Here is a 113043-nt window from a genome sequence, read left to right as displayed (position 1 = left end):
GGCCACTTGATGGCCCTTTCCACCAAGAGATCTGGCCCCCGCCGCTCCCCCCCCCCCCCCCTACTCCTCTCGCCACTGTCGTCATCGTTGCCCACAAAATGGATGACAGCTTTTAGAAGTACCGGGGTGCGTCACGACTCCGAGGTGCACATGCTGTGCCATTTATGTTCCACCTGTTTTGATGCCTCAGCAGCACCGAGATCTGCAGGCAGGATGTACACGGCACAAGTAGCCAATTAATGTTGCATGCTGATACTGTATCAAAGCTACGGGGCTAATGACCACACTAATAACATCTTCTGCCTCTGAGATAGGAAATAATTATCTGTGACTGTTTTGCCAAGTCATCAATTTCTCAGGAAACAACACAAGGAGATCACAGGAAGGATTTTATCTCCTCTACTCTGTTGATGCACTTTATTGTCCCTTTCAAATAAATGCCTCTCGTTACATAACTAGTAGTAGCTTTAATAGTAGTTAAATCTTGTTTATCACGACATTTGGCCTCCTTGCTTTAATCAGAACTGTGTCCGGTTGGCTGCCATCCTTTGAACTGAATGACAGCTTGAGCTACGACCCTGAGTGGTCCCACTATCTGTTTCCTGCTCTCACTGTTTAAACCAAATCACTAAATCAGCGTCGGCGGGTGTTTCCTGGCACAGAGGGATTGATTAAAGAACAGGTGGACCTTTTTTTCTGTCTCACACTCAATACTGCCACATCGAGTGAAACTCTCATCTTTGCTGAACTTGACGAAGGAGGGGGTGGGGGGAGAAACTAGATCAGATGAAAAAGAAAAGTGATGCGAGGATAGAGGATGCAGGCAGGCCGAGCTTTGTATGGGAACAAACAATAGGCTGTAAAAACTAAAACCCCTAAAACCCCCTGTGATGGGACTTTGGTTTGTTTGATTACGGAGCAGCACTTGAGATCGATGTTAGAGCCTGAAAACACAGCTGGAGTAGAAGAAAAGAAAGGTGGAGCACACCTATAGACTGTTAATCTTATGTTGGTTTCAGGGGGTTACATTGCAGCGAGTAGACTTTGTAAGTTAGGAAACAAGAAAGGAAACAAGTTCTAACACAGGAGCGAGCAGCAGAATGAGAATATGCGCAGTGAAAATCCTTTCGGAGCCTTGTAGGTCACTGACATTGACATTGACCTTTTCATGGATGCTTCATTAGGGCCGGGCTGCAGCAACAGACTGGTCACAAATACAGTGTTTTATCTTGTAAGTGCTCCGTCACACATGAGAATATTGCAGGGACTGAACACCCCACTGTCAAAACTCATCTCTCTCTCTCTCTCTCTCTCTCTCTCTTTCTCTCTCTCTCTTTTCACAGTGCAGCACTGCAGTGCCGCTCTGCACATGCCCAGACAGACGGCGAGAGAGAGGCACAACAAGTTTGAGCTCAACGGAAATATTAACAGCCTGCATCGCAGACACATCCGTGAATTTTCACTGCAAGCTGGGACAAAACTCAAAATAAATGACATTTTAAAAAGGTTGCTGATGGGGACGCATTTGCTGTACAGGTACCTTATCTTTGCAGGGGCTTTATTTTTTGCTCAAGGTCACTTTTCCTCCCACGAGCTCTGTATACAAACTGAGTAAAAACACACAGTATCACACTACCTTTCTCATCAGTTTTTTTAATTACAGTAATTAATTTGTCATTCCCCTTATTAATTCAATGCCTCTACACTGTGTTTAACTCTGTCTATGAGCTCGGTAGTCTCTATGTTAAATATTGTTTTTGTCATTTTAGATCTCAGCATGGTTATTTATGTATATTTTATACAAGCAGTATCATGACGAGCTATATTAAACCAAACATGATGTGTGAACATATAAATGTAACCTGAGGGTATATTTGGCTGTTCTTCCATTTTTCAAGCTGCCTGGTAAATAGCGTCAATGGACTGTTTTTTAATTTATAGAAATCTTGCATGTTTGACTTTTTACATTTAGATTACATTTCATTTAGCTGACGCTTTTATCTAAAGCGACTTACAATAAGTGCATTCAACCACGAGGGTACAAACCCAGAACAACAAGAATCAAGAAAGTACAATTTTCTTCAAGAAAGCCAAACTACAAAGTGCTATAGGTAAGTGCCATATAAGTGCTACTAAATCGCTACTTTTTTAATTATTTTTTATTGAAGGTATAGTCGGAAAAGATGTGTTTTTAGTTTGCGGCGGAAAAGGGTTAGACTTTCTGCTGTCCTGATGTCATTGGGGAGCTCATTCCACCATTTAGGAGCCAGGACAGCAAACAATTTGAGTGTTTGAGTGTTTAGCTCGCAGTGAGGGAGCAAAAAGCCGATTGGCAGATGCAGAGCGGAGTGAACGGGTTGGGGTATAAGGTTTGACCATGTCCTGGATGTAGACTGGACCCGATCCGTTCGCAGAACGTTGCGCAAGTACTAATGTTTTGAAACGGATGCGGGCAGCCACTGGTAACCAGTGAAGGGAGCGGAGGAGCGGAGTAGTGTGAGTGAATTTCGGTTAAAGACCAGTCGAGCTGCTGCATTCTGGATGAGCTGCAGAGGTCGGATGGCACTAGCAGGTAGACCTGCCAGGAGGGAGTTGCAATAGTCTAGGCGTGAGATGACCAGAGCCTGGACCAGAACCTGCGCCGCCTTCTGAGTGAGAAGTGGGCGTATTCTCCTGATGTTGTGCAGCATGTATCTACAGGAACGTGTTGTTGCAGTAATGTTGGCAGTAAGGGAGAGTTGACTGGCGAGTGTCACACCCAGGTTCCCAGCAGTCTGGGTGTGGGCTAACACAGAGTTGTCAAAAGTAAATGTTTTCGGAACTCAAATACACCAATGATCCATTCACATTGTGATTCATACCTCACACAAAAGACAAAATAAATGGGAGAAATATGCAATATTTGTTGATGCTCCTGCAGCAACAGAACTGCGTGGAGGCCGAGTAGATTAGAAATAATCAGCAAATGATCTTTAAGTCACTCCTAAAACAATATTCACATGCTCTTAAGTACACTGGTTCCTGTAAGTGTTTCTCCTCTACTGACCATAAAGAGGACCGGTCCAATGCCAAAATAAAAAATGGGGGACAAAACAACACAATGTCCTTGTTCTGTACAGCTCAGCCGAAGTAAATATGAGGCTTCATCAAGTGAATATAAATAGGAAGAATGATTACAGCTGCTAAAACCTGTTTAAATGTACATATGAGCATGTTACTGCTGCCTCTGCCAACCAGTGCAGTTTCAGTCTACAATTCTTTTCCTCCAGATTCATATGAGGTCCCTGTGACCTTTGACCACTGAAATCTAATCAGTTAATCTTTGAGACCAAATGACAACTGGTCAATTTGAAGAAATTCCCTAGAGTCAGACTTGAGATATAACGTTCAATAAGAACATGTTATGTGAGACCAGCGTGACCCTTTGACCTTTTACCACACAAATTAAATCAGTTAATCCGTGAGTCTAAGTAAATATTTGTCCCAAATCTGAAAGGATTCTCTCGAGGCTTTGCTCAGATTACACATTCACAAGGCAAAACGGTTTTGTGAGGTAACTGTGACCTTGACCATTGACCACTAATTTCTAATCAGTTCATCTGTGAGTCAAACTGACCGTATGTACAAGAGTTGAAGAAATTCCCTCAATATATTCGTGAGATATCATGTTCACAAGAATGGGACGGACAACGCGAAAACATAATTCCTCATCTGCACAGGGGCCTTAAAGATGTTAACCTATCCCTTAATTTGGGCTCATCCTCAAAGTTAACGACACATACATCAACCAATTATAATAACAAAGGGATTAAAAAAAATTAAAAATCTATAAGCTGTTGAATTTTATTATTCATGTCTTGATTTTAATATCAGGAGTAGATGATGTACAGGGAGCAATCCAATCAGGGAGGCCAAGCAGAGCGAGTGAAGCACAGCCTTCACAGCTCTGGCTCTCACTCGTCTTCTGTTGTGGCAGACGTTTAATACCAGAGTTTTCGTCCTGTCATCTCAGTGAGAACAATTTCCCGCACCACGTGTCACTGTGACTCTGACTCTCTCCCCCACCTCCCCCCACTCTCCTCCTTCACCAGCACCAGCTGCTTAAAGGTTCACTGGTGAGTCACACAAGGTGTAAAGAGATGTGCTGTGCGAGAAAACCGGCCCGTGCACACAGAAGAGCCTCTGGGAAAGGAAAAATAAGGAGGGTGGTGAATACAAAGTGCTGCTGCATGATACAAATATAGCATTTTATGTATTTATATCTGCTAAAATCCTACAAGTCCAATCACAGATTCATTACACAATTAGAATCTGGACTAAGCTGATTTAAAGTGTTCATATATTCAAAAAACCCTAAATGTGGCATCAGAATTTACCTCTGCTACAGTACATGTCTGTGCACGTGTCCCATCAGCGGTGCAGGGATCAATAAATATAACGTCAGTGCAGTGTCCTTGGGATGGCCACATTTCACTGCCCCTCCCTGCCATTATGTCTCTGCCCCTCCTCTGGCTCATTTTTACCACACACACAGACACACACATACACACATGCACATGCACAGTTCATTGCATCCCTCCTTGAATTCATCCTTTCTTTTCATCCTCCTATCAGATCCAGATACTCTTAGATAAAATAATGCATTGGTCTTGTCCTCTGTGACAAAGTGGTTTGTGTGTGTGTGTGTGTGTGTGTGTGTGTGTGTGTGTGTGTGTGAAGAAGACTATGGAGACAAGTAGCATGTGGAGCCAATAAGAAGAGAAAAAAAAGAGTTATAATACAAGTGGTCATTGCTGATTTGCTTAAAGCTAGGGTTGGTAATCCTGGAAAAGCTAGCAAAAATTTAACCAATGCATCCCATCGTCCCTCTTGTCAAAACTAAGCCCCCGAAACACAGGAACATGCACTGACAGGCAACTGTGTGAAGCCGATGACACACACTAACTTCAGGCTATCGTCTCCTCCTGAGTGATTTCTGTTCGGCTGAAGGCTTCCATCATCCGCAGTTGACTACTGATACACAGGCATGCCAGCCAATCATTTCATTTGGTCGAGTTTATTACAGTACGACGAAGACAGACACTGACGGTTTTTATATTTTTCCCGGACTACTATAATTATTCATGGCTGATTGTGTTTCTGAAACAACTCAACAACCCTACCTTTAACCTTCAGTTAAATCCCTGTCAGGACTGTTGACAGCTCCAACATCATGAGGATGACTTAATTTCTTTAGAATCATTGTGTGTGCTGCATATTTCTTGATCTGGATGTACTGAACCAGCGAGCAGATGGTTGTACTGTGGCAAACCATGCAGGGAAAATGGGGAAAAAAAGTTCATTTTTACCTCCGGCAATTTTGGTTAGTTTGTAACGCTTGACGCTTCACAGATCTAAATTCCAAATATGATCTATATATGAACACGATATAATGTCTATTTGATATCTTTCAATGCTCTTCTCTAGTGCCTCCAAGCTTCTCCCCTTCCCTGCTTTATACCTCTCCCTATCTTTAGATGATGACTCCTGCGGGCTGTGGTGATCACTGCTATAGCACAGGTCTGATAATGTGGCTAATCATCATTTAAATTAGTTCCAAAGCATTAGACAGAATTAAAGCTAGGGTTGGACCTGGATATCAGTGAATTTATGGCACAGTAGTGGCAACATGCACCAGTACACCGAGCCATAATGTTTAAAGAAGCTCTTATCATACCCATCTATTTCCTTTTCACTCTCGGGATATTTGAATTTGCAGCAGGGACAGTAATCACAGATTTTTCACTGCAGCAGTCGTTACTTTAAGATCAAATTGATGTGAACAGAACTTTGTGGATTATTTCCATTCGTCTAAAACAGTGTTCAGCGTGCAGAGGTGCAACTTTCACTGTTACAATGATCATTCCTGGGAAGTTGTAAACAACAGAGGTGAAGACACGGCCCCTGCATGGGTTACCTCACTGTCTTTCTTTATCTCTCATGCTCTGCTTCTACTAAACCAGACACTTACTATAGGAAAACATTCTTCCATTTATTCTTTGCTTATTTTCTGTTTGCTTGACTGCAAGTCAGAATCGCTCATTAGAAAATGTCTATTGTTAGACAGCACAGCACAAGAGCGACAAACCAATTGAAGAATCTCCAGCAGAAAAGTCTGTAATGCCCATAGATATATACCCATGTATATAAAAATGTATGTGTCCTCGGGGTCTGGAAAATGAAGCCGATGTGGAAGTACCTGAAACGTGTGTTCTCTCAGATGACCAGCAGAGGGTGACTCCAATGGTTGTCTTTCTATTTCTGATGAAGTTTATGAGAAAATGACCCTACTTCTCACTTGACTTACAACATCAACAACATAATAATGCTATTGTTATTATTATTAATAATATAAATATGATATAAATATGAAATATATTATCTGCTTGTAAAATTATACTTACAGTGTATGTCCATTCCAGTATTGCTCTTTAGGATTTATTGCTAAAGTGCTCTGAAAAAGAATATGCCACATTCTACACACATAAAAGTGTCTTTTTGTGTGTTTTTTCATTGCGTTTCTTTTGTTGTGTTCAAATGATTGTGTAGAAGCAGAAGTAAAACACATCACTGGACTACCTGTAGAAAGCTTGAAAGATGAGCAGTCAACGGGCAGTTCCCGCAATGACACAACAAAGCCCCAGTAATAAGCATTTACTGAAAAAACCTGTGACAAATGACACTTTGCATCAATTACTAAATGAGATCTTTGCTCATCACATATTCTTCTCCTCGTTCAATCTGATGTATAGTCTTTCTAATTTCGACAAAGAAAAGTCCCTTCAGTCCTACATGTCATGCAGATTGCTGCTAAACTGTCCGACTGATCCGCCTTCGAGGTCATCAACTGATTTTATCACCTAATTGAATTTCATGTGAGCCGGCCAAGGTGCCAATCATAGACCGCAGCCAGCGGAAGCCCCCACAGTTTTCTTCTTCTGATTGATTTATCTTCCAGGACTGTCACTGATTCGTTAGTCACACATTTTGAATGTAAGTATGGAGGCAACAGCTTGGAGAGAAGTAAACAGAAAGTTAGGTTGTGTAGGTGTTGGACACTCTTCAGAGCGGCTGTGAGTTTCAGACTGTGGGTCCTCGTCCAGCTGTGTCAAAGTCTTGGGGAGTTCACAATCAGGACAAGTGCTGTTTGGATTCAAGTAGGAGACATCCTCAAATGCAAAGCCCTTGTTTTCTGACATGTCCAAAAGCAGGCTGTTTATTTGTAGCGACAAATAGTCCGAAGTCGAAAGTGTGATGAAAAATACACAAGCATACACTCAACTGCTGATAAGATTTACCCATAGATTGTACAGAAAGATGGACGACACATCTCCACTTGCTCCCACTATCCAGAGATGAAGTCCAAATATTTCAGATACGAGCATCGCCATCTTGCACATTTGGAGCCAGAGTCTGCATTAGCGATTGGGGGATGGAGTTGCGGTATTAAGGTCCTGTTGATACATGCGCTCAACCAACGGTGAGTCAGTCTCAGCTGTCTATAATTTTATATCAATAATTCATTAAAACCAAACTCACCAGAAAAACACTTAGCGCTTGAACAAACACCAGTGTGATAGAAGCTACATAAAATAACTTATTTTGACTTTTTAGGTTGGTCCATGTCCCATCCACAAACACGAAGAAGGCAGGGATATGAGCTATACTGCAGTCAGCCACCAGAGGGCGATCAAGGTGCTTTGGCTTCACTTTTGAGAAGCAGTCTTGTCATCCAGCTTCATATTCAGTCTGCATTCTACAGGTGAATATTCAGAGTCTGTACACAGAGGACAAGATTTTGTGGTTGGAGGTTTTCTGGTTTTTGTCTAGTTTGACCAATCACGTTTGAGCAGGATTTGGTTGGACGCATGTAAACATTCTATGTGGAGAGCAAAAGAGGTGCAACAAATGAACCGAAATGCACCAGCTGCCAGGTTTTTTATTTATCTGCATTCATATGCAGATAGCTGGTTTAATAGAGATTGCTGGTTGTGAAAAAATCTAGTCGTGGATGTCGTCTATCTACTCCAACGTGTCTCACATTGCTAGTCAGACTGCAAAGAGTGTACAGGGAATGGAAGACAGTAAAGTCTTGGCCCAGATACCCGCCGTCTACACCGGAAGCCTCAAAATATTGGCCGTTGCCCCCCAGAGGTTAATTCTTTGTCAGATGATAGCCGATGGGCTCCGAGATTGACCTTAACCTAACACTTGATGCAACTGTTTCACAACAGACATGAAATACAATGAAAACAAAAGGTCACAAAGCCTCCACTCACACTGATTTATTTCATTAATATCACATTGGTCTGTTTCAGTGGTTCACTTAGTGAATATATTTAAAACACTTCAATCTTGATCATTCTGTGGTTGTCAACTGTTCCAACAACTGCGCCGCAATGACTTAAAGCAGTTTAATTAGTTCAATCAAAGACGGCTTGATGTCTGCATTGTATTCAGTTTCTTTCAATCCCTCTTTCTCTGCAATCGTCAACATTACGCCCCACGCTGCGCTTTACATTTCAACTGTTTCCGTAATCACTACCTTATAACTCTGCTGTGTGGCGATGCATTGTGCTCCTGATGTGACATGAGCACCATCAGAGGCGAGGCACCCAGCATGACACACACTTAACCAACTGGCTACTTGATTGATGTGATTACACAATTTTTCTGAGACCATTTTCACACTTCACATATGGTTCTCCATGGACATTGTTATATAAATATATATTCGCTGTATGCCGCTGAAGCATAAAATATCCAATTCTTCTCATACCATATACGTTGTTAAGAGTACTTGAAGCCCTCAAGCCTTTTAAATAATGCATTAAACTGCAACTCTCAGGTCAACGCGAGGAGGCGGCGGAGGTAAATACATTATCAATATGTACAGGTCTCATGCATCCTCCTCGCTGGAGTCTTCACAAATTGCTCCATCTCTCTCTCACCTCAGCCACATGGTCATCTCACTCTCACTTTGCATGATTCAATATGATTGCATAACACTGACGCTCACAGCTGCTGGTTTATCTTTTATTAATGCTTCTTTTAGGAGCATGATTTGCTGCGCTCCGTATAGGACAGTGTTTGAACCTAAAGCACACAGGGTCGTAATTTCCCAGGGTTTGAGTGTTGGACCACGAGGCCAGAAATCTTGGATTAATCTTGAATTCAGACCTGAACTTTTCCAAAAAACAAGTTAAGCAACATCAACAAATCAGCTATTGCTTGAATCAGGAATACCGCTAAGATGAATCATCTGCCATATTGCACCATCTTCAGCATTCTTATCCTAGATATTTTGGCTTCATTTCTGGATAGTGGGAAGAATTGGAGACGCGTCGGCCATCTTTATATACGGTCTTTGGGTTCACCATGTCCTGTGGGGCCGCGCATGTTCTGGGACCCTGCACTAAGTTGATTAGCAAACACTGTCGGTCAACTGGAGGGCTGTTAACTTCGGAAACATATGAATTTATTGAAGTACCTGCACATTTCATCCTGCTAATTTAATTACCAGTGAGTCAGGCTCAAGGACACAGGATGGTGGAGACGTATTTGCAATTCAGAAGATGACAGACAGAGACAGAGAGGAGAGAAGAAGACGGGAGGGCTGCTCTTCTCAGCCCTTAACAATATCTGCTATAAAGCACAGTAAAAGTTAGGATAAATATTACACATCCAAACATTAATATCAAAATCTGATTAATATCAGTTGAGAGATGATTTATTTCCATCCTGCATTATCTACTATGTTCTTGCACAGGCGATAAAGACAAAGTTGTCAACCATTACAGAGGATGAATCCATGAATGTCTTTGACAAGTTCGGCAAATAATAACTCTTTTCATCCGTTCATGAAAATTCTATCCGGCATCATGAGATGATTTATGTTGTGGACGGACTAAGGGCACATGCTCTCCTCGCGGTACTTTGGATGATGGATGTATGAACTATAGGGGGTGAAACTGAGTTTCTGTTACTATGGTCTTTTCTCCATTATTATGGAGGAAGGAATCTCAAGGACTGAGAGAAGGTTCTCTTCACACAATAAAATATACTAAGATATTTAAAACAGATTGTTAAAAAGAAAGATTGACACTAAAAATTCCCAAATGAGATTGACTGTTTTTAACTGTTCTTGATATTAAAGATAATATAATATATAATTATATCATAAAGCATAATATTATGTGGTAAATGATGAGGCCAATTCCCAGTAGTTATTACTTTTATCGCATTTTATCTCCATGATGGAAAACTTTGCTAAAAGCTACCGATTTTTATATCGTTGGTATTTCATAGAGGAGAGGCATACACATTCACCAGGCCGAAAAGCTATCAGTTCTCTCATGTTCTTCCCGGGGACATGCAGTCTAAAAAAAACAACACAGGCGCGAATGCTGCTTCAACTTAACAGCTTTCGGTTCCATAACCACTTGTATATTGTCTCTAATTTCAAGATGACAAGAACAAAATGGATATGGCTGTGTGCAGGAGATGAGAGACTACTTTGCTGAGCAAGAACATAATGTGGTTTGGAACAGGCACTGAATGATGTTGTGTGTGTTGCAGCGGAAAATGTAAAAAACAGTCGACTTTCTGAACCCAGTCGGCCTTTAAAGATGTCAAGTGGTTTCAGTCTCAGTAGCCAGTGTTTATAGACTCTTCATGATGGAGAAACCCCATCCTGGTGATAATTGTGAATATAAATCATGCATGTCCCTTTTTCATTAATTTTAAGCTTATTTCCATAGTCCTCTGAGTATTTTCAACACAGGACTATGTAAATCTTGTCACTTTATCATACCAATAGGGAGGAAATGTCCCCAAAGGAGCTCAGTGGCATTCGCTCTAGTGGTAATGGAGGTATTGCCAGCAGGGTGCAAGGTTTCTTTGACCTCTTGTAATTTGCCTGTAGGGCAAATAATAAGGTGGATCAGATGCAACTGCCACTTCTCAAACTACCTTGGCACATTCTTATTCATTCATTTTCCACTGCTTTTAATAGAATCAGTGCCAATATATTGGCTGAAAAAACTGCTCCATCATTTTAATTTGTATTTTAATATCGTCAGATGGACTTGAGGACCTCCGAGGCTCAGACTAAATGATGTGCTCTCCTCTAAATGCTCCCCACAGGGTTGTGTCCTGTCCCTCCTGTTTATTCTCCCTACGCTAACGACAGCGGAAGTTAGAACAAGGACAGACACATTTTAAAATTTGCAGATGACATAGTTAATGTCAGTGTAGCTCATAATAAAAAGTGTGATTCATTGTTTGGTGTGAGGGACCTTTTCCTTCTTTTTCCAGTCTCTCTAAGGCCATGTTTCTCTACAGGTGACAACAAGCTTTATTTCTATCGGAGTGGATATGTGTCCAGTTGCCCAATCCTCATTGGGGGTTACCATAACAACCAAGGTCGAGGAGAGACCCTCCGAGACAGTGGTGCAGAGACACCCCTTAACCCATAACACCCGTCAGGTCATGATTTACACATCTCTTCTCTGAGAAGGACATGTTTCATAGTTGACTTAGGTATAATAGCAAAGCAGTCTTTACACATGTATCTTCTCATGAAGAACTAGAATGCCACTCAGTAGAGCACATTCCTCTGCAAAGGCCTAACAATCCATTTATGAAACCACATTTAAAGTGAGTAGATCCACATTTTCACCACCACAAACCACTCAATAAATGCAAAAGGTTTGCAAAGGTAAACATATATATTCTTCCTTGGTCGATTAAGCTTAATTAAATGCTTCTGTAGTGTGACCTATAGAAGTTGCACTTTCTGACACTATGTTTGTTGACTTAAAAAAACAAGCATCACTTCAACCTTTTCATTGTTAAAGGCCAAGAGGTGGAAACTGGAGAGCTGGGTGTTCCCAGGAGGTCACTGACAAATAGCTGAACTTTGATGGCAATGCCAAAGACAAGAGACGAGAAAGAAACAAAAAAACAATGAGAAAACAACGTATCAACTGCAAATTGTACATGGCATTGACATGGTACAAGAATCATTCTGAAACAGTTGTGATCATTTACAGTCAATTTAGAGTCTCAAATTAACGACAAACAAATCTGTATGTCTTTGGACTGTGCGAGGAAGCCAGAATACTTGGAGAAAACCCACGCAGACATTGGGAGACAACATGCAAATGCTAACCACTGGACCGCCGTGCCGTCCATTGATCTAATAATAAGCACTGATTTTTTTCCTCTCCGATCACTGTGCTGGGGTCACCTGAGGTTTGACCAGTGGCGTGTGTCAAATGAAGCAACAGTTCTCCTCCTCCTGTCAATAAACCTCTGGGATGCCACATCAGAGGGAAGAGCAAACACTCATCCAGAAATAGCTTCCCTTCTCGCTCCAATGTCAGGATGACAAAGAGAAACTCACCAGAATCTGAGCACCGAGTACACACACACACACACACATACAACACAAACACACACAACACACACATGGATTCTTTGTGTAAGTATGTAAATTGATTGGATCAATATGACCAATGTACTGTTAAGGGGGAACAAATACAATGAATTTTCACCCTTCTGCCACCAGCATTCATTCATTCAATATTGCTCAGTGATTTGAAACTTGAGGAAAAGAAGCATCTATTAGAATATTTATATTTAGTGCATGTGTTGGGGGTGAAACCAAACACTTTGCAACAAGACTCTACAGCACTTCACAACACTTTACAGATATGCTTGCAGCTCTAATAAAGGCTCAGAAGCTTTTAGCTAAATGCTTATGTCAGGATGTGTTCACAGACAAAGTGTTGACATTTCAATAGTTGGTATGCGACTACCACGCTTAGTATCTTATCTTAACGTGTTGGTAAAACAGCAAATACCAACCCCATGGTGGTGCTCGAGGACAAAAATCAGGGGCTCACTAATGTCACTACAGCTGTTTTCAGACATAAAAAATGTCCCCGAATTTTGGTCTGGACGTATTTTAGAGTTTGTCTTTCACATATGAACAACGCAACAGGAGACTGTCAGTCAGACGCATTCAAAACAACAAGAAAAGGTCTGGAGTGCTCAGGTGAGGAGTGAATATCTGAATTATCCGGACCTTATCCTGCTGTATTCGCCGAACACTCTAAGGACATTTTGCTCGGGGCCTGGAAGGAAAAACTCTGCAGAATGTACGGATCAAATCTTTGCATTCTCACATACAGCCCCTCTGGAAAATGTCCAGAGAATATCCAGAGTTCAGTGCATGTCTAAGAGCAGCATAGAACCATCCTCTGAGTACTATGAATTGCCATCCTTCGTGTCATGTAGCTAGAGAGGCTTAACACAAAAAACGTTGACCCTACTGTGGCCACATAGACAATTATTACTTTTTGTTTTACCGAGGCCACTATTTTGAAATCCCCTTTATTCCTGCAATACAGCAAATGTCCCCATAGTAGGGCTGATAAAGGAATAGTTTATCTTCAAGGTCAGTGGGATTCAACCTCTGTGGACCATTAATTTCTCTACAAAATGTTATGAAACACATGAAATAGTTGTTTTGCAGATATTGGCTCGGACGCATTTGCAGTTGGATAAAGGGACTGCACTACTCTTAAGGTTACAGACAGTGACCACACTCTAATTCATGAGAGCAAACCGCTGCACGTGTTAGTTAATGCACCTCTGGAGGTCAAACCTGTGGTTATAAAATGTGCAGCTTTGCCTTAGCGGCTCGACTGCCTGCGTAACAGCCACATGGCCACTGAGCGTGCCTATTATTACTTCAGGCTGACCATCAGCGCCTGGTTGGCTACTTTTACGCCACATCTGTACACGTCCATTTGTTCTGTGATGTAATACTTCCTCCTGATGAAACAGGAAACCATTTGATTATCACACAGCTTCTGTCGGAGCAGCGAGGGCCAGTCCTGCAACACGAGGAGGGATGTCAGGTCACGCAGATGGCTCTTTTTTTCATGGACATAATGTTTTTTGCCCTCAAAAGGCTCTCTGGTCCCTCGTGAAGCTCCAGTCTTATTCTCCATAATATTCATGACACCACAATTTCCCGTTTCTTTTTTCTTTTCTTTTTATCATTGTGTTCTATTAGATTTGATCATACATATTCATGCGGGCTGCAGCTTCTTAATTGGAAATAAATACACTTGTTTATTCCCACTGTCTCGTTAAAAATTACATGTGACACTATGTGACCCAGAAATTTCATGAACTGTGTATCAATAATACAAATGAAACATATCCTTACGATAGGGCAGTATCCTAACTGTTGTTGGTCCTTACGTAATGATCATATCAGAGTTTAGTTAAGGCCACATGAGGAATTCAGAAACAAATCTGCATTACGTCAACACAGAAACTAGGACTCGCATGTAAAAGAGGCCACAAATGTCTCCTTCCTAAGACAACTATGACAACCAAACACAAACAAACAAAACAAAAAAGAAAAAAGAAAATTCTCCATTGGTCTCTATTGGTCCAACCTTAATGCCAGATTATATCAGGATTTCATCAGACATCTGTCATGCAAGGAGCTGAGTAAACAGCACAATATGACTTGTGAGTGTCACGGAGGAGAAACGTAATCTGCTGACCTGAGAAGAATTTAAGATGCGGGTTTGTGGGTTTGACATGCTAGAGCAGATATAAAAAGCACCAGGTGGCAAAGATAGGAATGTCCCACTTGAGTAATGTTACGTTGAATACTTTTTACATGCATGCTGATTGAAAAAACATCTTCTTGTGAACATTTAAGTCGGAAAACTGTCAAATGAACAATAACTCACAGTTCTAACCGTGTATGACACTGAACTCTGCAGACCATGCATCAAGGACGCAGTAAATGTCCAGAGCATGTTGTACCTGCACTCCTCTACAATATATCTTCCTCTCTGCAGCAGTGTTGTTGTGTAGCTCTGCCTGTAGTCTGACCTCCATGAGGACAGGGGAATAAAGAGAATTTTCCTGCAGGGCTCAATAAAGTATCACAATATTAAATTACAATATCAACCTGCATTTCAATCTCAGCATTTCCTGCTCATCAGCATCTTTGGGATATCATAGAGCTGACAGTATGACAGCCACTGAGCGTGCAGAGTGTAAAAGGGCATTTTTCTTGAGACAGCCATGCAGTGAAAGATATAACATGTAACTATTCTCCATTAAAAAGTCCAAAAACGACTTGTGGACTCATATTATCAAAAATGTTTCCAACAACCAGAGAAATCTCAAAATGTATTCAAGGTAATTGGACATTTTATCTTAGTTGCCTTCGAATTGCGTCATATCCACTTTTAATGTGGCTCTGATATTATTTCCAGGACAAACATCATATGACGAAGGAAAAACACAATGTTAGCCAGTTGGCCAGTTAAAAGTCACTCGTAATGGATAATGATCACTCAGTGCTGTTTGCTGCGTAATGTGAATAAAACTTTAATTCACTACCTCATCAATGAACCATTAACAACTCCCACGATCCCACACTGCTTCATGGTGTCATCAAACTAAGAGCTAGGTCTTTTGTTATAGTTTTGAATGAGAACAATAACAGTGGCCGGAGTTATTGTGTGTGTTGAAGTCTGGACACTTTCCTGCAGTTAACCTGAGGGGCTGTATGTGAGAACGCAAATGTCCGAGTCAGTCAGACATTTTCAGGAACTTTCCCTGCCAGCACTTTATTAAAACATCCGTAAAATTTCCAAGTGAGTCCACATGAGAATACAGCAGGTAAATTTGTGGGAATATTCACAACAAGTGAGTGGGTGTGTCGATGACACAAAGTGCTGTCAACAAAAACCCTATACTTTTGACAGCAGAATTTATACGTCATGTCCCTCTTCCCGCATGCTCTAACCAGGCCGAAATTGTTGACTGTTGTCGTGAAAGCGCCTGACCTGAACAGTCTCCTGTGGCAGACCCAATTTTCCAGACATTTCCGGGTGTTCACTTCTAAAAACAGCTTCAGTTCTTTAATCCTCACCAAACAAATCCAATAAAGATATGGTGAAATAGCTTTTGTAAAGGGTTTCATGACATTAGGGATAGTAGAGGCAATAGTAATACCACTAGCAGATGAACTGGCGGCAGTATCAGTATAATAATAGAATTACATCAGATCCCTTTCATATTTTATTTGGGGGAAAAAAAATAATAAAATAAAAGCTTAAGTCGTCTAACAGACGGTTCAGGATTCACCAGCTTAGACTAAACCGGCTGCTGAGGTCATTCACTTCTCAATTCATTAAATTACAAATAGATATTTTGTACATTTGATTGTGCTGCTGTTGAGTTCCATGCATTAGTTTTGCTATATGGTGCCTGACTCTGCTATGACTGCAAACCACTGCCCACAAGAGCACTGCAATCTGTCAACGTCCTGATGATGCACAGAGGAGGAAATGAGGGGAGAGTCATAATATTATCATTAATATGGTTATGGAAACTACAACAAAAAGTCAATTCAAAAGGGATTTGCTTTAATCTGGCTGGGTTTAACGATGGCAGGATTATTTACTGTTATGCAGGAGGCTTTAAGTGTCACATGTCCGCAGAGTCTAGGATAGGGATAGGGCTCTACATCACAGGGAAACCTTTGACTCCATTTGCCCTCCAACTGACCAGATTACAGTTTGCTTTAGTGATGACTAACTGATACCAAACGGCCAGGATTTGAGTCCATCTAGGCACACCGTGCAAAAACACAATGTTCCCGCAAAACCCAGTAATTCATACAAGGCAGCCGTGCCCAGGCTGTGCATGTATAAGCAGGTACAAAATGCTCACATTTCCAATTCACATTTCCTAATGCAACATCTCTCTGCAACATAATGAGCCCTGCTGACTGGAAATAGAGAGGCAGTTCGAAATACTTCAGTGGAACAAAATGTCCAAAATAAAATCTGCGGGCAATTGTGAGCAACTGTGTCATTATCTTTGCAAGAGACGCCGGTGTTGAATGTTTCAAAATACAACCTTTGATACTTTGAGAAGCACAAAACTGCCATAAACACATATATCACATCACAAACGAGGGGAAGATATATGTTTGAGTAAGAATTACCATTCAACATACACATATACACATATATCATTAATATGATCTTTTGTCGGCATATGGAGAGGAAAATTGGATGCCTTGGCATGTGACAGATTGCCGGACCAGATTCGATTCATTCATGCTTGGAGAGGAGGCAGATGTCATTTCCTCAGATCAAATATAATCCGACAGCATTGGACTGTGGTTATTAATTGTTGTCAGCAATTCTCAGAAAGAAAAAAAAATTCTTCCACAAAGACCATAACAACTGGCTGCTCTTTTTGCCCCCATTTTAAACTGATGATATAACACCACACGATGTCATGATCTCTGGTGCAATTATGCAATCATATGTCATTTCCTTTCACTACATTAGAATTCAATACCTATAATAAACACTATAAACTGTAAACTATAGGTTTCTATGCAGACTGAGATTTTACTAATGAAATATATGATTACACCACATATTTACAAAAAACAATGAGTTAATGTAACACAATCAAGTTTGGCTCATAACACTGATAATGTCTAATGCAATACTCCAACAACTTTACTTATAATAACATATTTTTCCATTTACACTTCAATTTCATATGATAATAATTTCAACTCGGTGGGATATTATTTCATCACATGACCCACGTTATTCACCCTATGCTTATACAGCCAAACTATTAGCAAATTGACTTGAACAACATATTTGAATAATAATAATAATAACTTCAGTTGTAAATGCACTTATCTAAACAAGGTTACAAAGGGCTTTACAAAAACTCAGTGATAATCAACTCAAGTCATGTTTCAAGCTGGTATTAACAAGCATTCTGTGTTTCAAGCCTCTCAAATGAGAAATGTCTGCTGTTGCTTGTTGGCTGGCAGCGGTGCAGAAAAGAAAAGTACTGTTCTTCAATAAAATGTTTCAGTAATTCTATTTCTACTTGTGAAACCGCTGGGTTCGGAACCATTGTTTTAATCTTTAAAACGTGTATTTTATCAGCTCATCATATCTTGTTTTATATAAACTCTGACTTTGAAAAGTGACTAATAACTATATCTGTAGGATTAATGCGGGAAGCGTGGAGTAGAAGTATAAAGTAGCATACAAAGGAAATACTCTAGGTACTGCATGGTTTTTAAGTAGATGTACTTACACTGTCGTTCAGGAGGTACCTTGGTCTCTGGGGAATTGTGTTGAATGTCTTTACGAACAGCAGACCACACATGCAGCAGTGTTGAATTTACAAAATCTAAAGCAAAAGAGAGAAGGTGAAATAAAAAACTTCCTCCAACTTTTTGCGGAAAACAGTCAGCAGCTGTTTTGATTTGGATATTGATATGTCTTACTTAATTTTGTATTTTGGTGAGTGGTCAGCTAATTCAAACAGATGCATGGAGTCCAACCTTCAAAAATAATATTCAGAGTGTTGATCAAACTTCATAAACACACTGTTTTGACACATGATATCTGAGTATTGAGTGCAGTGATTTGGGCTGAACTCTCTTTGTGCTATATTTACCAAATATATAGAAACACTGATAATAAATAGTTCAATAATTCAACATAACAAACTTCAACCTCCACACATTTGAATCAGCACTTTCAAACAACACATAGTGAACAGTAAAACCTTATAAAGCTACATGCTTCGCTGCAGTACTGTTGTATTTACCCTGCATTAGGTTTTAGCTAGGTGTTCCTAATAAACTGGCACCTGTCTGATTCTGTCGATGCTAACTCACTAAGCTACAGGACAGCGGCTCGTTCCCCTGCTGCTTTTATAACATGTATCATGTAGCTACACCTGCTAGCAGCTCCGCCATGTCTCTCTTTGTGTTGTTATGAATGTGTAGGACTTACTCACACTTGTCCAGCAGCTAGCATGTAGCATCACATCTTCCAATATCTTTACCTCCTTTATTCTGCCCCTTTTTAATCTATTTCATACTTCTTGAAAATGGTATAAAACTCTGCTTTCTAATCATAACTTGATTTATTTAAATGTCGTCTCTGCGTTGTTTTAATGTCCCTTTGCAGCCCCATGAATCTACCTCTGTGTATGAAACACCCTCTGAAATTAAAACCTAATGATGCTTTGAAAACCCACTGTTTTGAAATATGAAGTCTGAGTATGGAGTGCAGTGCTTTGGGCTGAACCCTCTCTGTGTAATGTTTACCAGGGAACCTCTAGTAGAGGTGAATGTTGCAGGGACACGGCTTTTCTCTGCACACAACTGATGATATAATAATGTTGAGTAACATACTCACCCTGCATCTGAAACTCAACATGACTTAGGTGACAGGGTTTTCTGCTTGCACTTAACATCCAGTGTATCAGTAGTGGTCATTCAAGGGTTTAGGCATCATATCTTACATGTGTTTGTATAGAGGAGGTGGTCCGCTGCGTGTTTTTGAGTGTTTCACTCAATATTTGTGGATTGTTGGGTTCAGATTTACCATCTCAGTTGATCAAGATACCATCTGTCTATTAGTTGGAGGTGATTTAATGCAGAATGGCCGAGGCAGACCATCGCCTTTGCAGTAGCACATGTCTCCCACCACACAGGATTAAAATCGCTCGTGTGTGAATTTTGTCGGCCACTTTAGGGCAGCAAAACATAATTAGGATCATAAAACTGACATAATGATCTTCTGAGTTGATAGGTGAGCTTGTTATGGAGCAGAATTGAGTTTCTGTCCAGCACCTGGTCAATGTGAGTCCAATAGCCACTTTGTTTTAGCTCAGGTTTGGGTCTCCACTTCACGTTCACTGCCTTGTCTCGTATTGTATCTTCTGTCTGGAGCGCAGGAGGTGTACAATCATTGTTAGACACTTTTTCTCTTAAAATAGCTGTGAAAGTCAAAAGTAATTTAATACATTGTTATAAAAAATATTTTTAGGATGGATATGTATAAAAATGGATATGTATAAACATGCACACGGTTTTAAGTTACACCATCTTCACGTGCATAATACTGTTAGGCCACAATAAACAAATAAGCAGTTGTTTATCTTTCTAACTGCTCTTCTCTTCCTCAATGTGGATAGTTTACTTAAAGGAAAGTATAGCCACTTAATTGATAAACGACCTCTCCACCTAAACTTACCATGGTGCTATATATAATCAATATCTAATCACACACTCATTAAAAAATCTATCTGTCGGGCTCGGAAAGAAGCACCTCTGAAGTTATGGATCCGATGTCTGTCGATGCAGTCACCTGTGTGCATTCACTTTGGCTTACTTTCTACATGAGAGGCAGTCACTGAGAGTCAAATCGCTTCGAATTATTGTAGCATGTATACGATCAGTCGGTAATGGATGCAGCTTCCTGAAATGATTAGATATGCACATTGTCATTGACACGCCATTAAATATGAAAGTAGACACAGCAGAGTACATGAGAGGACGTGATGTGATTCACTCAACAGCTCTTGAGGTTTTATTGTGATAGTGATACTAGACCTTAATTAAAACAGCGTCACAGGCCTAAAGATGTACTGTAATATCTTTGTTGAAAATGAAGAAAGCTCTCTGAAGTCCGTCTCCATAATCTTATATGAATATATCTAGGAACTTGGTACCGGGAAGAAGCAACATGCGATATGTCACGTATTCAGAAATAAGAACGTTGAGGCAGTTCTACATATAATAACCTAGAAAGGTGCATTGAATGTGCATTGAACGTCCTGAACTTTTCATGCGGCAATGGAAGCACCATCCAATGAAATTGTGTTCAAACACTCAAGTGCAGGCGCTACCAAATCAAATAATTTTAATGTGAAAGCGAGGATAGAGAGAGATAAACCGGTGTTGGTGGGGGGGTACTCTAAGATATTTTCTGACACTGACTAATTGCTGTTATTACAGCTCAAAAATGGAAGCTAGCAATTCAGGTTTCCCACTACAAGACTTCCAACTCATAAGGGTCTACATGTTATTATTAATAATTTTACTCATATTGCAAATGCAAATAAATAAAGGAATTCATTATTGTGTATGTGTGCGCACACATCATCTTATTTTCTTATTTAGTTTGCAAACTGAGCATAATAGTTCTCTTATATAACACAGCCTAGATAATCCACTCAGTATAAATTGATTACCACTTTAGCTATTGAATCAGATTGACCATTCATCTTTTTAATTTGTCAGTAACCTTCTCTGTGTGTGGTGCTCCATCATTGTAATGGAGAGGCCAGGAATTAATTATTACACATATCCTCTCTACAGTAAAGTAGAACCTCATTACAGGGCAGAATTAGTGATGCTGCAGAGAGTCCTGCCGGGGAGAGTGGTGAGTATTGTGTTTCACATCACAACAATGTCAGGGTCATTGCAACTAATTGAGCCACATGTTGCACTTGATCTGGAAGCAATGACCGTGTCAGGGTGCAATGTGTCGGGGGCATTTCTGGAGTTACTGCTGCAGAGAAAATAAATAGAAATAGTCTTGGTAGTTAGCAAGAGAATATTTTGTGACAAAACAAAGTGAAATATTATTTTTAAATAATTCTGATACTGTGATATGCTTAACCAAAAGGATACCAGAAAAGTTACCAATGAAGAACAGACCTGTATTGTATTTAAAACCACTTTTATTCGACCTGTCTGTATATCTAAAAACTCTGTCAAGAAGTTATCAAGAAGTTAATTACACACTTTCACGTCCCCCTCAGGATAACTTGTTATCACCTTGGTGATTTATTAACTGTATTGTGAATTAGCAAATGTTAGCAATCAACACAACTTAATTAGTCAATCAATTTAGTCACTTGTCAAAAAAATTAAGCAGAACCTTACTGGCCCAAGATTAAATACCAATTGTTTGACAGATCCAGGCTCTGAAACGTAAGAATGTGCTGCATTTCCCTGAGTTATATTAAATATTTTGGACCGATGGTTAGACAAAAGAAAAACACATTTAATGAGGTCACCATGGGCTCTGAGAAATTGTGATCAATATTTCAAGATGTTTCATAGACTGAAACCTTAATGAGAAGAAAGTATTGGCAGATTTTTCTATCATGAAATTAATTGCTGCCCTTATAACATCCTAACACAATATTGTTTTTTGTTTAAACACAAAGTGTAGATCAGTCCAGTGCACAACTGATTCACGCTAAGTGCACATTTGTCAACATTATCTGTTTTGTGCGTACGAGGCCTTGATCTTAGAGGGATCAGTCGGAGCACGTCGGGTTTCCCTTTGCCCTGTCACTTGTTCATATTGCAGGCTGACGTTTCTAGGAAAGTATTAATCCTGAGAGATTAATGTTGGAGAGCAGAACAGTGGGTCTGGTGAGGGGATATTGCATTGGGCTCGCTGATGCAGTTATAAGATAATCTACTGATCAAGACCCCTTAAGAGGACCCCTGCTGCATGTGTGCGCGATCAAAGCCACGAGTCAGTCAGAGAGAGGGATTCAGATGAGCAACTGAAGATACGGAGCTGCTCACGGGATCAAGCTTTCATCCACAGTGCTGTGTCATGCATTTGATGTCATATTAAATAGCACAAGACAAGATTATTTGTTTGATACGTAGCGTTTGACAAATTAATCTTTGTCAAAACCTGAGCGTAGATGATTTCTAAATTGCATTTGTGCTTGTAAATGAAGACAAATGATTATGGGGAAGGCCACAAAATCTGTTCTTCTCCCTGCAGTTAGTCAATAGTTTATACAGCAGTTATCTCTAGATTGTAAGGCTCAATTGAACTGAAACAAACCTGTGGTGCTCTGTGCCCTTTTTAATAAATTTTAGTCGCTTTATGGGAATGGATTAATTGACTTTACGCTGCAAAATCCACAAAATATAAATCCACAAAATATAATTCAAGTAAAGATTTGTACCAACTTTGGAGAAATTACCTCAAGGCGATGAAGAGATCTCATCTTCACAAAAATGGGGCAGAGGGATGGGCTGACAACTTGAAAACATAGTAAACATAAACAACAATAAACAGTGAAAGTGTGGTGTACGTTTAAGTATTTCAAAGTAATTAATCCTATGTTTATAACAGTAGTTATTTGATTCAATATTCTATGAGTTAATCACATTATTTGGTCTCTCTAAAGGGACACTAGGGAGAAACAAGGTTGACGTAGTTTGTTATGAACTGTCGGAGCCACTCATCAATAGATTCCCATCCACCTATAAAGGCTTCTCGTTACTTCCTCTCTTTGACTCTGTGGGTGGATTTCGGGGCTGCGGGGAGGACGAAAGGGGAATACAGCTGCAGCAAAGGGCTTCACAGTAGAGAAAGGTGTAATGGATGGAAAGACGTGTTCCATGAAGGGGATGATGAACACCATCTGCTGACAGTTCATCAATAGGTGTTTGAAAGGTGGAGGTGAGGCAGCATTAGCAGCATGAAGGGGCCCGGCCACAACACAGCCGAGGTGGCTATTACAATAGTATTCACATTTAATATTTGCCTCATGTCGCTGTTATCTTTCATTGTTGTTCCCCCTCAGGCATGTTGTCCTCTCAAAACTTGCTGATAATCGGGATTCAGCTTTTGCTACTGCAGGAGCTATATGAGGCTTTTGCTCAGGGTGAAACAGAAAAAGCGTGTGTGTGTGTGTGTGAGAGAGAGAGAGAGAGAGAGAGAGAGAGCGTGTCTGTGTGTTATCAGATAACAAGAAGCCTCTAACCTCTACCGTGAGGTCAGTGGAGACACCCAGCAGTCATATTTGAGGTTAAATGCTATGTGAAGGCAAGGTGCTTGGAAAAGGTTAAAGTGACTCACAGCACATCTGGGTACCACACGCAAAGAAAACAAAAAAAAAGAGAGAAATTCTGCGAAATGGAGGAAATGTCTGCTGTTCTCAGTGTGATTCCTGAGGGGGGGGGGAGAGGCTGCTACATGCAGCCTGACAGGTACAATAGTTCATGTATGAAAAGATCCATTGTTCAATCAGGTGAAAATTAATCAATGGCAGGTTTAATAATCAAATAATAACCACTTATTTGCTGGTTACAGTATTTTCTCTTGAATACAACGAGGATTCACAGATTCCTCTGTTTCCTATGATCAGTCTTTCATCTTTTGTGCAAGTTTTAACCAAATTTCCGGAAAACTGTCGAAAGAAAAGCTAATTAATGCACAATTTTATGTACTACTGTTATTACTATTCACATACAAATATTAATCAAGATAATAGTGGCACTAATTCTCTAGACATGTGCAATTAAACCTTTACTGAGGAAGTCAAGATGACATCATTAAAAGAGTGCCAGTCAAACTGTGTAGTACACATAAAAAAATTGTTGCTAATGTTTTAATTTGAGGAACGTTAGTCATCCTGTCTCTCTACATATATCTGATATCTGAAGTCATACTGTTTTATTCTAAATATTTTTTGCATTTCCTTAAAGTTTTTTTAATTTTATGTAACATATATAAACCAGATAGATGGATATACATACATTGAAACCACACTTTGGGCACTGGTAACTTGTGATGGACATGCATAATTACAATTTGGCATGATAGACTACAAACAAATATATTGTTAGGTAAATTAATTGTCTTCAAGTAGTGTTTGCTTTTTGTTTGGGTCCAGCTTTCCAGATTTGTCCGTGTAATACTGTCACGAATAATCTGGCATGAAATGTGAAAGAAAATTGATGTTGCTGCTGCTGCCTGCACCTGTGCACATTTTGCAGACTGTAAGCATCTGTTTCCAAAACAACATGTTTATATCATTTGACTTGGCCCTGAGTGCAGATACCTATGCTTCTGATTCTATTTTTGGACTTTATCCGAGAGAATTGGGATTGTCACGAATCTTTTAAGATGTAAACAATAAGGGGATCTGCCAATGTTGTTATTGTGGCTGTGTTATTGAGCTGTCATGTTCGAAGTCCATTGTTGTCGAGTGAACTGGAAACAAGAAATAAACAACCTAGAAGTAAGTGCATCGTTAAGTTTTGAAAAATATGAAATGACATGCAAATGAATCACCCTAAAAATCAGAGTATGTGTTAAAGGCAGCAGTTTTATTTCCCATTCATCTCCATTCAACAGAAGGATATACAGCGCTACACTTTCCAAATGTTCATTTCTGTGCGGCTGCAGTGTCCCACATTGAACAGGGCCTCCCGTGAAGGGCAGACCTCACTGAGCTAATCTTGATCGACTTCTCAGACTTCAATATTGAGTTCAGATCACAAAGGCAGCACTCCTGCTGTGTCCTCTTTGAAGAAGATGCGTAGTGAGATGGCTCCATTTCCATTACAATGCATATTTTAAAATGTCCTCCGATCTTTTGCCTTCCATATTAAATTACCCAACCTTATTTTAATCTGTACCTGCACTCTTTTTGGCACCTGTGGTGTTGTACAGAACATCTCTGCATAATATATATTGATATTATAGTTTATGGACATGCTGACATAGTGCATTTGTAAAGCTACAGACCTGAAAAAGAACGCATGTTAAATCATTGGCTGGTTCACAATCTGTGTTAAGTTGCAGCGACCAGTGTTAGATCACATCAGGTCACCTATCAGAGAGGTCATTCAGGTTTTCCACAGTCACAACAACAATCATTCAATAATCCAATCACAACTCCAGCCCACAACCCAGCGTAATCTGAACCAACAATTCACAAGTGACTAATAGCTTGAGTCATTGTGTGTATTGGGGAGAGGAGACTCAGAGAGGATAATCCGGTTACCTTTTGGGAAGCGCGTTGTTAAGTCCGCAGGTTGTTGCCGCTCTGGAGCGGATACATCATCTCAGACGTCGGATATACTTGGTTGCATTGCTGCGTCTTCCTGAAAATAATTAATTTCTGGTTATCTGCTCATTGTTTTGCATGGTTTGACAAAACCCCCTTTTTTTGGTTTTGTTTTTATTTTTGTTTGTCAGACTTGACTCTGTCTGTTTGTGTTTTTTTTCTGATACCGCTGCTAAATCAATACTTTTAAAACGGCTCTGGTGCCTAAAGGGGGAATGGAAATTACACATTAATTTACATGACATAAATAAAACTCAACTACAATAATTAAACACTAAATAACAGTTTCTGCGTTGGGATTCGGTTCAGTAGGCACCTATAACCGGTGCTATACACAACCCTTTTGTTAAGTGGGGGAAAAAAATGTATTCCCTTTCAGGTCAAAGGAGTAACAAGCTTTGCAGTCAGGTCATAAACTTGTTTTTGCTGCTTTGTATTTATACACGAAAAAATATGCATAATTTTTTTTTTTTCTCATTTTCCACTCACTGACATTTGGACCAGAGAGCAAAGAACAGGAGAAACAAAACAGAACACAAAAGAGACCAGCTGGTGTGTGTGTGTGTGTGTGTGTGTGTGTGTGAGACAAATAGGGTGGGCAGACACAGACAGAGACAAAGCAGCAGAGGAAGAGGCCAAACAGCGGCTGGCCAGCTCCTGCATTCTAATCAGTCCCCTGTTTTGGCTCCCAGGAAGCTCTCATCCAACAGCCGAGGACAGTGTGTGTCTCATCAGTGCTTGCACAGACACCGAGTAAACACAAACACGTACACACTTTCCTGAGGAAAATGACTCTGACTCGATAGAGCGGGGGAAATATAGGAGGTGAGAGGAGGCAGGAGACCGCGGGAGATGGAAAATGAGGTGACCCTGCTAAAAAAAGTCCACAATCCATCTCTGGCCTGTCGTGGAAATGAAAAGTATGACTTATTTCAGATCAGAACCTCTAAAAATTGCCTCGCGGATACCCTACGCTTGTCTCTCCTGATGGGTGCGACCTTACTTGAACGCCCGAGGAACGGCCGCTTAGTTCCTAATGTTTCAAACGTCTTGAGGTGATTGCTGAAAATGAAATGCGACGGAGGAGAAGGGAGTAAGACCGACATTGATTCGAGTCGTGTGATGAAATTTGATCTCGGGGACGAACGGGACACAAACTGAAAGGAGCTACCTGCTTGATGCGCATGTAGTAATGAATTACATGCTTCAGATTGGAGGAAAAGAAAGAGCACCAATGTTTGGAGCATTAGATTAATCGTCGACAAAGTCACAGCAACCAAAATTCACAACTGCACTGCAATGATTGAAACAGCTTTATGCAAATGATACTTGTCTACTTATGAAACATCTAAACCACTTTTTGTGGCAAGCAAGTTATTTTCTATAAAAATTTAATTAAATTCAGAAAGTGAGAATATATGGTATCGAGCACGACAGTGGATTTACACACTGAGGTGTTACCAAACCCTTTTAAGTACTTGTGTGTAGTGTGTTAAGCGGATGAATTGTAAATCACAAGTCATTACCACTGGTGCCACAGATCTATTGAAATATATCTGAATGGGGATTATATTAAAATCCATCATTAGTCGAGAAAACTCCACAGTGCGACTGTTGGCCACCAGTGAGATGCTTTACGACGCACTTCTGTGGTCTTCACCCCTCCCCAGTATAATGGACTTCACTGTCCTTGGTGTAATTTAACATTAAGAGCTGCAGGTCAAATAAAACACTTTGATATGCAACTGTAAATAAATTGAATCTGTAGGTTAACAGCGTTCTAAAGGACAAGCAAATTTATTTGTAGGTCTTCAGTCATTTTATGGTCACGCCAAGGTTACGGCGCATGTTCTACGGATGTAACACTGAAACTACAACATCACAGAATTACCACACAAATATGAGAGGACCTCAAACTCACCCTGATGGATTACATTTCAACAAGCAGTCAATTCACGTAGCAAGTTTTGATCTGGTTTATATTTACCACTATTATATTAATGTTTTTGCCTTTATCCTTGTTTTATATTTTGTATGACTGCTCTGATTGCCGAGCTGATCTGTTCCTCTCATCCAACACTTTCATTGTACTGTTGAGCCCATGTTAACGTATGACAAATTAAAGTTGTAAACATAATCATTTAACATAGTTAACTAGAATGATTCATTTTCATGATTCCCACAGAACAAATAAGCATCAATGCAAATTGTTTTGCTTAATCATTTTGTTGTACAGACAATGTAATATCTTATAGATAACACTTAACCCATAGAGAAACATTAATTAAACAAATGAAATTATCAATATGAACTTTTCACAGACCTGTTGGCATCAGTGTATCATGTTTGCTGATATGCGCTACTATATCAACTTTTATTTTACAATGCATAAAAGATATGCATTTATGTTTAATTTCATAAGAAAATGATGACCTCTTTTAATTGATTTTAGCTTTAGTGTGCTGATGATTATAGTAAAGTCCTTTGTATTCATAGTTTTCATCTGAGTAAACCACAAGTTGATTTTATTTTACCCCTCAGATATGCTGATTTGTGTTCTGTCGGAACTACTTCCAATTTAAATGTCTCATTAAACATCTACAGACTTAAAACTTCCACTTCTCTTTTGGTTCTGTCTGTTTTACAACCATGAATACAAAACACTTCATTATCATAGCTGTGTTGTGATTGTATTGAGTTTATGTATTGAATGTGTGAGATTTATTTTGTGAAAAACAAGAAAACATCAGTATTGTATATATATATATATATATGACAATTATGGATGTTATAATACATATGTGATCCTGTACGAAAAAATATAGATTAAAGAAAGAAAGGAAAGAAGAAAGGCGTGTAAAAGATAAAAGGCACAATTGGTGCATATAGAACATTTTAAGTACACATTGTTAAGGAGAGATCAAAGTCAATTAGAATGTTCGTTGGACTATAAAGTGACGATTAGCATCAGTTGGGTCATTTCACCTGTGAAGCTCAGCGAGAAACACACGGAGAAACTTCTGGACGGAAAATCTACATTTCTTCACTTAAATCTCAAAGACGCAGCTGATGATAATGGATTTTAACGCTCATGTCTACGGGTTTGTGGAGAATACGGAGATTTACGATGAGCTGGAGGCGACCTGGGCGATTGTAAGGGAGATCTGTGGAGAGATGAGTGACCCTACACATCCTCAGGCCATCCCGGTTGATGACTGGTTTTACCCCCTGGAGGGGACAACTGCTGAATACACCCCCCTGGTGGCTACAAGTCTCACCTTGGAGCAGCTGCTGGAGGATCTACGCGCTGACCTGGTCGCTCCACTGATTTACCAGCAGCAGAGCTTCCTGCAGCCGAGCCCCATGCACTGCCAGACACAGGTAAGGTCCTAACTGCAGGTTAGAGATAGATTCACAAGAACTGGATCAAAATATTGACAATGTTAAGATCGGGACAGTGATTATACAAGGGTCTGGTATAAATATGTGCAGGTTGTGTTTTTGACTGATGACACAGAGGATGCAGTTTGTCTGACCTGTTTTTTGTCTTTTCACATCTCAAGTTTGACAATCAGCCAACAGTGACTCACACTAAACACCTGGAGGTGAAGCTGAGACCTATTGGAGTATTGTAAGTAACGCGCCCGCCCACCCACCCACAAACACGCACGCACACACACACCTTTATCTTCAAACCCACTTTTTTCTGTGTCTGATTGTGTTTCTGTAGTGATGGAAAGGTGATTTACGGGGCTCCAGGAGACAAAGTTCCTCCTCCAGTGAACGTCTGCATTCCACAGTAAGTCTGGTTCCCTCTCGTCTTACATTTCATATATTTATATTGACTTGTGCACCAAGGTCCCAGTTAACATGTTAGTTTCTTTCCTCACAGTGGTAATTCATGCTCTCTGTCTGTTTTGTTCTGTTTCCCCACAGAAAGAGAAAGCGTGTGATCGAGGAGGATGACGACACGCAGTACGTCAAGAAGCCGCCCAACGCCTTCATGCTGTACAGGAAGGAGCAGAGGCCGAAGGTTTTGGCCGAACTCATAAACTCTGACTGTGCGGCCGTCAACACCTTCATTGGACAGATGGTAGGTGTCTTTGAGACTCTGTGTCACTCAAACTTCACCTCACCGAGCAGCGTCTAAGACAACACTTCTTAAACCTCTGGATCTGTTCAAATTGTGTTTGTCCACTTGTCAGCCTGCAGTTACGTGTAGTTGTGTGTTGCTGTGTGCACTGTTAACTGACATGTTGTGTGTCCACAGTGGAAGGCGCTCTCTAAAAAGGAGCAGGAGAAATATTATGAAGAATATAGGAGGCTGAAGCGGATCCACAACCAGCTGTACCCTGACTGGTCAGCAAGGGACAATTATGTAAGTTCACTGCCACCATACAACTCATACATGTTCACGTTGTTACTCTACATGATGCAACACTGAGGTTTTATCAGCTGGCGTCAGATAGAATGTTTAAAGTATTTATTTTTTGTTTACAGGGAAAAAAGAGGAAGAGGAGCCCGAGGAAAGCTTCAGCTAAGACTGTCAATGGGGTCTCTCCAGGAAGTGGCCGTCCTCCCCGCTTTGCTCCTTCATGGAGAAATCCACGGAACAAGTCATACGGAGCAGTTTGAGCCTCCTCCCCTCACAGCACATCTGCAGCTGTGCTCCTCTCCACTGACTCTTCTTTTTAGCATTTTTACCTTGAATGACCTTCAATGAATCTCAGTCACTCTTAGTGTTTTTTAAAAGGTTAGAAACTTTTAACTTTTGACCAAATTTTGCCTCTAAGATATTATTTTTTTATCGGTATTTGTGTTGTTGTACTTTTTTTTATGATTATAAAGCACTTTGGCTCAACTCATGTTTTTTTTAAATATCTGCACATGTTAACAAAATTAAATGATTCCTCTTATCACTTCCTGGTCTGAGTTTTGATCTAAAGTTTGATTTTAAATACTTGATAGCATTCAGTTTAGTTTTACACAATCATGTGAGTCTTTGTGGGAGTTACTCTCATGCGGAGTCCTCAAAGTTTGGTTTTAGATCAGAGCTTCATTCCTTAAAATCATCGACTGAGACATTCACAGTTCCATCGTAACTCCATGGACTGAGTTCATTTTAGCCTGCAGTAAAAATACAGCAAAGTAAAAAGTAAAGTTCCTGCATTAAAAACCTCCTGCCCCAGTTTAAGCACATTAATATTATCATATAGATTTAAAGCTTTGCATTAAAAGTAGTGATTACTTCCGTCTGACATACATGACATCGGTCTGGCTGTTGATGTCCCACTGATGGTTACTTTTAAGAATATATTCTTCTTCATAAAAATAATATTGACTCAACACTTTTGCCAACCTTGAGTTACAGGTGGATCAATGGGGGTCAAACCTAAGCCTGTAACCTTATTTGAATCTTATTTCAAAGGAGATAACGCCCACTAATCCTAACCATAGCCATGCAGGCCCGGGAGGAGAGGACAAAGCCTAACCTGTATGAAAGAAAGGGAGTGACGGGCTAAGGAACACTGGCAGGAAAGAGTTTTTGATTTAGCATGGTTGACAAGTGTAACCTGGGAGTTGGACCTATTTTACTTATGCATGACAGCCTGGTTTGACATCTCTGCTCCCTGGAAACAACCTAAACAAGCCTTGAACTGACTCACGATATCCTGACTGTGCCACAAAGAACCCAACAACTGTATCTGAGTGAAAGTAGCTTCCATTGCTCTGTCACGTTAAGTAAATATAAATAATGTTTGAGTGACAATTACCTCCACCGAGGAGTTTATGCTTTGCCCTGTCAGTTTGTTTGTTGGTCAGCAGGATTACTCCAAAACTGCTGTTCAACCTTGCAAAGGAATAAGTGATGTGATAACACTTCCGATACAACTCAGGAACCATTGACCACACTTTCTGGAAGTGATGATTACCTTTGGTGAAAATCTGACCAATTTTAAAATATAGGGTTTGTTTTGCAAATGTAACTTTAACTGTTACAAACACTCATAGTGCAGTTATTTATTATATTGGAGATAGCATTCTGTTTAGATAAATATGGGGCTGGAAAAGCGCTTTAAAACAATATGAGAACCTTTTTGTCACAGTTCCCCCAAAAAGTTCAAACTTTTTCAGCCCATATCTCCCGAGACACATGGAATTTCCGTTCCTTAGTTTTTCTCATATGATCAAATCAGAACTCCAAATTGACTGTTTATGGTGTGGCACTAAAGTGTGATGATATGACATGGAATGACCCATGATTACTTTGACCGTTTTCTCCTTTTCCAAAAAAACAAACGGCTTGTAACACTAGTCCTGTTTCAACTGTGGAAATAAAGGGAAGAGCACATATCGGTCATTGGTGTGGGTGTCACTCACCCTGGTCAGCTCCGCTCTCCTCTTCGTCATGGGTGGACTTGGGTGGCTCGCACTGTCGGAGCATGAACTTGTCATTCATAGCAACCCTCTTCACCCGGTTTTGGATAGGGCAGCTACTTCTGATAAGATTGCACTAGAAGGACTAGGATGTTTTTCTTTTTATTCTTTTTTAATACGGACTAATAATGTTGGCTGTAGCACAATTACCAGTGTTTAAGCGTACTAATCAGGCTTAATTTGCTCAATTAAGACCGCCTATCTCTTTAATTAAATAGAAGATGAACAATTTTACCAGCTCAATGGAAGATGGATGGTTGTGCCCTTTTCACAGTATAACTGACAGAACAGATATGCAGCTTTAGAAAGACACAGTGGACGCATACAGTATGTTGTGCTGCTAAACGGCAGAGACCCTCATTCAAGGCTCCACTGTACTCATTGGAATGACTGTCACAAGGACTTAAGATGTACAAAGGCAGTGTGTGTGTGGGATTGAGAGAATAATAATAAACACCAATAAATAATTAATTACAGCATTAACAATAATTAAAACTTAAGTCGTGACAATTGTGATAAGACCTTTTCATATTGTTTCATGTTTAAATGCTAATAACGATTATTTATTTATTTTTTAGATCTATTTAATGCTAGAATATTGTGAAAGGTATCACCTTAAGCATTTTTTCCCCCCATCCAACCAACAGCAAAAAACAAAAGAAATTAAGGTTGTGAAAAAATGTGACGAAGAACGCAATCAATCGTGTTTGAGAAGCAGAAATCAGCAAATATAAGTCATAAAAACACCAAAATATTTTATTATTCGATCATTAGAATAGCTGCTGATTAATTTTCTGTGGCTCAACTAAACATTCCAAATCAGTGTAGCTCTAATGTTGTTGTACAAGACACCTTAGCCTGCATTAAATAACTCTAAATGTGTGCATGGTCATACAGAGAGAAGTATTTTGGAGAGCTGCTTTCAGACATTCACTCAACTCTGGAGGGGCTGTATGTGTGAAGGCAAATGTGCGAGTGAGAGCCTCCGGACTTTCTCCGAACAGTCCCCTGACAAAAAATCAGCAGAATGTCCGAAGTAGCCGATGGGAGGACACAGCAGGAGGTCCTCCGCAGGATGCACAGGGGGGGCGACTGAAACAAAAATGAAAAAAATAACAAAAAGAATATAAATAAAAAAAAAAAAAATAGAAGACAGACGAAGATGTCAAGAGAGCTTTTGGTGTAAAGGAAAAACATGTGATCTCTGCTGCATTGTGAAGAGGAACCTCCTGAGAAAGTTGGGATCCAATTCTGGAGATCATCCAGAGTTCATGTCTGAAAACAGCCTCAGATGACTGAGAAGTGGATTGGTAATGAATGGAAGTCCCAGGTGACCACACACAGACAGATTCCTCACCTCAAAACGACACTGTTCTGACTCCTCTCCGTCACTGCCTCATCTTTGATTTCATTTCTGCATTTGCTTCCCCCCTCAAATTGCAAATAAAAACAAAACGCACACTGCCCGACAACAGAACGACACACACTTGCTTTTAAATGACAATTTGTCGTTTATTTTCTATATTTTAAAGGTTTATTATTTACAAACAAAAGAAACAAAAAAAAAATCAAAAAGATTTTTTGACAAACACTGTTTGTCTGCATATTGTTGTAAGAAAGTCTACATTTACCTTTCTTTCGTCTGTATCAAATAACCAACTAATAGTTCGTTGTCTCTAAACCTTGGATTACATGAGCATGAGCTGAACAATGAAAGTGTGAGCGGCGCCGAGGAGGGCGGGGGGGCTCGCTGCGGCTCCCGCCCGCCCCCCCTCGCTCCGCTACGCACATCATCAGTAAACATATGAAACCTGTGGTCGTCGGAAACCAAACGAGCATTTGGTTTGTCCTCTCTGGGCATTATACTCAGTTCTTTTTGCATCTCTTTATTATTCTTTTTTTAATCCTCAAACCAACAAAACAAAACAGAAAAAAAAAGAAATATACAAATATATGTGCTGGTTTGTTGAGAGTCTCTATACTGCTAATATGTAAGCTCATTAGTTTTGTGTTGTACATCACCATTAATGCCCATTCCATTATGTTAGTTTGTGATTGGTATAGTGAAAAAAAGCACATAGTTGGGAAGCTCTCCCTCCAAAGGCAAGTATCAAAAACAGCACAAACCAACAGTGCTGCTATCCATCTTGACTGTGCACTAGTTCCTATTCACTATGGCATATTCACGATTAAGCGCTCTCTGTTGTAGATAGAACAACCCCCTCCCTCCCCTACCTCCGACCTACTCATTTAGAACCTCGTACAGGATCAGGGCAGCGCAAACTCTCGGGGATATTGCTCCCTTTTCGGACTCATTCAACATCCCTAACTCTTGCTGAAATAATCCCTACCTTTTCTTTTGTTTTTCCTTCTCTAAATTATCAGAAAGTGCAATTTAAATAACAAAGACAATGACTCAGAATGTTTTGCTTTGGCCAGTTTTCCTTCCACGCATCAATATTCATCCCAAACATCAGCGACTCGCGACAAAGAAACGTACAAAGGTTCTTCAAATTTTGAGTGTGACCTGACTGCGAAGTCAAAAGATTGCACTTTTTTTTTTTTTTTTTAACTTTTAAACTGTACACGACCTCATTAAATATCCTAAACAGCTCGACTGAGAACTTGAGGAAGAAAAAAAACCTGGCTCTAGATAGAAGTTCACATTGTAAGTTAAAAAGGTACCAATTGGATAAACGGAGACATTTGGCCATCATCATCGCTTGTTCCTTCCCCGTCTAAAAACACTGAGACATAGAACACGTAGAGTATAGTAAGAATGAACAGGCGGTCGTGTGCAGGAAGTGCCCCCCTCCATCCCCCCCCCCGCACGCAACGAGCTTGCACGCTTAACGAAGGATGGAACATGGCTATAGTTTAGGCACGGATACTTAAGAATGTCCATGTGAAGAGTCAATGCTTCTGTTCACACACACACACACACACAGAGTCTAGGCAGACGGACAGTGAACGAAACGTAATCTAACATTAACATTTAACGTCAACATTTTTGAGATAGTATCTTTTTTTCTTTTAAGTATTTGTGACAGTGCATGCTTTCATGACAACTGGTGGATCGGCTGTATCGGTACACTATTGACATAATCTGGAGCCAAGACTTGTGGTCTTGTTCAAAAACACGTCATCACCAAGGGCTTAGTCACTCCGAACTGATGGTGCCTTGAAAACCATGACTCTACGTAGAAGTAGTGAAATGACAGAACACAGACAGGGAGGGCTGGAGCACGATGTACAATCAACAGTGTGTGCAGGAAAATGACCTGTGAGCCGTAATGGCTGCACAGTCATCAAATACTTTAGCTATTATAAGATTAAAATATTTGAAATCCTTTTTTTTTTTCTTTTTCTTTTTTTGTTTAATAGAGTGAGTCACAGTATTCTGGCTTGACCTTGCTTCCCCCATCTCAGCGTCAGTCTGGGTCAGTTGAGAGTGGCTAAGCCTACGTAATGGATTTACATGAGAGAGAAACCTTAATGCAAACCAGCGTTTCCCCCCCCCCCCTTCCCCGACTTGCAGAGGCACAGAAAGACCTCAGTGAAAATTCGAACCCCTCTACACCCTTGAGAAACTGGATCGCTGACGTCTTTAAGCAAAAAAACGTGTGTGTTGAAAATGTGCCGGGCTCTTCAACGACAGCAATTGTGATGTGAGAGCGTACAGTACAGTTTGACTCGAGAAGCAGATGAGCAAGCACTGAAATCTAAATTAAAAATGTAAAACATATGAGCCTCATTTCTGTCCTTTAATAATCCATCTCACAAAATAATCAGTTTGACTATTAAAACAAAAATAACTGTTCCTAAAAAGAGCTGCTTTTGGGAAATGAGGCGACAGAAAAGACGTGTTTTCTCTACGATGTGAATGTAGGTATATGTTCACTCGAACTATACTAGAACTAGGAGTAGTATACGGAGAGAGAGGGGGGTTATTAAATGTCATTAGCATTAAGTTGTGCTAGCTATTGCATTAAGGTTTGTTTATCTCTTATGAAACGTACGCATTTTTGTCTCGTAACCTTTTTGTCGCATTTAGATGATCCAGGTTCCTGATAGAAGTAAGACATTGTTATGATAGAGAATGCACCACACAGTATCTGTAAATACTAGCTCTACAAAACTATTTACAGCACACATATAGGTAATCTTTATGTCACAGTCTATTGCATAATGGTGATAATCTTTAGTTTATAAATATTATAAATATACACAGAATTTCTAAGCAACGTTACATAACATCTCAGCCATCTGAAATCAGAAATAGAAAAACAATAGCATCCATCCATATCTTTCTCCACACTCCAAACAAAAAAATACAGAAATCAGCATTTCTATTATCTATTCCCTTTTTGACCCATAACACTGTCAAGAGTTTGTTTGCGAGCCGCTGTGGGGATATAGCAGCTCAGCAGACTGGATTCTCATCGCTGAAAGCAACACAACACTTAGTTACAGTATTCGTTGGTTTCTGGGATGGAGGTTCAGGAAAATCGGCGTGTGAGATTTATTTTTACGTGTGCTTTCTGAGATTATTCGTCAGAGTTGCTCGCACTTATTATTCCACAGTGGTGCCTAAAGCTTCTTAATGGGAGAAGATGATTTTCCTCTTCCTCAGTGGTAAAAAAAAAGAAAGAAAAAAAGTCATTGTCGTAATCCACAATGCATTCCAGTTTTAAAAAAGAAAGCAAAAAAAGCAAAAAAAAAACTTACATCATATATGATTCTTTATATTTCTCAGAAAGGAAGACTGATGTTTATACTACAGCTTTTAAATTGCCATTGCCAAATATTGTAGTTGGATTTTATACACAGTCACATACACACACACACACACCTCGCACACATCATCCATCCACACAGCTATACATGCATACATACATATATATATACATATATAAATGTATGTATGTGTATAGCAGCATATATATATATATATATATATATAAATGATTAATATGGCGTAAAAGAAACAAATGTGTCTGTATAATATACATTCTTAAGTTTAGGGAGACAATGTGTCTAAAATATAATACAAGGGCTTATATGTACAGGATTTCTTTGAGGTTATTTTAGAATAAAACCGGAGAGAAACAAAAATGCTGGAGTTCCTCATTTTCATCTCTTTTGCTGTATCTCCATCTTTAAAATTGAATCCAAACATGTTTAAGTTTAAAAAATGAAAAGGGGGAACAAAAATGGGATCATAAATTTGATGCAAAACGCATTTTGTCTTGCTCAGTCTCCGTACTGCTCAGGACAGAATCTCTCCTCGATCCGGGGGATTCCCTGTGCTGGGTTGAGGATGAAGATGCTGCCGCTGCCACTGCCGCCGCCGCCGCCGCTGCCGTGGCCGAGCGAACCGGGGGCAGAGCTCCTGATGACATCTGCCGGAACAAGTTGACCCGCTGGGGCACCGTAGTGCGGATGCCACCCTGCAGATTCATTCCCTGGATCGCTGCTGCTGATGGTGGCACGATGGAGGCCAGAGAGTCTCCTGAGGCTGGGTGCACCCTGGGCCCCAGAGATGTGTCATGTGGCAGTGACGGTTGGGAGGCCGATAAATGTCGGACATCTCGACTCAAGCTGCCTGACTGAAGAGCCTGTGTGCTCTTGTGCATGTCTCCCCGCTGAGGTGAAGGGACCTGCTGCTGCTGCTGAGGCGACGGCTGCTGCTGCTGTGCTGCAGAGGTTGCAGCTGCAGTTGACACAGTGGGCTGCTGAGCAAGCTGCTGCTGTGTGGATAGAGATGGTTGGGCGAGGGGCTGCTGGATGAGTGACAGCTGGGAGCCTGTGCGCGAACCGTACTGGAAGCTCCGGCTTGCCAGAGGGGTCTGCACGGGTGGACTGCACATGGCAGCCGTGAAGGAGCAGGGCGACATGATCGCTCCCTGCTGCTGCAGCGGGGTCTGTGGGTTGATCGAGGAAGAACTCAGGTTGCCATGGGAAACACTGGGTGCGGGGTACATCCCCTGCGCTGCGGCAGCGGCAGCAGCCGGCAGCATGCGGGCAGCGGAGGCATTGGCTATAGCTGAAGCACTGAAGGTCAGGGGTACTGAGGACTGCTGGAGCTGATTGGTGCCGAAGGCAGTGGAGAAGGGCGGCTGGGCTGGTGAGTTAATGATGGAGTTTCCTGACATTGGAGTTGAGTTCATCCCGCTGACCGACTGTTTGCGGTCCACCATCATCACCATCTCCCTGTCCTGACGGATAATCTGCTTCAATATCTCGTTCTCCTGCGTGTTGAAAACGCCGGCGTTCAGATCCTTCTGGAACTTCTGCAGCAGCAATGAGTTCTTCTTCCCTGTTGGGGTGCAGTCGGGAAAAGTGAGCACATACAGCCATGGCAAACTTTGGTTACACTAAACCACAGGGACAGGGCAGAATTGAGGACAGTATTCATAAAGATTGCAGCTTGTAGACTTTAGTAGTAAGACTGTAGCATATTTGCATTTGCACAGAATTTCAAACAGAAGTTTCACGTTCCTGATTCCACCAAATGGTCTAATCGTACAAGCTGCATCTTTTCATGTCCACTAAGTGTTGTCATATTGAATAAAAAGTGTGGAGAACATTGTATGGTAATGACTATGGAGAAGTATACAGAGGACTGAAGGACACACAAGGAGACAGAAATTACTAAAAGTGTGACGTGATAGCGTAGACTGTGAAAAGGTGCTGATGTGGACAATGGGACACAGAAGAATACTGATGAGTTGTACCCACACACGTTACTGGACAGTTTTTTTAAGAAGAGAAGACAAAAGGTCTAAGCTGGAAGAATACATTTAAAGTCACATTCTATTTAAATCACAATGACAACTCGACTAAAACACACCACAAGGACACTCAGATAACCTTTAAGAGTTTCTAAGGTTAAATAAAAACAAAAAAAAAGGACATCAACAAAGATCTATTCCTACATACACACTACTGTACCTTACCATAGATATTTTATAGGTAAATATTAATACATAATAATAAACCTTATACATCTTACCACAGAATGCCATGTTATCGTTATCGTTTATAGTTGCATGAAATTATCTGGACGTTTGCATCTATTTTAGTAAAGTATCTACACGATCGTATAATAAAAATAAATTGTTCCCTTAATAAAGTAAATATATAGTTGTGCACTCTAAAGAACTCTTTCCCCAGCTCGTCATAAAGTCCTGAACCATGGTAATAAAGGTTTGACAGATGCCGTCGCGCAACACCAAACACGTTTGAGGCTTTGGGAGTTCAGGAGCATACCTGTGGTAAAATGCTACTTAAGGCATGAAAGACGTCTTGAAACTGTTTTCTTATTGGAGAGGGAGCTGCCACATCAGGTGATAATGATAATAAAGATTAATGCTCCCTTTAGCGCGTTTGCTGCTGAATGAGTGTGTCCGCATTTATTGAGAGGATGCGTTTTCTTGTAATTACTTTTGACCTTGCATATCGACGGGGCTGCGGAGCATTATTTGTCGCTAAAGAAGACGGAGTGGAATTTCAGTGCGCTGAAGGCTTTAGCCACAGTCACTCAATCACTAAGCTCCGTCCTTGAGGACAGAATATTTTCTCCGGCAAGTTTCCCGGTCGAGTCTGCAGCCCTTGCTGGACGGCTCTCTCCTCCCCAAGGCTGCTAACAACCCGTGCATTCAGCTATAAGAAAGGACCTTTACTGCCTTAGCAGCTGAAAGTGGATGGATGTTGTGTTTATTTTTGCCGTAGGCGTCTCAGAATCAAGTTCCTCGCTTCACGTTCACTTTGACGGCAACAGACACTACAAGGTCGGGTAGTAAGGAGCTAAAGAACTAGCACCACGCACTTGACTATAGCACTACTGTGAACTTACAAGGCTGCTCTCACTGCATTTTTAAAGGTGACGAGGTTAAACTCTGCAGATCGGAAAGGACAACACATGTTTGTTATTTTTCCAAACAGAACCTGGTGAGGATGTGAATATTTGCTGGTTTCATCAACAAGGTGGTTGGATGAGGGGTTATTTCTGTGATTTCAGGCCATTTGGCATCAGTCACTGTGTAAAATATTCATAATTTTAAAAGGGGAAATTGTCAGTGAGGTGCACTGTAACACGTACAAACAATTTTCTGAATCAGGCAGAAGATGCAGCTCATACAAATTGCACTGTTACCGGCCCCTGTGACGTATTCCAGGGTGCGTGCCATCTGTCTCATGTGTTCCTCCCCCTGCTGCCCTCCTAGATTTTTTTCCCTCTGGCCTCCTCTTATTTCTCTCCTCCTCTAATCTCTTCATCTCATCTCATCCTTTTTGTTATTCGGTTAATCTCCTCATCTCATCCTTTTTGTTATTCAGTTAAGGGCGTGCAAAAGATAAATAGGCCCATAAAACATTTATCTGACTTTAAGAGCTACAGTATACAGTATACAGCTATATACACACTTTGATTTAAGTTATTTTCAGCATATTATATGCAGAATATTTCACTTTGCATCTCTTCTTAAAAGCTGATATTTTTCTGTAGCTGGTTCCAGCTTGATGGATGACGTTTTTCCATCGGTAAAAACAATGTGAATAGCTATGATAGCCTCCTGTCATTTTTGTATTTAGCATGGAGTATATAGGTGCTGTCACTTTTGAAGGAGGTAGATATGAGGTAGAGGGGTGGTTGGGCTGGAGGTAAGGAGGATATAAACCTATTCCGCCCAAACAAAACTATACGGCTTTTCATATAATTTGGAACCTGTGCAGTTGTGATCGGGGTGTGCAGCTGAAGAATTGCAGTTGCGGCAATACACCATCGCATCAAATGACTAATTAATACCAAACTTAACACTTGAACATACATCAGTGTGATGAGAACTTCTATAACTAAAATGACAATTTATTTGACTTAGACTTTTTAGTTCAGTCCCATCCGCTAACATGGAGGAGGCCAGGTTTTACCTATACTGTAACCGGACACCAAGGTGCGATCAAGATAATTTGGCTTCACCTTTGGGGAACTCTCATGTTGTCCATCTTTATATACAGTCTATACAGTCTGTTATGAACTAACCACGAGCCACTTCCATAAAGGAAAAGTTTTAGTTGTACTTAAAAGTGCATCACAGTGAATGTCAGAGACCCCTGTGACATATGTACACACACAATTCCAGTGACATGAGATACTGCCCTGCTCTGGCCACTGTATATTGAGCTTAACCCACAATTATTTGTACACTGCAAATCTACAGGACTAGGAGTCAACTGAGAGAGACACTTTAAACCTTACAAAACCTGGCTTATACTCTTTATGTATATGTTCAAAATATTCCAGTCTACCAGTGGTAATTTCTGAACATGTCCACAAAATGCATTTTATCTGATCTATAAACTAAAAAAAAAAGGAAGTCAACAAACAAACCAACAAACAAAATGAAAACAAACACACAAAGAGACAAACAAAAACATGAACAAAATGTAAACACCACTCATGGGTTCATAAAGGTTTCTATTATATATATAAAACTTGTAACATTGAAATAAAAATAGATCAGATATGGGTCAGATCACCATTAAAAAAAAATACTGTATTAATGTATTAAAAACTTGTCTTTTCTCGCATAATAGAACCAATAGGATTTGTTCAATATATAGTTTTCACCAATCAATCAATTTGATTAACAAATGCATAGAGTAAATAACCCATATCTGAAATAAAATCCTCTGCGGCTGCTTGAAAGCCAACAAAAGCACCAAACAAACCAATAAATAAACAATCAAACACAACACATAAATAACATCACATAAATAATAATAATATAAGTATTTTGTAAAAAAAAAACATTTACGGCTTCACCAAACAATTACACATTTTAAATTCTGACTTACAATGTATTCTGATAAGTCTGTAATGAATTAAATTGTTGTAATGAATTAATCTCTTCACAGGAGATTCAGTTCTTCAGATTGTATTAACTGCACCATTACTGAAAAGGGGTATAACTGGTGTAAATGTGTGTGACAAAATGATTCTTAATGGATTAAATAAACTTTTTACGCTCCACACGTGGACAACATGACATTACTGCAGCTCTCTGTCGACATCAAGTTTAAGCCAAAATATTAAATTGACTCATTAGTGCCAATAGTGTCATTATTGCCTTTCCCGAAATGATTGACAGAAAAGACATTAGTCATATTTAACAAGTCAGACAATCAGAAACAAATCCTTTTTTTTTTTTTCTATTGGTGAAAACATGAATTAAAAAAATGAAATGGGATTTCTGCATGTAACAAAAACTGTAGGTGGCGTTGCATTAGTAAAGTTTTTACTAATCTGCAGATATGAGTTCATCTGTGAGTCGACTTTGAACAAAGAATTCAAAGATTACATAAAAATGTCACACCAATAGAGCTGAGTATGTATTCATAATCCATCTGATTATTCTGTGCAGGGATCGGTCACAAAATAAAACATGACATGTGACACTGAATGAGGTCTCTTTGTTTCCTTGATTGTCTCATTTTGAATGTGTCCAACAAAACATCTGCAGGACTAGTGTGGGTGACTCCGGTTTGCGTGTCACTTATGCAAGAATTAATAACAGTTGATGTAACCTTTAGCAAGAGGTCAAACTCTTGGAGGATGACTCTGAGACCGGGTCCATTTAGCAAACCTCTAAAGGTCAATTTGTCCCTGTTCGAACGTTGGAATTGGAATAAAGTGTTTACCTGATGCCTACTCGTCGGCCAGGACACTCTTGAAAACGAGATGTGCTCGTCTCAAGACGGACTCCTGGTCAAATGATTTTTAGATAGATAAAAGATAATGTCAAATGTGCAACACGTTATTGGTTTCAAAGCAGGGTTACTTTTTCTTTCCTTTTTTTAGAGCAAGACAAGCATGTAACCAAATGCAGTTCATATAGAGAAACGATACAACCAGCACGGATCATGACAAAAGTATCTTCCCTCGTATGAGACAAAACCCCCTTCATGGTCAGTCGGAAAGGATCCAATCTACTGTATGTCACTCTGAGAGGTGTCACTCAGAGTGGGCAGCTTTCGTTTTTCTAACGTTCAGCTGCGGTGAAAAGTTAACTCAGCTCTCAGAAAAAGGGCAAATGTAGATTAAGGACTGTAGAGGTCAAAGGGCAGACAGTGTGTTTGAGAAGGGCACAGTGGAAACAAATTAACACACTTCACTACAGGGCAAACACAGAGGATGTGTGTTTTCTTTTTATAGTAGTCAAAAAAATGCAACCTTGTCCCCTGTGAAATATGTTCATATGCAGATATTTTCCTATTGTTTCATTCTAATGCAAGATGCAGTGTGGCATTCATAAAGTGTTGTTTAGTATTTGGTGGGTGAATGGAAGAAATTGAAAAAGATTTTGTCTTGTACTATGCCGCCCACACATGATCAGGATTAAAACTGCTCTGTGCGGACTCTACCATTGTTCTCCTGCGGGGAGAGAGGTGGTACCCGACCAGGCGAACGCACCGCCCCTGATGTGGCGCACCGCCTGGAAACCGCCACCGAGTGCTGCGATCGAAATTCAAACAATTTAAGCAACGACCCCGGTGGCAGCTGACCCCTCGAAGCGCAAACAATAAGATAACAGTTGTACGCAATATAGTCTGAAGCAACAGGCAGAGGAGACTAGGAGGAAAACTATTTTTTGTGTTTCAGTTTTCTTAACTTTAATACAACAATAAAAGGATGACCACAATCTCGGTAGGAAGAGTATTTTGCAGCTTGCAGGTTTATGAACAGGCAAATAGTTAAGAACCAGCTCAATTCAAGGATGGTTAGCTAAACTGTTTATGCGCCTCCTCATGTGCTTCTTTATTACGTATTATTACGTATACCTGTGCAGCCCTTCGCCTCCGCAAATGTCTGCGCCCCCGACCGAGCTGTGACGAAGAGCAGGTTTCTTATCATGTGAAGGCAGCTTTAGGGTTGTGAAATTGAAATGTGACCACAATCTTTCCCTAGACTGAACCAAACAGATTTAGCTGCCCAGCACTTACCATATTCACAGCATGAGCAGATATTGCAGGGGGGAATAAACTGAATGACTGTTAACCGTTAATCAGATATGGGTACTATGGAATTAAATTAAAATATAATCCAGAATAGGGCTGGACAATAAAAAAATATCAGTAATTATCGCAATGTAATTTCATCAATAGCAATACAACAAGTGTAAAGATATATTGCATTGTGCAATCACATTGAAGAGGTGAAACACAAAATAAATCTATTTCAGATTCGTAAAATGTTTCAAAGTGTTTGTGATTGTCTGTCCTTATGAAAATTAATGTAATTAATGTAATTAATCGTGAGGATTATCAATATCGACTGATATGTCATTTTTCATCTTGACATACTATTTGGCCTTATCGTCCAGCCCTGATCCAGACAACTTGATGTTCCCTCCAAAATCATAGTTGTATACGAACATATCTCTGGGGAGAAAAGGTTGTCTCAGCAGTGACACACATCTGTTGTTGGGTTCTGATTGACTTGGAGAGGTCTTGTTGTTGTTGTTGCCTGTCGCTGACTACAGTGTTTCAGTGTCGGGTCAACACTTGGGTCGAAAAGCAACTCAATACTGACGACGTGCCCGTATCAGGCAAAAAGAAGACACAAACACAAAGCCATGACAAAGAAAAACAACAGGAACAGATAGAGAAGTGGATACAGACTGCAAGCTTAACCACTGATATGAGACAACATTGGCACACTGGCACTATGCAAATTTTACTTTAATTTTCTATACAGGTGATATTATTTTGAGGTGAATGTAATTGTGGGACAATAACCGACTAGATAATCAAAACGTGCTTTAGTTTTATCGACGGGCATAAACGTTGACAAGAAGGCAGCTTTATTACGTAAAGCCAGAGGCAAAGGCAGTGATAACGTATAAGCCAATGATATCAACTATATATCATCTCTAATTTCGCTTATGTAATAAATTGTATTTATTAACAATTAACAGTGAGATTTATTATAGGTTTAAATGAGGAAGCAGCTTTCTGTACAACAGCGGAGTTGCCAAAATGAGACGTTTTCACCACCTGCAGCCTCAAGAGCCAATAGTTATTTTTTACGAATATAAATCATTCTAAAAAAGTTGATACACTCGATACATGAAACATATAGAATAGTATTTTGTCGAGTTATTTATCAATAAGAAGGTTTTTAAAAGGAGAGCAATACAATTTCAAAAATATACATATTTCTAATGAGGCTAAATATGAGCAAAGACAAAGACGTATGTTCTGCTACAACACTCGTTATCTCATAATCTTCTATGTGTTGTATTTATCAGTTTCAGTTCCAATCAAAGTCTTAGTAGAGAACGTGCAACCAATTATTGCCCTGTTTGTGATACATACATGTGCCCCTTTTTAAACTGTAACACATCTATTGTGCGTCTTACCACTTAATCTGTCACGGCCAAGTTCTTCTATAAATGTAGACAGTGAAGAGAAGGAAGTAGTATTGATGACGTGGGTAAAGCTGAATGAAACTACAGGGTCCTGCCTGGACTGGGCTGGACCCGGTGCATTTGGGAATAACTCCCTGACGTCACCCGTTTTTTTTTCATGGGCTTTGTGTCTGGTTGATTTTGACGTCTCTAATATGGGGCGGGGTGCTGCTCATACCCAGGAGTGCAGATGAGTGGAAAGAGGACTAGACACACATGCATGTGAGGTTAGCTTCCATCCACTCGCTGGCATCTGGCGGGGGGGAGGGGGTCGACACCAAGTCAACGAGGGGGCGACCTGACTCCCTCCCGGACAGCGGCATGCACTGCCTTCCAGTTAATCCAACCACAAAACGCTACTTTGGTTCTTTAGAAGGATTAATACTGGTTACATACATTTTTTTTCTTTCATGTTATTTTAGACCAAAAGAATTGACGGAAGTCGGGAAAAAAAAAAAAAAAAACGGCATACAGGTCATGCAGCACAAGATGGCAGACACAATGCTTTTATGAACACAGAAGGCAAACGAATACTGAGAAAGACAAGACAACAAGGCACGATGACAGGCAAGAGACTCGACCAATCAGACAGGACAGTTAGATCAAGGCGGGGCTTACCGATGCGGTCCAGTCGGTCGATGGCGACGGTTTCGAAAGCACGTCGCATCATGGGGTACTCCTCTAGCACCTCGTTGAAGTGGTCGACGGAGAGAGAGAAGAGTCGACAGTAGGTGTCCGCCCTCACGCTTGCCGTCCGTCTGCCCTTGGTGAGCAGGCAGATCTCTGTGCGGCGCGAGCACAAAGGAAGAGAGGATAGAGAGGGAAATTAGACACATGGAGAAACAGTAAGTGTAGTGGAGGGTGTGCAGAGGAGCTTAAAGGAAATCAAGCCAGTAATTACGGTACAGATTAGCATGTGATGACCCGAGAGTGGGGAAAGGTAGAGAAGCAGATGCTAATGTAAATAAAAGGAGAAGCCCATCAGCAGTGCTGTCACTTGCATTATACGAAGATAACTCATCATCCTGCAGAGAGATAATGGTCCCTTAATATGATACAGCAGTCAGTTCACAAAAAAAGAAAAAAAGGAACCTGTCAGGCATCACATTAGTTCACATTGATGTAACAAACAACGGAACAGGTACATCGACATATATTCCCGTATTCATGTCCAGTCACATGACCAAATATGAAGTAAACTTTCTGCTTTGTGTTGATCAATAGAACAATGCATAAAAAATAACCATACCCCCCCCCCCCCACACACTTTAGGAAATAACATAGCATGTAAGTCTTTTCATGTTTGTGTGTATACGTTTTAAAAGGGTGTGTACTGCACTGAAAAGACTGAGATTACAAATGACAAATTGTATATGAGACACCTGTCATCTGTAATAAAGACACATACTCTAGATGTTGATGAAAAGAGAATCAATGGTTAAAAACCTGAAAAGGAAAAAATTTGAAATATAGTATAACTGTGGTTAATGTTTGTGATAAAACAAGTTTTAGTTGGGATTTTTTCTCTCTACTCTGTGTTATTTTGATAAATACTGCATATTTTAACCTCTTTTCCCCTGAGACAGTTTGTAAACGTGAAACCAAAATGAGCTAAAAAATGAATATATAAATGATTTGGCCCAGGCGGTAGGGTGGTTCGATCCGAAGTGAACCCCGAATAGCTCCTGACGGCTGTTTGGGCAGCATGTGAATGAGATGCATGACTGACAGACAAAGAGCTAGATATAGAAGCGCTGTGTGAAATTGTGTGTGAAATGTGTGAATGTAAATTAACCGGTAAAGCACTTTGAGTCGTCATTAAGAGAAGAGAAGCTCTATAAATACAGTCCATTACGTTTAACTCGGACATCTGAGACGACTAGGCCAGTTAAAAAAGGTTAGGAATCACTGTTTAAAAAAATATTGTGTTTTATAAGACATTATAATATCAAACAGTTGAATAAAATGAAAATACTAACATTTGTCAAATTGTTCAATACTTGAGTAAATTCTCATTTGGGTAATAAAATCTTATTAAACAGCAATTAGACGGTAGCTGACTGATCAGTGATGAAACCTAAAATGTTTAACTTGTGTAGTCAATGACAACAGATTAAATCCTTGCTTCTCGGCCTGATAATATTATTGCATCATTGTGTTCATGTGAATACAATAATAGCTTACTGGGAAACAAGGATGTATAAAATGAGCTAAATTTCCTTGCATGAGCATGATGATTATCAGGCAGCAAATCCATGATTAGCATGTGTGTGTTAGACGATGTGCAGCACCTGACTTCCACTGCTTATATCTGTGTATTCATATTTTATGTATCTACTTTCCCTTTGTTTCTGTTCAGCCACCAACACGGCTCAACCTCCACCCACATTTGCACCAGCCTATACTTGAACTTCCACCTTCATTAAATTGATAGATGCTAACTCGTGGTGTGATCCGTGTTGACTCCGCCACGAGCTGTCACGAAAATAGAGCAGAGATTGTGTGAGATGTGAGAGCAACACTCCGACGCTGTGTGTGTGAAGAAAGTGTGGTGCCGTTGGAATGGAAGCACCTCCCTTCAGGTGGTACCTCCGCTAACAAAAGACGACACGCAGAGAAAAAAACATGTGTCTTGTTAAATGTAACTTCTCGAGACAGGAAGACAGTTACTGATTGGTTGGTCTATGTTGATAAAAATCCCTCTTTACTCCCAGCAAGCTCATATGACATTCTGTGTTTCTACATTAAAAAGGTACATGCAGTGCTTGGCAGTAAAGGGCCAGTGTGTAACGCCTGGAGAGGACGACCTGAAACCAACAAAGCTCATCTCCTGACAGTTTTGTTATAGTTAAAAGTGAACTTCTTCCCCCAATACAGATGTGTCCAGATGTACCCAGTACAATCCAATTATTAGTTTGAACGTAGTGCTGAGGTAAGCTGCTGTGTTGAATTTGCTGTTCTCTCTGGATACAACAAACAGACGAGTAGAACCGATGCTGCGGCTGCAAGGATGTTGCTGAATATGCAAAACATGGAAATTCAAACAGAAATCGCAGGAATACTCAAACTAAATGTGAATAATTAGACATTAAAGAAAGTATATCCAGTAAAGAACAAGTGGAAAGTCAGTATTTTATTATGCCAAAACCAGGAGACAGTTAGCCAAGCTAATGATCTGGTAAATCTAGTTTCTTATTTGGCAAAAAGTTTGTGTGAGAGTGTGGATACCCAAACTAAACCCGGCTTGGCTTGTTGGGTCCTGATGTCTCCTGACAGGCCGGTTTCAGACAAAAACTCCTAACGACATTATGGTTCTGGTCCGTCACGATGTCTGGGCTCATTTTTGTGTCTGTAATCGGGGAAAACAAGCAATAACCATGCGTGTCAGAGACTCGGTGACAGATTATATTATCGTAAACCACAAATAAATGATTTGCTGGCTCTGCTTTGACTGTGTTGTCAGGCGGCCACACCGCTCCATAACCACAGTAAAAATAATGGCAGAAGCAACCGGGGACACAAAACTATTTTTCTCTCCTTTTTTTCTTGCTGTCCTCTGTTGGAATAGCAGCTTCAAACGGTGCTAATTCATTTTGTCAGACCACACTGACACTGTTTCCATGTATCTGTATCCATACATCACACGTAATGCTGCCACTGGGCCTGACAGGGTTTTTCTCGCTAAACTGCAGTGGAGGAATTGTAACACAAAGAGGCAGTTTCATACTAAAGTGACTGTCACTTTGGAAAAATAACCTCTTTGGATCCTCTGTACTTAGACTAGTGAAGCTTTATTCCAAACTCAAACTGAGGGGAACATTAGCACTGTCACCTGGAAGACCTCTGTGTGTATCTCCAGGTGTGTATGTGTGGGTAAGGTGAGGCCCTGCTAACACTTCACTTGATGCGTCCCGACACGTGTCTGTTGCCGTGTCACAAAGCATTACCCGTGAGCCCAGGGGCATTGTGGATAATTTTCAATCACTTCATGTGTCACGTATACAGCCATGGCAACCAGCTCCCTATACCCAGTCTCCTCTTCACGACCGGGAAACGGAGGATGAAGTCCCATGTGAGGAAGACACTGAAGCCCAGCAGGGATTTTTATCCACTGTCTGTTATTGTTCTAGCGTTAAACTCTATTAGTCCCTTGGCCTCAGTACAGAGCAGTGGAACCAATATGTAATCCCATTCACGCAGGCCCAGGAGTGATTATAGCGTGATACCTTTTTAGTATGCAGGTGAGGCAGTGGCCATGGTTGGAGGTGCTTGGTGACCCACTGTCCTCATACGTGTCCAGCTCATTACTATGCTAATAGTTTCCTGTTTTTGGGCTCGGTTTCGTCGCTCGCTCTCCCGGTCCTCTGTTTCTGTGTCAGTCCCCTTCGCTGATTTCTCAGTCTGGTCATGAGGGGAGTGGGAATCATCTGAGAGTGTGTGTTCGGAACTCTACTAATGGATGTAAACGGGTAAAAACACCAGGTGGGCAAAAGATACGGGCAGGTGGCCGGTCAGAGACACGACACAACAAAACAAACACTCCCTTATCCTAAAGAAGATAATAATTACAGTATATCTAGTTCTCCATGTTTCTCAGTATGTTTCCCTTTGAGCTGGTTTTGGATGCTGACACGATCTTAGACAATCAACTCTAGTAATTGCAGTTTATGAGTCCAAGCCGCTGCTGCTAAAGAGCGCTGGTTGCTTGCTAATTCAAAGTTTATTAACATATGGCATATCCAAATCGCACCAAAATGTAAGCAGCACTTCCTTTGGCCCTCTTTAGATATAAGAGACACCTACAGACAGACATACAGACATTTCTGGAATTATTACTTATATTAATTAATTATTATTATACTTTCTTTAATATCTAACTATTCCTGCAATTTTAATTTAATATTTTCATGTTTTCTATAATCTGCAATACAGCAGCCAGGTTCTACTCGTCTGTTACAGCCACATCCATGCATTCAATGCGCTCTAACTAGACATATAATATAATAGACATACAACTATACATCTGGATACATCTGTATAAGGTTTTTAAAATTAACTCTTTTAAAGTATTCTGCTAAATACTTGTATTTGGACCAAGCTGTTGTTTCAGAGTCTCTGCATTGAATGAGAACAATCCCCACAATTGCAACCGCACAAGTATAAATTGTGTTAATACTAAACTTGTGGTATAATATTTTAATATAAATTGTTCCAGACAAAGCTCAAAAAAGATAATCCAAAAATCCCTGCAAAGCACAAACTTCAACACATATCCTTGATTTCTATATTTGGTCCCCAGAGGTTAGTTTTCAGTGAAGCAGGTCATTGAGACCCTTCATCTCCTGCAGGAAGCAGCTAAACCAGCTTCCATTATACTGCAGTCAAAGTGACAAAATTATGTTTCAATAAGTCAATCAGTTAGCAACTGTTTATTAAATCAGATCTTTAAGCAAAAGTGGCAGATATTAGATTTTCTGGTTTTTATTGTGGAATCAGAGATAAGTAAAATGTCATATTTCACTATATTCAGACATTTTATGGACAAAACCATGCATAATTTAATGAAGAAAAATGTATCCACTGATTAATCGTAAAAGAATATGACATTTGTTCACTCTGTGCTGAATTGAAGATGCACCCCCTCCTCCTCTGGCAGTCCTACATTTAAGCAAAGACTGAGCGTCGACATGAAACGGTGTACGACAATAATCTCGTGCTTTGACCAAACAGAAAAAAAGACAACCCGTCTCGTGTTTGATTCACTGCCTTCCTCAGCTCGCCTGTGAGACATGAACTGCATGCGGCAGACACTCCAAAGTGAAAGTATTCTTAGACTCTTCAGCCTACTTCCATAGTGGGGATGAACTTATGAGATAAAATATGCAAGAACCCCTAAAATAGGAGACTTTGCTTTCACGTGGACACGACAATGTCTGCCTTGGAGATTTTGTTGGAGTAAACAACGGGCAGTGAAATTACATTTGACATTTAAAAAATGAATGACGTCTGTAGTGTTTAGGAGAGGGAATGGGAGAGGGGAGGAGACGAAGTTAGAACGAGAGCGCAGCAGAGAGTAGCTGCTCTTGTCAGTGCCAAGTATGCGAGGCTGGGATGTATGGAGAAGGAGAAGAGGTCGTGTGTGTGTGTGTGTGTGTGTGTGTGTGTGTGTGAGAGGGGGAGTGACCTCTGTGTCCTGAGGGATGCCTGATCCATGCCTTGGCCCACTCCAACTACCAGATGAGAGGTTATGTAACTGTGGAAGCTGACTAACTTCCAACACCGGTTAATGAGAATCTACTTCTATAATAACTTAACTTCAAACAGCGTCAAACACAAGACTGAGTTTTTTTGCTCTTGCACGGCAGCACGAACATGTTTGGTTTTAATTAATGTTTTTGGATCGTTTTCGTTTTTGTTCTTACCTCCGAAATACGATCCATCCGTCAGCTTCATCTCCTTACTGAACTTGGTGATGACGCTTGCGACGCCGTGCTGAATGAAATACATCTTCTTCCCGACCGTGCCCTCCCGGATAATGTAGTCGTTGGGTTGAAAGACCTCGAACTTCAGCTTGCTCAGCATCCCCGTCACAAAGTTGGGGTCGGCGTTTGCAAACAGAGGCATGGTGGCCACAAGCTTACGACAATTGAAGTTGACAATTTCCTGGTAGAAAAGACAGAGGGAAAAGAAGAATGATGAGATTGTGCCATAAATAAACCTCCTGTCCACCTGAAACATGATAAATGAGCATCAGTTGGGGAGTCGGACACAAAACGCCGCCGCAAATCCTTCATCTCTGCAGACATAAATACATTGGATGCATATTGCTGCTTTATCCCTAATACTGCTAAAGCACTTCCCCCATCACTCCTGAGAAAAGACTTTTTGGCACACGAGTCAGATCCTGATGAGGTTGCCCTCTGGTGCCGGCCGCCGGCCATCTCTCTGGTCTCATCCTGTCCCCTCGGACCCAGCAGGAGATTAGGAGCTTGTTGTCTGTTTACCCACACATCTCTGTTGCCGTGCAGATGGAAAGCCGGGGCACTTGGCATCTGCGGCGGTGTGTTGTTGACCCCCCATGAGGGATAACTCTCCTCCAGTAACAACAGGACATTAACAGTGAGATAACCAATCTCTGAGACATTCTGCTCGCTAGACGGGGGGGCGACGCAGAGAGATGTTAGCTCAGAGTCAGATGCCGGTGTCAGCTAATGCCACGGGGCGCTGACCTCAATCACGGACCAGAACTAATGAATTACATAGTAAGCAGTTTTCATGCCCAGCCAGGAGTCCTCTTGGGGAAACAATCTTTGGCTATGCCTATTTAAAGATCAGTCATATGGTGGAGAATAAGAATCAGGGAGACAGAGGAAAGGAAAGGCGGGGGGGGGGGGACGAGCAGAGAGAACAGCAGAGCAGTCTGGCCATTGTGATATTTGAAGTCTGAAAAACTGCATATACTTCACATTATTTTACTTATTGCGTCTTTTTCTTTTCGTTATCCCTTTAACAGAGTCTGAAAAACTACTTTAAAATATAAAACATGCCCCAGACCGGCCATCCATCACAATGTGCGTTTCTGTCTCTTATTGTATTATATTGTCAAAGTTGCTTTGTCATTGTGTAACTATAGCAGGCAGGTGCAGTTTGGAGAGACACATTAAAGCACATTAATGGGCACTGGCTGCTGAACAACAAACCTTTTAATGAAAGAAACAACCACATTTTCTTCTTTCACAGTTCTCGTGTTTCTGTTACTCATCGATGAAATGATTCTTGGCAGCTCATGACGGTCAATCAATGCCAGGGAGAGTTTCTTCCCACGGTTGCCTACCACCAAGAAACTTTCAGTGAGATGGATTACTGGCTTCAAGAAGTGTGATCTGGCTGCCAGTTGATTTTCATAGCAAGCCGAACATAATCGATGATTCTTGGAAAAGGAATTGTAGGTACTATGGTAATTTTATTTAGAAGAAATATTGAGCACCGCCACTTCACAAGAAGAGGTTTCTTGGCTCGAATCCCGGTTCGGCCGCTGCCTTTTTCTGTTGTGAGCTTGCAAATGTTCACTAAGTCTGGAAACCAGAGACTCTGAATTGATTGTAGGTTTTGAATGGTCATTCGTCCCTATAACTGTTTTCAGACGGAATTTCTGCTTTAAACGCAGCAGGAGATTGCCGAGTCAGACCCGTTTCACAGTAACAGGAAAATCTCTGGAGTTTTCAGTTGAGAGGTGTCCTCTGTGTAGAGCCTGCAGGAGGCAGGACATCCCAATGGGGAAATCACAGGTTTTTGTTTACAACAAATACCCACCGGAGTCAGGCCGTATCCCTAAAAGCTCTCAAATCTCATTGTCTTTCCAAATAGCCTTTTCTTTGTTGTCTTCTTCAGTGCATGGCACCTTGTTTTTTCATCCTGAGATTTTTTTTTCTTTTTCAGTTTTGCATCTGTTGCATGACACATCATCAATCGACCTAAACATTTGCAATAAATCTCTGGACATAATCCTTCTGTGTTCTCACTCAGACATTCACTAGAAATGTCATAGGAAAAACCCCAGAGACTGTCCAGAGCAACTGACTCGGACATTTGCGTCCCCTCCGAATAATTTCAGGAGAATATCTGGAGTTCAGTGCATGTCTGTAAACGGCTTTCATGTCAGGGTGTGAAGGGTTGAAATCCTGGACGGGGCTGGTGACATGCCCGACCTGCGTGTCACTTAATGTCAGCTGCGATTGGCTCCAACCCCCTTGGTGATCCTTTAATGATAAGCGGTATAGATAATAGATGGATGGATTAATATCGTCCACTGCTGCACATTAAAATGGCTGCTAATATCTTTGCTGTAATCATTACAGTTGATCCATCCATGTCATCTAAATATCACATCGTCATCACTGCCTGCCTGAGCTGCCTAAACCTTGTGATAAAGGACGACCCAGAATCAGCCAGCAGATACTTGGGCTGATTTCGTGGTCCTCCGCTGTCCCAAAGCGAGTCTGAGTGCCGCTAAGTGGAGCTGATTCTGATCCAAAATTGACCTACAACTCAGCAGCCCCCAAAATTGTGCCGCAGCACCACACTCAGCTGCAATCAGCCCGACTCCCCCTCTCCCCGAGGTCTCCGTCCGTCCACCTGGAATAGGTCTGCCTTTAAGCTGCCTTAATAGATTTCTCGGACACAGACTGCAGCAGAGGTTGAAAAACAAGTTTCACCTCTCCTTTAATCATTTGATTTTATAACAGAACTTGTGGCCACTTTACTCCAAAAGCCAACTAGGCTAAGCCTGGCGTTAGTTGTGCCACACTGATAAATCAAGATGCATCTACAGAACTTTGGCCAGCCTCAATTCATTTCTGTGCATACAGTGTACAATAGCTTTTAGTCTAACAAGATTCAAATGGGAGCTGGCAAAGGAAATGTGTCACTGGCACATGAAGGTTGGTGTTACTCATACTGCTTTTTAAAAGGTGGGGTCAGTGCAGAACAGAATAATTATCATGTAAGATCTGGCAATAACAACAACTAGAGCATTTATGAAACAGTAGTGTAACAGTAAAATGCTACATGATGCATGTATCAATGCATCGATATTATTGATCTAATAATGTTATACACTGTATATATCTGAGGTAGGAGTCACTTTTCTGCAGGACAAATTAATTCACTTTTGATACTTTAATAACTTTTTGCCGATTGCACTAGAGTATACTCGATAGGATTATGAAAGTATGACTTTTACTTATAATGGTTATATACTGTTGTTTATGTGGTTTTAGATTGTTCCACCACTGTCTCCAGGTTAGGAAGAAATTAACTCAAGGTTTTATTTTCCAGCAGTGGACTGAAAGCTGGAGGGTAAATAGCAAAACTACAGGATCTGGTTTCTCTTGGATAATTTCATGCAGGAACCCGGGGTGTCATGACGCTTGTTTGGTCCTTTGCTTTACTGAATAACTTTATCTGGCAGAAATAAACCATTCAATTAATTTATAACTGTCCCATCCTGAGAGCTGTTATACTGCAAAAATGACGACAGAGTCTAGTCCGTGTGTCCTGCTTTGCTCTGCTGCAACTGACTTTGTTTTTGCCCGTCTGTCCCATGGGCAAAGCTTTTTTCGTGGAGCGATGCTGTCTCCATGCAGATTTGAACTTTGCTTGCAATGCACGGTGAACTAAGCCTGTAGGATTTTCTGTGTTGTAAGTAATCGTTTTTAAATCCCCGCCCCTCCCTGCGAGTGTCTGGGAATGTGCAGCATCTCCTCCCCCCCACACACACACACACCTCAGCGTTCGACTCCGCAAGGTGACTTAATGGGGCTGCAGGAGAGATGGTCTTGATCTCCACGCCTGCTTTGCTTTTTATTCCTCTCCCCTCCCATATCCCTGTACATAATTACCCATGTAATGTGCAGCTGTGAGGAGGTCAGCCAGGAACTTAAAACCTGGTCACTGACTTTAATGCTCCTCCCATCCTACCTCCCTTTCAGAATAATATAGGTTATCGTATGCTCAGGTTGCGTCTGTGTGGCTGTTTATTGGTGCTGCAGCGCAGACCTGTACGTATTGTAAAATAAAAAGAGCTCTGTGACTGAGGAACAGTTACTGCTTCTGGGAAGAATATTCTCGTATCTTGACTGACGCTCGCTCTGGGTTCACCCAAGATACTGAGGAGAATCTGTTTTGTTGTTTTTCTCCTTGACCTTGTAAGACGAGATGACAGGTGTTGGTATTTCAGTTTCCCGTTCTGCACATTTAAAAGGCGCAAAAACGTCGATTCACTCAAAATCTTCGGGGAATAAAGTCATTCATGTTCCAAAACTAAACCCACAGTGTGACAGCTTACCTGTCAAGAACCTTTTTTTTTATTAGATTTAAGACGTGTGTATTTTTTACTTGCTCCAAAAATAAAACTCAAGCCTTCAAACGGAAGGGAAGGAGCCTCTGAACAAGACAATGGAACCTGTTCAGGGTCTTTAATAGAAAAATTGTCTTACCTCTTTGAGCGGGTCATTGAGTTCACTCAGGATATTGTCCTCGTCAAAGATTTTGCCTTGGTAGCGATGTTCGTAGTAGTCGTGAATTTTCTGTCGCATGTCTGCTGGAAGCTTGTGGAAGGACATGTATTGCTCCACTTGTTTGTACTGGGGAGACAAAGAAAAGGAGATGATAACTGTTCAGTGAGGAGCTGTTGATTCAAAATGTAAAAACACCAAATTGTAATGAAAGTGTCAATAATTAATAGAAACAAGCTGCAGTTTGCCTGAATAAACACAAAAAGCTGCGGCCTTCACATTTTGTGTATTTGCGTCCCGGTATTGAGGACAAGCCGTGCTCTCACAGAGTCACGGAGCCATGTCCTGGTTCTGCGTGTGGGGAGGGAGAGGCAGAGCGAGGGAGGCAGGTGGTGAAAGAGAGAAGGAAAGAGTACAGGCCCTGGGCTATGTCAGACCAAGGTAGCAGTTCTGATTATCTCACCCGTGCAGGAAGCCCGGTTCTAATAGGCGACCGAGCTATGATCTAATGTGAACCAGCAAGGTATACCTGATATCCTGGAGCCGCAGCAGCCATGCACCAGATGGTGCGGCTTGCATGACTGATGAAGTGATAATTATTCACACAATTTCTCCTGAATATTTTTTTGCGCTTTCTTTAATTCCGAGGAACACGAGTGGTATTGATTTTTAGCATCTGCCAAGAATCCAAGGTGATGCCAAATGAATTCAACGACCCCTCGTCCTTTGTTGAGATTGTCTTGTTTCTATTTCCTGTGGTTGGTGTTAAAAAGTATGTGATGCACTTTGAAACTGCTTCAGTTGTTATAGATGAACCCGTCATGTCCACAACTTGATAATGTATCAGCATTACAGTTTAATGATTATCAATGTCATCTGACTTCCAACTCAGGCCATATTAAGTATAGACAAAAAAGTAAATTAAAAACAATTCAGTAGATAGCAGTTTTGTTATCAAAAAATAAAAATCTCAATAAAAATGTAGTTACAAGTATATACTGAACCTTGGTTATATTGCTATTGATGAAACTTAAATTTCAATAATTCGATATTGTTTTATTACATTTTAATTTTCATGAAGAGAAATGTATTGATTTCAGGTCTTTTTAGGATTTAGAGAAATGGTGGGTGTTCAGAATAAAACAAACCATTCATTGTATTATTGCTACACTTGCCAGAAGAATAACATTGATGAAAGGATGAAATAGTTAGTGTCCTCACTGTGAGAAAGCCAGATGGCCGGTGCATCTTCATTTATATTGTATTGTCTACCATTGGCAGGATGCAGGACTTTTCCATTGGTGCCAGTACTGCCACTAACAAAGTTGTGAGAAGTGTCCGGTTTGTAGTAATTAGCCGTATCTCGGCGGGAGATAAAATTCGACCCGCGCTAACCTGAAGGCAATTATTGACCCTCAGGAGAGGAGCAAGAGGGAGAAAATACTTTGGCTCATCTATTTTGATCAGCCTCCGTTTCCTCGCAGAGTCTGCTGCAGACTTGGCGCTGAACATGATCTTCCCACCCAGTCCAAGGCCCCGACACCTGAAAATAAACACTGTCTATCACGTTGTCTCGGGTAATCACACACAGGCTGTGACGTCTGTGGCCCTGGACGGCGGCGGGCTCCGTGGCCGGCGTGATGCGAAGCGCGGTTCGCAAAGAGGAATTTGTCGGTGAGAAGAGAGACACTGGAGCAACAATGGCTCCTGCATTGATTACTCACCCGGCTGCAGAAAGGTGATAAGGGGCCAGGGCTTTTGTTTGCGGGAAATTTATTTATTTCCAGTTCACACAGTTGAAGTTGGAGCGTGTGCAGTAGCTCAGGTTATTTTTACAGCGGAGGAGAGGGTGGCATGATGTGACATTTCAGATACTTCAGGTTTGTGGCCTCCGGCCTCATGTCAAGTTTTTATAATGATGATGACTTCATTTCTCACTTTTTAATTTATAATTGTATTGGCTAATTATTCAGTTTTACCCGCTAGTGTGGCTTATTTAGATGAATGCTGTTGACAGTCCTCTCTAGAAGTAGTCATGGCCTGCTCAGTCATACACTCACATTGTGATTAACCATTTGGCTCAATATTAACCCACTTCTGTGCTCTTGTAGCACGGCCAGGCATCAGTGTCGCTGAAATGGAGCCTGGAGGCACTTTGTTATCTGCAACAATAACATCCCATGGAAATATGTTTTCACTTAATGTAAACTGCCTAAAGTAAATCCTACTTAAATATTCACGCATATTTAAATACTAATTGAATATCCACAAAATGAAGTACTTTTTTTTACTTGTTTAATAAAAGTATCTCCTGTGGGTGCATGCATACAAAAAACTACATGAAAATGTTTTCAGATATGTTAATAGAATTTAACTTTAAAATAGGATGAACAGTCTGATACCAATACATTATGTTTATTAATGAGAAACAGGCTAGTGGTTTACCCACTGTTTCCAGTCTTAATTTTAAGCAAGGCTAACAGCTGCTGACATAGCTCCATACTTAGCAGACCGACATGGGAGTGATGTTAATCTATTCATGTCACTCTATGAAACAAAGCGAATTTTCCCCAACATTTTTCTATTTTCTTCAAGCATGGCTGCTCGTGTTATTTATTCAAGTCTAAAATATTTGAGGCTGATTGAAACTCTTCACTTTCATTTCTTTAACATGAATTCAATCCATCCAGAGCAAGCAAGCAGGTTAACATTAGACTCTAAAGCCTGTGTATGAATCGAGGCTCGGCCTGAACATGTCTGAAATAACGTTGACATGAATGACATGCAGCTGTATGCTGGATCCCAGTGATTCAGCACCGGGCCCATCACAGCAGGCACAGATCATGTCTTGCTTTACACCCTAATTTCCTTCCACACACACCAACCACTTCTCTAAATCCCCTCCCTCTTGATATCTTTCTCTTTGTGCATTTCCTTCCATATTTTAAGGCCTTCATCATGTTACCTGTTTTCTCCAATAAAAAGTACTTTAAGGACTCATATCGACAAGATTCACTCTCTCTGCTCCTTTATCATCTCGTGTCCTTCTAATAAACATCTCTGTCCTTAGCGCACTTCTAACGTCCCCCCCCCCTCCCCCACTCTCCATGCATGTTCCCAGCCGTGGCAGTGATAGATGTGATGACCAGAGGCTGAGCACCCTCAACCCATCCCTGCTGCTCCTTAGCCTGCTCCACCGATATGCACAGCCATGCAGCAAATCAGCGCTAGCTGAATCTGGCTACCCACTGGGGCTCCGTTACCAGGAACATGGCATTCGCAGCCTCAGAGTTGTCAGTTCAATGCCTGGGGAGATGTCGAACGGATAAAGTGGGATGTAGATTAAGAAGATTTGCTGTGAAGCAGATGCAAATCACATACTGAGCAAAAGACATGTCACTAATTCAAAGGGTGACTTCGAACGGCTAAATAGTTCGCTGTGGGCGACCTGCTCTCATTCATTTTCCGTGGAATTTTCTGTGACACCCGTTTCAAATCAATAATAAAATGTTCAAATCCCGATAAAAACCTGCTTATGAAGAAATCCCTTTAATGTGAATTTAATACATATATATGTACTCGACATGTTTGCATAGGCTTTTTCTGATCTGCTCTCAGTTCAGTCTAAATCAGCAGCTGATTTACAGAGTAGACCTGCTGGGGATCGCTGTGAGGCTGAAATTGAGTCTGTCACGGAGCAATGAAATTGAGTAATCAGCGTTCCAGGCATGAGCTCACTGACGTTAACGTCTTCAGTAGACCAGATTAGTCTCGTTGGCTAAATTGTGGGTGGCTTTGTAGAGTTTTAAGTGCCGTGTAAAACATAAGCATGGTTTCTCCAGATTGATCTGACAATAGGAGAGGGAGGCAAGTTCAGGCCATGGTTTTACTGTAGAGAACATTGAAAACAGATAAATGCTTTTACAAGAACTTTGCGTACTTAGTCTAGCCTGCGTTTGTGTGTGTGTGGGCATAGAGATAATAGAGCTGCAACTATTTTCTTTATTATCAATTCAGTTTTTGTAGAGCTGAAATGATCAGTCAAACAAATATGAGCTAAAAGCTAAACATGCTTATTATTCACTGGTTGCTTCTATACAAATGTGATGAATTTCTGCTGTTGTTTTAAACTGTTGATACAAATTTAATGGTATTTTTTCAGCATTCTCTGTCATTAAAAAGACAAAACAATTACTGAGAAAATAATCTACAGATTAATTTATGATGAGAATTGTTGTCAGATCCAATCCGAATTTTAGTTTTTGTGCCCAACCATCCAGAGCCTGAATAAATTCATTGAAGCACTGCACCTAAGGATTATTTTTATAATAGAATAATTTGTTGATTATTTTTGTCAGTGCAATTTCAGAGAATATTAAAACTGGCTAAATTAATCTTCCATGGACAAAGGCAGCAAATGTTTTGACTTTGTAAAAGGTGAAACTGAACTCGTTGCAGTTCTGAATTGGTTTACTTTTGAATAGGGAGAAAATCGGCAAGTCCTCTAAATGTAAGAGCAGGAATATGTTTAAAAAGTCTTTTAAACAATTAACCATGTATTGGCATTGATGTAGTTTAATTTTGTAAATGCAAATTTAACATGACTCCACAACCACAACTTATTATTCCTTCTGATTTCTGTTGATTGCTCTTTTACTTGACTCTGTGTCCTGAAATGATCAGAAGCACTGGTTCCTTTGGCACATCAGTCATAGTAAAAACTGTTTACATGGATGGATCAATCTGCAAAACCTACATCATCTTTGCTATTGCATAAGTCAAAGATCAGCTCTTCATTTTAAGCGGATCAAGACATACCATGCGAGGGCTATAATCCCCCGCACTACAATGCGTATGTACATTGAATTCTGCAGCACAAGCACAGGGAAAGTTTGGGGGGGTTAAACTCGGGTTCTCGCGTGCGAGCACACTGAGCATCAGTCATGGCCGTGTGTTCTGGGGAATTGCCCAGGCCCCTCAGCGGGATCACAGATGGTGGCTAGGCTGAAATGCTGGATAATCACTCTCTATGCAAAAAAAAATAAATAAAAAAAAGATGCAATAGGGACTGAAATGAAATGGAAGAATGAACTGTGTTCACTGGCAGTACACGGGCAGTGAGGTGGCTCGTCATGTCACAGACCTCCTCACCCCATTGGCCCTGTGTGATCTGCTTGGGGGGACAAAATCCTCTTTCCCGGTCATCGCCCCGGATATCGTGATCCGTGAGCGCTCGACCCATTGGTCCACAGGGCCACTGAGAGAAGACCTAATTTATTTAAGTCCAGCTCCAATGAGCAGGATTTTATGTAGTTGAAAAGAACGAAACCCTCAGAATAACATAAGACCATCCCAGTGGTAATAACTTACCTGCAAACAACAAAACATACAATATGGAGTTTCCATTTGAAAGGATTTCTTCTTTCTTATCAACATCCATAATCATGCATCTCATTTAAACCTAAGCTCCTCCTTTTTTCTAGCTCAGGTATTAAACGTTGGAATGTGTGTCACTGCACGGATCTTACCTTCTCCTGGTATTGCCTGCGCGAGGAGTCCAGTGATTGGATTAGAGCGGTAGCATGACCCACAAACATGGCGTAGCACGTGGCGCCTACTATCATACTCAGCATGGTGATCCACAGGTCAGACATGCTAACGGGCGCCCGGGCGCCGTACCCGATGCACAGCATGTGGCTCATGGCTTTGAAGAGGGCATAAGAGTACTGCTTACCCCAGGACACATTCTGTAAAAGATGGAGAGAGAGAGAGAGAGGGGGAGACAAAGAGGGAGTGGGGGGAGTTACTGCGAGGCGAAGCAGAGAGGGAAGGTTCTCCGGCAGGCAGAGTGGAAAGACAGGCTTCCCTTTGATGGATCACTGAACCTCTACCAAACATACTGCCAGCACACTCTCCATGCCTCAAGCCTAATGCCCTCACTCAGTGAATGAACTTTCTACCTTCCTCTTATTCTGCCTCCTCCTTCGCTCAGCCTTCAGCCCTTCAACACGTCACATTCTTTTTTCTCCCCTCTGCCCGGATGTACCAGGCCTCGTTTGATTTCCCGTTCGCCACAGGGTGGGAACAAGTTCATGTTTGTTTCAAGTGCGTAAAGAGCAGCCAAACTTGCATTATTTACAGAAGTCTGAGGCATTGCTTCCCAAAAAGCCCAGGGCCTACTTAACAGTGAGCGGCCCGTGGAAGCAAGAGGCTTGATTGTGTTCGCTCTCTCTCAGGTTTATTTTTCGTACGTGTTGTAATTCTGTGTGCATTGGAGGCGGGAACAGACACGCAGACTTCGGGCCGTCAGAGGATTCAGAGCTGACAGTCATGTAACATACCAGCTTGGCTGTATGAGCGACTACCCTGCGGAAGTGAGTCAGTCACCAGCGACTCGCTTCACCAGCTCTTTGTCACAAAAGGAGGGAAGTGATTAGCACCCAGTGAAAGTCATTCCTTTTATCGTTCGCGGCGTGCGTTCTCCTCGCAAAGTCATGGCGTCATATGCGCCTTCAACTACATAATAATATCTGGAGCTGGGTTCATGACGCCCCTTGTTATCTGGCTGTGTCCAGCTGGGTTGATCTTATTGTTGACTCCTCATTAATCAAACTTAATCTTCTTAAAGTCTTTTAAGAAGAACCTCTTCAGTCGCTGGCTCTGAAGTTTGACAACATGGACTCTAATCCCGGGGAAGTAGGAGTTATGGATGTGAATATCACATTACAGAAAAATACCCGGCATAGATTGCCTGAAGGGGACCACACAGTTGTAGAGTTGTGTTATTTCTTTGACCAGATACAGAGATGTTGAGTCCTTAGGGGTGAATCCTACATTAAGTAGTGAGAGGATCTGCTTCAAGCAAAGTGGTGGTCGAATCGTTCAGTGTCTGAAACCCCCTCCCTCAATTTCTGGCCTGGCCTGTTAATAAGGTTGATTGTTGTGCTACTGTGCTACTGAACACGGACACAGTTTACGATAATGCACATCAGAGTGACTGCATGCCCGTCACAGCCGTGGGAAGGTGCATAACTAAAGCAGAACGTTTTGACATTCCACTGGGCGGCGAAGTGACTGGATTTCTCCTGACTGTGACAGAAGTGTGTGTGTTCCTACTGTTTAATGCTGTTTGCACATGTTAAAATTAAGCCCTTGTTTAAATAGACGCTGCATTGGTATTTTTTTAAATGTGTCAGACCATTATATTACATTTTGATTTAATCAGTTAAAGTCTAATAATCGGTTAATGAGAGTTGGATATTGGTTGGAAAAAATATTAAAATTGTACATCCCTACCCTCAAGCTCTCTTTGTATACATGACTACAGACAGTTTTCTTTTGTGCAAATGTCTGCATCACAACACGAATGCCTCAGAGTGGAGATTGTCCAATCGTGTGCTTTGTTGTCCCCATTTGAATGATTATTGCATCTCACCCCTCGCTATGACGCCAGGCTCGTCTTCCTGCTTTTTGAGAGGCTATAAACACTTCTGCCTTCAGATGCGTCTCCTCGTATGAGTCTGTTTTGAGCACATCCCAAGTCCTTCACTCTTTATAAAACAACTTTTTGCCTTTTTACTGTGCATTAAATAATCACTCCCTACGAGATGTACTGCCTTTTCAACAACATTTCAGATATTTCCAGATTTACTTTTATTGTTGGCCTCAGCCTGAGGACAAATCCTGTCTGGGAGTCAGAGCAGGATTTAGCCTCCTCATTAATACAGTACATGTCAAATGTGAAAGTGTGCTTTTTCTCCGGGGACGTGCAAAAACCCAGTAAGTCTCGATCTCGAGACAAATGCAACGGCTCTCCGGTACAGGCCTTGTAACCGTACAGCCAAATTGCTGACTCCTCCAATACCTTCACTCCCCGTGAACAAGAAGTGCTCAGGAAGCGTTCCACACAGAATACACTTTTTCCAAGTGCCACATGAATAAGTTTTTTCTCCATAGTATGAACTGGAATGAAGATATTTGGAGTTACTGCATGTGAATATCTATTATTTTACTGTGGTACACAACACATACGCTTAAGGAGGAGAAACGCACCAGAGCGTGTCCCTGGAACAAATGCCATTTGTGAGGTCATGAACCTCAGGGTGTCCCTCCACATTTGTACATTTAGCCTGTGTGGGTTGAGACAGTGGGCGACCTCTTATTGAGCAAAACTGCAGACACTTTGTCTTGACATATTAGTGTGGGCGGGAGAGAGAATTCACTACATAATGTCAGGTAGGCTGGAGTGACTCACAGCACTTGTTTCACTGTTTGTCCTTGTACGTGTTCGGAGCCCAGACAAATGGATATAACCGGGGTCGTGTCTGCATCTCTCTATCAGAATTTAGCTTAGTCATACAGACCTTAGGAGTTACTCAGCAATTTATTTCTCCATTGAGAGGAAGGATTGGTTATTTCCTTTTATTTTTAGTTGTTGAAATCCTCCTCAACTACAGATAGCTATCAATAAATAAAAAACTGATGTCTTTGGCCCTCGCAGGATTGTAATGCAGGCAGTTGTTTTGAGCGCAGCTTTCACAAGAAGTCCAATAAAAGAGGATGAGATGTGTCCGTTGCATATAACCTGCTCTTACTTTACATTTTTACCAACCCTAGCTTTAAAGGTTTGGATAATGAACATGGGAAATGTTAAAGAAATTCTGAAATAATCAGTTTGATATCACAAAACAACAAAGTGAATTTGCAAATACTCACAATGGAAAATCAGAACTTGTGAATGTTTGGCATTTTTTCCTTGAAAAATAATGGCAATAATGAATCAAATTGCAAAACTACTTACTGAATCAAATCTCCTTTGATTCCCTGACTAAGAGTTTCAGCCCTAATTTCTTATTCTCTCCATTCAGCAAAGGAACAAAGGATCAGTATTGGTTGTTAACCAGAGTTGTGATTAATTAGTCAGTTGTCAGACTTTTTATCAGACTGTGAGAAAGAGAAACCATTGTTAGCATAGTTGAATAATATTTTCTGCAATAAGGTCTGAAATTAATTTGTGGTTTTTATAGTTTCTCAGTGGCAAAGGGTATTTTATGCCCTTTGCCACCACAGTAAGTGACTCACATGCAGGTCTGGTGCAGTTCATTAGGATTGTAGCAGCCAAACATACACTTGCATTTTCAGTATGCTCAATGTTTTAAGAATCGCCAGAAATATCTGATTCAAAGAATTATTTAATTGTTTTTTACTGTATAGCCTTCTGTCCTTTGGGAAGCATGAGTCATCGCTGAAAATACATTTCCCCTCACACATTTCCCTTGTTTTAATGAAAGTGACTGACACATCAGATGTTTTTGGTTCCTCCAGAGTTGTGGTAAACATGATGAAAAAATAATCAAGCACCGATGCAGCAAAACAAGTGGCCTCACATTCTGCATATTCATCTTTCTTACTTTGTTTTATTTGTGGAACTCACAGACGTCACTATTACACGCATTCAAACTAATTCCGTCCCACATCATTGTCAAAAATCAACAGCTTATAAGTTTGTGTAATTAGACCGAGCCGCTTGACTGTGTGCTTGTGCATAATCACAACATCGTGCCTCCGACAGTCTTCTCACACAAGATGTAACTGGTGATGTGACCACGGAGGCAAATCGATGATTCACAGGCGTCCCAGTGCCGAGTGTGACCCAGAGGTGTCGGTTGTTGTTGACACTGACGAATAACTCTGAGGCTAACAGGAAGTAATGCGCGGCTGCAAAGGACAGTTTGACCCCCGACAACAGCCGTGCTCGTACTTCAAAATACAAAAAATCCCAGCGAGTTCACATCTGTACTCCCACGAATGCTCAGTGATTCATTAGTTGTCCTAGTTTCACTGCAGCAGCATAACATCGGAAAACTACATTTGCTTTCATATTCTTATGGAAATTAAACTTTAGAGAGTGTTATACAATACATTTTATATTTCTATCCTTTTTTCTAAATGTCCATTTGAAAACTTCTTGATCGATGGTGTAAATTTCTCAATCATACAACTCTCTAAAACCCGACAAGCTGTCCTGTGCACGGAAAACTAGCGCGGCGCACAATATTCATTTTTCAATTACATAATCAAACATTACATACAAGCTGTTCTCCCTGGAAGGGCACAGAAGGCACAGCAGTCTTTGAACACATGAGCGTTGAAGTGAAGGGGTTAGCAGCCATGCATGCGTAGCAAACACTAAGTTGGCCATGAAGCGTTAAAGGATCCTTCTTGGGAACAGACTGCTCAAGCATTGCATTATGGTATGTTGGTGTGTAGGGCTTGAATAACCACTATAGTTATGCAATTTATTGTTTTTATTTAATTAACAAAATATCAGAAAATGGTGAAAATAACCCTAACATCTTGAAATTCCTTGTTTGTTTCCGACCAACAGTGCAAAACTAAGAAGCCATTTGTGTTTGTGTAAATTCTCACATCTGAGTCGCATTTTTGCTTGAAACATGACTAAAACTATGCATCAAAACATTTGCATATTAATTTTCTGTCAAACGTTTAATCAACGATGTGTTTCAGCTCTACTTGTCTGTTCAGTTTCAGGCATGCAAAGTGTATTTCAAGGCAAAGCTGTAAGTCTCTTTTCCAACATGTTGTTCTGTGATTTTTCGATACTTACACTTAATCTATTCCTTAACTTTTCAACCCCGAAAGTCCCTTTGTTTCAACTGTCCCTGAAGGGTTATGAATGAATAAAGAATGACATTCTGAAAAGAGAAATGACTTCTCCATTTCTCAAATCAATATTGGCAAACAAATCTGCACCAGCCACGTTCACTGATTAGCATATCCTCAATCAGAAAAGGTTAAACTCAGCAAGGTACATGTTTGGAAATGAGGCACATACCTCCGCTGAGGCCCAACAGTCCCCTTAGGAAACCTACTTTAAATTCACTAGATCCACATTTTTTATTTGGATCTGCACCAAATTGCTAAACTATCAGTCTTTTTAACACGCCTGGTTTTATTTTTCATCAAGATTCGTGAAGTGTTTTCGGAGAAATCAATGAGAAAGTTGCCAAACGCCCTTTCTCGCAATGAAAAATAAATCATGAATCCGTCCTTCGATTTAGATCTGCATCAAAATTTGATGGGTTCTACTCCGACCCATCCTTCCAGCAAGGTTAGTGGTAATCTGTTTAGTAGTTGCAGCACATCTTGCTAACTAACTGACAGACAAACAAATGCAGACGAAAAAACATAACCTCCTTGGAGTCTTTCAATACCGAGTTCCATCTCAATGAGCCTGAGGGAAAAACACCTGCGTTTCTGAATAAACCGAAACTCGACAACTCCCATTAAATCCTTCTATCGTATGTGAGGACTCTGAGGCTGAGGGGTAAATAACCCACTCAACAAAGAAACGCAGTGTCAACCCCTCGTGTGTAATCTGCACCACTTCAAGAGCCAAGAAGAGGTGCTTTTCACAACAATCCTAATGGCCGCCTTGAATTTTACAAACAGGAAACTAGATTGTCTCCTTTTTGAAGGGGAGAGAAGAGAGAGAAAAAATAAAGGTTTGATTATTTCATAACTGATTTCTGAGCCAGGCTGTTGGATGTGACTCATTCAGGGATTTGGGAAGAAAGGCACGGGACAGTAGTGGGTGGTCCGCAGATAAAAGAGGCTGGAAAGGGTGACTGACGCTGAAGGGCAGTTGTGCCTGGTTAGGAAGGCTTTTCTTTTCTATACTATCTGCCCGTCTGTTCTCTGACGCTCTCCGGAATAATAATCCTCCTCACATGTCTCTATCTTAACATGAGCGTGGACAGAAAACAGTATAAGCACACGTGCACTCTGAAAACACGCATCTCTTTCTACTGTACTTGTGGACAAAAGCAAACAACCCAGCGCCCTCTCACCCGAGCCGACACAGCGACAGCGAGCATTATCTTGTGTAGTGATTAAGTAAATGCGGCCTCTAAAGAGTAAGAAGCTACTCTCAGGCCATTAGTCAAGCAGATAACGGCCCTACACCCTGTACTGCACCACTCAGCAGTATCTGCAGTCCTCGATGGCCCCCACTCCTCTTCTCACAGCTGGAGACAGAAAGTACCGAGCCAACGACACCGAGAGGAGGAAAAAAAAACCACATGACGCAATCTGAATTTTAAGTCGTCACCGAGCGAACGCAGCTGAAAGACGTAACCTTCAGCTGACAGTCGCTCGCCTGTCAGGCCCCGGATGATGACATTATGTATTTATACCTGCGGTAAATAGATATCTTATCAAGATTTCTTCTTTTTTTTTTTTGCTTATGAAGACTAATGCATTGTGATGGTGTGAGAAGAGCGATCCCACATGTGGCTCGGGCTTTTCACTTTGAATTTACCAGACCCCAGTCAGCACAGACGTCAGCACACGGGGTCCACGGGGAAGCGTTACCACAAATTGCTCATCCTACCACATCACAGTCAGTAACACCATGTTGGCTACTCTTCAGCTGACATACAGCACTAATTACAAGTACATAGCTTTTAACGCTGATATGTCTCATGTGGGCCTTCAACTAATTAGTATTTTCGTCAGCACTTTTTACAAATTAATTGTGGATCTTTTGAAAGGGAAGACTCTGCAGAACCTAGGTCCAGTGACGGTTTTCACAGAAATGGGGGAGAAATCAATACAGAAAGCGATCAGGAAATTTCTATGAATTGCTTTCAGATTTGATGTATCCCAGGTTTTTGTGATATGTTGTATCTGTTCGACTTCCTCTGTTTTCATTTCCTGCTCAGATTTCCCGTTTTGATTTTCCTGCTTTACACAATTGCCATTGTTTTTGCATAGAAGAAGTAGAATTTATGGGAGCAATAGACGCTGTTAATATGGATCCAGAGAAATGTCGATTACAGGGGAGTTAGACAACAATCAGGTGGCCCAGTTTTGTGTCCTTATTGCCTTTTATACAACTGTGATCGTTAACGTGGGAAATTCTATCACCGCAAATAATTTTCAATGCAAGCAGAGATTGACAGCATCTGTTTGGATGAATAACACATGCTCGTTGGCGTTGGTCTCACTCGGGCAAGTAAAATAAAAGATAAGAGGGGGATGCAGAGCGGTGATGTTTAGGGAAGCTGACATTTGCACCTCCAATCTGATGCCTCTGAGCAGTCAGCGTGCATGTGCAGCGCAGGGATGTGAGTTGGAGGGGGGGGGGGGGGTCGAAAAGGCAGAATAGTTTCCCGGGCGAGCATTTACAATCAGCATCGCCCAGGAGGCCTGCACACACTATACATCCTCACATTGCTGTGGGAGCAGCAGCCACAGTCAGTTTGACCCCAGCTCAGAAAGAACAGAGAGCCGAAACAGTCAGACTAAGCAATATTCTGTGTGGAGGGGTCAAGATTTGACACTCGCTGTGAACGTTTTTAATGTAAAAAAAAAAAAGAAAAAAAAGAAATGCAGTTTGTGTACTTTCTGCTGCCCCTTGAAAGTCATATAGCTTTTTTTTTTCAGTCAGTCTGCAATGCACTTCTGCAGAGGGAGCGCTTCTTGCTTTCATGCTACTTAAATCATTCCACTACGTCAAGTCGTCCTGTTCTCTCAGTGAAGAGACGGGTACAGGCAGCTGCAGACCCAGACCCAGCGTGAGTCCAAGAGAGACGGAGGCAGCTGCCGGCTCTGCATCCAGATAATGTTATTTTTTGCTTTCTGCTTGCAAGAATTTGCAACTATCGACAACTTAATATGATATAGTCTTTGACTTTTATCTAATATTGTCGGGGGAAAAAAGATAAATCTTTCATCCATTGTAAATGGGCACAAATAGGCTCAGAGATAACTTAGTTTGTTTAATTTTGTTATGTCTGTGTCACACTGAACGTCCTGAGGAACCTTGTTAAATAAATCTGACAGTTCAACAAAGCATCACTTGTTCTATAGGAAAACAAGACATCAAATTGACTAATATTCATATTGAACAACTAAATCTAATGAAACATTCATTATGGATGTTAATAATTAAACATTTAACCTTTAACCAATTAATACTGTCAAATAAATAGTTAAATCATATATAATCGTTATTACCTCGCCATGGAGGTGATGTTTTCACTTTGTTTGTGAGATAAGATAATCCTACATTAGTCCCACTAAGGGGAAATGTACTGTGTTAGAAGCAGCAAAAAGGGAATAGTGAAATATAAGAGGAAACAGTAACAGACAAGGTATTAATAAGTAAAGAATAAAATATAATAGAACATTTTAAATAAGACTAAGTTAAGAGGAAAGAGAGCTCCATCTGTTATTAAGCAGGATTATACAATAATAACTAGAGAGACTTACACAAAACTTGGTGGAACGATGCGATATGGGTCAGATGATAATCTACTATCCTTTGGAGCGACTCTGAATAAATGGGCGAATGCAGGAACTCTGATTCACTTTTTTTCCCCCCGATCGTTTATTCATTGAATGGCTGTCATGTGCAACAGATTGTGAGTGACAGGCTCACAGACTGAAGAGTGAAAGACAAGTTCTCGTGTGAGAGAGAGAACTATATTACATGCCACCTGCAGGTACGTGTGCAACTGTAGATGAATGTACGAGGTCTGACTGTCTGCGTGGACAGCAACAACTTTATGGACGATAGCACGAGCGAGCACCCAGTAAACAGCGCTGTACAATTCACCAAGCAAGAGATCTCTTATGTTGTTGAGAGATAAACATTTTTGGTTTATCATGCAACAAATTAGAATATGGTGGGCCACCAAAGTCCCAGATGATTAATGGGAAACACTTTATTGAAATAACTTATTCAATATTTCTCTTCACAATCCACTCGGCACAGGAGGGGTTTTGTTTATCTGTTTTTGATCCTTAGAAAGTCAGGCCGCTATATTTGCTATTTACATAAACATGTATGCAAGTTCAATATTTGTCTTGCAGTCTTATTGATCAGTTTTATTCAGCTCCATACTCTGTTCACAGCTGCACGTGTGAGACAGTGATGTGGGAATCGTCATGTTCTGTTGTTTACGCTGCTTTTTGCACAGGTAGAAATGAAGCAGCTCTACTGTTGTCCTGTGTGGTTCGGTGCCTCATTAGGCCTCAGTGTTTTTTCTTTGTAGTTTGGCGGAACATTAATGTACCTGCAACAATGTCCCTGATGAAATGTGCCTGCAATTCTTATTTATAGCCCCGCGCTCCAAATTAAATAGCATATGAAAACAAAACACCGCGCCTGTGTCCACACCTCAACATGTCATGGAACTCACCGGATCCTGCTTTTTGTCTATGGTATTTTTATCTACAGATTTTTGAAACACTATTTTTAAAAATGCTCATTATAACTTGAGCCTTTTCTTCTTTCGCACCCACAGCTACTGGAGAAACACTACATCTTCAGTCTTTGCACATTTCAACTCCACTCCAGACTGAACTCCGGCTGTAACCTGCATATCAAGTCGTCACTCTTTAGACTCACAGTTTAGTTCGGTTACTGACGTCGAACATGATCATTAGCTGTGTTCAAATCATAGTTCACCAGGCGCTGTGGCAGGAGAAGCTGTAACAAGTCAAGAGCATGGTAGCGAGTGGCTGGTGTTGTTATTCTCGTCTGCAGATTTTTCCATAATCATTGCAGTTGGGCTGACAGGTATATCATCTGAGACGAGTGTTATCCTGCGGTGCTCTGTGCACAGCGGCGCTGCAGATCAAATTCAGCTGCTTCAATGCAGGTGTTCCTGGACTGAGTCACCTCAGCCACTGTGTTAAGAGACTTACATTTTTTTTTTGTAAACGACATGTTTTCTTTTTCCTGTCACCTGAAGCTGAAAGACTGTATTTGTATACAGACTGATGTGCACTCATAATCATTCAGATTTGAGCGAGAGCTTGATTTGATTACCTATTCAAATGCATGCAGAGCAAAGAAGCTGATTTTGATCCCTTTCTTTAAATATTTTACAATAACTTAAGTCTGTTTTCGCTTGCTATCTGTTGTTGATTGCCCTTTCAGCTCTCGATTTAATTCCCCAAGCTGAATGTACTTACCTAGAGAACACACCCCCATAGAAAGTATACACACACATTGACTGGTCACTAAACCCAACCACACACAGTGACTTTGCAGTTTATGAAAGAAGGTCCATCTTTGCATGTGTTACCAGAACACATGAGGCTCTAGTTGGAGCAATACTTTGCATTTAAGAATTTGAATGGGGGGGGGGGCTTTTGAAAGCACCTGAGCTGAACTGAATATCTTCTAAACAATAACCAAAATTGCCGGCAGAAAATGAGAATCCTGCTTTTGTTTCTTATAATCGAGGACCTGCCGTCTCATACATTTTCAAGAATGTCAAGTGGTGAATCTGCCACTGTTACTACTGTAAACTCAATATGTGTGGGACGAGAACAAAGAGCTTGACAGGCAAAGCAAAAGTAACTCACTGTGTTGGGGGTGGGGGGCGGGCTTAGTGAATGGTCAATTAGAAGACAGTACCACCATCACACACATTTTATATTCCCATTTCCAAAAATAACAAACAAAGGAGAAGAGTGTGTAATACTTACAACCATACCATTTAGGGACACCCAGCAGTCGGGAGGGAAGTCTTGGAGGAGAGGCACCAGATACTGTAGACAGCCATCCCAGTGACACAGAAGCAGCATCATCCCTATCAAATTAAATATTCTTACCACCGCACTAGCCAGGTCATAGGTCATATGGAAAATCTGCCGGAGAGAAAAAGAGAGAAAGAGGGACCTCAGTTAGACCTCGTCAGTGTGTCTGATCACACATCAAACTGGAGTCAGACAGTCACACAGTGGTTTGAATGGAGATGGTTAGTGTCTCTCAGGCTGTGGTATTTCAGAGACACAAAATTAAACCCAAAACAATAAAACAGATTGAAAAAACACTTAAAGGTTAATTTATCCTCAACGATATGGGAACAGTCAGTTCTGTCTGTGCTCTGTGTTCATTTCCTCTGTTCACGTCTTCTGAAATCTTATGGACGAAACGGAACCGTATACCACAGGAAATCACAAGGAGGGGAAGGGGGGGGGGGCAGGGTAGCCAATAGTTCAAGCAAGATGACAAGCATTGGACACGAGGAAGGAATTTCAACGATGGTGGAAAGAGAGTTAGTAAGAAACTAGGGGCAGCTATATGATGATGTTTGCGCTTTTCTTAAGAGCACAACTCTCCTCGATGTCGCCATGTGTTGTCAGAAACTCGCCTCTGCATCGCCCTCTAGTGGATGTATTGCTTAACACCCATGCCATTATGGATGCATGGAAGTAAGTGGGTAGTGACAGTTGCACGGTTTCAAACAGACATATCTTTCTGCAGCATAATTAAGCCTTAAAACGTTCATAAAGGTAAAACGTCACTCGGAAGTTGAGGCATTGCGTGCCTTTGTGCTTGTAGCCATGTGTGTGTAAAGTGTGTGTGTTTATATGTGTGCATCCTTGCATTCACAAATGTCAGACTGTTCATAATCCAAAATGGCTGCTGTCCAAAACCCACAGACCCAGTGTAGGAAACACACATACAGCACAGAGTAGGTAATGTGGAGAGAATGAAATGCTAAACGATGAAGAGAGTGTGCAGACCTCTGGAATAATCAGCCACAAAGTGGGTGTTCTTTTTAAATGCCGGGCTCTGGGGCGAGTGTTACCACTCGTGCGGCTGTTTAATCACTGCAGGAAGTTTTCAGAATAGAAAGTCATCAGCAGGATGAGTAACCATATCTGCGCTGAGAAGCCGTTTCATTTACATTGGAACTGGGCAAAGAGAATTGACTCATGCCCGGTTGGCTGGGGCGCTAATTCATGAGTCTCCCATTAGCATGCGAAACCCATTACTTCTTTCCAGGTAAGTTATTCCACAATCATCCTCACGCTGAAGCTCGATTCTCCTTCCAAAGTTATATATGGAAAAAGAAGATGGTCCCTGATTGATGGGTTTTGCATAATAAACCTGGCCCATTGGCCAATTTGTTGAATGAAAGATAATTATCTGTACTTAAGTTGATGGCTTTCCATTTCTTGTGAACTGCCCAGTCTGCTCATAATAGTTGCAGTGATTGGAGAGTGGGACGCCGCACTGTCAAAAAAGAATTATAGGGAGGGAGAAATTGTGTACTTCCTGTCTTGTAAGTTTGTAATCAGTGATAAAGTTGTTTAGGGGTGTTGAAGTCACACAGGCCTAAATGTACGTTCAATTACAACTTATGGAAATACTTACTAAAGCTAGAATGGCACTCAGCAGAGCACAGACCTCCGCCAAGGCCCAACAGTAAATATCGGTCTCCTAAATATGCCAGATTTTTTTCATCAGGATCCATGAATTATTCTCAGAGAAATAAACGAAAATGTTGAAAAACATCCCATCTTAAAATTTTAAAGAAAATGACAAAGACGTTCCTGGATTCACCCCCTGACCCTGCACCAAAATTTAATGGATTTTTCCCTGAGTCATAGCACATCCTTCTACCATGGATTGTTGAAATCCATTTAGTTGTTTTACGTAATCCTGTATACAAACAAACAACAGAGGTTAAAACATAACCTCTTTAGCGGAGGTAATAAAAGAGAAATTGAGAAAGAAATTAAATGAGCTGCAGTACTTACAACGGACATTAAGTCTTCAATCTTAATTCAGATTTTATTACCTTCGCCGTGGAGATTTGTTTAGCAGGATAACGCCAAACCTACCAAACTGATTTCCACCAAACATGAGCCTGTCTCTGGCAAGATCCCATTACATTTTGGTGCGGATGCAGTTTAAGGAGCAGATACAGAACCTTTTTCACTTGTTGCAACATTTTCAATAATTAATCAGAATAATGCACAGATTTTATTTTTCACTGTTTAGGACAAATTATTTTGTGTTGTATTGTTCAGCCTTGACGCAGGTACTGTATGCACTCTACTCGGTGCTATTGTAGTTGTTCACCTATTTTCCTCGTCAGCTATGTTTTGCAACCTCTGGATTGTTTACCTGAAAAAATTATTGAGCACCTCTGACCTAATTGCAAAAGCTACTCACGTCTTCATCTCATAAAATTCAGTTACTCTAGGGCCTGAGTGAGGACTTGGTGTATTCTGGCACAATTCTGATCCAGTCTCGCCATGCGTTTGCAAAATTCACCAATCAAAGCCCATCAAAAGCTCTTTGATTCCACAGCTCTCCACCCCGGTCCATTGTGGCTGCTCCGTAACCTCTCTGCACAAAGGACAGTGACCAGGCGCAGAGCAGAGGAGAGAACAAGAGGCTGAGCTGAGGCCCAGATCCCTCCACGGCTCAACTCATCCACAGGGAGAAACGGTGCACTGGCCTGAAGGGCTAAAATTAGCCACTGGCGTACAGGATGGCTGCCTACATCTTTATTCTTAATTTAGCGGAACGCTCTCTCTCTATCTCTCTCTCTTCGTGTGTGGTTGTGAGGGTGTCTTCACATTCATCACAATTTGATGATATAAAAGAAAAGAACTAGACACAAAAGAAAAGACAAAAAGGTAACTACATATTCCTGGAGGGTTTGAGGTGTGGAAGACAGCGAGTGGCACTTTGCTCCCTCTTTGAATTGAAAATGATTCGCACCAGGCAAGAAATAGAAAAGGGTCAAATGCTTCTCTGCACTTATCCTCCTTCAACTGCTGTGGGATTTTAAATACCACAACAAAGGGGCCTCGGGGAAATGGGGTGCAGCAAGTGATGAGGTCATGTGTGTTCAAAAGGTTACAGAGGATTTTGCAAATTCCCAGGGATTATTTCACTTTGCTGTGAGGCCTCAGCGACCTCTGGGGTCACGCTGAGTCACCGAGGCCGGGGAGGGAAAGATGTAGAAACTCATTAACGCGATGTGGGTTTTGTTTGGGTTTGTATTTCATGGGGTGTCCATTTAAAAAGTCTGCTAGGGGCCGCAGGTATAGCCACAAGGTAGTGGTCTATTATTAGCGCTCCTAATAATAGACACGCCGAGTGGAGATCACTGGCCAGAGGATGATACAGGTTAACCTTCATTGTGATGAAGGAATATATTTGGAGGAAATTAAACTATGCAAGGTTTCAGTTGCTGTTATCTATTAAGATAAAAACAATCTTGCAATGTAGCAAGTTTATGTATTTTTGTTTGTACCACTTTGTTTAAAAATCCTGAGCATCAAACCTGTTTCCATTGATGATGAATACGTTCATCAACGTTTTACTTTCTTGTTTCTTACTTTACTGCAAAAAGGATTAAAGGAAGGACGGAAGGAAGTTTAGGTCCTGGGTCATAATGCGCATAGAAGTCTGGTGCGGCACTGAGGGAACTGAAGGACCCATGTCATTTTCAGGATATGTTTCACAGTCTTTATTCAACATTTTGTGTGTTTAGTGATCTAGCACCACTGGAAAGTAAAGTACATTAAGACATCATAGCAGTTATTTTTTTATATGAACTATTTAAGCAGCAGAGCAGTACAGCTAATGAGGGATTGAAGAGGCCATCATAACTATCTATTGGGAGCAGCAACCCTGGTTTTACAGAAGAACAAAAAACTATGAAACAAAGCCCATTGACAATTTTAGTTGTTGAGCCCCCCCACCACCCAACAAGATTCAAGGCTTCTGATTGGTTGCTGCTCAGGAGAAGCACTAGTTTAAGCTTCCACTGTGCTGTCATGCAGGACCCTGCAATCTTTTTGCATTTCTATGGGCTGATGTGTCTTTGTGTTTCTCCTTCATCGGTGTATTGATTCGGTTTAGGGACTGTGGCCGTCTGTTTGTGTTAATCCATGTATCCAGTGTTTGTGCAGTAACACAACTGTGCCCGTGCGTGTCTCAGGTTGAACGGAGCCGTGTACAACTCACCTGCTCGCGTAGCAAACACACAGAGAGGAGGGGGGGTGACATTAAACCAATATTCCAGAACATTGTCCCAAAAAGGCAGTCAAGCAAGCTCTGCATTTCAAGATCAGATTTTTTTTGTTTTCTGAGTGATCTCTGCCTCTATAAGCCATCATACACCATATTTACTTCAGGAAATATGAGGCACAGACGGAGCAAAAAGCAACACCATCACTCACAGCTGGCATGGGCAGAATATAGGCTTAGAATTAAGTGCATCAAGCTTAAGTTTGACCGGGGACAGGGGCAGAGGTCGACATAATCCTCTAATACAGTGCAGTCAAACAGCCAAGATGTGATGTGATAGCCACACAAGGTCACACGCCGGCTGTGTCTCGCCAGCGCAGCGCTCAGTCACATTTGGCCCATCCCCGTCCATTCATCAGAAAACAGTATGGAGGAGTACGAGACGTGAACAAAGGAGCTTCATACACTTCTTTGAATGAGAGTGAGTGCGTGAGTATAAAAATCGTAAATGTGATCCAACATGTGTTTTGCTTTGACTTCAAATGGGTTTACAGCACAGCTGTCAGTCAGGCTGACGTGTGTGTGTGTGTGTGTGTGTGTGTGTGTGTGTGTGTGTGTGTGTGTGTGTGTGTGTGTGTGTGTGTGTATTCTGTAGACTTGACTTTTTGAATCTGATGTGCGGAGAAAAGAGCATGCAGGAGAATTACTCATCATCAAGCTGTGGGCCTGGAACACGCAATTACAAAGTGTTCTTTATGCATCTTCAAATTGGACACGAGTGACCTCTGTTTGAGGTTAGTGAGGATTAGCGAGGGACTAATTTGAGGGGATTAAATCCACCACTGGCTATTACATTGAAGGATGACAAAACTGCTTCCAGGAAAATCTGGAATTCTCCCGCTTAACGTCGTCTTGCAAATCTCCTTTCTGGATCCCTCTCCTGGTTTTGCTTAAGCACAAAATTACAGTTGAACTTGGATTTGAAAAATCATATTATCATGTACGGGGAGTTCACTGGGATTTAGCAAGTGTTTTCTTCTACTTCTTTCTCCCTCTTCTTAAGCGTTGTTTTTCAATGAACCAGTTTATAAAAATAAAAAAACACTTCAATTCACTATATGTTGTTGTGGACAAATCTGAAAATGGACCATTTCCATAAATACATTTCCGTGGCCGCCCTCTTCCCCTAAAGAAAAGCAGTTTGCTGGAAGTAATCACAATTCACGTTGCTCTAATGTGCTATGTGTAATCATGTTGATATATGTATAGTACAGCATTAAATAAATATAAATAGCCCTGGCATTATTTCAGAGCTTCAGGCAGCGTAGTGTATGCTCGGACAAGCTAATCAGTCTGCAAATCTGCACACAGCACAGACACAAGATGAGCTGTGTCGCACTCCGCTCGGTTCCCTCCGGATCACGTCAAAGAAACAAACTGCAAAACAATGATTTACCCTGCATAAGAAAAGCAGTGAATCTTTAGCAAAGAGGCAGCACATTTGGGTAATGAGGCCTGGCAGTAATTTGTAGGCAGAGACTTAATTAAAAGGCAGGTGGTAATCGATGGGATCTTTGCACAGCCAGAAAACAAGTAGAGATCTATTAATGTAACAGAACTCTTGAAAGAGGAGGTCATTACTTCTTCCCTGCACGCACTTCTGCTTTACACGCCCAATACAGTGTGGTATCCAAGAAGTAATAGTGAAGGAGGTTAGAGGACATTAGTATTACTAATCGCTCGTGCTGATGGAAGTGAACCGGGAGTCACACTGATTATTTCGCATATGCCTGATCATGGCCTCAAAGTACTTTATATTTTGCTGATCCTGTTCTGTACATGTTGCAGTTGTTGGCATGGTCGTCACATCAAGTACACACTTCGAGTTCGAATCCTGTATGTTCTCCTCGTGTCTGCATGGGGTTTTATTCCGGGTACTCTGGCTTCCTCCCACAGTCCAAAGACGTGCAGATCAGGGTTAGGTTAATTGGAATCGCTGTTTGTCTCTGTGTGTTGGCTTGCGATAAGCTGGCGGCCTGTCCAGGGTGTACCGCGCCTCCTGCCCAATGTCAGCTGCGATTGGCTCCAGCTCCACCCATGACCCCCAAAGGGTAAGAAGTACAGATAACAGATGGATGGGTGTTTTGTATAAAACAACTGCAATAACCCTGTCTGTCGATCTCGGAACCCATCGACTATTGAATTCACAACTAGGTTCGGCCAATATTTTGTGGCTTCCGGTGTAGACAGTGGATTTCCGGGCCAATATTCCGTCTTCCGTTTACAGACCGACGAGCCCACGAGTCTAACCTTTCCCCACACAAACACAAACAGAGATACTTTTTATAGGTGTTTTAGGTCCAGACGAGTTTTGGCTAATCCCCATTAACAGCTACTGTAGATTGCTGTTGCATATGACTCCAAATAAATTACAAAGCTGATAGCTGATGCCTTTCATGTTGATCTTGATGCAAGAAAGAAATCTGGCGTTTAAGGGACTGATAGTCACGAGCATGTGCAATTCGGTGCAGATCCAAATGAAAATCTGGATCTAGTAGATTTAAACGTGGTTTCATTAGGGGACTGTTGGGCCAAGTCGGAGGTATACAATCCGAGTGCCACTCTAGTTTCTCTCCAGTTTTTATTTTGAGCTTTACTTCAATATGGATTCTGTTTAACATTTAAATATCTGAATGCAGCATCAGTATAAGGGCATGTTGTTTATCATTAAATACAACTACTACTTTAAATTAAGGGGCCAAATGTATGTTTAAGTGTGTGTGTGTAAGGTTAAAATAGATGGTTGTAGAACGTGTAGTAATGCTATTCTTTACCGGCTTAGCCTGTGCCAACCATTAATCAAAGCATTCATTTATCATCATTCAGTCATCTCTTGCTGATGTGTCAGTCACAAGTTAGAATAAAGACTCCTCCTGCCTGAGTCGCTCTCTCTCTCCCTCCCTGTCTCTCTCCCTCTCCTATGGGAGCTCTGCCGCTCATCCGCTCCGTTTTCCATCATTTCTGTGTCCGTCAGCAGTATTCTCTTGTTCTTCCACTAAGCACATCACACTCCACCGCGAGCCTCGCTGCCTTGCCCGCTGTCTCACCCGCTCTGCGTCTATTTTGGTCGTGTGAGCGTGATAACCCCGACGCTTCTGTTCCGCCTTAATCTGTGCTCTACCATTCAGAGCGGCGTTGGCAGAGGCAGCATCCTCTGGGGCACAGGCTCACACAGCCACAGGAGTCATGTTTATGATGTTTTTCGGCATGGAACTCATTTTGTGTAGCGTGTACGGAGGAAACCGTGTGGCGAAAAAGTGCTTCACGACTGGAACACTGACTTCAAATGTTCTATAAGAATCCTGCACCTTTAAAACGTGTGACCCACACTCTCTGCTAAGCCTCCACATGTCCCTACGTGGTCATTATTCTCAGAGGGGATTAATGTATGCAGCTAATTTGTGCACATTCTTCCAGAAACTTCTCTCAAGGCTTCTCTATGTGCGGGAAAAGGCACCAGTGTGTCCGATGAACAAGTGAATGTATTTATGGGTGAGGAGGAGGTTGAATGTTCTATTGATTTGTACCTGCAACCCGAGCAGTGGCAACAAAATAACATCAGCTCGCCTCGAAGAAAACATGCACACACACACGAGTGACAGCTCCAAACACGAGCGACGTTGCAGCTCATCAGAAAATCGACGAGAGACACAAAATTAATTCTGCAGTGCGAGTGGACATATTGTTCAGAAACGCGCCAGTTGGCTCGAGAACCAGCGTTTTCCCATGTGACCCCTTTTTCCACACCAATTGTCTGGCTATGCAAGTCTGTTTCAGCCCGACAGTTTGACAGCATCATTCCAGGAATTAAATCATCGTCAGTCAGTCTGTCAGTCTGTCAGTCTGTCAGTCTGTTTGTGATGGAGGGCCGACAGACGGCAGAGGGCCAGAGACAAACAAGAGGCAACAGGGAGGTGACGGAGGATAAATATGACATCTCATTGGTTTGTATGCAGGTCGGTCATCAAGGATCATTCATTAATAAAGCCTTAATGTGTATATGTATGTGGATTTCTTTAGGACATAGGACAAGATGGTGAATATCTCTTCTACGTTTGAAGGTCTTAGGTACTAGTTTGATGATGACTAGTTACCAACCACCAGCAGATGTCTGCGACCACCATGTTCGAACTTAGCATCCTGGGTGTGCGTCCCTAACATCCTAGGGTGCGGCTGGGGTCTTTATTTCTGATCCATTGGCTGCATGTGTTATATATCATCACATTATATATTATTTGGTGTCTCAAAAACTGTTGCTACTGTTTTATACAGTTACTATGATACATTTACTTTTACAACTTTTAACACATCTCAATATATAAAAATCTTCATCACTTTCTCTCTCTACAGCCGGCATGTGTTAAATGTTGCTGGGTAAACAAATAAAGTTTCCAAAATGTCGAACTCACCTTTAATGTTAAATCTTCAATATTCAATCAAGATTTACTAAACCAAACCAAATTTGGAGGAGTCAAGTTTTTCATATCTTTTGGGCGACTATTATTAATATAATAATATTACAGGCAATGATGCAATTATATAAAAAAGACCCCAAAAAAAGAAAGAGGAAGACAGATATTGAAAAAAAGTGGAAAAATAGTAAGAAATGAGCAAAAGAGGGAAGAAGACAACAAGTCCTTGATGTAGTGGGGGGGGGGGGGGGAGTGAAAGAGAGGAAGGAGTGAGTGTTGCAGCCTGAGTTGTAGCTGTGCTAAGAAGGCCGTCAGGGCAGATTAGTGCCCATGTGAGAGAAGGAAGGATTTGATTGGATTGCACAGGGTGACCTGTGCTGCGCTCGGGTTAACACCAGCAGGACGGACCCTTGCTCCCACAGTCCACCACCAAGACACACCTGCCATACGTCCCAGTGGTGTGATTTCACACTGATGAATCATCCATGGGCAGAGCTGCAATTGATATTTCCTGGAGGCTCAAACTCGGCTTGTGACGACTCTAACACAGGCCGCGTCACCTCTCAGTGTGATGGGTCCAAAAAGAAACCATTTATACTGCGGAGGGAAACAAGTGGTGCTATACACAGGTAACACAGCAGCTCAACAGTAAATACACAGCACAATGAGGGCAGCGTATTATAATCGGTCATATGATCCACAGTGGAGCTACAGCACATTATCTGGTCTCACATACCTCCCACTGTGTTGGCTGTTGCATCGAGGCTACACCTGATATGCTGCATAATCTAATCTGCAGTCTCGTCACACTATAAAAATACATATCTAATGTATAGAGGAGTCATAGTGTATTTCTAAAATGATGCCCCGATACGAGACGTTATAAACTGCTGCTGCCCGGCTGTCGTCATGACAGATGGATGGATGATGGGTCCATCCATCTGACTACATCAATCCACCACTACATTAACTCTTGGGAAGTGAAAGTAGACGAACACCAAATGCATCACTAGTCACTAATTAATTAATTTGCACGCGGCGTAATTACAGGATGTCTTACATACATTTTGTCGCCCACTCCTAAATAACCGATGGATCATTATGTGCCTCCTGCATCAGTCACGTATGTAGGGCTGTGAGGATTAATTGGTAAATTGGCTGAAAATTAATCAGGAACTATTTTAAACATGGGATTTATCATTCGAGTTCGGGTTCAAGCAAAATGCCAAAGCTGTAATGATGCAAGCATCTAAATATGAGGTTGTTCTGTTTTCCTTAACTTGAATTAAAGGGATTTAATATCATTGGGTTTTAGATTTTAAAGATAGGGTTGGAAATCCTGGAAAAGCCAGCGAGGGCAGGCTACACTTTGAAAAAATGCAACCGATACATCCCAGCCCCTCCCATTAGCCCTCTCAGCAAAGCCACGCCCCCCAAAACACATGAATGTGCACTGACTGACAACCGAGACTTTTCCATGACTCACTCGCTAACTTATGGCTATCGTCTCTGCCTCAGCCGTGTATGTCCCCCAGCAGTGGGAGCACGGTTAGGGGGCGCACAGGCAGGTCGGTTACTGACAGACACGTGGTCCCTGCAAGGGTTTGATTATGGCCGTCTAGATTTCAACAAAAAAGATCAAAAAAACTGTTTTTACCTATAAATCCAAGAAAATTCAATTCAGTTTTGGTGTTTTTTTCCTCTAAAAGAACATGACATTTTACCTTCGACTTTTCAGAACTGGGATTGATATTTTTAGCAATTTTCAGTCAGTGGTGAGAACAACCGTTACCAGTATGGACAGTGGAGCAGAGATTATAAGAGCTTTCCCCAGCTAACAACCAGGGATCACCAATGCATCCGTTTCCCCAAATACCCCCCAGCATACCCTTCACTCACTCACACTCACACACACACGCACATGCACACACAGCAACCACCAACAACATCCCAGCGGGCAAAAATAACCGAGATTAGCCTAATCTCCGCTCTTATCACTTCAGCCCCCCTCCCAAGACTATATCTGTCATCTGTCTGCTTACTGTATCGTGCACACCATGCAGAGGGAGACTTGTGTTCACGGGTGGGGGGGTGGTGGGTGAGGGTGGGGGGTATCCCATGGGGATGGACAGGAGATCAAAGCAGTGTTCACTCACTGTTTCTCCGCTCAGAGCTCTGGAGGGGGTTCGTTCAAAATCGGGAGAGAGAAATAAAAATAATGTTGGTGCGGAATATCAAAACATGACATGATCCTAAAAACTAAATTATGCTAAAAATAACCGGCAGATGTCGGGAGAAATGGCAGATGTTGATTTGGTTTGACTGCTGTGGGGCTGCTACAGCACATGCTCAATAACAGAAGATGGCAGTGGTTGCGGGGCACTGTGTGTGTTGCTCGCTTCTCTAATTCACTAATGTTGTATAGCATGAAACCTGGTTCATTTAATCCTTCAAAAGAAATGCGGATGATTAAAACACTACTGTTTTCTACTGCGTACAATTTGTCCTCCTTTTCTTGACAAACTCTTCCTCCTCTTTCCCCGCCCCCCCCCCAGTCACTGCCTTTCTGTCTCACTGTCTTCACTGTGCAGACATGTCTGTTTATATATCTTACGTCAAATGCATGGGGAGAGGCAGACTGACGGCGACAGTGAGGGACGAGAAGAGATAGGGAGGGAGGGAGGGAGAGATAAATAGAGGTATAGTCCCAGTGGATGAGTATACAGCTTTTTAAATGTCATACATATGCTCACAATGAGGGCATGACGCACGGTGACTTGTGAAGCTCGCCGCTGCAAGTGTGGATGAACATAAAATCCAGCACCAGCATGATACTATAGCAGCTTTTTAAATTACATACATACATACATGTCAAACTGCATCAGCTGAGAGGAAAGAAATTGTTTAAGCCGATAAAAACCCCGTGTCTACTGCAGAGTCATGTGACCCCGGCCAGGAGTGAATGCCGTTTGTATTAATTTCCATTGCAGACGGAAGCCAGATGATAAGCTGGTGTTGGTGGGTTTTTTGACCAGTGGAAAAGAAGCATTAGAGATGACGATGCAACTGGAGTTTAGCAGCTTGTGCTTGTCTCATCAGAAGATAATGGGAAAATATCAAAGTAACAGTATATCTGTGTCTACACGTGACTAATGGCTGACGGTGGTAAGATCATTTTAAAACCCAGATTGAAGTTTTTATTGTATATTATTCCTGTTTAGTTATTCTTAATTTGTCAGTGTCCAAAAGGCTGCCTAAATCAAGTATTGTTTTAAATGTCAACAAGGAGTATCAGACTCGCTCTCTTTAAATACATATGTAAATGTCAATACATACATTTATTGATCCTTTAACAAAAATACCAGATATGAAGTGAGATATACTTTTCACTGGACATCAGCATGACACCACTTGGTTTTCTATAAAAGTCTCGTTCATTTCTAACCGATAATTGCTCTTACTTCAATTTTGTCAAGCCTCCCTGTCCCCTCTTCCTGTTCTATCACTTTATAAAAGTATTTGGAGGACACACTAATGGATGGTACTTTAAATATTTGATAATTTAACAGCAACACACATTTTCATTCCCTATTTGACATCCACAATTTAATGTAATATGTTTTAATGACTTCGTGGATTGGAGTTGGTGTGGAGGGATTTCTTTTTTTATTAATATTTAACACGGCAATAAAGTGAAGCTGTATAATTAGTGTCTTCAAAGCTGTACTTGTCTCTTGTGTTGTTACAACGTGAAAATGTGACTAAGAGTACCTGCCTAAATAACGTGATACTAATACAATACCACTGCAAAAAACGACATGGGGCACTGATTATTTTTGTTTATGTTTGTTTTCTTTGTGATATCATCAAATAGTGTTTAATAACACTTCATACACTTTGTTGCGCTACTGACCACATATAAGTAGAAATAATGAAAATTTACATGCAAGATTACTCTTACCAGCACTGATTGAGTATAAATTAAACACTAAACATTATCATTGCTCTTAACTGCCTCATCAAACTCTAATGGTGAAAAAACTTGTCATTAAATAAATCAGAGTTTATTGACTTTTAATTGAGGGCGTATTGCTACTAGGTTATTTATCACATCCAAATACCCGTGTCTGTTGGTACGCAGCTTTTACAGGAAGGATTTATTGTGTCCGTGGGCTTTACCCAACTGTCGACCACTGAAGAAAAATAATGAAAAAACTACTAGCTCTGGTTTTGTCATCATGAAAGCTAAAACGAGTTTGCACGCCCACTACGCCTATTCGCATCGACACAATCTAGTAAAATAAGGTATTGTGCTGTTTTTACCGACAGGGTATCGCGATACTTTTCTGGTATCGTCATACCGTGCAACGCTGCTTCTCTCCTACAATTAACTCTGGACTCTAATCCATATGGTTCAGCAATTAACACTCCCTACTGCAGTTAACAAGACCAACTAGCAACAGAAGGAGTGCTCAGTGAACTGGCAAGGGAAAATGGGTTAAATCTACAGGGGACGACGAGAGGAACTCGTCTTTCTTTGTTGCAGTCGCTGGAGTCTGGGATTTTCCACCCTGTGGGCCAAGAGTGAGCTTCCCTCTGCGAGCTGAGCAAGAACAAGGATTCAAGGCGCATTATGTTCATGGTCAGAGCTGCGTCTTAAAACAGAGAAGACATGAGCACAGACAGCATGAGAGCGGGGGAAAAAAAGAGCACTGTCCCTCATTTTTGTCTGCTTCACAAAATTGGACTGCAGGAGTCCATTAGGCTTGTGTGTGTGTGTGTGTGTGTGAGTGTGTGTGACGTTTCTTGCTTGTCTGTGTGTAGATGTGTGTGTGTGAATTTGTGTGTTTGAGGGTAAAAAAAGAGAAAAATTGACAAAAAGGGAGGAAAGTGAGAGAGATACTGTAGAAGCTGCTTCAAAAGAAAGATATGTGAAAGCTTTCATTAAACTAAATTTAGCAAGGATAATATCAACTCTACATGTTAAATACCTTAATGGAATAAATGAAGCATAATCTGAAACTTCAATTAATCCTAAATCTTTAACAGAAATTATGGCTTGCAATGCACATCTTGTAAAAAGGTGTGAGAGTCAGATAGTTGCACTTAAAGACACATGACCCCCCCCCGCAGGCTGCAGCTCCTGCACACAAGCCAACAAAGGTCTGCTTCACCTGGCCATGCTACGCAGCAATGTAAAATGGGTGGGGCTCCCAAATATGAGCAATGCCGATGACCAAATCATCTCAATACCCTGTTTGGCCCTCAGATAAAGCTATCTTTACATAAAGTTGAACCTGAGGAAAAACATAAAATATACAAATGTCTTATTTCTGTCTGTAAATAAATGTTTTAAGATTTGCTGAACCAAATGCAACAAAGCATGCACAAACAGCACTGTGGAGCCCGAGCGCTGATGAAAAATGCATGAGAAGAGGAGGAAAAAGTGAATTCACTGCTCCGTAGCCAAGTGCTCAGCAGGACTGGACACCAAATGTGCTTCTGCACAGGCTTAAGAGACAAATGCATTATTATTTTACTGATATTACATTGAAATGTAGCTACATTTGTCTGGACACCATTACTGACTTGCATACCTTTTGTCCATTTCTGTCATAGGTCCAATTTTTTGTATTTCTACTATATATGCTATAGCTCAGGTCAAATACCCACTGCACCCTTTCATTTAAGGATCATTTAATAGAATTAAAGTCAGCAGAATACTGTCAACAGCTGAATTTTCAAGGTGCAGTTCTGTGTGAAGATTTTCCATTAGTATAAAACAGAGTTCACAATTTACCTACACCTGGAAATATTGTGTATAATATGTACTAGGAGATAGATTTATAAATTGGAATACAAGAGGAATACAAAGCAAACATTTAAAGCACTGCAATTTTAAAATACTAAAAAGAGAAAATAGTTGCATGTACAATATTGGTGGGACTGATATGATGCTAGGTTTCTCTTTAGGAACGTGCACATTCCCACTCAAATCTGCACATTTATCCGGACGTCTTTGCCGTTTCCCAAAGCTCAGTCAGCCAGACTCGTATCTCCTCCTGCCGTGCGTTGGAAAGAAACCTAAACGCACAAGCAACACCTCAGATTAAAAACTGCACTTCCAGGCTGCTGCCACTGTTTGATAGATGACATGTGCGTCTCCAGGCACGGAACAAAGTAGCTCCTCCGTGTCCTCAGCGTACCTTAACGTGATATCAGACCTTTCTGTGCTTTGCACTGCAGCGCCCACTGTGCCAGGTTCTTGTTGGGACATTAAATAGACACGACCAGCTGTGCATCCATGGCTACGTGCGCCTCCTCTAGCAGGAACACTGGAATCTGGGCTAACTCACACCTGCTCTAAACTACCTTGAATTGATCAGTGGTCAGAGTTCCTCCTCTCACAGTTTCAAGCAAGTTTAATCTGTAAACTGTAATGATCCTATGATTCATTTGTGTCTATGTTTTGCTTAAAAGTTTCATTTCCTTTCAGTTTTGTCTTTGCTGGATGGATATTCTCTAAGTATTTGCCGTGTGAATACAGGAATAAAAAAGATCAGTTGTCCCACGAAGCTACCATATGCCACCTCTAAGCTACAGGGTATGAACTATCCAGATATACAAACACCCACACACACACACACACACACACGGATATGACACAGTCCCTCAACAGTCCTCAGCCTCATACATCACATCAACTCACATCAAATCACATCCAATAACAGGGAACAGTTGTATACAGTCATCAGCCATAGGCTCTGCTGCGACACCACTCTACCACAGAGGAGAGTCCTGCAGCCAGTCACATCCCTGCTCCTCACTGCTGTGTGTGCATGTGTGTGTGTGTGTGTGTGTGTGTGTGTGTGTGTGTGTGTGTGTTACAACCAAATGGCATTTGAGAGAACGTGGTAATGAGGCTAGGCTCCTTTTAATTATCCTCCTATAAATGTCATTGGCTGTTCTGTGTGATAAATGGATTGTATACGTTCTGTAGAGATTCAACGGGTTTTTGTTTAGCTCTACAGTCACTGTGATAGATTGCATGTGTGTGCAGCTTCAAAAGAACAAAGGTGGATTGCGTGTCCTAAAATGTAAAGCCAGAAAAAAAAGCATTATCGGATCACATTTAAAAACCTTTGTCCTGTATTTCTTTTAGTGTCATTGTACAAGGTGTAATTACAGAAAGAAGCCGGGTCGACGCAATAGAAAATCAAATCAGGGGAACGTGGTACAGGAATCCCAGTTGCTGCTGTGTGATGAGGACACACACACACACAAAAAGATAAAACACAACACACATTTCTCTTTACACACTTCCTCCTCCATCAGTCTTCCCGTCTCTCTTTCAACCTCACGTATGATTCAGCACAACATGATTCAGCACACCTTCTGTGTGTGTGAGTGAGGGAGAGATTATGCACTTAGACTGTGGGGGCCTCAAGCCACCAAACACTTTGTAAAACTGCTCTGAGACGGCTCCTCTGTTGCTAAGGAGGGAGACGACAGTAAACCGTGGCTTGATCATCATCCCTGTGCAGCTCACATGTGCATTTTGACGTTTTTCAACTATGTGACAATTAGCTGATTAATTGGTTGGCTGACAGAATGAATTATTTATTCTGTAAAAGTAGTTTCCAGCATCACTTAAGGTTTTTGTAAAGTGAAATGTCCCTTTTTTCTCTGACCTATACCTTGATTTGGAACGTCATTTTTTTTTAATATAGAAGCCTAATTTCGTACGATATGTGAAGATATATTATTTGAGATTATATATATGCTACACACTGAAAACAATACAAATACATACACATGAAATTCAATATAATTTAATATTTAAGACCATTTTCCCTTTATATAAATTTACAGATTTAGACACCTAACCCAGACCACATTTATTATATGGTTAATATTTTAGTTATAGTAATTTACTGTATTTTCATGGCATTTACACTTAATATATAAACCAAAAACCTGTAAATTACACTAATATTTGATGAAGTGAAGAGGAGTTTATTAAAACACTACATCACAAAACTTTGAAGCCTTTTACGTCTTAAATTCAACAATTACCCCCAAAAAAGACCAATATCCACATCTACGTCAGTCTGTTGAAAATGCTTTGTCTTAATATAGAGGAGGAAAACAAATGCCTGCTGTCAGCCAGTAGTACATGGGTTACTTCAGTGGAGACCACATTTAGCCAGTGTAATGTAGTTAAAGTCTCCTCTACTGTTCCCACGCAGTGCACTAGATACCCAGGTCAGTCAGCTCACATTTTCCCCCCTTTCAGATCAATTTACCGACTGAGCTGTGAATCAACTGTGCACCTTCGCTCGGGACGACGGATCCCTGCAGACACTCTAATTAAACAGATCACTTGCATCATGCTCTGCAGTCAGCTGCAGCAGACACTGCCTACCTCCCTAACATAGCCCAGTGAAAAACACATATCCCCCATAACCAGTACCTGTGTATTCAGAGGGTTTGGGTTTGTGCAACATATGCGTTATATATTTGTCATGATTGAAAAGAACAATCTGATCTGATGTTCGCCGAGACAGGTTTTACCTTTATAGGACGGCCCAACGATTTTAATGAAGACAAATTGGAGCTGCACGTTGGGGCTGCCGTAGCTGCCACGTCCCACAAGCAGCTGCTAAGTGCATCACGCACATTCAGCTTATTTTCCTATAAAATATGAATAAAGCTCTTATTGCGTGCCAGGGATCAAATAAACGTGAGAAACGAACAACCCACCCACCGACCGACTGTGCCTGTGATTGGTAGAAGTCACTGACAAATGACATGTCAGGGTGTCCCTCTACCGCAAAGGCAACTCTGGTGATGACATGATGGCACGAGGTGACGATGAAGTTTCATTCTTCCAGAAATTTTAAAACAAGGACATTGAAAAAAAGGGAAACGCCTGCCAGCATCTATACTGTAGCTTTTTGTCAATGCGATGATTCAGCACTATTCCATAGGAATAAACATAAATAAGAATAAAACCAGGTCACAGCAGTGCAGGTGAGTAATCAGCAGGTGAAACTGGTGCGATCATGTCCTGCTTCTTTAACGTCTTAGTACCAACTGTAGGAGGTGGGAATCATTGTGTGAAGCAGGTGGGACAAAGTATCAAACTACAGTTCACTGAAATGGGACCAAATACAACATACACACTATCTGCTTCAGTGAAGAGGAAAACAAACCCTGAATTAAAGGCAAACTGTCTCCACATTACACACACAGGTTTTTGTGCAGCCATCATTAGGTCTTGGCATTGAGTTCCATTCACTGTGGACATCCCAACCAAAGCCTTCTACCAAACACAACCTTAGAACTTAAGTTTGGGCTCATCGGGACTGGGTCTTGGTCCCATGAGGCTAATGGGTCATGACAAGGTCAGTGTTTATACTTGCGTGTAAAACAAGTACACACACACACACACTCAGAATCTGCCAGGGACAAATCTCCCTCAGTATCATATGGCGAAAGTATCACAAAGCCAGAGCTACTGTAATTTATCAATAGAAATACGGTTTATTGAAAAATATTGTCACACATCAATTATTAACCTCAGCTATAAAAGCTTAGGACAACGTGAGCTCTCTGATTTTATGCAGTTCGCTAAATTAGCTGTCAAAATGTTATAGTAATGTATTCATTAACATTTCCACTGCAGCGTCACAGAGGGAAACAATAATTAGGTCCCAGCAGATGTGTTACAAGGCAATCACTGATGACTTTTTCTGCAGAGAACAGACATTAAAAATAGAACAAATTGTGGAGGAGCCAAGTTAAATTGAAGTCTTATTTTTGACAGATAAACATTAAAAACGCTTAGACGTAGTCAAAACATAAACTTTAGCCTGAAGGTGAGTTGCTCTTTTTTAGTGTGGGTTTGTTGATGTCCTTGATCCCAATATGCCGTTATTTACAGAAGATGAGTAATCCAGTATGTTGGTAAACAAAATAATGATCATGTTTACTGTTTTGGTGCTGATGCGTGGAGAAGCAGACAGATTCTGCCTGGGGCTCGGAAAAGTGCAGGGCCGCCCCTGGGGGGCCGGTCTCCTGCCACAAGCCCAACCTGAGCCCCTGAGCTCGAGTCGGGATCTGGCAGGAGGCCTGGTGGCTGTGATGAGCCAGATGTGGCACTGGGAGCTGTGGGGATTCGCCGCAGCAGTTTAAAAATGTTATACCCTCTCAGTCTGCTGTTGGCATTCATTATTAAAATCAGCACTGGATGAGGTGGTTTCTGAAACGGTTCCTGGGAAGGAAGAAACTCCCAAAGATCTCTGCTGCATTAGTGGATATCCGAAGGTAGCAGCCGTAGAGTGAGTCTGTCGTGACTGTGAGGTCATTAGGATAATTAGCTCTTTATCTGAGAGGGTATGAAATAATAAGAGAAACATAAGGGAGGTAGAATTATTAATAAAGAGGAGTAGAGGGCCAAAATGTCCTTGAAAGATCAAAAACAAATGCCTGTGAAATTAAAAATGAAAGGGCAAAAAGTGCCCTCGATGACTAGTCTCATTATTTCACTGAATTGTTGAATATTCAGTCTTTAATGATTCCCAGGAGGTCACTATTAGTGGTGGAAGACTATGACTAAGGGCTTTTGTTTCCTGTCGGGGGGGGGAAATGTTCCAGAGACATTATTAAGATCAGATATACATTAGTTACTGCAGGGTTAAATCAAGGCAGTGCAATTTGTGGATGTGAAACCAAAACATTCAGCTGAAAGATGCTAAAATGCTGCAGAATTGTGTGACAATTCACTGTGCGTCATGTGTGGCACAGTTCACGTTACATTTGACCCATCGCTAACTCTGGGTAGAGTGTCCAACAGTCCCCTTATAAAACCATATTCAAATTCACTAGATACGTTTTTTTATTTGAATCTAGTGAATTTGGATGCGAACCAGCCTCCATTTGGCTGCAGCGTGTTTAAATTGTGGGTGTTTGAGCACACGGCGTATATTCCTGCTCTGCGAGACCTTCACACTGTACGCTGCGATTTCCCTAAGCACCGCACCGTGCAAGAATCATGCGTGAGCAATTGGAGGAATGAATAATTGAGCAACAAACGGAGAATCATGCACAAAGATAGAAATAGTAGCATCTACTGTCAAATTGGTCCAAAATGAAGTTAGATGTTTTCCTACTTAAACACACACACACACACACTCCAACCATTTGAATATCTATCTCTGGGCATCATGTCGATAAGAGGGTGAACAATAGATAAACACATGAGATGCATCAGCTCCTGACTATAATACACTTCCGCATCCACTTCCCAGCAGTAATGCCTATAAGAGGTTTCTGGTTCAGCACAAGGGCTCATAGATACTTTGAGACCAACCATCAGGTAATTTTCTCAACAAACATCAATCTCCGTCGGCTTGTTGCTCATTTAGGTTAATGAAACCTATGAATTTTCCCAATAGTATTGATAAAAAAACTGACTGCAGCTCGGCTCTGACCGTCCGGCCGGCACGCTTCACAGACGGAGAGAAGAGATGGCAACAAAGTGAAAAAGTGGGGCAGAGAGATCACAACAGCTGAGGGAAATGACGGACCTACAGGCTGGAGGATGACTTACTGTAGAAATTGACTGATTAACTAAGTTGAGTCCGTCCTGAGGCTGATGTAATGATGGTTCACTGCTTGAAACCCATTATGATCGCAGAAGACTGCATTTGTCCTTCCATTAAAGCTCTGATCCTGCGCCCTGCACCTAACACGTTACGACAGCCTGGAATTTTTCCACTGAGTGCCTTGTCTTTCCTCTCACGTCTCCCGTGGATGTGTCTGAGTCGCCATTATATTATCGGGCGTGTCCATTTAACGTCGTTGCGCTGAACTATACTCGATTTCAATACATTACCTGTGTTTTTAAAGTTAGAAGCGGCGACGTCTTGAGACAACCAGTGCTAAAGGAGGATGACATTTCGTGAGTAAGAGGGTGTGAAAAAGACATGTGAGGGGAGGAGAGGGGGGAGAAGTAAAGGGGAAGAATTTGATAAGCAGAAAGACGGATAGAGACAAAGAGGAACGAGCGAGCGTGAGAGAGATGAACTGAGGGTGCAGGGCTGAGCTCGACTGTTGGATCCAGGCATTATGACACATCCCTCTGCTATACTGCACTGCCTCCCTGCATGTTCACTGCAGATTTTCATTAACCTTGCGGCACCATCTATTTGTGTTGCTAACCCCGGTCCATACCGTCTCATCCTCCCACTGCACACAGCTCTGCAAACTATACTGCAGCATAGTGTGCTGCTGCCCTATCTGAGTTTCGTGACAAAACTTCCCACATAGTGTGCATGTCAGGGTGAAATCCATATGATGCTCACTTTCAGAATATGGTTTGCAGTGGGTGAGTGTGTTTGTGAGGGTGCGCTTGCGTGTGTCTGTGGATCCTAAACCCATATTTGAGAAAGGTTGAATAACACTTTGCGGACACATGTTTTTGTTTTTCATTCGTGCCATATCCAGGAAGAATGACACTAAACATATACAGTGCTGTTTATAGCACTAATAGCGCTGTATGTGTCTATTAAACAAATTATATGTTACTTTGGCCACTAGGGGTCTCTCAATCAAAACAATAACAGGAGACCTAGTTTGTCGATGTCGTGAAGCAGAGTGGAGTGCATTTCCCCTTCGTAAAACGTGGACAAAGTGTCAAGCTAAATTAAACGGCCCATTACCTGGGTTTGAACATTGTTGGAAACATAACATTAGTTATGGTGTACTTAATAGGGGGAGTGAGGGGGTTCTAACCCTCCTAATAATCTAAATCGGACTGTACACCCCCCCCCGATAAATACGTCACGCTGAATAAAAAAACATTATTTAAATTGTTAGCTTTTCTCGATTCAATTTAATTTGCAATGCGATTTTTTTTTTACTAGTTCATCATTTTGTAGGTGGAGGTTGTTGGTTCTACAGAATTAGTGTTTCAATCTGTGAGACTAGGCTAAGATTTTGCCTCATTTATCTAAACCATAGGCAGAGACCTCAACCCCCCCCAAAAAGTTACATCCTTGAAAGTAGGTCTGGTCGTTTTTTAGACATTTTAATGAAGCACAGTTACTGTACATATTATATCCTTAAAGTCTGATGCTCATTGCTTGTGTGATCGTTTCCTGCTTTGTAAATATTCACTTATTCCACCTTTTAGGCTACCAAACACATCTTTAGACTGTGAATTATCCATTCCTGCACCACCATTATAACAGATGTATCAGTGAGCCATGCAGTATGTGCCCTTACAACAACAACAACAAGCAGCGTGGATAACCGCGGCAGCAATAACAATGAGGGCGGGAGGTGGACGGGGAGCAGGACAGGCAAGGACATTCAGGATGAGCGTGAGGCCGGCTCATTACAGTTGATAGTGTTATGGTCGCCTATTCTCATTTTAACTGAGCTGCATTTCAGGGCAAATGTGTAACATCATTGCTTCGGCCACAGTGTCATAGCTGCGTCTGCTCAAATGGTTGGGTCGTGATGTGGGGGAGCGCAATCTTTAGATCAGTCAGTGTAATGAAATCGTTACCGGGAGGAGGAGGAGGAGGAGGAGGAGGACACTAGAGCTTGGTTAAATAGTCTGAGTCAGGCAGCGCAGTGACTCGATGGAGGGTAATAATGTCTCGCTCTGGGTTATGTCCGGTGTTTGTTTAACCTTGTGGGTGTTCACAGGAAATACACCAGAGTCACGTAACAACCACACCAGCAAAACATCCACAAAGTAGTTGCTTTAACCTCCGCTATAAATCTCTCTCTCAATTTTTAAACCACACTACATTATACCCTGAATCCATGCATATCCAGTATATAGTTCTAACTAAGACGGAAGCGGAGCCAATTACCTTTTCTCTGTTTGAATTAATTTCATCCATCAATGAGCTGAAACTGGCAAAACCACTTGTTATCCACAGATAAGCCTTCTGACCGGTGCTGATTGACAGCACCCATTAGTTTTATACATGCACAATTATATCTGTGCATTAACCTCTCAAGGTTGTTGCCGTGCTGCTGGGGAAAGCACCCAGCCACAGAGAGACGCACCCCGCTGCACAAACACATCACAGGCATATACAGTGCACCAGAACTCTGAGTCACTGCCTGGCTCTCCGCTCTTATGTCAATTTCTTTTTCAGTTTTTTTTTCCATTCTGTTCATGAAAAAAATAAAGTATATATATACGCACCTCCTCCCACTGATGTATGTATCTGATGAGTCGGGACAGTCTTAACAGACGCAGGAGACTGAGGATCTTGGTGAAGCGGACGATTCGCAGGGCGCGGGCCGTTTTATAAACCTCAGAGTCAAAACCTTTCTCCACTATTAAAAAGATATAATCCACTGGAATGGAGGAGAGGAAGTCCACCACGAACCAGCTCTTCAGGTAATTCATCTTGATGATCTTGGGGTCGAGGATGATCTCGGAGCTCTCCTCGTTGACGATCCCCGTCCTGAAGTTCATGACCAGGTCCACGAGGAAGATTGTGTCCGAGGCCACGTTGAACACCAGCCAGGTGGTGGTGGTCTGCTCTGAGAAGAAGGTTATTCCCACAGGAATGATGATTAGATTCCCCATCATCATGATGAGCATTATCAAGTCCCAGTAGAACCTGCGAGGAGCAACGCACACACACACACACACAAATCAGTAACGCAAGTGAGAAAACATGGAGACGTTCAATTAGAAATGGTCCATAAAGCAGGAGAATGTGTCGGTAACAATTGTAATTAACTTAAAAACAGGTCAGACTCTACAAGTTTAAAACAAGTTATCAAGACGGATTCCAACTACATCTTTAGAGAATGTCCTGAGAGTATAAAGCTGTCCAGTTTTTTCATCAGATGTTTTGTAGGAGGCAGGAAATCATATAAAACATTAATGTAATGCAAGTGAAGAACATACAGAGTACGGAGCAGGTGTTTGAAATAAAGTGAGATTTTGATTTAATGACGCCGTTGGAACAAAACCTGGGTATCCTCAAACTTAGGTGTCAGTAGTAGAGATGTTTCAATCCCATTTCGCCAATATATCTGTGTACTGGCTGTTACTGAGTGCGGCCTGTTGCTATTGTTGTAATTGGCAACACTAGTGAATCCCCCCTAACTAAAGTCTTGCAGATGGCACACACAGTCATTAACTTGTGGGACTTCCCCGTGCATAGATTAGCGTATTTGACGATGCTTGAGTCGGCATTTTCGGCAGCATCTGATGCATTTCTGATCCTGGTATAAGTATCAGAACGTCTCTGGTGCATCATCTGGGGAACATGAATGATTATTTTTTATTTCTTTGGTGTCATATTTTAGCATCAACCAAAGTAGTTGACCAAACCAACAACCGTCTCTCTAACATGCCCGAATAAAAATCCAAATTTTGTTATTATTGTCTGAGTTATTTCCTGCTATGGCAGATGTGTGCATACACATGTCCTGTACATTAGATCACAGATTGCTGAAACTGAGAATAATAAGTAGAAAGTTCTGGTCTGTGGTGCGGATGTTCCGAGTCTCTGAGGCCCTGACAAGCTGTCAAGGGGAGCTCTGACAAGTTCATCTGCTTGTGTTGTTACCAAAAGTCCTGTCTGGCTGTGTTTATGTCCTTGCCCTCTGTTTGGTGATGATCAGAGCCAGACGTGATTCATCAGGCATAAAGGCAGAGCAACCATGAATGAAAATAGATGCTTTCAGGAATCCTATCTCATGCTAAAAAATCCGCTGACGCCATCGCTGCAGCCTGCCTCTGCTCTGCCTCGCCGTCCGGTCGTGACTCGTTGTCGAAGGTGGAAATGGACTGGCTAGTTGGCAGGCTGCCTGCCTGTCTGTCTGGCAGACTGGCCACCCAGTAATGGATCGGTTTTTGGAAGTAAATTAAGCAGAGGCCTTGGATGTATAAATATCCACAGATCATGTGTCCGATAATCGTCTGTGCTCCATCTAAACAGCGGTCAGCGAGGTGGTTTGTGATATCCTTAATCAGTATTTTTACACCAGCAGGCATTGAACTGAGGCCTGTGGAGTGGACCCCTCTATGGAGAGCCTTGACTTAACACCTTGAGCAGATAACATGATGCACTGATGGGTTTGTGATGCTCTTCATTCCTCCTAAGTGTACATGCTAGCAACATACATGTCAGTGTGTCGATACCCTTTAGTTTGACATGCTAGGCTAATGCGGAGACAGTATGTACGTGCAAGATAAGTTCTACTTTTATTATTTATATATAAAAGTGGAATACGTGGCTTCAAGTCAAAACATCTGCTAAAATCCGTCTTCTATAATGGCCTCACAACAAGATGCAAAGAACTATTCATTATTCTGATTATAAAGAGATCTTCTAATTTGTAGGAAATACTTAAGATAGCTTCATTAGCCTGTGGTTAAACAGAGGGCTAATCTAGAACAAAGAAAAATACCTTTCAGAGTCAAAGTAAGTAATTTATAGAATAAAATGTGAAAATGTAACAACACAAACAATATTGTATTCAAGTACCTCTGACACTCGTTCAAAACCACAAGTGAGCATTTAAAGGAGAAATCAGTATTACCCACGTACCACTGCAGAATTCATTATCCTTATCTGTTAAATGACTATGTTTCAAATCATGTAAATGGTGGATCTTTTCCTCACATATTAACATAATCAATTGCCCTGTGTAGAAAATGAGATCCCACTGAGTGCCCACATCTCTGAGTTATTTCCATTTCTCTCTTGGCTGAGGTAGGTGGTATACTGGCCTTAACCTCTGAGACACCCACTTATCTAATGAATAAAACATAATGTTTCTCTGTATGTTGAATTAAAGCAGCGGAACTCTGAAGAAGTTTGACTCGAATCAGACTTGAAAAACATGAAGATTAGTTCTGCATTGGAAAGCAACTCTAAGTTGCTTGCTGTTAAAAATCATGCCACGGCCTCCGTTCTTTAACAGCTCTACCACTGTGTCCAATTCTCGCCACATCATTGTATCAGGCTCTTGCTCCAGTGATCCTGTTCTCAGAATGAAGCCAGTCCCAGTTAAACCAGTAAGCGAGTGCAGGGCACCCGACTGTAACATGCAGCTCCAGCACCAGCAGTGCATTCAGTGACTACTCCTTCAGGTTTGACAGCTCCAGCAGCGCACCTTAAGTACTCCACTCATATTCACATGGTAATTTTTGCACACTCACCTCCACACGTACACCCCAGGTCCCGCACCACCTATGAAATTACATCGAGGAGAGCTTTGCATTCTGCTGCTCTTTTAAAAGATAATTGTATCTGGTATTCAGCGTTTTGTATTTTTTGTATTTGTAAATCCGCTCAGAAACACAAGCCTTGGCTCTGATTGATAAAAAGTGGGAGATGCAATCACTAAATCACTGTTCCCAAACACTGTGGGTGCTGCAGTATCGCTGCAGAGACAGCACCGGGTCCTCTGGCTGATTTATACACCATGCGAGAGGTGAGAAAGAGAAATGTGCCGATGTTACCCCAATACATCACAGGTAAAAAAAAATTAAAAAAGCTTTCAAATGATAAACCCAACCAAGAGGAAAAACAATTCAGTTCTTACAATTCAGCTCAATGAACCAAGCAATTGAAGGTGCTGGTTAATGCCATAAAAGAAAAAAACATACATACTGCAGCTACTACTGTGGTGGATTTAGAACATACTTCCACCAAAGCTAACTGGCCACTTTATCAGCATATTGCATGTATTGCATCAGATACAAATATAATAATATAGTGACAATCTGATAACGTGGCAGCCCAGTGGTGGATTAATAAACCAGGCAGAGGAATCTCTATCGTACTAATCCTGCTGCACATGAAGCCGGCCCGCTTTGTTCTCGTACGTTTCCTCCGAATACAACATAATCAATGCCCAACTACTCCTGCAAGCAGCTGAGGGAACCCCACACGATCTTACTCAGCACAGCCCGAGCCGGTCCAATCTGCAACGTAATGGGTATGAACTGTGCTGCAGAGGTCACAAGCGGGAATGATAATGTATCTGTGCATATTGGTACAGAAACATCTGCCACATGTTTCCCTCTAGATATCGAGATCAATACATTTATTTGCAAATGCTGAAATGCATTAAACTAGCTGTAATTCATCCTTAAAACTTTAAATAGAAGAATTTCTTATCGGGATAATAAAGAAGTATTATTAGATTTGGACATCTACACATGCAGTTATTGCAGAAACTGTCTTAGGATATCATATGCATTAATGTTATTTTACCATATTTATGACATAAACATGTGTCATTATTAATGGTTCTGGGGAGATTGCTGAGAATAAATTTCCCTCCGTTTCCAGCACAGTTAATAACAGGCACCAGGGACAAATTTCAATGTCAAGCAAAACGACAAGAACGTGTCACTGCACCTATGAGCAGATGTGATGGCTGAAACAAACCCATGTGTCTTTTCTGTTATTTGGGAGAAACAACATCACAAGAGTGTTTTCGACTGCCACTAAGGCCTCTCCTTGGCATAAACAGAGGTGTATGAGGCCGTGCATGAGGCCTCTCTAAAAATCTATGAATAATGAATATTACTAACTTGCCATTAATCTTTAAGCAGCCACTGTGTACGAAGAATATGTTGGATATTAAGTTTCAAACACTCCCACAAAGCAATATAAAGCCCATGTGGATAGTGGTGTCATTCATGGACAGCACTTACGCAAGACTTTTCTGTGAGAGAATGAAACAGCGTTTCATTTTCTCCTTTTGGTCAGTACAGCAATGAATGCGGGGCAGTACGTGTTTATTTAATTATGCAAAGATTGCTAGTGATACACAAAGCCCCCAAAATAATTATATTGTTAAGTCAAGCCCCACAGCAGAGAAACAGATTAACTTTTATGCCAAAGTGCAAGGAGAGCTGCCAAGCAAAGTGGACCCTTGCACCTCCATCATCTATGCACCAGCATGACAGATAGCTCGGAGCAGTAGGATACAACCTCGCAGTACCACTTTGGAGTCAGGATGCGGACTCTTATGCGATATGCAAGGGTATATATGAGGGTTGTGTCTTCACTAGAGGACGAGGAGCTTCTCTTACGAAAATGTCATTAGACCTGAACCTAAGGGGGCGTTCCCCTACCTCTTTTAGCTTTGTATTCTAATACAGCAGGAATAAAAGAGTCCTTGAGCAGAGATTATATGACAGAACCCCCATTGATGACCTAATTTGTCTCTGATTCAACACAGTCAGAATAGGCTCTGAGACATACTGTACTGAACGTATGTGCACTACAGTGACATCAGCAATCATTTCCTCGTATGAAGCCTTTTCCTGCACTTTCTCTCTAAATGTTCCTCTTCTTTCGTTTCAAATAAGAAAATAAACATGACTTGAGAGGAAAGTGGATCAAAAAACCAATTGGTAAATGTTAAAGCAAAATAACAATATGTCATAATCAGAATAGGGTAACCCCTAACCCTTAACCCCACAACTGCAGAAATGAAACTATGTGGAACACTAATCATATTTAAAAGATCCTTTAAAGATCATGGATGGATATGGGATGGATTTACGATGCGATGTTGGTCGCTTCACTGACGGATTTGTTCTTGGATTGTGTGACTGAGGTTTCTATTTATGCTGATTGTCCTGTTCATGTTTTGTGTAAATGTTCGGTTTTAGTTTGATCCGATTGAGAATCATGGACACAAAACACGTTTTTAACTCCTTCATACCCCTTGTAGGAATCTACTGCCTCACCTGCCTTCCCTGCTTATATTTTTTATTTAGTTTTTAGCACATTCAAACATAACTGCAATTGATTGAAACAATCATTAATAACTGAAAAAAGGTAGGCATCATCAGTGAAGCGTTCCTGCCCTACCCTTGGCCATCTTTCAGAAGCGGGGGTCAAATCTCCTTACATAATTGTTTTCAGAGACTGCTAAGCTCATTGACTGTTGTGTTGCGCTACTAATCCGTGCCCACCATCATTGTACATCTGTGTGTGCACATGGGCATGTGCATATGCCTGTGTTTTTGTGTGGGGAGCTCAGGATATCCCTGTTAGGCAGTACTCTTGTGTGTAGTCATATGGGGTTAGTGCAAAGGTGAAACAAAACACAATGCCTCGTGAACTCTGATGCAGTTTGGAGCCGATATGCACATTGTGTTGTACTAAAACACATCAACGTGATCTGCTTATCCTTTTGCAGAGAGCTACACAGTTATAAAGCCACAGTGAAAGAGTCAATTCAACTTTCAGGGCACATATGCTCCTAATGCAGGCTCCATCAGCAGCAGGGTGAACACTCAGTGCTTAAGGCCTGCTCTAAGTTCAGGACCACGGACAGCTCTGTCTACGTGCCCTGGCACGTTGCTACAGCAGAGAGAACTGGAGGGGGTGAGTGTCACCACCGTGCTGAGCCGTGCTGAGCCATGCTGTGCCGTGCCAGGGGACACTGGTGCACAGACTAATGCTTAATTGGTTAAGTGGTGAACTGTAAACATGCGGCTTGTGGACAACCAGTCCTGCCTGAACCTGATCTCATTTGTTTACCATCTGAACGCAGTCACTGTGCCACAGATGACGAGCAGGTTTCACTACCTTCTCATGTGGATTATCTGAGCTTCTCTCAGTGGGACAATGCACTGTGGGTTTATTCAGCCATGGCCAATAGAGAAAAAAAAACTAAAAAAACTGTGATAATGTCCCTGTGGCATTTGGGGGATGCCAGAGAAACAAGTGTGGCATGATGCTTTCTGCAGCTCCCTCCAAACAAACACATTCCACCACATTTACCCAGCAGGGCAGCTGCACAAAATGAAAACAACCCACCACTCATGCATGCACCAGCGCTGTCAAACAGACCCGAAGATCAGTTTCAACTAATGCATTCAAAACACGGCCATTTTCCCTTTAAATTCATCCCCTGTACGGTATTCTCTTTTTTTTTTTTTTTTACCGCATTCTGTGCATCTTCTCTGTCTGGCACACAGGCCCCGCGTCTTACCGCCGCCTATGAAATGTTTACAAGCCGTGGTGGTGCAGTGGCATTGTCACGTTGTGTCCAGGTACTGTCGCCCCGATACACGAGAGCCGAATATGTCGCAATGAAGACACGGAGCTGACTCTGTGTCTGCTCGTGTGCGCGTGTGACGCCTGGGCTGGTGTGCGCGTCTCTTCCCTCCGAACCACTGACATTCACCGGGCTTTTTCCAAGGACATCCGACTCGCACACCTTTGTAGCCTCAACACATTCCTCGCTTATTATAATAAAAATGCCGCAATGGACCGCACACACGCGGACGCACATTTTGACAGCGGAGCCCTCAGCCTGCGGAAGCCTGATTGCCTAAATACAGGAGATAGATTATGCGTAAGGGGCTTTGGAGGGAGGGAGGGGGGGGGGGGGGGGGGGGGGGGGGGGGGCGATGACAGAGCGGTATGTGTGAGAGTGTATGGACCCCAGGGGTGACGGGAGGGGTGGATAAAAAGGGGTGATGAGGAGGAAAGGGAGGGTTGGGGGGGGCTCTTTTTTTTTTTATCTAGCCCTTACCTAAAATCGCTATATGGATGAATGATCCAGTATCCGGCCGTTTGGACCCTCTCCTGCTCTTTCTCCACCGCTTTCTGACTGCCGAACATACGCAGGGAGAACTTATTGACTCCCGGCTGCATCATGGCCCCAAATTGCCGCTGCATGAAACCGTGTGCCCTGGACGCCCCCTCCAGATCGTCAAAGCCCACCATGGCCTCTTCGCGCTCCCCCTTGAAGCCCACGGAGTTGCCGTGGTCCTTCGTGTTCTGGCTGCCGGTGTTGTTCTTCTGTATGGAGTCTTGCCTCTGAAAAACATTATTCCCATCCGCCTTCTCCTCCTTGTTGCTAGAGAACGAATTGGATTTGTCTTCCATGGTGCCTTTAGTTGTCCCGTTGTTTCTGCTTTTGAGACGAGGCAGGGCAGGCGGAACGTCTCCGGCTCCGGCTCGGGAGGGCTGCGCGTAAAAACTGGAGAGGACGCGCCGCGAGCTCTCCGGTTTCTCTCCGTTTTTTTGTGTCCTTCAAAAGTGCTCGGCTCCTCTGTGCCTTCACCGCTCAGTGCTGCAAACTGAGACAGAGTGCCCGAGAGCCCGCTGGATCAGGTTTCTTGGGTTACCGCCATCTACCGACGGCCCCGGCTTCTGGCGTCCAAAGCCTCTCTCCGCCTGTATAGTCTCACTTCGCACGGCACTGCGGTTTAACTGGCACATGCTCCTGCACCTTATTTACATAATGTGGCTCATGATAGCGCCCCCCCCCCCCCCCCCCCGTCCCCCCTCTTCTCCCCTGTCATCACTTTCACACAAGGCAGGTGAGGGCCAACACTGTGGGAGCAAATGTGTTCCAGTGGTACATGAAGTTAATGAGACATGTTTTCTTTTTTATTTCTTTTTTTGTGCAGCTTCCTGGCAGCAGGTTGAGCTTCCTGCAGAGGAGTGATAATAGAAGACAACACGGTGAAACAGATTGTTAACGTCGGTGTGATCTTAGAGTTGATTCCGCTGGTCATGTGAGAGAAGTTGGAACATCTTGAGGATATCGCACCTTCTCAAGGTGTTGCAGATACCATCCTACATGTAGATTGTGATTTTACTATATAGTTGCAAGCTGGATGCATTGCAACTGTTACAAAGAAATGTGGGCTTGTAAATGGGTGTACCTGTAGTTATGATACACATTATATTTAGGGTATTATGATCATTTAAGTAATTGTGCAAATTACTTATTGAGCTGTGTGGTTTACATTTAGTCGGAATAATCCCACAGCATTACTGCCCACTTTCAGAATTAGGGTTAAATACATCATTGTTGCATTATCTTTTATACTCTCACACCAAGCGCGATGCTAACCTTTCACTCGATGAGATTACATAGTCAATGGAAATTCTTCTCTCACTCAAGGCTACGCTTATTTCGCCATTCACGACAATCACTTGAGTTGAAATACTTCAACTCGGGCCAAAAGTTAGTGTGACGCCGTGTGGCTACATTCACGTGAATCGCATCATTCGCTTCTATCGACCTGGTTGAAATATATTTGAACTCGGGCGAGAAATGGGTGTGACACAATGTCGCGAGAGCCAATCAGCACTGACAATTCAACTCACACCGACCTGAGCTGACATGTGATCGAACCCTGCCACTGATCAAACTCAGGTATAGCTCTGGAATCGACAGTAATCCAGCTACAGCACTGCAAGGAGATATAATAACAAATAAAATCTGAAGGGTGCATTTTAACCCAGAGAGTTATAGAATAGCACTCAGTAGAGCGCATACCTCCGCCAAGGCCCAAAAGTCCCTGTGAGTTCATTCAAACTGCACAAAATCGCTAACATTCACTAAATATGATGGGAATTTTTTTTATGTAAATTAAAAAATATCAAATATACCTGGATCCGCCCCCTGATTCACATCCACACCAAAGTTTACCGGGTTCTTCCCCGACTCACATCCTTCCACTGAGGTTGGCAATAATCCATTCAGCAGCTTTTGGAAACGTGACCTCCTTGATGGATGAGATTAGATGATGCCAAATGTCTTGCAGAATGCATTATAACCAACTACTCTGTAACACCACGGGCTGCAGCCCCTACGACGTTTGGCCAGACATTTATAATTAAATTAGGGGATTTATTGTTGTTTTGAGGAACCAGCATCTTATTTGGGGCACCAGTCCAAAATAAATGAAGATGGATGGCGACCGAAAACAGACCCAGCCAGAAAAAGAGGAGAGGAAATCTTACAGGGAGGTGAATTTGGAGGATTCACAAACACATAAAAAAAAAAAACTGAGTTGGGAGAAAATAGCAGAGGAGTGAAGTGTTGGAGGAGGACACTTATTATGGAGAACAGCGGCAGCAGAAGGACGGCACAAAACACCAGAAGCTGTTGAGTGGTGACTTGGCGATTACAACATCAACAACTTAGCACTCCTATGAGTAATATGAGTGTGGAGACTTCTGAACCCTTCCAGCTAGTTGAATTTAAGAAAGTGCACTATGTTGCTTTAAAAAACTAGACTTCAATTTCTCTCTAGAGTGAAATAAATCCTCGTGTAGTTGACCTTTACTTAAAAAGTGGCGGCAAACAGCTCCTACCTGTGCAAACTGTGGCTGGTGCTTGTTTGAAGTTAGTGGGGATATATATATATATATATATATTATATTTTATATTGTTGTATACATATTATTTTATATATTATTATTTTATATATTTATATGTATAAATTGGATAGCTTTGGAGCGTTTGTTGTTTTAAAGGTTTTTATAGATCGAATAATTGATCAACAATGAATTTGCAGATGATCTGATTATGAAATATAGAATGGGACTCAGAAGAGCGCCCACCTCCACCAACAGTCCCCTTCAATACAATCAAGCTGCACCAAATCTAAAGATATCAGTTCTCTAAATATATCCGACTTTTCACAGAGAGCCATGAATTATTCATTGGGAAAACAGTGAAAATGTCAAAAAAAGAAGCCAGAAAAGAAGAAAGATTCCTGAATCCACCCTCTGATTCGACTTCTTCCCTGACCACAGCCTACCACTAAGTTTCATGGTAATCCATTCTGTCGTTTCTATGTAATCTCGCTTACAAACCAACAATCAGATCTTAATAACTAGCTTGCATCGTTGGATGAAGAGGAGCGGAGGTCATACGAGCACACCGAGCTGTTTCTCTGCAGGAATACCCCAGTCTCTGCCCGCTTCACAGTGGATTCGTTGCAGTGCCACAAAAACCCATCTGCTCTGGACATAAAGCACAGACATCACTGCTAACAGGCAGAGCATTTTGTAAAAGAGCTGGAGTCACCACGGATTCTTTAGGGAAATCCACTTCTGCCCCTTCTGTCAGGCAAATACTGCATAAATGTATATTACTAAAATGTCAAGCCACTGGACCATCTATTCACTCACACTCACACACACACACACACACACACAGTATATTAATCCATGTCTGTTATATTTATATTAGTTAAGTATGTGTATCCATGGGTCAGTGCTGAATTGTAACTACTTTCATTTACTCAAGTAAATATACTGAAGTACAATTACATTTGATGCATATATTTGATAACTTTTAACTTTTCAAATTATGTGTATGTATAATTTTTTTTACAAAACGTTCAGTGAATAAACATTTTGTATTGTTATAGATGAAATAGTGCAGTATATAAACTAGAATGGAACTCAGTAGAGCGTATAGCTCCACTAGAGCCCAACAGTCCATTTATGAAACCACATTTAAATTCACTAGATCCATATTTTTATTTTGAGTCTGTAGCAAATTGCACACACTGATAGATATCAGTCCCCAGACATGATTTTCTTTTCCATTAAGATCCATGAATTATTCTGAGGATACGACGGAAATGTTGAAAAACAAAGCAAAATGTCGTGTAATCCTGCCAACAAACAACACAACATCAGACAAAAACCTCACCTCATTGGCAGAGGTCATAAAAATGAACTTTGCTATGACAAATGCTTCTCCTGTATGTATTAGTATTAATAATATCACATTTCTCTAATGAGTCCTTTTACTTGTAAAACTTAAAGAAGCATTTGCTGATAGTAGTTTTTATGTCAAGAGTGATCACATGAGGACCCACCTGCTGACAGTTCCAATAAACTGTCTTTAATTCAACTTACTGGTTTACGGTGAGAGGCAAATGTCAAAAAAATCTGTGGAACACACACAAGGAACTAACACTCAGACGATGGAACACTGACAGAAAACTGACAGACAAGCTGGTTCAGAACAGACAAACACACTTAGCACTCAGGTGAGGCCTCACACGTGTGAAGCTAATCAAAGGTTTTCAGGAAGGAAGTGAAGAGCTCTGAAATGAGAAACACTGGTAACTACAAAATAAAACAGGAAGTGCAAACACCTCACAAACCCAAAAACCAAACGGAAGAAAAAAGAATGAGGCTGACATCCATAAACACAACCATGAATCCAACAAAACATTATCCACAAAGCTTGATACAAAATAAAAAAAATCTCCTCAAAGGCTCACGACAAGGGCAGAGTCATGACAACTTCATTTTAAACACAGGACTTGTAATACAGTATTTTTCTATTGAGGTAGTGCAACGTTTACGAAGTATATTTACTTTTCTTACTGTACTTAAGTAAATTATTCTTGTATCTGTACTTCACTTAAATAGATCTATTTTCAGGTACTTTTCGCTTTTACTCCACTACATTTATCAGCACATATCTGTACTTTCCACTCCAAGTGTTTTCAGCATCTTCGGCAGCATTCTTTATAAATATTATAATTATATGACAAATGAATCCAACTGAATATAATCTTTTATTTTTGTCTATTTATTTGTACTTTTACTTCAGTAAAATGTGTGTGTACTTCCTCCACTAGTGCTTTTACTAACCATCCCCTGCTGCAGGTCTTTTTAAGGATTTTAGACTTTTGTCTGTTTTATTTTATCTTTATTTTTATTTTGTCTTTTATTGTGAGTTATTGCTGAGCATTAACATTCTTGCATGACTAAATAAATGTTTAGTGAACCATATCAATAATATATTACACATATTTTCACATTATACATATTTTATATTCTATTTTCTTTTTTGATATTTATTTTGATATTTTTATTCTTTATATTTTACATATTTCTATATAGTTTTGATCTTATATCTTATATCTTTACATCTTGCTTAGTGTGTTATCTGATATCTTGTTGCTCTATCTATCTATCTATCTATCTATCTATCTATCTGTATATATATATATGTATTATTACTTATTCTTATTCTTAGTATATTTAATCATTGTATAGCTTTTTAGTCATTGCTCTCGCATTTTTTCTCTTTCAACAACGATACTTTCCTTTTTTCTTTCCCTCTATTTTTTTCTACGTAACATGTTTGTCATGCACATTCTTTGTACCTACTTGGCAATAAGTGGGATTCTGATTAAATTGTGAAGTCAGAGAGCACCAGTGAGTAAAGCTGCTGTGCCTCTTTCTACACTGTGGCCTGACATACCCACGCTGAACCCACGCGTGCACTCGGTCTTTTCGTGGCTGCACAAAACAGCAGCTGGCTGCGCACATCACCATGCAGGACATTAGCTCGGATATTTTGCATGTTTGGCAGTGGATTATTATGTAATGATCCAAATGTTATTCTAATTAAAACAGACATTCCTTGCCTTTTTGTGTGTGTGTGTGTGTGTGTGTGTGTGTGTGTGTGTGTGTGTGTGTGTGTGTGTGTGTGTGTGTGTGTGTGTGTGTGTGTGTGTGTGTGTGTGTCTGCTTTTTCTCCCTCATCTGGGTTTGTGTTGAGTTGGATTAGCTGGCATGCCAACTGTTTCCCCTACACAAGGCTTGTGTAACTTCAATTACACAGTTAATAGGGCAGGGAGGGGGGGTACTGAGATAGAAAAAAAAAAATGTTGCATAAGATTTATGGCTTAAAGTAATACTGATATTGAACAAAGTGCAAATCCCAGATGTCCCAATCACATGTCAGGGATAAATACAACAAGAACATATGTACAGGATAGAGGACGTGCGTCACAGAAGGAAATGGTAAACCTTGTTTTTGATTTGGCCAATTCTCTGCATTGGTCCCACATGTGGTCAGTGCATCCGATACTTCAGGATCAGCCCTGAACAAGTAACCACACGGTGTGATGCCCTCAATCACAAAGCTGATCTTTTTTAATATACATTTCATTCCACATTTTTCATCATGTTCAGTGAATGCCTGTGATTTCTAATCTCACACATTTTGCATATTTACATCAAACACTTGAATAAACTGTATGTTGAATCAGGTTTAAGCTGCTGGGTCCTAATCCGGCCTCACAATATACTGTAATACAGAATATCCAGAAAAGAATATTCAGCCCCAATGTCCTGCTCCATTCTGTTGGGTAAAATAATGAGTTCCTGATTCTTCTGACGGTCTCATTGGCTCTGCTGATATTGCATTGTGTCTCTAAGATTACATCCAGTCATCTCTGCTTCCAGTCAATACCTCATCTGGACATGAAACATTACATACTCCCGCACTGCCAGCCATTTCTTATGCCAAAAATAGCATCAGCTAAAGGATGGAAGCATTGTGTTACAATGCTTCCCCCCCCCTTTTCATTTTCTGCAAGTCATTCAATGTATAGTTTCTCATTCACAGAGACAATATTCCTGGTTACAATCATTTTAAGGAAGCATGTAGAGTAAATCTTAAAGTCACAAAATGTAAAGAAAAAGGTGTTTCGTTATTTCTGAAAATGGAATAAATCTTTTCTGTCACCAGCCACTGGATTAGATGTTTAATCTTATTCATCATATAGTAAATTTTGGATGTTAACATTCCCTGTCTTGTAAATCACCTATTGTATCATCACTGAAACGCCTGCGACACAGAGCTCAATAAAGGACACAAATTAAAAACACAAATCTTCCACCTCCCCGGCCCAGACACGACTACTAATTCACTTGTCCTCTTTGGACTCATGTCCCATGACTGACTACTTTAACTAAACCGTGATTGGGGCTGGGGAAGATGGTAGAGTTGTAATAGGATTGCGAGCTTTGGTCCGTCTCCAGCGGCGACTATCAGAGTATCATGAACCTCAGGGATGATGCCGAGGTGTTGGACGGTGACCAGCCGAGACCAAGGTTGACTTAATCAGCAGAGGGACAGAGCGAATGAGAGCATTAGGAGGCTCAATCAGAAAGATGATTATCATAAAATGATGGGGTATAGCATCATGAACCATCTAAATGAGATACCCAATTTCTGGATAGACAAAGGCACGGCATCCCATAGTGTCGCTCTAGCACTGAGCTATGAGTTTGTACAGAAGAATTCCTACTACTTGATTGTTGGGATCCTATTACAGCATAAAAAACATTTATTTTTCAAAGTAAAAGTTAGAAGAAAACACTTGAAGAGCATATCCCCATGCACTGCGTGTTGCAACGGGACAGAGGGGTGGGACTTAACGCCTCAATCAAATCAGTGGAGCGGTGACATGTTAGTGGGGTTAATGTGACGGTTGGCATTACCATATCATAATTAGATCCACACAGCTGAGCTCTTGTTTAACCTCTGCAGATTATCAGCTATGAGGCTGCAGCTGCACTTAACCTTTAAGCTCATATCCGCGAATTCCGACGCTTAAAAACGCAACGTAAAGGAAGAGATGTTGTGTCCCACGGAGTGAGAGAGTTTTTTGTAACAGTCAACTCAGTTTCTTAGGGGAATGGTTCTACTGTGGCAGGGGCCTGACCTGTACTGGTACATTCAGTAGATGTATTGTGGGTTGCAACTAACGATTATTTTCATTGTGGATTATTTTGATAATTATTTCTTCAATAATGGATTAATCATTTGATCTTTTGGATGTCTGAAAACACAAATTATTATTTTGATCATTATGACTAGTTTTATAGTATATTCAGTTTCCTTTAAACAACCATAAAAATCAACGTATGAGTGCAGATGCTGAAATCAGTGAATGTTGCTTAGAAACCTCCTCAATCATCTAAATTGTTAAAATAACATTTTCCGTGGATAAACTAATCAATTAATCATTAGAATTGAATCCTAAACTTCTTATCACTTAATATTCTAACAGCAACAAGACCAGGTCAATATCTGTCCTTCATCATTTTGCCTCTTTTAGCAACAAGTAAAAGCTGGTCCCATATTCACTCTTGTACGGTTTCTTTGGTTTCGGTTTGGTCACTTTCTTTTGATTCCTTCAACAACGTCCTCTTCTCTTTCTGCCCTGGCTCTGCCGTGATATGGGAATGGCGAGATGGTTTCTTTCTATTCTCTCGCTGCCGACTCTGCCTCTGGTTGTTGGTGTGTGACAGAAGCAGCAACGTGTGCCTGCACAGTAAATCAGAGTTACATTGTGCAATAGCAGGCGATTAAGGGAGAGGTGCCCCAATGGCAGAGATGCCTGTTGTAAATTTATGTACAATCAAAATGATTTTGAAGCCGTTATTTTAGGGTAAATTAAAAAAAATACACTGTGTTGCTTGGATTTTCTGTTTTTACTGTATATATATATATAAGTGTATAATTAAATATAAATATTATATATTATACGTTAATATAACCACAAGTAAATGTTCTGGGAAGAAAGCTAGTATGACTAGTGACTATTGTTCCACAGCGGCAACACAAGAAGGAAATGAAAGAGTTGCCTATAGCAGCAAAAACAACTTCATTTAAACTCTTTATGAATAAATATAACATACAAATTAAATAGAATTTATTTTCTAATCCGTTTTCTTCCTCTGTTTAACATTTGATTGTCAGTGGTTTGCTAAGGTGGCTTCACATTGATCTCTCCGTTCAAACAGTAAACCATGAAGATGTGTTTACAGCACGATGGTGTCATAAGTATCATGCATTATAGAATTGAGACACAGCCACAGTTAGTTCCTGCCTAACGTGGACACCACCCCGCAGCACGACAACAATGTGACCCAACACCTGATCACGATGAGCTTGGAGGGCTAATAATTGAGGCCTATTACAGGTTGAATTATTTACGTGGTTTTCTTAAAGGCTCGTCAAACTGTGCGCACACACACAGACCTCACACCACTGTGAAACCACTGAGCCCCACCTCACCATCACTAAACCACAGAAGTGATCCAGGGTGAAACGCTGCAGCAACAGGTTGGTTCTCTCTGTCTTGTTTATTAAACCCCCCAAAACATGCATCTGATGATCACAGTATAACATGAAGTGCTCTGGCAGCATTAAAACACTGCAACCTTTTACTGCCTGTTGAATTTCAAATAAACAGTAGGTGTATGTAATTGCTTTTATAATGGATTTTCTCTTCATGCGTGTCTACTTTGCCGAGTTCTAACCACAGAACTAGTGTCTAGTTTATTAACACAGGAGGGGGGAGGGTTTTTTAGCATGTATACTATTTTTAATGCATTCATTGTATA

General features: G+C 41.3%; 2 protein-coding genes across 3 annotated transcripts; one reads left to right on the top strand and one right to left on the bottom strand.

Moving 5' to 3' along the window:
- The first annotated feature begins 28803 nt into the window (after nucleotides 1-28803).
- On the top strand, nucleotides 28804-31450 carry LOC117771739 (putative transcription factor SOX-14). 2 transcript variants are annotated; one of them, XR_004615634.1, is made up of 7 exons: nucleotides 28804-29205; nucleotides 29388-29455; nucleotides 29555-29623; nucleotides 29761-29917; nucleotides 30095-30202; nucleotides 30325-30553; nucleotides 31360-31450. XR_004615634.1 is itself a non-coding variant. In XM_034602459.1 (6 exons), the coding sequence occupies exons 1-6, from the start codon at nucleotides 28894-28896 to the stop codon at nucleotides 30457-30459; spliced, it is 849 nt and encodes a 282-aa protein (XP_034458350.1). In that variant the 5' UTR covers nucleotides 28804-28893; the 3' UTR covers nucleotides 30460-30651. The 2 variants fall into 2 exon arrangements, 1 of the variants encoding a protein (XP_034458350.1); XM_034602459.1 differs by lacking the exon at nucleotides 31360-31450 and having other exon boundaries at nucleotides 30325-30651.
- Nucleotides 31451-33749: 2299 nt separating this feature from the next.
- LOC117771659 (potassium/sodium hyperpolarization-activated cyclic nucleotide-gated channel 1) lies at nucleotides 33750-104339 on the bottom strand. The gene is made up of 8 exons (XM_034602287.1): nucleotides 103598-104339; nucleotides 96267-96690; nucleotides 73271-73432; nucleotides 62275-62493; nucleotides 56729-56875; nucleotides 52154-52394; nucleotides 46350-46514; nucleotides 33750-38581 (listed from the first exon to the last, which is right to left on the bottom strand). The coding sequence occupies exons 1-8, from the start codon at nucleotides 103951-103953 to the stop codon at nucleotides 37482-37484; spliced, it is 2814 nt and encodes a 937-aa protein (XP_034458178.1). The 5' UTR covers nucleotides 103954-104339; the 3' UTR covers nucleotides 33750-37481.
- Between the last annotated feature and the right edge of the window lie 8704 nt (nucleotides 104340-113043).

The sequence above is a fragment of the Hippoglossus hippoglossus genome, chromosome 12, assembly GCF_009819705.1.
Source record: "Hippoglossus hippoglossus isolate fHipHip1 chromosome 12, fHipHip1.pri, whole genome shotgun sequence".
Taxonomy (NCBI): domain Eukaryota; kingdom Metazoa; phylum Chordata; class Actinopteri; order Pleuronectiformes; family Pleuronectidae; genus Hippoglossus; species Hippoglossus hippoglossus.
This window is presented reverse-complemented; position numbering and strand designations above follow the sequence as displayed.

Bases quoted from the DNA above. Each gene is read 5' to 3' on its own strand.
- LOC117771739 (XM_034602459.1), top strand. From the start codon at position 28,894: ATGATAATGGATTTTAACGCTCATGTCTACGGGTTTGTGGAGAATACG. The intron at 29,456-29,554 runs GTAAGTAACGCG...GTGTTTCTGTAG, and splicing joins CTGAGACCTATTGGAGTATT to TGATGGAAAGGTGATTTACG. The intron at 30,203-30,324 runs GTAAGTTCACTG...TTTTGTTTACAG, and splicing joins GGTCAGCAAGGGACAATTAT to GGAAAAAAGAGGAAGAGGAG.
- LOC117771659 (XM_034602287.1), bottom strand. From the start codon at position 103,953: ATGGAAGACAAATCCAATTCGTTCTCTAGCAACAAGGAGGAGAAGGCG. The intron at 56,876-62,274 runs GTAAGATCCGTG...TTGTCTCCCCAG, and splicing joins GCAGGCAATACCAGGAGAAG to TACAAACAAGTGGAGCAATA. The intron at 38,582-46,349 runs GTAAGCCCCGCC...GCACCCCAACAG, and splicing joins CGACCGACTGGACCGCATCG to GGAAGAAGAACTCATTGCTG.